Consider the following 117,812-nt stretch of genomic DNA (forward strand, 5'->3'; position numbering starts at 1 on the left):
ATCTATTACTACCCACATGACCAACAGATGTTTTCTAGATATATTATAACCCCATATGTTCATTCTTGTCACAAAACATCTGAAAAATCACTCTTTGTTGTGAAGAAAACGCGTGCGACGAAATCATATCCACCACGTGACACCAGCGTTTTCTACTGGACACAGAGAAACATTGGGGAGCGTTCCGCCTAAAAACATGAAGTCAGATTTTCCCTCTCCTTTCAACCTGACATATTATTTTTATCTATATCTACTGTATGAACTGCTGCCACATATAAAGACACTGAATACAGACATGTACAGAAACCACAAACACACCATTCAGTGGAGAGCAGATACGCAGCGGGAGATCATATGGGGAAACAGAAAACAGATTCAACCCCTGATGTACCCCTCTGACATCCATCCCACAGAACCCCATGGGAAACCCCCCCCCCAAAACCTCCTCTCTTCTTCTACTGCCAAAAACCCAGCTGGATGGCCGCAAGGTCACACAGCTGATTTAATCCCCAGCCCAGGTCACATAAACACACAACACTGGGAAAACCACCATTGTTATGAAGTCGATGGAGCCAGTAAAGCTCAGGAATTATACCCAGTTCATTTATTGATGCATCAGATCAAATGTGTTTTACCTGTGACCCCCACAGTGGTGACAAATAGAAGCTGGGAAAAACCTCATGAGTGATATCAGGAATGACTTTATATTGTAACCGCTGCCGTTATAAGGAAATAACCCTTTTTTACAGAAGGATCTTGTAATGACATCATAACAAAGTCTTTTCTCAGCTCAGCTCTTGTTTCATTTATGCTGAACAAACAAGTACTGTAATGGCATAACATCACACCACTGTGTTTTCACATGACGAACCGATGCGCCGCAATCGAAAGAGGCGTAATGTTTGCAGAACGGCATCGTGAAGGACGTGCAAACAGAAGAGGAAACAATGCGAGTTGAAAACAAGGTGAGTGAGTCATGAAAACGTCTTGTACCTAAAACCAGCAAGGATCTGGGATGCCCCTGCACACAGACAGCCTCCCAGACAGAAGACTGAATTCATGTCTGATTTAAAGTCAGCAAACCTGATGGCAAAATAGAAATTCAGTCTAGAAACCACAATGGATGGATGGAGAAACACAGGCTGTGGTGGGGACACAAGGTTCCGGCTAGTGGAGCTCTGGTGAGTGGATTAGCTGTAGGAACATCCTGTAAAAGTCAGCTAATGGGTTCAGCTGAGAAGTCACACAAAGAAAGGAACAGCAAATGAACAAGCATGAGGAATGAATTTAAAAAGTCGTGAAAGCTGAAGATCTCAAATCAGTCAAGGCAGCCACAAGCAACTCTCTTTCATCAGGATTCTTGTTGAACTGTGGAGGATCTTCAGCAGCTTATGGAATTAAAAGCCATCATAAAGCTAAAATTAATGCCGCTGCTTTCGATGAATGTTATATTTATGTACAATTACTTGGAATAAACATTTGATTTTGTCAGCTTTAAATCAGATGCAACCAGAGAAGTTCCTGGAACATAAAAACACAGCGTGCAAAAAGCACCAAATGAACACCTACTGTACATCCACCCTCAGAAAATAATTCAAAGTCATCCACTTAACACATACACACACACACACACACACACACACACACACACACACACACGCACACACACTCCAGCTGTGTTTAGGATCAGGTTAATTAAGTGTAGTGGAGGATACGGGTGTGTAGGTGTGTCGAGTTAGTGTCCAGAGATACAATTAAATGGATGAAAGGATTGACTGTTTTGAAGTCAATGGAATAATAAAAATATATGCATGTAGAAATTAATAATAGCACTAGTGAATAGAAGGCAGTGAACTCTCCATAATTGAATCAAAACAAGCCAGAGGTGTGTCTGAAGAACTCGCCCATGAATGCAGAGTTTAGTGAACCTGAAACAACAAACTTGTAATATCTGTGATGAAGAAGTCCAAAATGATTGCTCCCTTGTTCAAAGCGAACTAAAAAGCTTCGAGTAGATGCGATGTCTGTAAATTATGAAATTCAGTAAATAAAGAGCTGCATTGTTTTGTCTGTTCATCTATGTTTAATCCAGTTGGAGGAGATTTTTATCTCGATTCAAGAGGCTTCCTTGTTCAACTGTAATACAGACATTAGATGTGAATCTGATGACAATTTGTGTCACTCAAATGGCAGCGATCACAAAGACTGTGTGTGTTTCAGACTAATTTCATGCTCTCTCTGAATCATCTCCACATTTTCAATTATTGGCAGATATTCATATTCAGGAGCTGTGTTTTCGTCTCAATAGAACTGTTGTTGGTCAGTATTAGATTAGAAAACACAAAACACTATCATTCCTCTGCGTGGTGAACTTTATATTATCTCCATCTGATTGATTACCGATCATTTATAAGCTGCATGCTCTACAAGACTCTCAAACAGACACACGTGAATGGAAAATATTGAGCAAATTTAATTTCTGCAACAACCTCAACAACAAAGAGGAAGTGAAACTGAAGTGTGTGTGTGTGTGTGTGTGTGTGTGTGTGTGTGTGTGTGTGTGTGTGTGTGTGTGTGTGTGTGTGTGTGTGTGTGTGTGTGTGTGCGTGTGTGTGTGTGTGCAGGAGATACAGACAGCTGGGAACATCAGTCCCCGCCCCTTAGCTCTTCTCTGATTGGCTGTGTTGTTGTTAAGGGCATTTAATAAGGAAACAAGTGGCTGCTCAGCCAAACAGGATTGAAGTAAAATTTCCCCAGGCATGTGGTGATGTCACGTGGCCTTGTTAAATGGCAAACCGCAGACTTTAATGGTCTGATGAAACTAAAAACACTGAGACAATACAACTTTTCAAACCTGTAAGCTGACAGCTGGCCTACTTACAGGTTCTCTGACAGGTTTATGGCAGCCTCAAGTTAAACTCTAAGGCATCTAGTGTTCTATTTTTTAAGGTATATATTTCTAAAAACATCTGTGCACATGTGATTTTTAGCTCTTAAAGGCTTTTTTTTTTTAAATTATTAAAGAGACCTGTATGTGTTAGTCTGACAGTGTACCTGCTACCAGGTGCTTTGAAATGTTTATGACAATGACCCCTTGTGGTAAATACGACTGCAGTGAACATTGTGTTTTAATTATCTCTTTAAATGATTTAATTTCAAGTATGTAAAGTATATGCATTTGTGTTTATTGGCTTTAAATTAACATCAGTTATTATGGAGATGGATGTTAATTGTCAAAAAGTTATTATTGTTATTATTATTATTATAATTATTATTATTATTATTATCAATATAGTACTTATTATAGATATCACTATTCAGAAATAACTACTTTTTTAATATTGCTATTGTTAATGCTGTCATAGCTGTTGTTCTGTGTGTGTGTGTGTGTGCGTGCGTGTGTGTGTTGTGTGTACTGAATAACATATCCTATATGCGTGCTTACTGCACCCATGTACTGACTTATTTTTCATCAGAGTCATCCATGAGCTCCACAGTTGTTAGAAGAGGTCTGCATGGCCCGCCTACGTTTACCTTAAGTGTACTTATTAGGTCATGTGTTCATCACACCAACTTGTTAAGTGGTGAATTCTTATGACTACAATTTACTCTATCCTAATTTATCCTAATTACCCTTCAGAGAAGAGCAGCACTCAGAATGAGGTTACGTGAAGCCATGACACTCCGTGACACCAGAAGAACCAAGTTCTTCACAGATTTAGAACCTGGCTTTGCAGAGGAGACACTCCGAGCTCTTTCTTTATGAATCTGAGACTATTTATCAAAGTAAATGAATTTTCATTTTCCAAATGCTTTTCTTTTTTGCAGTACGACTCGTTTGACTTGAGTAAAGTTTGTCTTGAATGTTCACTTTGCGAAAACGCTGCCTGTGTGTTTATTGCAGGAGATAAATTCAGATGCAACCTCACCCCCCCCCAACAAGCACACTCCCACACACAAACCTGCTGATGCACGTCACACATGGTGAGAGGAGAGAAAAGTACTTCCTCTGTTTCCTGTGTTGCGCGGCTTTGAGCATGTGACCCCCCCCCCCTTTAGGAAGTAAATCGAGTTCTGTACAGCAGCGTTATTTTAAGTGATCGGAATCGTTTGCCAAATGTTCTCCACTTGGATTAATACCAGTTTATACTGTCACCTCACTTTACTCACGTTTTTATCTGTAAATTTGATGCTTGTCTCAAACACAACAAAAGCAAACATGTTTATTCAGCAGGAAGCTGCATGAACAATAACAATAATCTCATTATGACTATCAAAATCACTGCATATAGGAATGAATATAGGAAGGAATGAATCTTTAATGCAGAACGATATTAAGAGCTGAACGGATCATCTTTCTCTTAATCTCTCACAGACAATGGCTTGTGTAAAAACACAAACACACTAGCTGTTTTGCATTTGTGCTAATTTTTTTTTGACATTTAAAAAAAAAAAGTTGATTGCCTTTGAATGAGTGGGCAACTTAGTGGGCAGTTTGCTCTCCAAAATACCTCCCAGTTTGCTCAACAACAGGAAAACGCCTTGAGCACTTGGACCACTCTGAATAAATGGAGAGAGACACATTCTTACACGGTTGCTAGAAACAATTTACCGTCATGAACAAACAACGATGTATTCACCAGCTTTGCATACGAGTGACTAAAGTTTTAAATGCAGAAAGGTTGATCTCTCAAACAGCATTAATAAACCCCAGCAAAAATGGTTCATTAGACTGTGTGAAAACATTTAACTGTATGCTTGGAAAAGTCACTTCCTAGCAGAGAAACTGTAGGATCAACCTGCAAACAAATGGTTGTGCGTCTTATTTTCAGTCGCTGCGTGCACGCAGCTCAAGATACATCAAGCTCAAGAGGGACAGAGGAGGAAGTGTGTGTATGTGTGTGTGTGTGTGTGTATACATATGTGTATGTGCATGTGTGTGTATGAGCGTGAGTGCTTGTTTTTCTCTCTTTATGAGACCACATTTTGTTTTCGGCCTCCGCAGTCAAAACTGAGGTTATTTTTGTCTTTACTTCTGCAAAATGGAATTATAGTCTTGTTGTTTTGAGACTTTTATGACTCTTCTAGTCAAAAGAAGAAGAATGTTTAAAAATTTGCATTTCCTTTTTTAAATTTTCATAAGAGGTAAGAACAGTTGATTCTATCTTTAAATGTGTTGGTGTCATATTAAGGATCTGACTCATTCACAAAAAACATTGGACCACATCAAATGAAACATCTGCATATAAGAAACTTTGGATCAAAAATTTAAATACTCATGAGACAGAAAACGCTGGACAGTTCATTTCATTTGGTCAGAAAATGGTGTGACGGGAAAAATAAGACATCACAACGTGAACGCAGACAATGTCGGTTCCCTCCGATCCTGATACATGTGTGTTTGTGTCTGTGTGTGTGTGATTACACGTATGGGAGGAAGAAGCTGGGGGGGGGGGAGGATGTGGGGGTGGTGATGCAGTTCCCAGCACTGGCTCATGCCGGTTTGTGCTGCTTCTCGCTGGCCCAGCCCCGCTGTCAGGTCCAAGGTCAGCGGATAGTCGGATTGATTTGGGATGGGGGGTGGGCTGGAGGGGGGCTAAATTAAGTGGTCAACCGCCCTGTGCAGCTCTGAGGAGTTTGGCATGAGTGCCCACTGGCACAGCATGTGAATGTCAAGAACGCATGCAGCAGGCATCTCAAATCTAAGATACTTTGACGTGTCATATGGATGACTATTTAGGAATCACAGCTCTGAGCAGCAACAACATGTGATCGTTCTGTTTTGTTTAGACTTTTTAGTTCATACAGAAGATGCAGAACCAAAAGTTAACTGGATGCAGCTTCTCTCTAAATAAGATTCCTGATTTAGGCACTTCTTTAAAGTATGTCTTTTATTCTATATTAAGATTAAACTCACTTTATGGATCCCTCAAATGGGGAAATTCTCTAAATATATATATATAAAGGTAAACAGCAGATGTAAATAATTGATAACCACTGGAATAAGCTAGTGATCCTGAACATACGTTTAACATATGCAGGCGTTCTGTTTTGAGCATCTACATTTGGCCCAACGCTGCATCACGGACCTGTCGCTGAAGCTTTAACCTAATCACTTCATCAACCTCTTCAGCATCATCAGCCACCACCACCAGCGGATATCCCTCAATGAAGATACCAAGGAGTTCTTTCCTCACAAATTACCACTGCAATAAACTGCTGGGTTCGGGTTAACACTTCTCTGTCCGGTTGAGGAAGTGGATGTTTTATGCAAAATTGAATGCCTAAAAATATCAGTAACCATCAAACCTATGCTCTCATCATCATGTCTGTGTAGGTTCTCAGTCTGAACTGAAGAAGTCTCTTGGATGAGAGACGAAACGTCTTCAAGAACTTTCTTAACGTCCAGTGGATCGACTCAACGGTTTTTGGACAATCTCATCATCATCATCATATTCAGCTGTTTCTCCAGTAAGTCTGATCCAAGGCCCTGCTCCCTTCAATGCCACCATCATTTTGTTCAAGATGATCGCACCAGTGAAGGAAGCTGTCATATCTGTGTGAACAAAACTAGTTTGCAAATAAACTTCACAACAAAAACATAGACGACATGCTAAAGAGCAACTCGCCAGTCATGGCTGAGGAACATTACAAAAGTTTTCATAATTTTTTTACCGCCACTCTAAGCCTCCCAGTCAGTTTAGAGGCTTTGAATGCCAACTTTCTTCGTCTTAACCACACATTTTGATTGTAGCTTCACACCGATGAGCTTATTTCACTGCCATCAACAAGGTTGTGTAACTGAAACATATTCTGGGTTTCGTCAGAATCACGTAGGAAGTGAAAGTAGATGATTCAAGACCAGCATTTGATCACGCTTTATAAAACCCATGAGTCAGCACACGAATGAATGAAATCAAGGCGGATGAACACGTAGGGAGGCCCCCAGAAGATTTATGAGGCAGGGGTCAGAAGTCAGGAGTCTGCCTTCTCCCCTGAACCGATAGAGAGATGGACCGGACCGGAGATAGATGGGACTCTCCAAGAAGTGCTGCTGATATCTTTTCGTACGCCATGAATAGTAAGTTGTTTTCAAAGCTAATACAAGTTTCATCCCCTTTATGGAAGCCACTCCAACCACCGAATAGGAAGCTGAGGGAAACCGTTATGAAACAAGAGTCCATGTTTACTCGACGAGTGAAGATCGCGGGTGATAAATCACATATTAATAGAACACGCGGTGATCGCCGTTGAAGACTGTAACCCGAATTAGCCGATCCAAGACTGTGAGTTTCGGACTTGGCAGCCAGTGAAGTCCATGAATAGCATCAGAGCAGGAGAGCGCTGCGACTGACGGCCAGCTGAGCCGTCGTTACGTGGATTCACAGACGGACGCCGCCGCCTCTGACCTCGCTGCCCGTCTGCTATCGAGGCTCTAAAGCGGCTTTGGATGACTAAAAAACAAGATCGGATGACACGGGCGCTATCGTTCCTCGCTCTCATGCCACCTGTTTGTTTATAGTGTTGTTTTACAACCGGGCTGGTCTGTGTTCATCTCATCGTTAGAGCCAGAGATATCAATACTTATCCTTTTCTTCATCCACTATTTTCAAATTGTCTGGCCCAGGTTATATCTTGTTTTTGTGAGACCACTGAAATCAGTCAGTGCTGTTTTATTTAGTTTATCATCATCATCATCATCATCATCATCATCATCATCATCATCATCATCATCATCATCTTTATTATGTTCATCTGCTCCTTGTCTTGATTATGATCCCAAGTCATCGTTTCAGCATCTTCATCAATCCGTCTCTGAATCCGCCACCAACATCCTTACATCATGAAGAACTTAAACTAATGTCAAGTATGTCTGATAATCAATCAATCAATCAATCAATCAATCAATCAATCAATCAATCAATCAATCAATCAATCAATCAATCAATCAATCAGTGTTTCCCTTCTTACGTCACCTGTGGGGGAACACTCTAAAATCCTGGATCATCCCGACAGGACCGACGCTGACCTCCCCCCTCGGTGATCCCCTTAAACTTCTGGGGAATGTGTATCAAAAGTGTTCCTGGTGACAACAAGCGCATGACGGCGCTGAAAGAGAAAGTTCAGACTGACTCAGAGGAAAGGCGAGAAGGAGGAAGAGGGAGGGAAATGGAGGGGGGTGGGGGGTGGAGGTAATAAAGCCTGCTCTGGTTCAGACCGGTTTCTACCCCCTTTCCCTTCTCTTCTCTTTCCTGCCCTCCTCCTGTCCTCGACTTCACAACATCTCGTGGCCTCTGTTGTTTTTCACCTCCTCTTCTTCTGTTTTAGTCTAACTTCCTTTTTCCTCTCCTGTCTTCTTCCTCTTCTCCTTTTCACCAACTCTCTTCATTTCCTCCATCATGATCATGAAAATTAAAACATTAATGGCTCCAGAGGGAACTCACTAGTTCACTGATCATTCACCAGTGAAGAGACGATCATCCTAAAAACCCAGAGGCGTGTTTTTTTTCTTAATGCCTTTAGCAGTATTGCTTCTGATCAATAACTGACTTTTCTACACAAAGGCGTGATGGTATCCTTGTTGTTTTGCCTTGGAAACAACAACGAAACTGACATCTGTATAAACGGGGCGAGGCTGTTAGGATGAAGGGGACACAATCTGACAAACGGAAGACTTAAAAAGCAGACAATGGTGGCGTCTATATCAACAAAGAAGAAGAAACAGTGGAAACCAGCAGAGTGTGAGGCTCAGATGCTCCTCTGGATAGAGGCAGAGATGTAAAAGTGAAATATGTTGTTCAACATAACACTTGATTATGATTCCATGTCATTTATTATACATCTTCTTGCTATCTAAAGCCTGAGAATGGAGTGCTGTTCTGATTGGTCAAAGGCAAGATGAAACGACAAACATGGGTGTATGAGAGAGAAACAAGACGGACGGATCAAGAGATAAACTCTCCTTCCGTTCCCTTCCTGCACCAATGGGACTCTGCAGCAGAATCCTCTTTAAATGTGTTTTCCACAGATGTAGCAGAGAAAAACAAGTCAATCTCAAGGCTGTGAAGAGGGGCCATGTTATAGCGAGGGTCAGCAAACGGAAAGGAGGCTCTGATATTTGCTGCCAGCTGTTGAGATTCCAAACACAGACGGATGGAATTTGGTATTTCTCAGCAAAAAGTGCAGCGTCTGGCTTTCCGTTGGAGCTGGAGGGTTTGTTCTGGTGCAGGAGGCAGGAGATGTAAACACGGCGGGGCCGAACAATGTTTCCTCCTCCAGGCCGTCTGCCAGACCGATTAGTGAATGTCAGCATTGAGCTCCGACACAAAGCAACAGCTCAGTCAGCTGAGATGAAAGACTAATGGAGGCTTCTTGAACCAAGACTTCTTCTGTATGTTCTGTTTTCGGGGACGGCGCGTTCAAGGCTCGTCATGAAGCTCGCTTTAAGATCAGAACTCTACTCCTGCAAGCTAATCCACTCAGTTTCCTCCCATCAACAGCAAATCCTGTCTCACCCTGTTACGTTTGGCTCCTCTCCCCCTTGAAACAACTCCTTCCAAAAGTTTTTTATAGATCCATATTTATATAATATGATTCGGTGCCAAAGGCAGCGCGTACAAACAGGCAGCTCTGGTGACAGAGAGACATTTGATCATGGGATGTACTAATTAAAGCTTGTTTACAGTGTGTGTGAGGCAGCAGATCCACTGGACATGTTGTGTATCTCATCAGTTTGTATCACTTATCAAATGAAAGCCTTCCTGTCATTTATGTAATGGATTTTTGTGTTTCCACTTCATTTATATTTAGTGGCTCCAAGAACACAGAAAGTCCGGATTTTATCACATAAAAGGCAAAATCGTGCATTCATCTTAAATTGTTTTCCATGTCAGAATCCAAGCATTATTATTATTATTATTATTATTATTATTATGGAGTGGTGCAGTATTAGTATTGTCACTTTACAGTAAGAAATGTGGAGTTTGCATGTTTTCCACCTCCCTGTGGGATCCCTCTGGTTTCTCTGGCCTCCTCCCTCCATCAAAAGCGTACAATATGAGTGAATCCAAAGCTGTTTCAGTCAATCCACTGGACTTTGAGAAAGTTCTTGAAGATGTTTTGTCTCTCATCCAAGAGAATTCTTCGGTTCTTACAATGGCTGGTCTTGTCCCAGTTTATTAACCCTGTGGGGTGTGGTCAGTGTAATTCACATTTCAACGACCGTCGTTGAAAGCCGTCTGGCTCCTCGACGATTGTTGATGGGAGTGTCAAAGGGGGGGTCGTTGAAATGTGAGTTTCACCTTTGTATGCTAATGAGGGCCATTTTCATGAGACACATCACCTGGGTCAATCTGCTGAGACAGTCTTTTTGGGAGTTTTGAAAGGACATGATTGTCAATGGGAGAAAAGTGATGTCGCAGACCACCCCCCCCCCTGTTCAGAGATGGCTTCTTACAATCATGTCCTTTCAAAACTCCCAAAAAGATTGTCTCAGCAGATTGACCCAGGTGATGTGTCTCATGCTAATGGGCCTCATTAGTACAAAAAGGTGAAACTCACATTTCCTTTGACACCCCCATCAACAATCGTTGAGGAGCCAGGCGGTGTTATGTGAATAACACTCACCACACCCCAAAGGGTTAATAAACTGGGACAAGACCAGCCACTGTAAGGCCCCCGTCCACACGATAAGGGATTTTTTTTAAAACGGAACTTTTTAAAAACGCATCGAAAACGATTCCAGTCCACACGACAGCGTTTTTAAAAAAAATCTCCGTCCACACGTAAACACACCAGTGCGTTTTCGAAGACTGCTCTAAGCATGCCAAACCATGTGGTGGCAGTATTGAGTCAAATTTTATCCAATAGGAATCGTCCTTGTTTTGATTGTCACAACACACGGGCCCATTAGTATGACGTCACAGCGGTTTTCGTCACAGGCAAGACTTCAGAGTTTTTTAAAAAGTCGCGGATACGCCGTCCACACGACAACGCAGACCCAGAAATGAATCATTCAGAATTCCTAAATAAATAGATTAAAAAACAAATACAACGTTAGCATTGTCACCGTAAGAGGTTCCCTGGGTTCAAATCCAGACGTGAGTTTGCACGTTCTGTTGGTTTCTTGTTGGTTCTGCCTTTCCTACCTTCGGCTCAAAAGCGTATCAAGACCTACATGAAGTTCCTGACCGCACAAACCCCAAGAAAGAGAAGACTTTCTAAGTGGATGATGCTTTGGCCTCAGCTGGTAGACACTTATAACTGGTGACACTACTGGACTGCCAGCACTTCTTCATCCATCCCAATCCACCGCGCTCAAGTGGGTCAAATCTGACCGTATAATCACTATCAAGGCTTTGTTGGGATTTGAATTCAGTTCCAGCTCACATCAAATCATTTTAATGACTTTAAGCAAACACACACATCGCTTCCCTTCAGTCACTTTTACTATAATAAAGTTTTTAACATGTTTGAAGTGTTTGTTTCTTCATGTATTCATTATACGTCGTGGTTTGTTTGTTTTTGGGGGTATTTCCTATTGCTAATGGTGATCAGTGAGATCAACCAGTTGGAAGTGGTTTCTCTTCACTGGGAGGATGTCGTTTTTAATCATCCATGCTGATTAATTTATTTCAATGATCTAATTTTTCATGGGCTTTTAATCTTGTAGTTAGGTTGTAAAGTGGTCCAGTACAGCTTTGTCATGGTGACGGCTGATGTAATATGTTCATCCTCTGTGGTTAGTGATTACCCTGGCAAACTATAAAATCAGTTCCAGATGAAGCTTTGACGTGAATAACAGAAAATGTGAAAATTATAAATTAGGGACCAAGAAGTCTTGGTGATGGATGAGTCTACGGTGTCAATAAGCTGTCATCTTCATCATTAGTCAGGATGATTTCAAGTATTTGTAGAACCAGGGGTAAGCAGTATTTTTGTCGCTTGTGGCCAGAAACAGGTATCGACCATAATGACACACTGGGAGTGTTGAGGTGAGTCACAGGTAACTGGAGGAACAAATCACAACAACCAACCGCCAATCATTTTCTGGTGAGTAATAAATATAATTTACCGTCTCATCACACCTGGAGAATTTAAGTTTCCACCCACAGACTGAAAAACAGGAGTTGGTTTCATCCAAATAATACTTATGGCAAGTCGTCAGACATTAGACGACTAAAAATACAAGACTAGAATAAACATTTCACCAAACAGCGTGTAATCAAACGGGATATCGCCATCAGGTCAGTGGTGAAACGGCCTGACCTCATGTCATCATCAGTCACTCTGCCTGGTCGACTCGAGTGAAACTGCAGCATCCAGCAAAACACGCAGCAAAGCAAACACACACGTGGTGTGTGTACTGGTCATGGCCCTCTGGGATGTTTCAGATTGTCGTTCTTAGAAATCAGGTAATGCGAAAAGTGGGTTCCGGAACGACGACGCTGACTCAGCACAAAGTTCATCAAGGAACCACAGAATTAACCTGAACTCAAGGTGGATTATAATTTTAATCTAATGTTTGGACTTCATCCTCAGGATCAGCTGTTAACTCATTAGCCAGAATGATTTTTTTCTAATTCAATTCTATAAAAAAGAAGAAGCCATCTTCTGTCTACTGAATTATAAACTACACAACCCAGCTCACCTCTAACACCCTTCCTGGGTGTTGCTGACTCGTACTTGTCAGCATGAGTTTGATCACAGGCAGTCAGTGCAGAACGATGTGTCCCGTCCATCCAGAGGAAACATCACGTCATCACCTCGACAGGGATTTCCTGTGCAAGAGAATAAAATAAAACAGGTTTAATTTCATGGATGCTAAATAACAAACTGTGTAAATACGTGTTACACGTGTTTCGTCTGGACCCCTGCAGTGTTTAGATCTGAAGCCATGTCTGCAGCCGTGACACGTGCAGCGTATGTTTCCATACTATAAATACCTCTGGTTTCGTTTTCGTTCCTCGTCCTCCAGCCCAGACCCGTGGATGATAACCCACACCCACTACCCACACGTGTTTGCTGTGGAATCACCAACACAGACGTGACCTCACGGCCGCAGCGCGGTTGTTGTCGTCGTTGGTTGCTGCCCTCAGATGACCTTGATGACATCAATGCTCCTTCCAATTCACTGATGAGATTCGAATCAACAGGTTTCCCAATCTGTGTATGAACAGATCCATAAATGATTGCAAACATGAGCCTCAGAGGTCACGCAAGGAGACAAAGTTACCTGCGCCCCGTTGTCTTTTCTTTGATGATCCACAGGCCGGTAGCCAAAGCAAACCTAATAAACCTGGACTGTCTGATAAAAAGAGTCCCTTTAAGGACTTGCACACACTTTTTATTTGCTTTATATGACTTTGGGGTATTTTGTTAAGTACTCTTAAATCTCTTACCCCTAACTACAAGAGGCAAAAATTAAAATGCCATGGTAATTCAACTAAGGAGTCATACTTAGGTGAACTTACGACTTGTAGGACTTGGAGAGAAGTCACAATCGGAGGTTTTGAATGAAGAGAAGAGTGCTATCAGGATCACTTGAAGGAACCTCTGGGATCCAGAAAATAAGGATGCTGGTTCGGAGACCATCGTGCAGAACTTCCTCTCATGATTTTAACACCATTAAGATCCAGTCTGAGTGGCACCCTGCTGTGATTTATAGACTGAAATCCAGATGCCAGCCTTAAAGAATGAGGTCATTTTTTTCATATCGATATTTTACAATTTTGAATTCTTATTTAAAAACAGAAATTGGATTTTTCAAATTATTATTTTTATATTTAAGGCTTGATATATTTGCATGTCTAGTTTTTGTTATGTGTGCGCACCACAGAAACTTTATGGCACAAAAATCCAGCTTCTTATCAGAAGAATTGTCATCACCATAAATTACTTTTAAAAAATTACTGACAAATGATCAGATGAACACATTGGGGTATTAAAAGCTGCTGAGTGACATTAACTATGTGCGTTTCCTTCACTTGGAGGACAAAGTGGTTCAGTTCAGGAAGAAAATGACTCAGGGCCACATGTTGACCTCAGCTGTCAGCTCCCAGGAGGAGGAAGGAGTCCAGCTTCAGCCACAATTCTAGAGCTCCCTCTAGTGGAAGTAAAGAGTAGTACAACAGAACTACAGTATTTGCATTTAGTCTACTTTTTATATGTATGTAGGGTTTATACAGTGGATTAAAAGATGTTTTTGTGGTTATTTTTCAGAATATCTGAACTCAGGATCTCTACATATGTAAAAAGAGCCCAGGGGGCTTGAGCGTGTTAAGGAGGTGTGTGTTTGCAAATAGATACACCTGAGTGTGTGTATGCCAGTTAACTCTTTCAATGTGTGTTTTCAATCAGTGTCTTTGTGTTGATGGTGTTATTGCTGTAATATATTAAGGTCAAACAATTTTGCTCTGTGATGGATGATGAACTTTGAACCTGTAAAATCTTTGTAATAAATTAAAGCGATGCATGACTTTTTGTAATTATCTTGAACCCTGGGAGACCCGGGGGGAGGGAGCAGTTTTCATTCTGAACGTGTTCTTGGAATTTGGATTAGGGTTCAGTTTAATTAAAAGGGGATGTTGGGCCAGGGTTGAGGTATTTGAATTTATTAAGTGACTTTCTAGTCGTCACTGCTTTGTGATCATTTCATGATTCTCAGTAGCAGGACTTCAAACTGCCGTTAGCACACTTTCTCAACTAAAACATAGTCAAGCTACGTACTGATTTGAAGCCACCAAAGGCTTTCATATTTTGTCCAACAGTATGAAGGTGTTGTTTTTTTTTAATTTGGATTTTTGTACCTGACTTTCTGGCACAGATGTCACGGGTACAGTTCATTCAACTTTGTTGTACTGGGTTCTTCTATTTCAAGGCTGGACAGCAACCTGTGGTTCTTGTTCTATCAAATAAAATATCCTTAAAATGTAATTCTATACCACTTACTCTGCATATTTAACTGTTCTGGATTTCCTTTTCCAATCCTTGAGGATGATTTTGACTCATTAAATAATTAGTCAATTTTCTCTGGTTCAGTAAAAGGTCAAAATACAGAAATGAACGGAAAAACTGTAATTTATTAAAGCACATCAGTTACTGTACAGCCAACAGTGTTGTAGTCGAACCAGCTGAGGAGCGATCCGTCTCTGTGCAACAGGACCGTAACATGACAGCTACCTGGAAACCAGAACACACATCTGATTCCACCTTTGCTCACTGCAGTGAACTGCTAGTGGTTAATAAATTGGGCGCTTCCTCTCTGCAACAATTATCAGATAAAAAATAATCATGTTCTGTAATAAGTTTTGAACAAACACAACTTGAAATAGTGTTAAAATGTCGCTTTAGTGCACAAAGAGGATGAGGAGATTTCTTCAACATGGCCAAATGCTACCTTGAACCGGTCACACGACTTATTAACCAACAAACTGACACAAGATAGAGAAGGAGGAATGTCATGGCAATGCAAAACACATGTGGAAGTAAATTATATTCAGCCAGTCCACTTCCTGTCGCTGCCTTTCAACGACGTAGATGCATTTTGTGAGGAGGACCACCAGCAACACCACAGTGGTTTCTCCTGAAGGACATAAAGGAAGCAGACTCCTGAAAAAAATACTCAGTTCTAATGACATTGCTGTTGATGAAGTTGCTTCGAATCGTTGGAACATGGAGGAAGACCCCTGTGAACGGAGCAGAGGGGAGGCTCTTATGGCACAGCTGACAACATTTCAAACGGTTGGACGGCGTTCCCGTCCTCAGACAACGGCTTCAGTCAATAACCAAGAGGCAGCCACGTGAAGAAGAAAACATTTTTACATGAACCACCTGGATTACAGTGCAAAACACACACACATCCAACACACATTCAGACACAAACAATTACAGATGGACTCGGTTCGAGTCCAAAGGCCGATTTCAGTGACGACCGGATGGAGGAGAGGAGGGGGGGACTTTTGGCACAGTCACTGCAGCTTTATTCACCTTAAAGCAAAACACTTTTTTTGGGTAACTGTTGTCTTTATTAATCCTCCTTGTGTCCATACTTCACTGGATGGGGTCACCATTAAATTGGCGTTAGTTGGGTTTTGCTTTAAAAATGAATAGAGCCCCTTCTTTAGCTCTAGCTTGCCAGATTTATGGCAACATTGACAACAACTATGCACACCCTGTGCAACTTAAAAGAAACCTGGGTTGAGATTTAAAAACAACAAATAGACATACATAACCCAGTTCAATCCCTAGCTTTTATATTTAAAGCTATAAAGCCAAATTGGGGATTTTGCATCTCAAAAATAACGTTACTGAAAATGTGTGGCACTCAAACTGAATTCTGAATACAAACTGAATTCTAATTTCACACTAACAGAATTCTCTGAAGGCCAGACGGACAGGATCAACAGCGGGAAACTCTCCTGAAATCTATCAAGAATATATTTAAAGACATGAGTTGGAACTGGGATTAAAAAAAAAACATTAAAAAAATTATAAAATCTGTAAAATTTCTACTATGTTTAAATATCAGGAATCAGTGAAGAAACAGGCGGGACATAAACAGAATTAACAGTAATATTTGTCACTTTTGTTCTTTAGCGTTTGGACTCGACCTGATCGTTCTCACACTGCTTCCAAAGACATGACATTCAAGAACCAACAGTAAAAAACGAGCAAAACAAAAAAACCCACAGAACATTTCCTTTGTTTCTTCTCTTAAAGAACTGTACAAGATTATTACAAAAATCAATAATTAGTTATACATATTTATATGACACGTGTTTACGTTATATTACTATAAAGAAATACAACTTTCTGTGTTGTTCTTGTTTTGGACTCTGACTGCAGTGCTCCTTTCTCAGACGCATGTCGTATAATGTCTTTATCTCTGTCTCACTATGACTGAAACTATGGATAGAAAGTGAGATCGAACGCAGGTTTAAATGTGAGCAGAACGTCTATAAATCTGCAGTAGCAAGGGTTGGCCACACAGGGGAGCTAAATTGTGAACCTACATGAGGTTATGCCTAAGTGAACGCAAATTCAGCTTTATAACACCTCTTATAACAACAAAAACAGCATCAGAAAGAACCACTGAGCTTCACACCACCTGTCTCATCACCAAGCTGGTGGTGGCCTCCTCCCCGCCTGTTTCTTCCCTCCTCTTTTTTCAGCTGTTTGCAGCCCGAGAGAGCAGCGAGCTCTCCTCGACCACCATCAAAAAAAAAAAAAAAAGAAAAAGAAAAAAAAAGAAGAATAAAGAAAATAGAAAAAAGGAATACAACATTTCTCCACTGCTTGTTTCCTGAACTTGTGTTCCTCGGCTCTAGAGTGTATCCTGCAGAGGAGGGGAACGCCGAGACGTCTAGGCAGGGCCCTCCTTCGGAGACGATGGGGTCTGGGACGTGGAGCCAGATGAAGACGAGGCGGAACTTTTCAGGGAGCCCAGAGTCTTGCTGAGCCAGGAGTTTTTGGCCGCCTGGATCTCGTTCATCAAGACTCCCCTCTGGTGCTCGAGCTCCTGCAGCGACAAGAGGAGCAGAGAGGAGGAAAACGTTTGTTCTTGCATTCGTTCATTGAACACATCCTCCTACGGTCTTGTTTAATCTCCCCAGACCTCTTCCTCCTCCTCCTCCTCCTCACCTGGATGCGGCACTTGGCCTCCACCAGCTGCAGTTTGGTCTGTGCCAGCTCCAGCTCCAGCTGCCGGAGCTGCTCCTTCAGTCCATCCTTCTCCTCATCCAGAGGCTCGTTGGACATCCTGTCCTTTCCGGGGGATGAATCCTGGAGGGACCCCAGTGTGCTGAACAAGTCTCTGCAGTGCTCACAGCCCATGACTTTCATCTGGACGGACGAAGAAACATGGAGGACAGCGGGTGAAAAATGTCTCTCTGCTTAACCTTTCAGCTAAACACTGTGTAATCCATGAAATGAATATTCATAGAGGCTCATACTGTATTAAACACACACTCCTCATCCTGACAGAAAAATTAAAATCTCTGTGGGAGGATCATGTCCTCATGAAGAACTTCTGATCCAGGCAGGGGATGGAGATGTTGTGAGCGGTAACTAAGACTGAGATCCCTTTTCTTTATTTACTTTAGTTCTCTCTGGTCTTTTATTAATTTTCCACTGAGACATGAGTAGAATGGCTGCCTCGTTTTACGTCCAGCTGCAACTTCCCATTTTGACTAGCGACGCAATGCATCACCAACGGCGTCCTGATCTTTCTCCAGGCCTGAGCTGACACATTACCACACCCACAAAGAGCGCTAAATGCTAGGTCATTTTTGTTATAGGTGTGATAGCGTAGTAAACACGTGAACAGCGTTTATCTCACCCTGACGATGTCCAGCTCCTCTTTTGTCGCTGCCTGTTGTTTTTCCAGCCTCGTGCTCAACTGGGAGCAGATCTGAAACGTGGAGAGGAAGTAAAAGATAAAGAGATGCAGAGACGACATTTAGAACATGTGTTTCTTCAGGAAAACATAAATGGCCAGTGTGAGCTTCGTGTTCTTGGGGTTCTGTCCTTATATCTGTGTGAGAGAAAACAGTCTGACTTGTTTGTATTCAGCGATGATCGCCGTGGTTTTCTTGATCTCCAGCTCCGCTTTTTCCAGCTCCCTCCTGAACACTTCCTTCAGCTGAGAGAGAGAAACAAGATTACAAAAACACCAAACTACAAGCTCAAGTGTTAAATACGATACGTAACTGGTTGCTTCATGAAAGGCTGGTAAAATTCTCCTTTCTAATGACGACTATCTACGTACAGAAGCAACCGAGGTCTGTGGTTTTCCACGGCTGAGCTGCTTCAGCCCAACGAGGGCAAATGGAGGGAAAAACGTTACCTGAGCCGTCTCCTCCTCCTGCCGCCTCTTCTCCTCCTCCGTCTCCACCAGACGTTGTTTGGTGCTCAGCAGCTCTTTGTTCAGAACGTCGGCCTTGTCTTCTGCCTGAGTACAAACACAACCACACAGAGGCCCTTCACTGAGCAGAGAACATCACATTAAAAAAAGCTTCTCCTTTCATCCAGGAAAGAAAAAGAAACACACAAACCGATGCCACCACACAAGTCCTACACGCACGTACAACCTCAGGAGTGTCAGGTGGAGGTTTTCTTCTCACCTGGTCGAGGTCGTTCCTCAGGGCGATCTTACTGGTGACCAGCTCGTGGGCCAAGTCGTCATTTTCTTGTTCCAGACGCATACTGGCTTCCTGAAGGCGCCGGTTCTCCCTCTGGATGGACACAAACACACACAACGCTTCATTTGGCTGATGAAATCAGGATAATAGGAAATCGGACTATTAATTAGCTTCTGATAAAACCTTGATAATCATGTGATCTAATGTTTATGTTTGATGCATAACCAAAAGAGCAGCTTTTGGCCGAAAATAATTACTTATTAATCCCGATCAGTTTTAGCGTCCTTCTGCAACACACACACACACACACGCTTACAGAGACACACACTATCGTCATCTTAATGTCCCCATTGTACACACTTATTGGAGTCTCATGATTGCTGCCTGTAAACAGCCTCACATGACCGTCGTGGTCGGGAGCAGATGTGAGGGTGAAGAGCGTCACCTGACCCGACATTTCTATAAAACGGTGACCTCTACTACTCCTGATCCACTTCAGTGGTTCAAACATGGACATATGTGAACACAACTTAGTTAATCACTACAGCACACCATACATAACGATGCCCACAAAAAAGACACATAAATACATTCACGCCTGCTTATCTGTAAACATGGACGCAGAATCGGCTCCATGTTTGGAAACAGTTTGTGTACTTCTAGTTTGAATGAACCTCTTCCTGTGAGCAGAGGAGTGTCACGTTTAATTTGGGAACACAGGAGACAGACCTTTCAGGACACATAACAAGCTAAAATCTTCAAGTCATATCAATGTGAAAAACAACGAAGAGAAGCTCACACATGAAGGTTTAAGATCAGTTCCAGCCCCTAAACATAGATATCCCTCAAATGTCTCATATTAAAGTGTTTGCAGGAGCAGAGGCAGCTTACCGTGTCCAGTCACAACGGCTTCAAATGTCTGCAGCAGCGCGGATTAAACTTGAACTCATGATCCTGACAGGAGTTTCCCTTCAGCGGATGACACTCACCAGCTTCGCCCTTTTCTCTTTTTTTTTTCATCGCTTTTATTCCACATTATAATAAACAGAGACAGCAGCTCAGAAAAGGTCAAACTTGCCGGAAAAACCTATAGATATCATGCGAGTCAGAGAAAAATGTTACAGCTGAATTACAGTAAAAATTTAGCAATCAATCCTGGAATAAAACACGTCGGATTTGATGTGCTGATTTTTACGCAGCAGTATTCCTGTTGTGTTTTTATTGTAAGACTATTCCCAGCGGTTACAGACGAGTCAGATCCAACATCTTATCTAGAACAAAAGTCCTTCCTTCCTTCCCTCCAGAGCCAGCAGCTTATGATCCGCTGCGTACAGCAAAAATATCTGTACCAGTAGGTTTTCTTTACTAAAGTCTTCCTGGTTGGAATGAAGAGAATGTTTAACATGTCTCCATGTATTCCATGTCTCCATTAATGTCTCCATGTCTCCATTAATATTTAACTTCATTCTTCTCTACTTCTACTGACCAGAGTGTTCAGCATTCAACGAAATGTTTAGCTAAGACAAAAGCTTTCAAAATATTGGAAGAATTTTGACAAACAAAGTAAGTTTAACCACCAAAGATTTATTTAATTAAGGAGAAAAGAATATGTTTTGTTAGAAAAACCAGAATGACAAATTCATGTAAAGACAAAAAGAAAGAAATCCTGCAAAAACGAGTATGAGATGCTGTCTGGTGACAGATTGAGTGTGTCTGCATCTTCTGTTTTTACCTTCTGAAGGTATCAGAATCATCTGACACCACCCCAAAAAAACCTGCTTGAGATGTCTGAGACAAAAGCAATCCAAGTCTGGTCTGTGTGAAAAGGCGCCTTTTAAGTCGGAACGGTATCACAAATATTAACAGAAGTACGGTTTGATTAAGCAGTGTTACATTCAAAAGGAGATCGTCTAATCTTAGAAACACACACTGTCTTCTTCAGTGACGCAGAACACAGAAGAGAGGACTATTTCTCCCAACATATCAGCATTGATAAAACAATGTAAAAGTATGAAACAGTAGAAAAGTGTGTGTGTGTGTGTGTGTGTGTGTGTGTGTGTGTGTGTGTGTGTGTGTGTGTGTGTGTGTGTGTGTGTGTGTGTGTGTTCCATACCTGATATCGGTCAATGGGATCCTCCTGTTGCAGCTGACTCTCTCTCAGGGTCTGGTATTCCTTTTCGAACTTCTTTAGCTTTTTGGTCGGGACCTGAAAACATTTCAAAAGTTGAAGGCATCATTTGAATCTTATCTTAAAAGAGCTGACTGATTGTATTTCAGCTGAGACCGAGGTCAGCAACTAAGGGGGGCTGGGGGTGCAGCCATGCATTTTAAAACTCAGTGTGAGGGATAATCGGTAAGACTGTGAAACGCCACCCTCGCCAGTATCTCCTACCGGCCTTCACAGACGTGAAGCGTTAGGAGCGTTAGCATCCACTGAGCACTCAAATGATATTCTACAAAATTCCATATTGCAAATGCAATGTGATCTGTTAAAGATATACAAAGACACAAAGTCATAGTTACATCACGAAAAGATATAGATTCCAAAACAAAAGGATCTTCGCAGTCAGAACTTTCTCCTTCTATTCACCTGCGACCCGTGTGTGTGTCTACATGTGGTTCTCATCACACGCTATATACTGTGAAAAAACAGAAGGCCCACGCCACACAGGCAATAAATGAAGCACTTTTTAGTACTCCTGGCTATAAACCAACCCATCATAATTTTTAACAGACAGCAGAAATGTTCAATTTACACAACAAGCATTTCATTTCCTCCCGAGGTGTCAGACGGAAACAGTGGTCTGACCTAAAAACAGCTCAAAGAAGCCGTGGAGATGAGAACTCTCCCTCACTGCGTTCAGTTTCAGTCAGAAAACAACATGAGGCCCACAAACAGGAACGCTCCATGTGTGCAACCTCAACCGTCTGTTGATCAGCTTTGCTAACTATCAGCCGTTTGATAGATAATGAAAGTGGTTGATTGACTTTGATGTTAAAGTAACGCATCAGTGGTGCGTTCATGTGTTTGTGTTGCAGGTGGGTGGCGATGCGATCCCCCTGGGTGGGAACAGCAGCCATAGCTGCCTTAGCCCTAGCCCCCCTCCTCTGAGATCATCCTCTGTTCAAATCACATCAGTGTGGTTGTGTGCCAGTTTCCTCCCGGTTTATCCGTGAAGCGACGGAAGCAAAAAAACCCAAAAACTTTAAACGCACCGCTTCTCAAGCGGTAAGAAAGCGTAACGAGACAGAACGGTGAGCGCAGACGGACGTGTGGGATCATCTTTCAGGGGGAACAGAGCGTACCCTCATCAGACAGGAAATGTTGCAAATCAGTACTTTAACCTTTATTTCGGCGTCATCTTTTCTGGTTCATTGGTCTGTTCTTCTTAATTTGACTGTTTTGTACAGTAACGGCTTGTTTGGACTGAAATGTATTAAATAAAGACATTTTGCTTTGAGGGACACTGAACTGAGCGTTTACTGCCTACTGAGGCGGTCGTTACCTCTTCTCCTCACTGAGCTGTGGGTCAAGCCCTGACCCACAAACCTCTGAAGCGAATGAATGAACGTGATGATGTAATCTCATTGTGTTGTTATTTCTGTGGGAAGAAAGAGCAGCTTCATCCCTGCAGGCTGGTTAACAATCATTTTATAGTAAGTAAACGGTTACACAAATCGAATGTTGGGCTTTAGATTTGTAAACGGATCCATTTACTCCTTAATTAAAATTTTCTATTCTTTCATTGGACACTGTGATGATGTTTTAGTTGTTATTTAGAAGATATGAATATTACTACCTTGAAGCAACAAAAATTAATATGCTAGATGTCTGTTGTTCGCATCTGTGATGATGCTGGATTTTCTGACATGATTTAATAGCACCAGCTTCTCAAACCGTTTGTGTGTGTGTGCAGTGATGAGCGTGCACACGGAGCAGTCCTACGCTGATGTACAACAACAATAACTGAATGCACAGGAGACACGAGAGAGAGAGAGAGAGAGAGAGAGAGAGAGATAATGACGTGTCTCCTGAGAGTTCCACCACCTCCAGACTTTCCGTGTTGATTTTGAGAGTGGAACACACCCTAAAACCCACCATTACTTTCACCTCCGTTGATGTCTGCAAACATTTTCGCATCTCTTCCACCGACTTGAGACATTTGTCATATTTTCCAAGCTTCCTGTTTGTGGTGCGACGGTTTGACACAGAATCCTGTAGATTAACAAAACCAAACCACTAGAGTGTTAAAGTTTAGAAATGAGTTCAGTGAGCGGAGGCCCTTTGCTCTGAAGCCAGACTTACACCAATATTTAATTTAAAAGTCTGGCGTTAAAGTAACAATACAGATTAGAGTAATTATTTTTCTACTGGTCGCGTAACAACAGTTTTATATTTTGCATCTGTGAAACTCAAGAGTTCCTTCTAGGTTACACATTAAACCAGAAATTATTGATTATATTCACCAACACCCTTAAAACACACAAGCACTGCAGCGTGACTGTGTGGTGAGATGCAACGCTAAACTGGCCTGTTAGAGTGACGGCCTCGACTCAAACACACAGATCCACAGTAATGATAATCACACAGAATCCCCAACGACATGACCTCCGAAAGCCGTTTGCGTGTCTTTGAATCTGTTGTTTCTTGAGTTATTCTAGTTAAGCTACAATAAATAGTGTATCTATCTATCTATCTATCTATCTATCTATCTATCTATCTATCTATCTATCTATCTATCTATCTATCTATCTATCTATCTATCTATCTATCTATCTATCTATCTATCTATCTATCTATCTATAAGTACGGGGAAATTACCTACAACATCACACACGCAGCACACACTTCCAGTTTCACTCATGATTGATAAAATTCACAACTTTCATGAAGGATACTACGCTTCAAGTCGATGTTTTGTTTTTTTTAATATCACATCTGAATAATAAGCTCTCTAATCTACTCAGACATTTTTCATTCTGCTAACGCCTCAAACATCACACAGAGATATTACTTCATGAATGGTCAAAACCTTCCACATAAATATTCATGACCATTGTAGGGACAAACCAGCAGGTAAGGCGGTTAAAGATGCTCAGTGCCACAGGAAATGGAACCGGGCCCACTTTTAGATTTTGACCTATATCCCTGAAGCAGAAAATGGAATTGGTCACACACCTCTGAGCCCATATCTTACACACACACACACACACAAACACACACACACTGCAGTGCTGTACTGTCATGTCATTGTGGGTATTCTGCTTCAAGAAAGAAGCCGTGTGAACGAGTGTGTGGACGGCGACCTCCGCTCACATCAGGTGGACGTCCGAGAGTTTGAATATTAAAATGAGGACAAAACCAAATGGGCATGTCAGGAAAAAAAACTAGGCCACGGGATTTGATTACCCATGACAACACACACGCACACGCACACGCACACACACACACACACACACACACACACACACACACACACACACACACACACACACACACACACACACACACACACACACACACACACACACACACACACACACACAAGATCTCCATTGAGTCCAAATTAAGGCGGTAATTGAATCAAACTGACAGCCACAAACAACTAACTGGACTGACTGACTGACAAAGCCCTGTAACCTCAAACATCAGACGTGATTTCAGTAGAACACACAACACACCCACACACACCCACACACACACACACACACACACACACACAACATACACACACAACCACACGTAAGAAGACAATATCTGCCTTGTGGAAACGCACTTAGTATCTGTCAGATGTCCTGAGTATCTACACACAGATGGAAAAGCGGCAAAAAGAAGACGATAAAAAGAAATGAACGACCTTTCCATGAATTAAAATGATGGTGAGTAGGAATAGTTGAAAATGTCACGAATCAGAAAATACCCAGCAGAAAAAAAGGGATGGAAGACAGGATAGAAGGGAGAAGAAGAAATCCAGTAAAAGAAAGTAACGGGGGTGGGGGGGTCAAACCTACCACAGGTCTGGGGGTCCTGAGAGGTCTCGAGTGGGCGACCAAACAAGCCAAGGTGTCCTCCTCCGCCGGCCGCTCTACAACATGAGCATCGTAGGCTACCATGATGGACACCTCCTGCATCATCTTGACTCCTCTTGCCCCCCCGGCAGCAAGGAGGAAGACAGGATGAAGAAGACGGAGGAGGTAAAGTGGTGGAGAAGGAAAACGGACTGCAGCTGACAGCTTTTGTTTCTCCCTGAGAACAGGAGAAGGTGACTGGCTGCTTTCAAGAGTCCCTCGGGATCCGGGCCCCGCCCACTGAGAGAAGGAGGGGTGAGGTGTGGGGGGGGGGGGTGAGAGGGCAGTACAACACACCTGTTTGTTTCTCTCTCTCTCCCTCCCTCGCTCGCTGTAACGCTAGAAGTGTGTGACAAAGGACGATGAGTTTGCTTTTTCTTCCTCTCCACTAAACACCTCCTTCCTGTACGCCCGCTTATCGTTTCTCCCTCTCTCCCTCTCTCTCTCTCTCTCTCTCTCTCTCTCCCTCCCTCTCTCTCTCTCTATGAGGTTACGAGAGATAGGAAGGAAGCTGTCAGATCAACGAATGTCATTTGCAGTTGCACATCATTCCGACAGTTAAACCCGAAATGTGAAAGCAATTTCCAAGGCTATCGCATATAATGCCTGAATTCTTTACCAGCCACCCAAAGGACCCGGAGCTAAAAACTACCTGACAACCACACCATAATGATAGCAACAGGCTCCTCCTGTTCGTCCCAGCAGGGGAAAAGCATCAAAAACTCCCACGAGTTGATTTTATTATCTCGCTAGCGCTGCGTGTTTTGTGTCTGTGTTGTTTTCTCTTTCTAACCAGAGAGGAAATGGACAGGTAAGGTAGATTTATGCCCTAATGTGACCCAAGAAAGTGTTTTTTTAGCACCAGCCTCAGAAATAAATCAGATTCAAGTCTTCTGAGGCCCGAGACATTTAAATGAATTGGACTTCTAGGCACTTTAAGGGAGGTGTGCAACGAAAAAGGAGAAAAAGGAAGCAGCAGCAAAGGGAAACCCGAATAACATGCGTTTAAATAAACATCAATAAGAGCACGTTAGCATGTTACAATGGATCTAGTGAGTTGCACTGAATAATTTAAATAAAATACATGAATTATTGAAGCATCATAAATAAAACATAATTTTATAAATTATATTTAGAAATACAGAAATGCTGATGATCTCTTTCTTTTACACTATATTGTATTTTTTTAATGTGATTTAAGAGACAAAACAGAACAGAGTAAAAAAGGGCTTTAATTGATTCCAGTTTTCTATTGATAACACAATGTGGTTCTGAATCACTATGAACAAAATAACTAAGGAGTGTGAAAATCTGCACCGTGTTGATATTTAAACTTATAATTTACCCAGGATTCATGGAAAATTAGTCCTATCTATCGAAGATATCTAAGAACTGAACTAGAGACCAGTCAGATTAAAGTTTTATTCACTCGCCTGTTGTTCCTGAATCCTCCAATATAGTTACTTTGACACTGTGACATCCTCTCATAATCTTCATATAGCCATGTAAATCATTCATTAGGACACTTTATGTTTCATTGTCCGTAAATGATTCTGTCTTCCACTTTCTTTTTGCTCCTCCGTCTCTAAAAGCTGTTTTATTGGACGGATTTAGGAAAAACCAGATTAATCTGTGAAACCTTGGACAGAAAATGAATATGCCACATTTCTCTGCTGGAGAATCATCACTCCAGTGGATGCTTGAGAATGTTGAGAAATTTAAATTCTTCACATAATCCTCCCCCCCACCATCACCACCACCCCCACCTTCCCGAATAGCAAAGCCACCCTGTTGGCCATTGTGTTCATCAAGTCAAGGTGCCAGTGAAATTCTTTCAATGTTTTAAGCAGCTTACAGAGTTCGGCTGATCCGATTTAGACGTAACAAAATATGTAAAAAGGGGGGTGAACAGAGAGTGAAACGTCTTGAACAGGCTGGTTCTCTCTGTTTTCTTTTCACTGGTGGGGGTTTAACATGGTAACACCTCCAACACTTTTCCAAGGACAATACTGTGTCTACTTATCAATCAATCTGAAAGTGCTATTTAACCTTACGTACAAAATCTTCCCATCTTTTAAGTGGATTTTCCTCTACCCGACCACAGCAGTCTGGACAGTCAATATTTGTATAGTTGTAGCACCAGCTTTGAGTCTTTCCTGCTTATTTTCTAGAGCTAAAGTTTGCTAATTTTAACTGAATATAAACTACTGTACTGTGGAATGTTTGGGTGTGACGAATGATGTGAGTGAAATACTTGATTAGTTGATTATTGGTATTGATTACGCTAGGGGAAAAAATGTTGGCATTTCTGAGTAAGTCTTGTTAGATTGCTATTGATCATTCTTATTACTCAGATTACTTTGATCTTATAATCACTTGTGACTGTATTGTCACAACTGTCTGACATTCATAACAAAATATTGATTGAAAAATTAGACGGATAAGGACTGGTAGGATGGGTCTGGTCTGGTACAAGATGATGATGTGAGGCTTTGTGGCTATAGCATGGCCGGATAGGTTATTTGATGTAGCAGCGAGCAACACATGACATGCTGGGCTGCTTTGCGGTGGTGATCTAACTTTTAAGGAAAGTAATCAGTGAAAGGAAAGAAAAGCTTTTGCATAATTCTCAGGTCTATTTTTATCTCCCTCTCTCTGACTTGCTCAATATACTTTTATCTACTGGGAGTGTTCTATTTTAAAAATTGAAAGAGTGATTGGTTTGAAAATGAGGAAGGAAGGACAAAGATATTTTATGGAGAGATTAAACCATCAGTCACACACAGCATACAGTTTTTGTGTAAACGCGGCTGTAAGGTATGAAGTATTTGTACTCTTCTCTTTCGTGAGTATACTGCATCCTGAAATCTCTCAAACAAGGATGTAATAATATCAAGTCTAAGGCTCTTATCATTCCAGCAGGCTAAGGAGACTGTCTGTTCGAGATATTTCTATGAACTGAACAGGAAGTGATAGAAACCTACAACTCCAAATTCAACACTCGTAGTTTATAGACCACGCAAAGCTAACCCAGAACAAAAAAACACAAGAAACTAAAGAAGAGTGGTGGAGTGAATGAGGAAAATGAAGATCAGCGGGGGGTGATGAAGGTTTTCCTGCCGTCATCCCATCAGACAGGCTGTAATAATTCTGTTCATCCGTGAGAAAGAGGGTCCATAATCCTGTAAATGTTTACCCATATGGACAGATGGCGAGAAACTGGAGACACACAATAAATCTAGGTCCTGCCATACAGGGCGAGATCGAACGGTACGATGAGTATGAAATTTATGTGATTCATTAACTGTAGTCTTCATCGCCACCGGAGCACAACCTAAAAACGTCTTCTCAAATTTCTATGAAACCTGATGGTCCAAAAGTCCAAAAACTTGGTGCAGTGTTGGATAAAGATCCGAATCCACTATCAGTTATGAATCATGGTTATCTCATGTTCCTTCCTACGTGTTCTCTTGTACAACATGAGTCCCATCGTGAAAGACTGTACATCTGTGGGTTGTGCAAGACTGCTGTAGTGATACCAAATAGAGGATGATACACGTTGAGTAACAGCAGGATATCCTGTGTGTAGAAAATCACAGAAAGACATCAAATGTAGGAGCATCGCCGGCATTGAGGGACACGTGTCCTCCCAGCATACCAGAGCACAACACTGCATCTCAGGCCGCTGACACACTGAAGGGTTCTCAAGCTTAGAAAATCAGAAAATGTCAGAAAAATACCACAAATCTAAAGTATTAACTCTGAACATGAACAGAGAGCAATCAGTGGAGAGAAAGGGAGAAGGGATGGTTATCTCTTCTTTCCTTCCTCTGTCAAAATAAACACACACACACACACACACACACACTTCAAGAACACACACACACTGCTCACATTTTTTTTCACTCTCTCTGGTGACCTTAGCAAATTCCATACATGCCAGCAGCCTCATTTATGTCAATAGGGGGTGATAACAATTGCGTGTACCATAATTTTACAGGCTACACAACCTGATGAGCTTTACAGAAAACTCTGATTAGCATAGTTTCATCCGCAAAAGGGAGATGAAAGACAATAGGCATGGAACCAGAGGAGAAATATTCTGTCATTAAATAATTTGGTAAAATGTACCCGCAGTTAACAAAATTGAGCTTTATGGAGCTTTTTCATCAATAACAGCTGCTTGTTTGGGCAACAAAGCTGTTGTAAGACAAATCAACACAATTATGATTTATGAATCTTCGAGCTAAACAATAAGTTGAAACTTTTTATTTAGTTCTGTGAAACTGTCGAGAACGAAAGACTCAGGCAACACTTCACCATAAATTCATCTGTACCAGTAACCCCTCACATTGTCACCCTGTGTACACTCTTTCCTTTGATTAAAGATGCATTTTAAAAAATCCAATAATGACCTGAGCTTATTTCATCTTTTCTGTCCTCCAACATGGCAGAGTTCCAACCTTCCGCAAAAGCCTTTCATTTGGGTGTACTTAGTTGAGTGAACAAAGTTGTACACTGAAATTGGTCTATTTAAATATAGAAGTATGCAATTTGGGACACAGCAAGAGAATCCCCATACTGCAAGCTGATGGTCCGAAACCTTTGACCTTTCTTTTAAAAGCTATAAGTGTAAGGAAGGCAACGGGATTCTCTAATTTGATCAGCACTCCAGAAATGCTTATGTGTTCATCCATCAATGCACACCTGTACAAAGCTTTTAGGGAACTCAATTTTACAATTAAAACAAGATAAAAGCATGGAATAAAAGGAATGCAAATAAACATAGCGCTTGATGTGGTCCTTACCTTGATGTTGCAGGCCTGCTCCATAAGCCTGCGGGCGTTCTCTGCAGCTCTGTAGCGTTTAGGGAGCTGGACTCTGAAGAACTTCAGAGCCCCTTCAAAGTCGGCTTGCAAGAGGTCTTCTTTAGATGTCTGGAGGCACGAAGAGGCAAGAGGAGAGGGGAGGTTTCAGTGGGAGATAAGACACATTGATATGGAGAGTCTGACATGGAAAGCAACTTGCACTTTCCAGGCACTTACTGTTATTCAATATCTACGTTTAAGAAAGAAAACACATGTCAAATTTGCTGAAAGAGGTGTTAAAGTGCCTTATTCGTTATAGAATCTGTTAAGATAAACTACAATAAAGTGCTCAATGACTTTCAAAAAAGTACATTACCTACAATGTGCTGCGATTCTGCTTGTGAAACATTTACATATTCATAACAGATTCATTACAAGTTTGTTGCCTAAAATGAAGTTTTAAAGCACTTGTCTCTTTAAAACAAGCTTCAAATGATCTGAAATACTGAATACAATAATAACAGCTGGTGCTGTCTAGCTGCTCAGTCGCAAAGTTTGTGCTGGGAAACTGTCAGTGTGAAAACTCAAGAGTTGCTTGACAAACCGGACAGTTTTGAGAAAAGTGGCGTTTGTGTGTGTTAAAACACACATGCCAACAACACCATCTTGTGGTGCAAGGAAACACTGTCATGAGACTCTGTCCAGACATTTTACTCCTAACATTGAATGGATAGACAACTTGGACCCACAGACTTATTCTGTGAATCTTCAAATTTTCTTCCCCGAGCTTTGACCAGACTGAACCATATTTGTCTGATAATTGTCAGATCTTTTTGTCTGATATTTGCACTTCAGGAACATTGTTTTAGACCTGAACCCAATTCCTTAAAGATTCAGATAGTAATCTCCCATAAATATCATACATTAAACAAATTGGCTCACATACATACATAATTTGAAATAGAGACAGAGGTCAACTTAAAAATGTTTAAATTTCAAATGAGGTTGATGATTAGAGGCCAAACATTTACCACAGTCCAGTTTCAGAAACAACTAAAAACAAATAAAAACCATTCCTTCATTACTCCAAACAAACTATCCTGTCATCAGCGTAGTTTTTATGTTTTCTCTCTCTCTCACCGCCAGCAACTTAGGGACGAAGAGTCGGTGTCCCATCCCAAGAAGACCCATCACCCTGCAGAAGGAGTCGCCTGAGCCCTGACTGCTCTCGGCCTTCTCGTCTGCTGACCCCTCTCCCTCCTCCACCGCCCTGCGCACCGCTGGAAGAGGCAGGTGAGGGGTCAAGGCGGGCATGGTTGGAGGAGTGGGTGGAGGAGAAGGTGGAGGGGACGGCGGCGGGGTAGGGCATTGTGGGGGAGAGGGGTGGTCCCACTCAGGGGCCAGGGTTGCAGATGACTCCAGCGTGTCGTCCAAATGTCCAAGAGGGTTTCTGAATTTGGAGGTACGGACTGTTTCACAAGCCAAGCTTCACTTTGAGGACAATATTGAGCCACGCTGGCCTGGTGAACGGGGTGACCGACTTTTCGGGAAGAGAAGGTGGGAATGCCACATAAGGAGGTGTTAAAACAGACTAATGTTTAGGATGCCATTGAGAAAAGCAGCGTCAAGATGCTCAAGAGCGCAGCAACTCTGCAGATACAGCCCAGGCATCCGAGGCATGCAACTCTGAGACTCATCCAGTTCTTTGGACTTTTGGAGAAGTGGTCACAGTTCCAACGGAGACCACTCTGCCTGTACAACTGTCAGAGCTCAGAAGCGTCCACAAGGGCAGAAAAAATAACAGTCAGAATATGTATTGACGCGTTCGGCATAATGCAGAGTCCTCCAGCTACCTGCCAAACTCACTTTGAAATCCAGTCACACTACCCACTCTCATCTTCTCGTGCCAAATTCCCACAACCAATTGTAATCCAGTATGCCGTTGCCTAGTAACAAAGCTGCTCAACATGTGGGCTGCAGCTCTGGTGAGCAGTGAGGATGGATAAGAACTCCTTTTATATTTTTTCCTTTGCTGTCAGACTTCAATTACGGAGACAAAAAAAAGATTACCTTTAGTCTGTACAGCAGAGTCACCCTAATAATCCAGAGTCTTTACATGTGAGATAACATATCAGAACAGTCAATACAATTTGTGCCCTTTATCATACTGGGAGGCTGCACCTGGTATCGTACTGACAGGAGTTATGGCTTTTTTTTAATATGTAAAATTTGCTGAAATTAGAGTCTTAATTGTTTTATCTTAAGAACCCCAATCTAAGCCTGAGCAGATGGTCCAGACCACCGGCTGAAGTAAGAAAGATGTGCCCTGTTAGGATGGAAGTAGGGTGGTTTTCTGTTTTCAAGAAATGATATGTTTGTGTTGGTTTATGTCCGAACGGATGCTGAACTTGTTGAGTCAGAGCTAAACCAGTGACGCATGAAAGACAAGCTGAGTTTGGTAAGAAGTAGTTCAACGGAAAACAGCATATCACGATCGCCTATCGGTGTCTTTGCTCTTCCTCCTCACAGATGAAACCCTCTGACCTGATGTCTGATCCGATTCAAATCACAGAGCAATAAAAGCACAGTCCAGTAATAACACCAGCATGGACTCCAGTGACTATCCCTCCGGCAGATTTCCATTAGCAGCCACCGCCAGGCATCCGGTCTGTAGTGGTCAGTAGATCCTTTAGTTGGGAAGCCAACTCCTTCAGATGGAAAGTCAATTTTGCTTCTCAACAACCAAGACTAAACGTCTGAGTGGTTGCATAAGTGTGTATGTTCCTATGACAAGTGATGATTCTGGCCAGCAGCTTGGGTGAGGCAAAGCGAAGAATCCACACAGTGTTTCCATCCAGCGCTTCTTTCCTTTGCACTCTGACTTCCTTTTTTCCTCTCCCTCCTACACTCTCTCTTTGTGATGCTAACAGCTAAAGGCTACAAGGGGTGGCTCCATTGCAGAGGTTTGGGTGCTGGCGAAAGGAAACGTGTTAGAGAAATAAATAGACAGCCAAAACAGAGGAGAAGGCGGAGGTAGACAAGTAGGATGTGTAGATGATAGAGAACAAGGAACTGTGGATCAGAAGAGGCTCCAAGCAGACATCCATAGGAGGAAAAAAATGAAAGAAAAAACCCCAAAAACAAAACCACAGAGATGTTCTCCTCCAGGTCCAGTCCAGATTGTTAATGCTACAGCTTATGCTCTTGTTGTGATGTGGATGGCGGCTGCTAAGCAGGAGAGGGAAGTGAACACAGACGGAGGGAGGGGCGATGAGAACGGAGAGGAGAGCAGGATGGATGGAGGAGGGAGGAGGGAGCCTTGGGGTAGAATGCCGTAATGCCTGACCAATGAGAGGCAAGCAGTGAAAGCCCCTTCCATCCTCCACATATCCTCACACACACCACATCGTTCTTCCTCTGACAGACAGGATATTACTGTTCTACTAGGAGGAAGGTTTTTAAACAATCAACAGTTCATAGTTCTCCTTTGTTATTTTCTTTTTTATAATTGTAAAAAATATTATTGGCTACAGCTGCAGTGACTAGTCAATTCATTAATTTATTTATTAGAAGAAAATCAATTGCCATCCATCTGACAATCAATTAAGCAGTTCAGCCATTTCTCAAGCAGAAATATCACATTCAATGCTTAAAGCCTTGATTTATAGTTTTCTGTGTTGTTTATGAATAAAAATTAAGGTTTTTGAGATTTAAACTGTTTGGCTGTTCAAAAAGGCAATCTGAATGTCACTCTGGGCTCAAATGAAAATTACAATAATCAATTTTACAGAATGATCGTATAAAATAGCATAATAAATATAATCATGAGTAGCAGTAATTTTATTGGTGCAGATGTTAATGTTATCTTTGTACTGTAGTCTTATTATTACTGGCTTGTGTGTGTGTGTGTGTGTGTGTGTGCGTGCGTGCGTGCGTGCGTGCGTGTGTGTGTGTGTTGACAGCCTGTGTCATCATTATTTCATTTTCATTAACTGCTTCTTTCGCAGTTGGAGCCTATCCCAGGGGACACCACAAACATATCTGATGGCACAACAACTAGTAATTCTCCAAAAAATTGCTATGCAGTTTGGTTTAAGTCATATTTTTAAAAAAGTCAAGCAGATCATTTCCACAAATGCAATTAAAACCCATATCAACTAGTTTTTGTTGAGTTTATTTATTTTGACATGATTATTTAGATTATTTTACACTTTTTAGTTAGTTAATAATGTAATTTTTAATTTTAAAAAATTCTACTTCACCACTATACTGTATTATACAGGATATCCATTTCGCTATAATTACACAAATAATGTATATTAAATAGATGTTAAATTGAAACACAATGCCATACCACTTCAATAAACAAAAACAAAAACAAAAAAATCGTAAGTATATTTGCATATTGGTAAGATTCTAATCATGTGATATGGTGTTATGGACAGCTGTTGTAATAAAGTACTTCATGTGCATGACTTGGTATAAAATCAGCTCTTCACTTCCAGGTGTAGATTCTGATTTGAACAGTAGGGGGCAAGAAATACCGATGAACAGCGTCTGACTCTCAGATTGGACTTTTACTCACACACAATTCCTTTTCTGCACCATAGCGCCTCCCAAAAACTTTGGTTTGTATCAATAATAAAGTGAGTAAGAGGCTCACAAATCTACTGCATGTTTGTTGCATGTTTGTTGTTGAATGTCTGAAATTTAGGAAATCCTTGTGAATGAAAGAATACTAACCTTGAGCAGGGCAAGGGCAACGTTGAAGATGATGTTCAGACCCTGGAACAGAAGAAAATTAATTGAATTGATGTGGAAACAGGTAGCAAAACCCTCAAGGGGCTGTTACTGGTTTTAGTATTTACCAATTTATTTCTGATAAATTAACTCGAGCTTTTTGTTAGGGCACTGGATTTTAAAGCAATTATGACTGCACAACACAGTGCACAACACAAGACAGCTAAACTTCCACAAAATTACTAGGATGTTAAAAATCCCAATAGTGTTAATGCCAACAATACTCCTATTTACCTGAAAGACATTTAATTCTTAACTTCATTTAAATTATTGCTTTCCCAAAATTGTATCAAATTTGTGGACATTTGTGCAACTTTTAGCAACTTAAAGAAACAACCCAACTTATGTAAGAATTTTTTATATAAGTCACCGATTCACTGACTGTACTTTAATTCTCCGCTATTTTTTTCCTTAGTTTGCTTGTATGATGCCTCTATTTTGCACAGAAAAGAAAGAAAATATAAAGCTGATATCAGCTCTGCATGGGAATACTTGTCTCCTTGGTCTGCGTGACAACCAGTTCACATGGCAACACAGAGCTAAAAATATCTGGACAGCTCTAAAAATAAATGGAGAAAGAGAAAAGAGAGGGGGAGTTCTGCCTTCACACAACATTCTTTGTAAGCCTCAAGATGGTGCTGCAGCGCTGAGGCAGGAAGCTGAGGAAGAGGAGTGTTTGAGTAAGACAGGAGAAACAGAGAGGACCACAGAGAATGATGACAAGACCAAGACTGAAGTGAATGACAACGGCTACACAATGAGAAATAAAGCGCTGAGCAGAGTTTATGGATGAACCATTTTGCAGGCTTTTACCACCTCAAATCAAAAAGTCTTTGTTAAAAATAATTTTTGGACAGCGCTAGATGGTTAATTGTCGCAAAATGATATAACTGAAGACGATTGCATGAATCTGGGACTCCCTGCTAGTCTGTTGTATACTGTAGGTGGTCAAAGACGAGACCTACCGTGTCTATATATGACTATAAAAAAGGTCCATGGGGAAAGTGTAGAGTTAAGAAAACCAGTAAAAGATTGATCAAAGTAAAGTGCTGAGGAGACTTCAAAAGGAATGTTAGAAAGACTACAGCAAATCAATATAGTTCAGCCAAAGAACAGAGTTGGGGAATGTAAAAGAAAGAAAACATACAGAGAAACGATACAGAGCGCAACCAAGTCAGGATGATAGATAAAGGAAGCAATAAAAAAGCAGAGAATGATGATGGAATGAGGTGGAGGAAAAGGAGGACACAGAGAAAGAGAGATGAAGGAGATGAGAATTCTAGTTTAAAGTACAGATTTTCCATTTTGTGGCTCAATGGGTGAGAAAGAACAGGGGAACTCTTAATTGTCGAGTCATTAGAAAATGACTGTTTTGGGTCTTGTCGCTTCTTCTGTTGAGGTTGGGTGTGTTCCTCAAAGCTCCATCCTTGGAACTATTTTACTTCAGGTTAATATCAACTATAGGTAATGATTGCTGTCCATAAGGACAAAAAGTTGTATGCTTCATTTGTTGCCTAAAACATTTATAATAATATAGTATTTTTATCAACTTTCTTGTTTAAACAGTATTTACATATTTACTCATATTTTTTCCATATTTACCTCAGTTTTACCAAACCAGATGATGGCATTGTGTGAATCTCATATTCATTACTATTTTAATCCATTCATCTAAAGTGCTGCTGAGTCATTGAATGCATGCTATGAACTAAAAAAATTCACTCTGAGCTATCCAGCGGTCAGATAAAATGCATTTTATGTAAATAGCACCAATTCACACAAAGTTATCTCAAGGCAAGAGGATCAGATCACACTCTTTGCTTGACAAAGACCCAACAACCTCCTATGAGAAAGCGGTTGGCATCACTGGTGAAGAAAAACAACTTTTAACAGTGTGTGTTTCACAGATTCAGATCATCAAGATGAACACTAGTTTGCTTTCAACTGATGTCTGAAAGAGATTATAAAAATGTCAGCTGGATTTTTTTTGTTCTTTGATCTTGTACTGAAAAAAAAAAGAATCACTCGTAGAAGGGTAACATTCAAGAATATAAAAAACTGTAACATTCAAAAATATGATTTAATACTGTGTACAACCAAGAGATCAACTAGTAACTTGTTAGGAAAAGGTCATCTAAGAGGAGCTTTTGTGAAAATGCTTTAGAACAGAAACACTGAAGTGATTAGTATGGGGCTCAGTGGTCCTAATGCCATTAACTTGGTGATCACATCAGTCTTTAAAACCCAGATGAATGCATTCTTATCGACCATATTGAGAACACGTAAAAGCAGAGGAAAATGGCACCAGACGGTTTCTAGTGTTGATAACAAAGCTCTCGACTTGTGGTCACTGATACATGACCGTAGTGTTGATGCACAGCTGAACCAACCCTTCTCTCTCTCTGAATTCTTTCTTTTCTCTGTTCCCTTTTATTTCTACTTCCTCCATTTTGATGGTCATCTGCTACTCCTCTTACTTCCAAGAGCCTTCTTTTCTCTACCTCTTTAGAAAGGTTGACCTTCTGCTAATTGGGCTCTAGATAACGTCAACCAGAGTGTAGTCAAACTGTACCTCACAGAGCAGCAGGTCAGTGATGTGAAAAACCATGCACAAGGGGAACTTGGCAGTGAAGAGAGTGAGGAACCATTGTGATGCATACATGTGTGCCTCCAGGTTCAACTCCTGGAAGTGAGACCAAAGGTCTGGGATCAGTTCCTGCAGGAGCAGAAAGAAGAAAACCAGGGGGGAAAAATTGAGTTAAAAGAGTACAAAAATATAAAGATATGACCCAGCTTGTCATTTCAACATTGCATTATTTATTTTTACTCATACATAATTAAATCGTCTCTTCTCACTGAGATGATAATGTATTTCAAGAGAGCTCCAAGAACAACACAAAGTTAAAGAAAGATGTGCACACATCAACACCGGGTTCCAGCTGCCAATTAGTCAGAAACACCGTTTATATATCAAAATATATTGCTGAACATGCAGTGCATACAATTATATATATGTACATACACACACACAGATGCACACATGCATGTAAAGAAGTGAGACATTATATATTAAACAAAGCACATACTTTCACAACAATATACAATAATTAAAATGTGCCAAGGATGAGCAATCTGACCTTTTCAGAGTGATGTGACTCATCTAAAGTGTACGACTGCCAGAATTCAACACTGCTAATGTTTTTATACTATTCTGTGCACTTGTTTGATGAGGGGCACTGTATTTCTTCTCATTCCTGCTTATAATTCTCTTTTACAGTTTTGACTACATTTGAAGAAGAACGGAGCTGCAGCTTTCAAGTAGAAAAGAGCGTCCTCACATCCGTGTACTGTTAAGGATTCTCTTTACCAGGTAGTAACTCAGTCTGACCTGATCTCACTACGGTACAGAGACAGAAACTTACATTTTCATGAAATTCTAATCAATTTTTTGAACTAGAAATATGTTATGAATATTCTAACCCCCCCGAACGATACAATTATGGAACATAATATTGTCCACAACATTTAAAATGCCAAAAACTTACCTAGCTTTATAGGAAATTACAAAATCATTTCAAGTGTATTTGTACTGTGAAAAACATTTTTTTCACCAGTGGCACCAATACAAGTAACTCCAATTAAAAAAAAATAAAAAAATCGAACTTTAATTAAATGAAAGATTTGAAAGGAGCTCCATTTTCAAAAATATTTTCTAATGGAAATTAAAGGTCCTTGAAAATATCTTCTAAAAAAAGGACAGTTTATGTGAAATGAATGCGAATACCAGGGCAAGTAACTTTTCTCAAGACATTTAAAACATTTGTCACATTAATACACATAATAAATAAAAACGATAAAGGTAACCAAAAAGAACATTTAAAAAGAAAGACTGTAACCAACTTTTTACCCCATTAAAAGGTACAAAGTTTCTAAGAAAGACACGGAATTACATTGAAGCAGCAGACAATTAAAACTGAGTCTCCTATCCTCTGTCCATCATCTGCTCATCCTACACATGACAGGAACACCTTATCAGTGTCAATGCTGACTTTCTATTGTTTATTCCTGTATTATAAAATAATACTTAACTGACCTGCATCAGCCTCTCCAGCTGGTAGAACTTGCAGTGAAGATTCTCGAAGTTGTTTTTGTAGAGAGCTCTGAGGCCGTACTCGTACATGATTTTCACCAGCACACAGAATGCCTGTTCTTCAGGCATCTGAAACAACATGGGCAGCCATGAAAAAAGGTTTCATCAACTCACACCCTGAACAACTGGCAGCATAACATGAATCTGTTCACACAAAGAAAAAAAAGATATTTTCATTGGATCACCACATTTGATGGTCATGCAGATAAAAAACAAACATTTTCTTTATTTTTAGCTACATCATGGTACTTTAAGGTACAGTGATAACACCAAAGAAGAAATGGAAAGAACCTGTCCAGTTCCTGTGTGTGTGTGTGTGTGTGTGTGTGTGTGTGTGTGTGTGTGTGTGTGTGTGTGTGTGTGTGTGTGTGTGTGTGTGTGTGTGTGTGTGTGTGTGTGTGTGTGTGTGCTGCTTGGATGAATGGAGACAAACACGTAAAAAGCTTTAAACTGTTTGTGTGCGTGTGTGCGTCGTGCGTGCGTGTGTGGTTGGGGGAAGTATTTCTTCTTCTGCACAAACACAATAGCAGACGGTTAGGTGATATTTAATCAGAGTGACAGTATGTGTTTGGGGCTGAATGGGCTCCTGCAGGTAAACCTGAAGCCCTATTAATATTCCTGACGTCTTCCTCTCCCTCCTCTACAACTAGTCTGCCTCCTCCTCCTCCAGTATAACCTCTCTGTCTTTTATTGCTACTGTCCCCTTAATCTCTCCTCCTCCACCACAACTTCCTCCAGTTTTCATCCTCTTTGACTCTTCTTTTTCAACTACTTTTCTGTCCTGTCCATCATGAGGTGTGTTTCCTAAACTCATCCACAGCTTTCCTTCATGACTTTTCTGCGACTGCCCTTCCCCCTACCTCCTCTTGTCCACTCCTCTCTTCCTCTGTCTTCCTCCTCTTTAACCTCTGCTGCTTTTGTTATCTGGACCTCGCCCAAACTTCCATCGCTCTTCCTTTCGGGATGCCCACCTCCACGCGTCTACCTTTCTGTCTCTCCTCCATCTGTCTTTTAACGCCCTTCTCAACTAGAATTTCTGCTGTGTCTTACACAAACAAGTTCCAATAAAACATGAAGAGACAGAAACAAGCAGAGCAGAAGAAAGCAAATAATAATTAAACTTGAATGTGCATGGCATGGGGTATTATATAGCACAACAGTTCTTGGAGATTTTTGTATCCCTTAATGACCTTGACAATAATTGTGTGAGAATGAATGAACATCTTGCCGCCTCATTCTCGTTCCTCATTTTCTGCTGGGACTCTTCGTCTATCTCATTCCCTCGATAAATCCACATAATTCTCATATAAACGGTTTTAATTCCAATGGTCAGCAACTTTTTTTTCTCCATCAGAAATATTCTTTCCATCTCCCTTTTTCTCTTTTTCTTTAACCTCAATTCAGTCTCCTGCATTGTCTGGACTGCTTTATAACACCTGGCACAAGCTGACAGACTTAATTTCTAAGAAGCAGACAGGTGTAGCTGCAGCAGCACAATGCAGACATTTTCTCTGTAAAATGTTAACCTTTTAATTTGTTTGACTGCTCTTCTCAAGGGAGGTCTGCCGTAGGGAATAGTGGAAAAAAAGCTATGTAATGGTTCTTAGTAGCAGACAAAACAGCAAAAGCATCAATATGTCAGAAATGTATATACTCAAATACCTTTAATAACCATTCATGGTATGAAAAAAATTATATTCTCCATGTGGTTATCAATTAGGTTCACTGTATGGATTCAAGTTAACTCACATGCAGCAGGAGTACAGCAGCGAGAAATGACTGACCCTGGCAATAACCAATTTCTTCATCATACACAGAATAGGCCTGCAAGAGAAAAACAAACGGGGAGAGAAACAATTCAGTTCAGTTGTGCTTTAAGCAACGCGTCTGAGGTCAACGACATCAATAAAGGTTGTTAGTAATACATAAATTAACATTGTAATGTGAAAAATCTTTGTGCATCTTCGCGCCAATTTAACACCGGCACAGCATTTTACAAACTGAAGATATTTCATCCTCTTTCAGATCTTTTATGAAAAACCAAAGTCATAACTTATTCATCAGCTACGAAAAGTCAAGAATTTAAAAAAAAAAAAAAGAAGAAAAATTTAATTTGTCAGTGGTGATAAATTAACAATAGTAATTTCTGGGACAGACAAGTGACCTCTTGTGTCATGCTGGAATGTGATGCAGCCAGATTGGTTTTAAAGTGAGGATCAGTAAATCTAGAAAATGATTACCTGGAAACAGAAATCACGTGACTGTACAGTGTGAGTGATTTGACCAATTAGATTGATTATCTGGGTGCTGATGACATCCTGGATTTATCTTAAATACTTTACCTTCACCATTGATGTGAAAACCCAGTTACTCTGTACATCACACCTAAGTTTAAGGCAAGGCTTCTAGTCTCATGTGAATATAAAAATACTACCCAGAATTAATTAATAAGGCTTGACAAACTTCACTAATTATTACAGCACTGCCCTCTTAACACCTCTTCAAAATTCAAGGATATAAAAGAAACAATTTATGCAGTACGGGATTTTATTTTTTAGATGATACAGAAAAGAGGGCCCCGTTCTTATTCGAGTCCAAGCAAACAATAAGACACACACAAAACACAGCATTTTAAATATAGAACAAAAATGCACGAAACTGGCTTTCTGTAACAGATCCTGGCCTCAACGCTTTGGAGTTCCATGCAAATTAATCCCAACACTGGTCAGTAAAATGGGTCTACCTGGTATTTAGCCACTTTTCAAAATACTCTTTTGCTGATTTTCGTCATAAACACTTCTAAACACAAACATGTTGGGCCGGCTCCAGTTCAACCCCACAGAACCATGCAGTCACGCCAAGCATTAATTTGTTCCACTGGAGAAGCTAGGGGAATTAGCATCTTATACTTCAGTACTTAAGGGAGGACAAGAGTCAAGCTTTTGTTTATCAGTCAGTTTAACTGCAAAATGAAGAAGTGAAAATGATGCTATAGATACTTCCTGTTGACTATATGCAGTGGTTGGATAAATAGAACACACATCCAGGGAATGTGAACATGTGGCACAGTAGTATTTCTAATCTGGTAAGGTCAAGAAAAACTAGTCTTCATCATCTATAAGACCAGAGAACATATTTCCCACGAAAGTTTCTGTAAAAACACTTTTTGTTTTCATTCTAAAAACAAGTGCAGCAGTGAAGTAAGGGTGATACGTTCATGACCTAAGGTTAACTAAAGCTTCTATTTTTCAAACCTGTTAGTGAAATATGATAAAAACCGGCTGTGCATAATACATAAAATTGCGAATCAGCAAATTATACAACATGCCCTTATATTTGGGTTATACATTAACAAAAAGTGTGACTCCACGTGACCTTTCAGCAATGACATGACACTGCCTTCCATAAATTTGTAATTCAGCTGCAGCAGAAAGAGATGACTGCTCAAAGTAAATGACCTTGATGGTTCAGTCGAAATTTAGTATCTGACACACTTTGACGATCTTTAATGAGCAAACAGAACAGAGCAGGACAGGACAGGCCCTTTCACAGTGTAAACAGTGACCCAGGCACAGTGCAAAGTGTCTAAAATGCTTAGACCTACACTTTTCTTTTAATGAGGGAGAAGGTGGAGTACAACACAAAGCTTTAACTCGTATCTGCCTGCATCCTTGTAAGATATACGGGCTGCTGGAAGAAACATAAATTAGCACCGGATAGCAAATCCCGGGGGGAAAAACAGCAGCAACAAAGCTCAAAAGACCAGAGCTGAACGTGACCCCTGTGAAAGTAGAACAGATATTTTTCAGAATTAATGGGTTTAATGATGTATTACTCGAGTTTAACATCCTGAGATATTATATGTTCCAGGATTACTTGAAATGACTAAGATGATATTTTAGATAATATATATATATATATATTGATATACTGAATACACTTTGAGGGATGTATGAAGTTCTAAAGCAAAAAAACCCTTGATATATTGGGTTAAAACATTCTCTTCCCTTTAACATGTTTGAAAAATGAATGTGGACACTCAGAGCTCCACTACTGATCTGTTCAGCTAATTTGGGGTTTGATGTGGAGGTAATGGAGAAGTCTTGCAGAGCTGTCTGGAGTGTAATCTACAAGCTGACATGCTTGATGGAGTGTGGCATTCACATATCCCCAACTCGGCTGGGAGAAGCGCATACTGACAGATGGATGAGGGAGGTCCTGGTGGGTCAAATTTAAATTTGCTAGCCCGAGCAGATAATAGACTCAGGAAGGTAGATTATTATAATTTACATGCCAGTTTCTCATGGCTTATACATGTGTGATGCTGTTTAGGGTAAAAGCCATAACATATGTGGGGGGTTTCTAATGGATATCAAATATACAGTAGAGCACAACAACTTCTGTCAGGTATTGCTAAAAGAAAATAGGGTATCAGTGTTATAATTACTGAAAGCAAGGAATTATTGATCATTTTAAAACTTGGATTTTTACACTTATTGTTTACAATTATTGATATACTTATTTATTTACTGAATAATGATTATGCGTGCTTTCATCAATTAGCGTCAAATCTAGACAAGAGCAGCATCTATTTAGATAGTGAAGCCACTGGGGAAATAAAAAACTGACTAAAACCATATAGATTAAAGGTCAGTGAAAGCTTCAGAATGAGCAGAGACCAAGTAGGACCTGTTTTACTAAAAACTCTGCTGAGTAGACACAAATCTGATCAAGGCCAGTGGTAACCAGCATAGCCTGAATAATGTGTACATGGAAACTCTCTGTCATCACAGACACACACAAAAATAGCCTGGTTGATGGTGTGTTACTTTGTTTGCCATTTCCCTTCTTCTTCTGTGAAGTTATGCTTACATATGTACACAGAAAATAATAGCATTACTATTTTATCAGAGAATCTTGGGTGAAGTCGGGTGAATAATTTTGTCCTCCACCAGAAAAGTTCCGTCCATGTGCCCTTGAGCGAGGCGGTAAACCACTGACTGCTCCAGCAGGCCTGCTGAGAAAACCACTGGTAGATGTCTGAGGTTGTGTAGGTTAACTGGAAGTGTGGCTGAGTGCAACATGAGCAGAATGAGGCGGAGCGATGAAAAAGAGCACTGAGCTCAGGTGACCTTCTCTGTGGACTAAAGGTTGGTAAATCAAAGACACCAGGCTTATTACTGAGTATGATATGAAGATTAATACAAACTTTGTCCTGGATCCACTGTTCCTGTAACACACTCATGCCCCAAGATCCAACCAACCTTATCAGTAACAAATCTACATGGATTTGCATACAAATGAAGGCTGGCTCGCCACTGACCTAGTTGGGACCAGACTCAAAGCTAACCTTTCCTGACAGGTTCTCCCAGAGCACTGAATGACCATACACCAGCATGCATAGAAAAATACAAAAGGAGCAAAGATGCCTTATCACTAATTAATTATGCAAAACATTTCTCAAAACAGTTGTTTTTAATCTAAATATCCCTTCACTTAGACTTTAGTAATATATATTTTAATGAACATTCAGCAGTGTGGCTCTTTTGTCCTTGAAGATACCCTAACTGTACAGCATCACATTTCTTCAGGAAAAAAAGAAAAGCATCATGTGAGCACCTGTTCAATCCAACACTTCATGATTGCAGGAACACTAAACCAGTACATGGGGAGTTGAAAGTTGACAAGATCTGCCTCAGTGGGTTTGTGTTGTTCCTCACCAATATTAACAGACAGACAGTTTTCCTGCCTCCTGTGCCAGTTTGGTCTCCTCTGCATAACTGAATTGATCAACATTATTAACTTCTCTGATGATGTCATTCTTTAAATGTCATGACTTACATGGCAGATATAACAAAGCTGTCCTGAGCTGTCTCAAACAATGTTATGGTTAAATTCTGGCTCGTGTTTTTTTTTTTTTTTTCCAGAAATGGTTTGATGAGGCTATAGTGGAAGGTTTGCAAGCTTGAACTGTTTTTCAATGAGTTTCAGGTTCACAATTTTTATTTGTTTAATTCCTTTTACATCATTCAGAGTAGGTTCCCTCTTATGCTTGGGATGACTTGATGCATAACTCAGTTGTGCTTGAACCTCAATGTGTAGACTGATAACCTGACGTGCTCCTTCAGAAATTTCTAATATAGAACACAACTCAAATTTCACCCAATTATAGAAATTATACCCCCACAACATTACATTGTTGTGTCATGCTTGACTGTACACAACTATGTTGTTTTGGATTACATCTGTTATGTTCATTTTGGACTCATTGTAGTACTTTTTTTTTTAAAAAAGCTCTTAGGCTCTTCTGGATCAGCAGTAGCTTTCACCTACACTCCCCCAAAGATGAAATTTTTTGCCCCCTGTCTTCTAAGAGTTCAGCCATGAACACTGAACTTTATAGAGGTCAAAGAGAAGAATATGTCTTTAAAACTTTTGTGACTTCCCGAATAAGCCTTTGGCATCCTGTAGAAGAAATTTTAAAGGTGGCCAGTTCAGGGAGGGTTCAATATTTTTTAAGTCTTCTCCATTTGAACATGTGTCTCACTGTGGATTCCCACAACCTTTTATATATATATATATATATATATATATATATATATATATATATATATATACATACACACACACACACACACACACACACACACACACACACACACACACACACACACACACACACACACACACACACACAGTATATATATGTGCGGGTATGGATGTATGTTTGCATGTATGTATGTGTGTATGCATGTGGCTGGTGGGGCACTGACATTACAGATTTACAAGCAAAACAGAGTGGAGTAATTTCCCTTAAATTAGCAGCCTGACATTAAAAACTGGTTAGAAATCATTATGAGTTGTTTCCTGAGCTGATGTTTGAAGCAGTCTTTAAGTTCTTTCAGCAATTTTTAAAATCATGGGCATGATGAGATACTGAGAGGAAAACCATTTAAAGAGAGCTAAAATTATTTGTATATCTTTTACTCTCCATGATACAGATGAGGCAGTTCACTATATGTGAAGTCCGTGATGGTTTTGCAGAGCTTCTTGCAATGGAGTGGTTGGTTATATTGTCGTGCAGTACGTAGCAACCATGCATAAGAAAGCACCTTTGAGTTCACGGCTGCAGTCAAGCTACAAGGACAGTGACAAAGATTAAGACTGGCTTTAATACATTTCAGTTATGCTGACCTTGGCTTTTGTCTGAATAAAATGTACCTTGTGTCTTAACAGATAATTACCTCGGGATGTGATTCCACTGGGACTCTCCATAAAGCACTTTCCTCATTCATTTTTACGGAAAGGAAGCAAAGCCTCATGTTTTGTTTTGTTTTTTTCATTTTTATGAATGGTACCAGAGCTGTGGCTGACCCACAAAAGGCCAAAAAAAATTATTGTTAATAATCTATGAATAATTTGTGTGAGAAGCGTTATGTTTTTAATATAAAGTATGGTTGTGGTTAATTACATCCATGTTTTTGTCTTAGGGAGAAGGACTACATTAACTTTAAGTGTCATTAATCTATCAAATCTTTCAATATCCTTGTTACCTCATCTGAAGGAAATCATTTCAGTCTGACACTACAAAGCCTCTGGCTATATCCAGCTTAATAAATGTTCAAACATTCACTACTTAAAGTAATGTGTTGAGTTACAATAAAACCATTGTGTAAACGAATGATCTATTTCTTGCTGACAAATTTATATTCAGAAACCACTTTGGTAGGTAATTTTGAGAGAAATATGCCGCCTACAGAAAAGCCATCATTTTCTTCCACATAGAAAATTGGAAATGAAAGAAAAATGACTGTACACTGAGCTTTGAATATGTCCAGTGGGTCATATGTAGGAAGGCTTAGTGTTGATGTGTTGGCAAAAGAAGGTATTGCAAATAATTTCTAATGGAGCCAGCTGGAAATGGCAAGCACATTCCTAAATACCTAAAGGCTTCCTTCAGAAATAACTTCTCATCCAGTAATTAGCATTTCGATTCTCAGCACGATAGCTACAAAAGATTTTAAACACAGCATGAAACCACGTGGAGCAAGATTTCCCATCTGTTCACTGATACTGTATGGTAAGTGAGGCAACATGCAGTAATAAAACAATCCAGATCTTATAACTTCAATATATCATCTGAGAGCCGATCAACATGATACCTTGCAGATCTTATAGAGGGAATCCTGTCCGTCTCCATCCGAGTCCTTAAAGTAGTCATGTGCGGGGAAGGTGCGGTGGATGTCTCTGGTGATGACGCCTTCTTGAGCCGAGTCCTGAAACACAAATGAATTACGTAGTTAAGACTAAAAATTAAACCTGCTTCAGATTAAATATATTATTCTGATATATGCATTTTTCTCTAAAGGTTTTTTTAAGTCACTGCAGCCAAGCGTTCACATTTTAACTGATCATGCACTTTGGTATCTTTTCTCTTTAAGGTCTCCATACAGTCAAAAATAAGGTAGTGTTTTGTGGTTAACAAGCACAGTTATCGTATAAAATAGCAGCACACTGCCATGTCACTGTTCTCCCAATTCCTCCTGCGACAGTGCTGTCTAATCCACAGTCACTGCAGTGTGCACTCATACACACACATACTAAACATGACTTTGTTTTTGTATGTGTGTTTCACTCACAAACCGTACATGCACACGTGCACGTCTATTCCCCCCTCACGTTTTTGACACGTGCACACAACACACGCACGTTGCAAACACTAGCAGAGAGGAGATTGGCAGCGCGGCATTCTCCAACAACTCACTGTAAGCTGCAGATAAACCAACCCTGAGCCTGACTGGCCTTGATGTGTGTTTGTGCGTATCAGGGAGAAAATGTGTGAGAGTGTGCAAGAGAAATTTCATCTTTCTTGCTGCTTTGTTCTCCTTGTTTCCTGATGGTAGAAAGAAAAGGAGGTATTCAGCATACTGTAGGAGCGTCTTGCAGGGAAAGTCAAAAGAATGTCTGTGGAAACCAATGCAGAGCTCATTTAATGCAAAATCCTAGTCAAGAGGTTATTTTCCCATGTGCCTGTGCACGGATGTTCCTCCATCACAAATGAAGGTACTCATGGACTGGATTGAAACAGGTCATGCTAGATATTGATACACAGTACAGGTTACATTAGGCTTGATTTCTTTGGTGCTTTGACGCCCCGAAAAAAGACAACAATCAATCACTGTGGATGAACTTCATATCCCGAACGTAAAGACAGTGTCAGAAAAGTCAATTGGAATTTTTACGTTCTGCTTTCACAGACTGACTGCTCGCAGAAACTGACCTGTGCTCTTTTGAAATAAAAGTAAAAAGAACATAAAGTTCACCTGGCAGAACATGGGAATTTCTGGTGGACAGCTGTATCAATAATTTTGTTTAGGACTTTTAACACATTAATACATCCTAATGGACTGAAGCGGATCAGACAGTATCCCTTGGGATGCAATTTATCTGCCCGTTCCTGTACTGCCTGTAAGTAAGCAAGTATGTTTGGATTTAAGTGCTAATTTCATTTGCATATTGCCTCATACCGTCAGTAATGCTAATACAAGTGTGATTATTTTTGATGGGTGTGATTATTTTTGATGGGAAACTGGTAACTATTTTTAATAATTGTGTTGCTTATCCCGCCTGACATTAAACCGATCCGTGGCGCAAAAAATGTTGGGGATCACTTGTTTATTATACATTACACTTGATATCTCTGACATACCATATGTTAGCTATTTGTTTTATTTACGTCTTATTTTGTCCGGGATGGGAAATCTACAAAATCAGGGGAAACAAACAAGATTTTGTGACAAAACACCGACTTGATGCCTAAATCTAAATTTCATGTCACATTTTTGTGAAAAACCATGCTCTGCAATGTATATAAATAAACACAAACACAATTATAAAGACATTATGTTTATATTAATAGATAGATATAATTAAAAATTAGTTAAATTACTTCCTTCTCGTGTTACCAGAATGCTGCATCCTACAGTACAAACACAGATGGTTTAAATTATGATTTACATGCATCCGCCACACACGCATATACACAGACTGCAATGGATTTGTTAGGAGCTGCTGGCAAATCTGTATGTAATGCTTTAATGAGATTTGTAGTGTGGAGGTGGTATGTTGTTCTGTGTATTATGTGTTGGAAATTGAACTAACAGTCTTTAAATTGCAGCCATTGAAACAGAAAAATGATACCACTCTTCACGAATGAAGGTATTGCATTGTTGTGCTTTTGTTGATGGTTGTCGTAATCCAACAGCAAAGATCATTTCTTACACTGGACACAAAAGATTGGAAATTTAAATTTCAAACTTTGATAAATTATGCTTAAATTTAAAATACTAAACATAACATTTATCTGGTAATGCTTCCTGAGGAGAAAATATATTCTGAAATAGAAGAAGCTATCTTGATCAATCTTCATTAACTACTTGATCTGTACAAAATAATCGAGACAATGAATTGAATAAGAAAGTTTCTAGAAAATATTTATACTTTACGTTTCTTTAATTGTAAAATGGCAATCTGTTTGCCGGATAAAAGCAATTTGATGAATTATTGTAATTTTTGAAGTCATGTCAGGTAATGTCTAACACTGACTACTTACTCAGTACCCTTTATTTGCTATTTAAAAGAGAATAGAGAGTACAGGACAGCCATTCAAGAAAAGTTAAATTAATTACTCGTTGAGTAAAACCATTGCTATAATAAGCTGCTGATTAATGCATAACATTTTATGAGTTAGTCCATGAATCAGAAATGCACTTATTACATTTTAATTACCATGGCAACATCAGCAAAGACCATTAAAAATCTGTTTGACAGTGAAAGTTGTAAACACTTTGATTTAATAAACCATGCATGCCTCTCCTAATTAACAGCCTCATTACTCAGAAAACACCCCAAAAGTGGCATGAGGACATCCACTGCTTAATCACTTTCCTTTTTGGCTTGAATCACTTCTCCTTCAATTTCTCCTCCTTATTTCCTTTTGCTAGTATTTTTTTCAAATATCTTTTATCTTTCTTCTCATATATTTTCACTATGTCTTTGTGCATTGTCTCTTCCTCTATATTATCTTCTAGTGTCAAAATTGTTCAAGGGTCCTGCTAAGCTTTGAGCACATTTTCACAACCCTCATAAGAAATCTGCATTGCTAAAGATTTTTTTAAAATGATGCCACTTGTGCATCTGCACCCAAACCGTTTCACAAACTTTTTTTTTCCCACAAAAAATGAATCCTTCACTAAATGAAATCCTGTTTACATGCTTCTACATACTTTTTTTTTACTGACCCACCCATTTGACACTAAGGTGTCCTTTGTGATTCATGTTAACCTGCCCAACCCATGGTAAAAACCCACAAGATCCACAGGTTGTGGTTTATCACTTTTTCAAGATAATTTTCATATTTCACAGGAAAGAAAAATGGTAATTAAGCAATTTGCTTCTTAAAAACATGATCATCTGGAAAGTGAAAATGTTCTGGGTTTATATAGGGATAAATTGTTTTTGTCTAGACCATTTTTGACCACGTACATGATCAATAATCACTCAAAATCTCAAAATCTGAGATCCACTCTCTGTTTCTGTTATCCTGTCTTAATTCAATTGGAAATTTAAAAAAAATTAACAGAACACATTTGATGTACAGATTTAGATAGTGACAAAGGTGGTGATGGCTGAAATTAAACAGGTGCCAGTCCCAATGTGGGAGGTGCCAGATCCCGTTCTGGCACGATGCTATGCTGAACAAACCTGGCTGATAACCAGTTTATTAGCTGCTTCGTGTCTGATATACAGTATTACATGTAGATCATGCACATGCAAGTATAAAAGAGACTAAGATGTGAGGAGGACAGATGGATAACTTAAGATTCTTTTTAAATGGATGTATGGATGTATGCTGAAACTGGTAGCTCTCTTTGATCTCTGCAGGGAGGCTCAGATATTCAGAAGAACCTGCAGAAGCCAGAGCATCAGTTCACCATCACAACAACCCAGTTCAATAGTGAACCTAATGATGTTCTATGAATATACATCCCAATCAATAGACTCCATAAGTTTGATCCCTGCATGAAAAATTTGCATGTAGTAGTTTTAATCAGGCCAAACCCACTCATTCTTTCAAATACCACCTGTCAAACCAAACACTTTGAAAGCAGCAAAGCGATGAGGTTATATCAAGGACTTAGCTAACAGACGCTATAGTCTCAACGGGGTGATTCCAGATGTTTACACTTCCTGTCATGGCTCCAGCAGGGAATGCAGCACCATAAGGCACCTCCAGCTAATCATCCTCTGAAGCTAGAGAGAGAAGTGGACGTTGGGACAGAGAGCACAACAATGAGCTCAGCATCATCACCACAATCACCATCATCCAAAGGGTCTTCAGCCTCAATATCTTTTTACTGCTGCCATAGGAACAGACAGTCAGGAGATCCACAAGGCTTTTGTGCGTTTGTTCCATTGCCAGACAGGAGCAAGGGCAGAGGATCTGGAGCCGAGATAAGGCCATGGTCGGACCAGCAGCATCATATCTAAAGAAAATACCAGGCTATTCTTGACTCCAGGTAATCTTCTTAGATGTGTGTTGTTTTTTTAGCTGCAGTAAAAAAAAAGTGGGTGGCAATTTGAGGGTGATGATTTATAAAACTGGTAACAGGGTGGATAATTATATTCTCTCTATCTAAAAAGCACTACACTTCACAAAGTCATTAACAGCACAGGTATCAGCATAATGTTACACTTCCCCTCTCACCTTTGTACGAATGTAAGGAAATGAGTTGATTTAAAAAGAGAGATTTAAAAAAAAAAAGCTTTAGTGCATGCAGGGGGGATTACAACACTTTTTCTCATCATTCTGAATCCAACGTGTGTGTGTGTGTGTGTGTGTGTGTGTGTTTGTGCGCGTGCGTGCATGTGTCTGTGTGTGTGTGTGTATATTCTTTATTCTTGTGTGTCCCCATTGGATTTATCCCCCGGTGGCTTTTAAACTGACTGACTGAAGGCAGAAAAAGAGACAGGAATACATGGAGAAGCAGTGGGTAGAAGAAGGACAAGCATAGCAGGGAGGGAAGAGAGAAACAGATCAAAGAGGACAGCACAGAGACAGATTGAGATAGAATCCAAAAGACGAGCGATAAAGACAGTAGGTATACTGACGGGAAGACGAGGGATAAGAGGCTTCCTCTAATTGTAGCTTGGGGGGTCCAGTGGGCAGACAGACCATTACTCAGACCTCACCAAAAGGTAAGCTACTTAATGTATGTAGCTAAAAATAAAACCAAACTGATGATATGTCTAAAACCGGGACTTCATCTCAACACACTGGCCTGACTCGTGAACTCTGCAACAGGTTGAAGTTTTCCTTCTGCAACTAAAATCACACTGCAGTCATGCAGCCAACACTCGCGTGTCCATTTATGGCTTATTTCTAGCACATCCTCTCCCATGCCTTACATGCTGCACAGGGTTTGTTGTTGTGTTTTGTGTAACTCAAACAAATGTAAGGTCAACGGTGTATTAAATTATATTCTGTAAAAAGCGAACCTTGTAGTTCAAATATGTTCATAAATACGTTTTTAGGGTTGTTTTAGGCTGTAGTCATTCAAAGGTGATAGAAATAATCTGGCATTCAGAGACTGCATTTTGAAAAGCTGAGCTTCTTTATACATCGCATTCTGTCACAAATGCAAGTCACAATATTTTACACAAAAGAAAGAGAAAATGCAAGAGAAATAGCAAAATAAGTAATGTTGAAACAAGTCCTTTGTCAAATGCCAGGAAATAAATCATAAGCAGTTATGACAAATGAATGGTAAAAACATTTATAATGGAAAAATACTTAAAAATAGCAGTTTAAGATATTTAAATGTGAAGCTTTAATGTTTTTTTTCCAGATATGAAATATCATAAATCAAATTTGACATTAGAATGTGATGATTTTCAGATTTTTATGTTGTGTGCAACAAACAAACCAGACAAAAATAGATGAAATGATAGTTTACTGCCTGAAAATGGCACACATACTTATATACGTACTTACACAACAATGAGTGACAACCAGTGTGAATATTTATGACCTTGAAAAACTACGTCAAGGTCAAATGTTCACTTTTATACCCTTTTAGTTACTCGGGAAACTGATGAGATAAAATCACAAAACAAAAAGCAACATTTTCAGGAAGCCAGAGGCACTAAAATGTGATGATGTTGCGGGACGCTGCAGTCTCTGACTGCCTTGTTCATTTATAAGTTGATACAGCTGACTTGATATGGTGAGTCATTTCACGTGACCTCCTACAGCTGACCATTTAAACCCTTAGTCCATTTATTGTTTACTTTGATGGCTATTAGACTCTGAAGCTTCTGTTTGTCTCAGGTACGAAAGATGAAACCAGGGGGCCGAAGAGCCATAGCTCCAGATGACACTGGTGACCTCGGTAAAGTCTTGTCATGCTATACTAATTAGGTAGACAGGTTAAGGTTTCCGTCTGGAAGACTTTGGTGCATTAACAATATTGGCACTCCAGCTGGAGAAGACTGGGATACAAAACCAGTGATTGGTCGGTCCATTACTAAAAAGGGAGGGGGAGGTGGGCAAAAGTTCGCATTTTTCAAGGTACTTGATATTTAGTCCATTGAACATCGAGGTTCAGATATACAGCCACTACGAGAAGGATGAAAATTTAAAAACTTCAATACAAATTAATAATTGAATTTACACAAGTTTAAAAAGTTTCATAAAAATGGAAATTTGTAATTGCAGGATTTGTATGATCCAGTGACTACCAAGGAGAGATAAGTTAAAGTACGAGGGGGTTTCTCTGTTCATTAGTCTTGGTGCTATTTTTTATATTGCGAAACATAAGATGAAATAAGGCAAGAAAACTGTGCTGAGTCATTTGTGTGTCAGCTTTTGCGATGGATATGTGTGTAATTTTTGTCCATCAATGCCACTACATACTGTCAAAATGAGCCAATGAGCCACCCAGCTGCTACCACATGCTCCTCCTCTACATCAGAATGTTAGCTAATCATTTAAGATCTAAAATGTAAACGTAGATTCTTGGAAGAGGGCAGCGAGCACAGAGTTACCCATCTCTTTTGACAGTGTTATGTAACTCCAAGGTAAGGATGGGACCCACTGGTGATGGCTGGTGAGCTACAGAAAGGAAGGCTGACTTTGCTAAACAGATGAGGCTGGAGCTAAACGCACCAGGTTGAGACAGCTGAACACTCAGAGCCCACTGTGTCCTGAAGTGACAAGCCAACTAATCAGGGAGGATGCTGCCGGTGCTGAAACAACGGAGGCAGCCATGAAGAAAGATTGCTGGGTGCAAAGTCAGACAATAATTACAGAGGGAGAATAGCTAGTCACAGAACCTCAATGTTTTACTTAACAACTCCAGCAAACTGCCACTTGTAGGGAAACAGTAATCACTAGATAAGATCAGCCAGCCCATAGCTGGAACAATTGCTTTAGGAGAAACAAGTTCATCTGAGTTTGATAGCGCCGCTGTTAAAACAGTCAATAAAACAGACTTGTCTTGTTTTTTCTATCACATAAACACATTTCCAAAACATACCTGAGAAAATTGACTGCGATCTACTCGGGAGAAAATGACTAAACAAAAGCCACATTATTTAAATTAGCATCCTTATGCCCTCAGAATCTCTGAGTATATCAGATTACTGCGGTATTGTTGCAAATCAATGCATGATTGCTTGATGGCTATAGCATTATTATTATAAGAACTATGAAATATAAGATATTTAATTATTTGATTATCATTACCTAATTATTATTATTCTTTGCCTCCTTTTTGGTTTCTTATTTTAGACGGTTTGGGCAAAAATTCACCAATTTTTTTGGCAGTCTTTCAAATATTTAAAAAAACAACAACAGGTGGCATCTTCTAAAAGAAGAAGCCCATTATATATTGAAGCTAATATTTGTCACTTAAAATTTAGTTCTTTTAGATCCTTTTCTATCTATTCAGTTTTTCTTCCCTGGATCTTACTATTTCAGGTTTAAAATGTTTTGAGAAAGTAATATGCATCATTCCACTGAAACTCATTCAAATACACTGATCAAATTCTCAAAGGTGGATTAAATGCTCCCTGAAGCAGGTTGTTCGAGTTGCACAGTCTTAATACTGATGAAAGAAATCATTACACTATAATTTAAGTGTTACTCGTCTCCATACACAGTCAACCCAAAGTATTGATTCTAAGCTCAGTCAGAAGGCACCTTTTCTCCCCTTTCTCAACCCGGAGGAGCGGAGGATCAATTGGATAAATTCAGTTCACCTCAAAAATGTTCCCTCTGATGGAAAACAAAAGCAAGTACTGTGCCATCTGAGCCTGGTTTCAGTATTAATGGGGCATTATGGGTCATGTTGGACAACAGAGGGTGTGATGAACTAGCAGGATGGTGTGTTACAGCACGACTGTAGTTCCCCTCAGTGATGCTCCACAAAGGCACAACACTATTTTGAGAAAATTGATGCTTCAGTGAAGGATGTTGTCATTCTCGGTAAAATAAAAACACATTTCCACATTCTACAACACCACATAAGACACACGACAAAACACAGGTACAAAAATGGGGCCAAAGAAGAAAAACAAGAGAATGTAGACGACATGCATGAACAGTTGGAGAAATGACTTGTGGGAGATAGGGTCACACAGGGGGAGAGAGAAACAAGAAAAGCTAAATGACTGACAACCAGAATATTTGCTGGCTCCTTTATTTTTTTAGATAGACAGCCGCTCCCTCAAAGTGAGGCCGGTAAATCACAAGTATCAAATACAAATCCCTAGTATCAAATATAAATCCCTAAAAAACAGAAAAGGAGGAAGGAAGGAGGGAAGCATGGAAGGCATAATATATCTAATAATACGGGTCACATAGGGGTCGCAAATGCAACCAAACATCTGTGATGGACAACTATACATTTGTGAAAAATAGAAGAGATTTGGCCCTGAATGAAAATTGTAAAAATATTTTCTGTAGGTTTCTTTTCTTCTTAATTTGACAGTTGTACATCATGTAAATGTGTGGTGTATGTCTGTGGGTGCATATGTGAGAGAGTGCCTCCCACAGTCCTTGCACACCAACAAGAGGAAAGCGTGATATCACACCCTTAAAAATTTGCAGTCGACACTTTTCGGAAATACATCTGTGCAAGATTGGCTCAACTGCGCTTAAAAAAACGATCATAAATAGGGAAAAAAACAGTGACATCACATCGTCCTGTTTTTCGCCTATGCTTGATTTAACTTACTTTATGCCTGTGATTTTCCTGACAGACTACATACGAGTCAATGATGCTCTATTTTTTGTGTTACTTCATATGAACACTTAAACACCGCTCAAACAAGCCTCTGAGCAAGGCATTTAAGGAATATGCAGCAGCTGTTTAACTGCAGGGAAGATTAAATTTATCTGTGAGATCTGTTTGCTGATCAGTGGAATTTGGTGGCGGTGGTGAAGATAAGCGGTTTCACAAAAATGTGCATTCAGCAAACCTTTCCGTGTAGAGGTAAATATAAAATGCTTTCTAGGCCATTTAAAGGTCTGCCATTAATATCTGTGGAGGGAAACTCGATTCTTTGACATATACGATTAAAGAATTAATCTGATAACAGAATGTTGGATCTAATTTAAACATTGTCCCCTGTTTTCTATTAACAATACGACATACTGAACTTGACACATGAGAATTTGCAAGAATTTAAACACCAAATCTTTTTGGAAAAACTCTCCAAATGATGGATTACTAGAGTTTGTACCAAATATGCTTTGTGTTTCGTAGACTAAAAGGGACTAAATTCAAAACCAAATACTGTACAGTGAATTTGGTCATAACACAGTCCCCCCCTCCCCCTGCTGAAACACCTGGGCCCTCCACACACTTTTCATTTCAGTGGGACACAGCTACATAATCTACTGGCATGATATTCAGAGGACAGCAGCCTGGTAATTAAAAATCAGTTCCCGAGGCCTTTGTCCTTGGTTGCTGGCGAGTAAGTTTCTAGAGACTTCCCTGGAGGATTGCGGGTGGGAGGGGCAGTTGGCCCACCTGGAAGATTGCAAATTCATCTGTCTCTGTATTGCTGTCATGGCATTTTAATGGTCCAGCTGGTTCTGCATTTCAATAAGCCAAGTTGGGAGCACAAGCAGAGTGTTCAGTCAGAGAGCAAGAAAGCTAAATTTCTCATTTTGTTTGCTGCAAAATTTGTGACAAGCACTCAGGTTTGAGAAAACACATGGTTAGAGTCCCGCTCTGTGAGGAGTTTGCATGTTCTCCGCATGGGTTCTCTGCGGGTTCTCCAGCTTCCTCCCACCTCCACAAACATGCGCTTAAGGTTAATTGGCCGGTCCAAATTGCCTGTAGTGTGTGAGTGTGAGTATGCATGGTTGTCTGTCTTTGTGAGGCTCCACGGTGCATTGGCGTCGCGCCCGGAGTTTGCACCGCCTCACGCCCTAAGACGTCTGGGATAGCCTCCAGTTCCCCGTGACCGGCTATGGCATATACAGTGGTTTGGAAAATTAATGAATGAATAAAAAGTTACTTATGGAGGCAAAATAAATTTGCTTGTTTGTTACATTTGCTTGTTGTTTAATGTAGCGGCAAGAGGACACAAGACAGTGTCTTTTTGTGCCGGTCCCAAGCCAGGATAAATACAGAGGTTTGTGTCAGGAAGGCCATCCGACGTAAAAACTTTTGTCAAATCAAACTTGTGAATCAAATCTATGACTTCCATACCAGATCAGTCGAGGCCCGGGTTGACAATGACCGCCATCAGCGCTGGTCACCTACAGGGTGCTGGTGGAAATTGGAATACTGCTGGTCGAAGAAAGAGAGGAGGAAAGTGTGTTCGCACAAAGAGAGAGAAGAGGAACACCAAGAGTATACGACTGAGAGTAGGGACGTTGAATGTTGGAACTATGACAGGAAAAGGTAGAGAGTTGGTTGACATGATGCCGAGGAGAAAGGTAGACATACTGTGTGTCCAGGAGACCAGGTGGAAAGGTAGCAAGGCTAGAAGTTTAGGAGCAGGGTTCAAGTTATTCTATCATGGTGTAGATAGTAAGGGAAGGAGTAGGAGTTATCTTGAAGGAGGAGTTTGTTAGGAATGTCCTGGAGGTAGAAAGAGTGTCAGATAGTGTTGAGTCTGAAGCTTGTGTTCTTGTTTGTCCTCATCTGTGATTGACGTCACTCTTTGTGATGAAAAGGTTGTGAACTAAGCATTCCAGCAGACTGTCATGATGTCTACCTAATAAAAACTGGGTATAAGTGACAGAAATAACGGACGTGGGCCTGATGTAGGTATTGAGACTTGATATGGTTACAGAAATAATGGTAGTTTTTCATCTTCTATGCATATTAGCATTTGCTGACTGAATTTAGCCATCAACAAACTGAAAGACTGACAGCCCAACAAAAACCCAACAGAGCTATTTCTTTGTTCCCTTCCTCTAGCCTTGGTAACAGCAGCGAGGCTAAATGCCACCGATAAGGGCTAGCTGTATCAACCGTGGCCTGAGGCAAGCAGCTGGACCATCCCTACTAAAAAAGTGCCTAGCACACTCAGGACTGGTGTCTTACTATAGGAAACACTGCCTAAGAATGGGGGAGATAAAGAGGAAGAGCAAAAGGGAGGAGGTGGGAGGAAGAAATATGCTAAGGAGGCAAGGGGGTAATTTGACTGTGTTATGGTATTTAATTTAGCTAAAATGCCCTGAGAAAGAGTCTGAGACGCTGGTTGTGCATCTGCTGGTAGAGACTCAGTAACTGAGGTCTGCACAGAGGTTAATAGATTAAAAAAAACAGGTTTCGTCCACCAACATGCTTGCTTACTTGTCATTTTATGAATAGCTGGAGCAAATATAATGGTACAAGAACTCCTAAATTGAATCAGAAAAGATGCAAAATAGATAGAACATACATTTAAAAACCCAATGTTGCTTAATATCAGCAATAATGACAGCAGATTGAAGTAGTTCTGGCAATATTTAGCTTTCTTGGATGTTTGACGGATGTCATTCATTGTTATTTAATAAGCTGTATAAGCATACGTAACAATATGACAAAACATTAAAAACACTGACAGTAAATTCCTTTGTCTTGGTTTTCACAGAGGAAAAAACAGTTTTTTCAAGTTAATGTGATTTTTTTTTAAATTTATGTTGCTGACAAAGAAAAAATGTACATAATTATGTTTTTACATTGACAGAATTTCTGTTTGAGAATTTCTGCATTAAATTAAACATTATTGATAAATGCTTTAATGAATGTTGCTGTAGTGAGGTCAGCTTTCAATTCCCCTTTCACTCCACAGTATAATGATTTAGATTAAACTGCTTTGGATTTAAATGATGGAAATTCTGACCTAATTTGTGAACCATCACTGCTGCTAAAATATTCAGCGATTCTATCCATGATGAATGGCAAGATTTGAAATGTGGAGGGGAGAGGCAGCACCGTAGATCACCTGTGGCATTTTATCAATTAGAGATTTAATGATCATTGCAGGGGTTCAAATAAATCAATAACTAGTGCTGAGTTCAGCTGCTGATTTGTTTGCTGTCAATCCATATTTTCTTGTAATATTTTGCTTCTCATTATTAAAGGCATTACGCACTGAGTGTTCGTTTGACTTAGTGGTTTTATTCAAATGAAACATGTAAACATGAAGAACATTTCTTAAACATTTCTTAGACAGTTGGAACCTGACAATTCCATGTAATCATCTGGCAGTGTAAGAAATTCACAGCGCCAGTCTAACTCATTCTGTTCTAATACTGGACAATCAGAATAACTATATCTGGATGATTACCGCAGTGTCTTCCATTCAGGACCCCATAAATAAAAGAGAGAGACAACCCAGAGCAGCTAACGGTGCAGCCAAGTCGACATTTTAAATTTACTGGTGTATTTAGCAAACATATGGCCTCTGTCACTCAATATGTAAGTATATGCAGCGAATGCACAAATCAGAAGCCCTACCATTTATTATCTGCACCTGGTACAAGATTAATCCTAATGACACAGTCATAATTATTAATTAGATTAGAAATACTGAAACATATCTAAAAAGAGGGTAATTTCACAAACAAAATTCAACTTTTGAATCTTCTGATGGTTATGACAGACAAATAAAAATAAGGGATTTGACAGATCTTTGAAAAGCAGCAATGGCTTAGGATAACATAAAAAGGACTATGAAAAACCTGAATGCATCTATGATTAAATTCTACCACGTTCTGAATTTCATTTAATAGCTATGTGGTTTTATGTCAATTTTTATGTTCATATTTCTGAGTTTAGAAAAACATAATATCAATCTTATCACCACTGATGTTTTTTTTCACTCTCCAGGTCAATTCAGTTGCAGAATCAGCAAAATAACCAATGTGGTCCCATCACAAGCCAAATAACAATCCTGACCTAAATTGATTTTCATATTTGCTGTTGCCCATAGAGTTGTTATGGTGCTCAAGGGCAAGGTAGGATTTCACAAAACGGTTTCTTAGTTGCATAGTCAGCTATATTCAAGACAAAATGAGAGCAATTATGCAAGAGAGACTAAAAGGAAAATAAGTAAAAAAAACTGCAGAATAAGAGTTTTCAAACTGAGTGGAGTGCTGAACATTACTTGAAGCCAGTGAAACCAATGAGCTCATTTGGGAGAGTCTAAGCACTTAAAAAAATAGTCAAGAATGCTCTCAGTGAAGTGGTCACTGATGGCTACAAGGCTTAGCGCAATCATCGGGTCCAATGGTCGACTCTGAAAAGCAGCGGTGGAAGACTTACAGTGATTCCACATTTTAGGCATTTTCCACCATTCCTTTCCATGGCACACTACAATGATTGGGGAGGCAAGAGTTCCATTTACTGATACATGGCTTTTTGACAGGATTCATGTCCACAACAGGGACTGACATCTCTGATCATTTCTTTGATGGAACATATAACCTCTCAGCAATATACCCCTGCAGCATCATAATGTGATTCCATGATCGATGGCTGTATTGCAATGCATTGTCGCTGCAGAAGTACGGGAGAAATGTGAGGTAAATGCTCAGATCATACACCTCGGTGCATCAATTTCTTGAAACTTACAAAATCTTTCAAGCCAGCATTCGCCCATACCTGCATGTATTCATACAGTGATGGCAAAGGCAACCGCACAAGATGTCACCTGCTCATTAGAAGCGATAACCGATCACTCTCACCACTTTGAGGGCAATCTGGGTTTTGCTATCTCGAACAAAAACACTCAGACTGATATAGACTGCAGGGGGTATGGAATCACTGACCTTTTGATAAGTGGAAAACCACTCCGCCTCCTGAGCCACAGCCGCCCTAGAGGCTCCCACACAAAGATGGTTTTCCACTCATGGTAATATATGTGTGTATCGTGTGCTCCTATCCGTGTGTCATGTGCATGCAATTGGGTTTTCTCACATGCGTGGGTTTTGAGTCTCATTAAATGTTATAATCCATTCTCAATCAGGATGGAAAGAGAGGAGGAGGAAAGTAGCAGGTTGGAAAGGAAAAGAGGAAGGGATCAGAGGATTTCAACATATCCTGCCATTAGAGGAAATGAAAGGGAATTTCTGATTTAGTGTTGGTCATGAATATTGAGAAGGCCAGAATTGGGAGCCCGACCATGGCTTGATTGAACAGTAACTTCTGATTCAAATAGTGATTTATTCAGGAGAACAAACTTTTTGATGCCATGGTAATTTGCAATCACAATGTGCTTTAAGAGCTTCATACAAAGACTTTATGATATAAGATATAATTATATACATCTTATATAATGAAGTATGATTCACATGTGCCCGACATGCCCACAAAGCAAAAACCTACACAGAACTGTGAAAATACAAACCTGTGTCGTTTGTGCATGAATTTACATTTTCCAATCACACTGAAACTTACCAGTGTGAAACAGTTTTATTTCTCTTCCTCTTTTACCTCCATCATCTCGCTCTTCTTGTATACCAAACATTTTCACCTTTCCTGCCATCTTTGTACAATTTCCTTTCAATGATTTGCTGTTGTTACTTCCTATCTTCTCTGAGTACCCATCCCCACCATCCCCACCCTAGTGAAGACGGTGGAGTTATGACTGATTCCAAGCCTGCATGCAGTCCAGGAGAGTGCATGAATGTCAAAGGCTAAATTAAGATCAAGAAAAAAGAATAAGGCTCAATAATGAGGATACAACTCACTACATGAAAGGTTACCAGAATTGTTACCTATCAAGTTCTGCCTGATTTGCCATCTGTCAGCTCTGATAAAAATAGTGGCAACAAAACCTGAAAGTTAAAGGATTGTTTGTTTCCATGTCTAAAATCCCCACTGTTGTTTTTTTTTCTTTTTCTGCAGTATGTATGTTGTAAGTTTTCTGTCATTGAGGTCAGGACAGGGTTCTGGGATGGTTATATATTCCTAACAGTACACCCCCGCCAAAAACATGAATCCCATAAAGTAGCTACAGCTCTATTTTCATAGGATGCACAGCTTTAATTATTACTACAAAGACATATTACGTACCAAAATAACTGCTACTGTAAGACATTAACAAATTTGCACCACATCAAAACGTTTCTCAAGTTCTACCCTAAAATGTTTACATAGGGCAGATATTACATAATTGCACTGATCCCACCAGGTCTAGAGATTCAAACTGGCAGTGACAAAGTCATAAGCCCACATCTTCATTCCCATCAAGTCTCCTTTGAAACAAGAGGACAGCAGAGGAGAGGTGGGGAGCTGCAAAAACACACACATTTCACAGAAGCAACAACAGCAACGTGAATATCTAATATTTTCACCTTTATTAGGTTGGCAACAACAATAAAACAATAACCTTGACAAAATTTCAAAATAAAAAAATAGATACTGTGTAATTTAACACACTCTGCCTTTCTACTCAAAACATCAGCAGCCTAGTTGATTCAACACAAATGGATGTGTCATATTCTGCCTGATTTTTTTTTTTTTTTGGCTGTACAGCAGATTAAAAACAGACAACACAAACTTTACATACAGTATACTCATATACAGTATATTGTGTAAAGATTCAAACTCAATAAATACATAATACTCTGTAATAACTCTTTTTTTTTACTAAAAGCCCCAATCAGCACTTCAAAGTAAGACAACTTGTTTTAACACAGTTTTGATTTTCTACCACATGTTTTCAGTTCAGTGAGTGGAATACAGACATATACAAACAATTTTTCTTTTTCTTTTAGTATTTAATCAGTAGCTCTTTGATTTTTGAAACCTTGAGCCAAAATACACCTGTCACATAACCGGCAACACAGAAATGAATACTTTTTCGACTTCTGACCAAATACTGCATTCTCCTCTTGTATGAAATGTATTGTATGAAACTTTTACATTATGCAGAAAAAAAATGAACTACTTTATTATACTTGATTACAGGACTTTGCTTTGTTGTTTTTTCACCACATTGTGAAGATAATACTGCACTAATTCGGATCATATAAATTTCTCTCTCAAATCGAGACAAAAATATATTTGACCAAGTCTAAAATGAGGAGAGAAAAAAACGGACAGTGGTTCCCTACTGTTATTCTTCATGTATGCCAAGACACATTGCTCTGGAAGGGAATTCACAGGACGTATCAAACAAATCAGCTGTCTCCTCTTATCTTACAGATGTGATGTGGATGCCAGATAGAAGAACATGTACCCTCTTCAAGGCGGGAAGTCAGATGGCCTGAGACAAATAAATGACATGGCCCATTGTTGTTCAAATGAACCCCTCTCTGGACTTAAATCACAGCCAACAATGTACAATGCAGAGGGTGTTTTCACATACACTGCTGGAAAATGTTTTTAAAAAGAGCAGCATGTCTGTGTGACTATAATTATGTCTCGATTTTTTTTCTTTTCCTACAAAATACATCTTGAGGCACATATACAAAACCATCTGTAATGCATTTAAGCTGCATCAAGCAATACTTTTTTTAATTCTACCACTGCATCAACAACTGCTGATTATGCTGAAGGGTGATGATGATCCTATTAAGAAGCAGCAGCCCATACTGCAGCTTTATAAAGCTGCTTCTACCTCACTGATGGTTATCTTCTGTGAAACAAAAACAGTACAGCAGCAGCACGTACAGTATCAACCACGGGCAGCCACTAGCACACATGATTATTTCAAATTGCCTAAAGGTTACCTGTTTCGTGTGAAACCAACAACGACTAAAGTATATGAGTGGCTTGCTGAGAAATCGCAGGATGTACATAACCTAAAGAGACAACTATCTTTCTGTTGGTGACTTTGGTCTGCCAAACCTTGGCTTTAAAACAACATTATATTTACATTCATGAGGTGGCCAGAAAGGTGCTGGAATTAAATGCCCATATAACTATTTCCATTGGATGTGTAAGTAGCAAACCGCTTGCTAACATACCACAGCAAATATGCTTAAGGCTAACAAGCTTAAAAGCTTCATGTTAAGAGTTTTTCTGCCCCTTGTAGTCAAAAGTCTCTTCATGCAGCTTTAAAACAAGGAATGACATTCTGAGGGTACAGTTAAGCAGGACCGAGTGCAGTTACAATATCAAAAGATTGAGTTTGCTGTGACACTTGGTTTTCAGCAGGGACATACAGTACACCACAAGAAAACCTTAAACTACAGATGAGACCATTAAATCTGGAAATTTGTCCGGAGCTACAGGATATGGATGTCATCATGTGACATAAATTATGCTTTGAGACTCATCCCATAATTATTAAGGGCTGAAAGTAAATTGGTGGGAATGACTTTGCAAGGGAGGAGAATCATAACCAAAGGCAGTCTGTAGGTTCCTGAACAACATTAATCATCTGTATTTTGTTTATCAAAAGCCCCAGACTGGGGGAACAGTCTTCATATTTATCAAGCTGGAATGTGCACAGTAAAAGAATAAAATAGCCAATATTTGGCAAGATTTGGTATTAACTACCAATCTGCTTTAACTAGTCCACAGTCTAAGAAGGATTCATTTTACTGCCTATACATGACTCTTTTTTTCAGCAATCATCTATTGCCTGGCCATAAACATGGGAAAATTGAATAAAAACAAGTCTACCTAATGGTTATTTTCACTTAACAGTTCCTTGTGATCTGCAGTACGGATTAATAGATTTGTAGGACAGGCTTTAAGATTTTTCAGGTCTGTACTTTATGGGCAATAGATGTGCTACAGCTCAAAGAGAGGGAGTCAAGTTACTAGTAATACTGTAAGGGCTGCCCAGTCAGTTTTACAAACCAGTGAGGGATATACTACTGAGCCTTCAACCTGCATTGCATCTAAACATGTAGTTTCAGATCAGATAGGTTTAAACTTGACAGTGACCTCTAGACTATCAGATAACCTTAATCTAAGACTACTCAGTGAGGAGGGAAATAAAATCCACTATGAACTTTAAAGATAACTGCGTCACTGGAGCCAAGTGCCCAAACACCTGGCAACATCTAATACAATAATGTGAAATCCATAATCAGGTCATTTCTTTTATTCTCATACCAATGTATATATGACCCTCCATTTACAGGGGAAAAAGACATGTGATTCATTTGTTCATAAGAAATGGCTCGTAAGAGCCATGCTTTACATTAAATTAAATGCACTAAACTGCTAGTTTAGTGCATTTAATTTAACTTAATGTTAGAGGTCTCAGAGTCAACCTGACCATTTGCAGAATTTTGGGGAAAGGGTGCTATTTATTAAGGCTTTTAAAACAATTAGGAATTAGCAATAATTAGCTCAGATTTAAATTTGCTAATAATAAACGAAGCAAGTAATTTGTGGAAAGTTACATTAATTCAAGAGAAAACATCTTTAATTCTGCTTCTGGGTATTTTAAGGGTTAAATGCTCAGTCCCTGCTTTGAAGCTTTGCTGCAAATGTTTTGCAGAACTAGCTTCACAGTACTATACTTGGGTTTTGTACAATGTTTACAGAAAGTTTGAAAAGAAAATTAATAAATGGTCAGCTCAGTGATTGGCCAAAAAGCAGTAACATACAAAAAATGTGAGAGAACACCTGATTAAACCCTAAATAATCCAAACTACTTTATTTCTAAGAAAACAGTCAAGGCCTTACATCATTTTTATCAGCAGCATAAAGACTGTCATCAATGTTACTGTTACTGTATGCTTCTACTGTTAGAAGTCACATATCTGTTATATCTTTAAATAGGTTTGTGAGCACTAGGAAACATTTTGTATCCAGTCTCTGCAAATGACAGTCACAGAAAGTGTGGAGGCACTGAATATAGAGTGCGTCCATTTTACAGCCACAAACAAAATCTAACAGGTAGAAAATGGTGCGGTCACTTTATATGTCTGTGTAAATATTTATGAAGTACATCTTTGTCTTCCCATTGTGACTGACCTGGCTGACGACATATAAGACAATGTAAATGCTAAGCACACCACAGGGAGACCACTTTTCATGTGATCCAGGGTTTAGTCACATAACATATAATAAATACCATTGCAGAGAGACTTTTTCATTAAATTTCTATTTAGACACAACCCCCTTTTCTTAAAAAGCTTGGAATGCAATAGATGACATTTATTATGACCAGGGCAATGTCACTGCTATCAGCTGATTGGCTGATGTCACAGAATTTGATTTCTGTTTGTTTAAGCCTAGCCAAATTAACTAAAGGTTAACTAGCTGTTAAGCTTGTTAGGATTCATGATTCCTATTTTTAGATTCCAGTATTATCCTTGTACTTCTAAGTTATCCCTTCAGATAGAGCATGAGTTTGCCCTCTTCCTTGCTTTAGGCTCCCCAAAGTCTCTGTCATCTGCTGCACAGTGGCTGAAGGAGCACATCGTCTGTGACAGCCTACGCATGCCCAAGCGGAACACACTATTTGACAGGCTGTAGATGACACAGTTGCAAAAGCTGTTGCTGATGGCCAGCCAAGTGGTGATGAATGAGAGGGCAGGGCTATCCAGCACATGGGAGCTCTCCAGCAGGAAGTAGATAATGTAGGGCAACCAAAGCATATAGAAAACACTGGTGATTCGGAAGAGCACCATTGCATAGCGCCGATCTGGTCCATGCCCTCCATGATGTCCATTACCGCCACCCTCACCAGCCTCCATCTCCTGGCTGGGGAAACGTGCCCGCCGTTCACTGATTTCCCTATTGTGCTGCTGGCAAATGCGAAAGATATGGTAATAAGTAAAGCAAACCACAAGTGCAGCAGGTGCATAGAGAAAACACACCACAAAGCCTGTAAAGAGGGCAGAGGTGGGCCAAGAGTGAGCACACCACTCAAAAATATCTCCATGATAACCTGGCTTACCCCACCCAAAGAAAGAAGGCAAGAAAACCAGGCTTGAGTAGGTCCAGATTAGGGTAATGCAGACTCGTAGTCGGCATGGTGTCACCAGCTGATTGTAAGATAGTGGCTTAGTGATGGCCAGGTAGCGGTCTACACTGATACACGCCAAGCAGGCCATTGAGACGCTCTTGAGGACAGAGATGACATAGCTGAAGATCTGGCATGTGATGGGCTCTTGGACACCTGCTCGGTAGTGGAGCAGAGACAACGTTGGCACCAGGCAGCTGAGACCTACCAATAGGTCAGCGTAGGCCATAGTCTGAATAAAGTAGCTGGTAGTGTAGTGGTGTAGTAGAGGGGCACAGTGGAACACAAAGATAACAGTAAGGTTTCCTGCGATAATGAGCACAGTCAGTAGTACAATAACAGCAGTCTCAAGGATGCAAGTCTCGAGGCCTTTGTTTAGCCCCCATCCCAAGGGACAGGAATGGTTGGTGGACCTGCCAGGAAAGAGGTCTCCATTGCTGCTGTTTGCAGTGAGCACCGACTCTGTTGTCAGTTCAGATAGGTCCATTGTTCTGGATGCTATCCAAGTGGGTCAGGTTTGTAGCGTGCCACCCATAAGGCAGCTGGCCTGAAACTGGAGAACTGTCTGCCCCCACCCGCTCTACACCAGATGTCAGCAGCCTTCCTCAGTTAATGGAGCTCAATAGTCTCTTGCACAATCACTCTCTCCTCACCATACTCTCACATAGCTGGGTCTCAATCAAATGAACACTGACAAGAGGGAATCAATACAGCCTCTGGGTGGGTAGGACAACCTGTTTATCTCTCCTTTTCCAATTACTCATGGTGAGTAAAGTAGTGGGTGGGCAACAGTCAAAGGTAGAGAGACAAATGCTGAATTTCTTCAAGAGATTTAAAGACAGGTAACATTACTGCTGTGGTCAGCATCTATCCAAATAGCGCATTTTCAGCCTGCTTGGCCTGCCAGTCTTTAGCCCCATCTCCTGATTCTAATGAGGGTTGCCACCACGATTTCGAGGGCATAGACTGTCTTCACAAGGGCAGAGAGCAAAGAAGATGTCAGGAAGGAAACCATATAATGAAGTTAAAGCATGAAGCAAGTACTGTTTTCTCCTGAACAATCCTTGCAGGAAATCAAATAAGTGAGCAGAATATGGCTCCTACTTCCTTGAAGAACAGAGTGAGTATCATTATCTTTTAAAATATACATTTAAGGCAATCATTGCTTATAGGAAGGAGAAAAAGATGTCTTCAGAGTCTCTCTTGATGTATACCAAAGTTCGGGGAAGAATATTCCATCCATTTCCATTCGTCAACCTTTCAATTCAATCCAAAGTTTTACTGTGCGTTGGTGCTACTATGTAACTGCAGGCTTCCTTTATTTTGGTGGTCCTCCGGTCAGTGTCTGGAGCCCATGTATGCTCAGCTATTGTCTGAATCAAAACACAGACACAGGCTAGAACAACATGGGGATCTCCGCAGGAGATAATGTCACAGCTCTCTCAGCACACATTGCGCTGAGGGAAAATGTGTTTACAAGACATCTCTTGGCAGAATGAGGAAAAACCCAAGTGCGTCAAAATGTCTGGATGAGTTCTGCCATTAAAGTGACTTAAACTTGAAAGCAAAATTTGCAAACTTGCCTCTCAATGTTCTGGACTGCAAGTTGCCAATAAAAAACAAAGTGAAGTCCAGAAGCTGATGATAGTGTTGAATGTCAGACTCCTGTGCAGGCAGGTGAAAGGACTCTCTTGGAGCTATGAGAGGCCAGCTGAATAACTCAGGGCTCCACTCACTTCGACTCCTCAGCAATCCTGTGCCAGACACTTGCAGAGAAACCAAACTGCTAATTCCCATAAGCGTGTTGCTTGAATTTTTGTTGTGACATTCTGAAGCACAGGCAGAAAAAGCTTAGCAACTTCTCAAGTGTTTCATGTTACCATATATTTTCTAATTTGCTTTAGTCCTTTGAAATATGTGCTCTCTTTAGTTGTAGAGGTATTGGTCCTACAACTCCTCTCTCAGAGTCGTCTTGATCACACCGGCAGTGAAACAAAGGATCCGCTCTAGCAACATAAAGAAACAACCAAGTCCCAGTCAGAGTCGCAGTTTTAAGCCGTGTCCTCTGCAAACGTCCCCGTTTCAATTCCATGAAACTCAACAACCCACATTTTAATAAATAAATCCTTAGATCTTGTCATATAGAAAGAGATGAATGTATTGCATCTTCGGAAGCAGCAAGTAAAAAAACAGAAAAAAAAGATGACTGAGCTGATGAATATGAGTTGAATCTGCAGCGAGACAGCAAGGGGAGGAAGAGTCCCTCAGCCCTGGTGCAGTGAGAAGGAGATGCTGTGACTGGCTTACACCTCCCTCCCTCCCTCTCTACACAATCTCTCTAGCTTGCACACTCAGTCTCTCTCTTTCCACACGCATGAACCCAGCCTCTTTCTCTCTCTCTTAGCCTCTCGCTCATTGTCCCGCCTCCTCCCATCACAGCTGCACCTGAGGCTCCATACCACGTTATCCTCACACTAGCTTTCTCGAAGAGGTAAATCTGAATAGATTTTCTATTTACGTATTACTTATCTCTCAAAGTCTAATATCTATTAACTAAAACAATACCCCAAATCCCTCCATCATCATTTCAATCTCCCATTTCCATAAATGTATCTAGATCAAGGTCTATTAAAGGCATCCATACAAAATAGCAGTATTAAAAATAAAGCATGAAATGAAATACCACGTTAAAAAAACAAAAAAATTATATTTTTAAGAGATACTTATGATGCTTTTTTCTCTTTCGGGAGAAGCAAGAAGAGCTAGTATTTAAAATGCATTATAAATATGTATAGGATGCCTCCATAAGCCTGCAAAACATCCTGAACAGCAAAATCAAATCAAATAATTCCTCTACTTAATTAGGTCGGCTCTACCAGGTTATTCTGGACAGAAGGTCCTTAGTAACAGTTGCCAAGCATTTTGGAGAGTTGGGAGCATCTTCTGGCCAGAAAATGATAAAGGGGATCAAGTGACAGTGAATTAGCTGAATATAAAGGATGGATGGAAGACACTATCAAGCTATGACTGCAAAAGAGAATCTTACAATAAAACAAACTGCCAACATCTGTGTTTTCTTTTCATACTGTTGATACTATGAGGAGTGGCATACTACAAGTTGGATGGAAAAATGCTTCCTTTAGAAAACGATAGTGCACCTGGCCTCTTCCAGGAACAGAGGAGTGTTTTGATTAAGAAAAAAAAACAGGGACATACAAGGGCTGAACCAAGATCTTACTGGGTGACCTTGAGGAAGCAGTACTATGTCATAAGAATATTACACAGAAATAAGTGGAATAGTGCCAACACATTTTTTGGTATACCATCTTTTAATATGAGACTATTCAAACCAATGAGTGAATGAAAATTCATTAGATACATAATAAAACACAAAACCAACACTTTTGTTTGGTTTCTATTTTTGACAAGCTGAAGTAAAGCCTTATTCCAATTGCCATTGATAAAGACAGTCCATTTGATGGGTGGAGCACATCAAGACACTAAATAAAAATGATAGCTATACTGGTGTGCGCTGGTATGGTCACAATAAAAGGCTTGTCTCAAAACCACTTTTATCACAATGCCACAGATTGCAAGTAAGCTTATGTCTCCACCACTCTTCAACACAAAGTGACACCATTGATGTGGAAGTGTGGCTCATCAAGGAGCTGATTGAACAGCATCATTGCTGCACAGATGTTCCCGAGCTCCTGACAATAAGGAGTCAGCTTCACCCTTTGTTACTGTTGTTAGATCATTACATTAACAAGACAAATGCAACTGAACAATGCACTTGAGGTTCCATTAGTGAATATGAAAAAGTAGATGGAGAATTAGCCTTTAAAGTGAAGTGGAATATCACTTTAAGATTTAAGACATTGTGCTTGTTGAATGGAAAAATATATATACAATAATGATACACTCAATCAAAAGGACAGCATGAAAGAAGGTTAAGAAAGAAGACACAAATTGAAGAAACAAAAAAGTTCTGTGAAAGTTCTGCTGTCACAATGCAATGAGCCAGTCATTGGAGATCTCTCAGCACAGAACTCTTTACCTTTGGAAGTGGACAATGATGAAAAACAAGACCAGAAGGCCACTGTTAATAATTCATTCTGCTCCAAAACAAAGCCAGCGGGGCCACTTGGAAACAAAGGTGGAGGCTGATTCACCTTTCACTGCTTCCCAGCATCCCACCCTCCTCCACCCCTGAGCCCCTGCTGGTTCCATTCTCCGCAGTGATGCATTAGTATAAGTGGGGAGTTAACATCTACAATAAAAAGTGTTAAATTGACTAGCTTATAAACCGCAACTACACAACTATAAGTACGAAGGCAGGAGTTTAACAACCATTTTCAAGGAAATCCTTGACAAGGTGAGCAAGTTTGTGTAAAGAAAAAAACAAAGTTATTTCAAAACCTGTCAGACATTGAAAAGCATACAGTGGTCAGTTGGGTCTTAACTTTTGATTCTGAAGGGACAGCCAGTACTCAAGTTTTTGCTGAAAGACATTATACTGTTTATAACTTAGAGAAGGAAACTACATAGGACCTTGGATTAAAGTTACAGAGAAGCAGGTGAAAAACAAGAGTAAAAGAAATTATATGCAACAAAATTTATGAAAATAGAAAACTGACGCCATTATATAAGAATGTGATTTAATGTACATGAGAAGGAGGTGGCGTTCCTCCAGTTAGGATATTATAATACTTGTTTCGGAATCCAAATGACTAGCGGATGCTGATTGGCACTCTAATGGTAATTTTTATGCAAGTGCTAGTGGGATGTTTTGCCAAATGTGTCTAATGTCTCTTCAGTATCATCAGACTAGAGACTCATTAGATTGTGTAACATTATTTTGAAAGCCGTTCTAATTTATGGGTGCATGCATGCGAGAATCTTTGACAGGGTTGCTGGTTTACAAGATGTTTTTCTAAGATTGGTTATGAAGGAATTTCAGGTCATTTCATTTGCAAGAGTGTTGAAATGGAAATGTATTTGTTTCTCTACCTCTGAACACTGACAACCATCTATTTCCAAGAGAGTGAGGGTTTGGATATGGAGGGATGGGTAAGTGAGAAAGATTAATGTTGGTTCACTGCCTGAATGCAAATATTCACTAGGCACAAGCGCCACCAACAGACCAAGACTAAACCAGCTTATTAGATACAGGCGTATGAAAAGGTTTAACTTTCAGTTAAATGAAATTGCTGATCTGAACAACCAATGATTTATAAAAGAAAATCTTGAAAATGATCAGGGGTGCCCAAACTTTTTCATACCACTGTACAAGCTAGTCAGTGATTATTCTTATCAACAGAGGGCAAAGCTTTGTCCCAGTGGCTGAAGGCACAAAAGAATACTTCCATGTCATAAAAACTGTAATCGAAATGGAGATGTTAAAGATTAACGCTGTTTGCCAAAAATGAAACCATGATCCTACATCACCAAACCCATTAGAAGTCAAGAAACAATTCATGTTCAGCACCCTAAACAGAGAAATATCTCTAGCATATTAGCCTCAAGCATAATGTCAGCAGTGTGTACGCTGCCCCTGCTCCAGCTCAACAGTAAAAATGATCTGAAAGTCAAAGACATTTTTCATCTTCATTTAATCTCCTACCACATATGTGAAAACCCGTTTGACCGCTCATCCTCAGATATTTATATTCATTATTCTGTTGCTTGTGCTGTCCTTGCACGATGTAGGTCAGGGCAATGTAATGTGGGTCTCCTCTGTCATCTGTAAAGACTGAATGTAAACACGAAACATTTGTGCTTTCACCTGAAATGGATTTTATTTTACTGTATTAAAAAATGATAAATTACTGCTTTATCCTATATCTGTAAATAAATCATCAAATCTCCAAATAACTTCTGGAAAAACATACTTTCTAAAAGTCACATGACACCTTGGAAAAAATGTGTTATCTACATTGTTCATGCATTTGAGTTTGCTGAATTCAATTACACAGGCTGGTTGGCAGTGAGGAAGAAGCAGCAGCAGCAGAGCACTATTCTAGCCGCAAGGGTACAGTCAGTGTGATGGAAACGTGGAAGTGTTGTGACCACAGAAGATTCCGTGGGGTGGATCTCCTTAATCCAAGCTGTCATATCAGTGTCAGCATGGCTAGGAGGCTATGCTAATGTGCACAGTGGATACACTCACTACTGTATGGCAGCACAACTGGAGCAATAAAAAACAACCTTATTGTAATTATTATACACTCATTTCCTCAAAATTAATCATTCTTTTACTTAGCAGAGGCAAAAAAATAGACAATAAAAAAACAAAAAAAATAATGAAGACTTCATCTTTTTTATTTTTTTCTGTTCTTCATTCATTATGTGTAATTGCTCTTAATCAGATTTTTATTTTCTCCTACTTAAATGTGAAGTTTCATATTACACAGTCATGTACAGCGGGTTACTGTGTGTATTAAATATTTATATTTACTGTCAGGCTTGATGACCTACAAAGGGACAAAGCATCAGGACTTTCTGTGTAGCCGCATAGCGCTTGAAGAGTGAAATTGTTGTTGTATTTATTATTTTATTTCTAATGACTTTAACAATACCTACATTTTGCAAATCAGAATCATTCTTAATTCCAATTACGTTTATGCCCCCAACCCCAAAAAAAAGAAAGTACACAGTCAGACAACATATCAGTAAACACACAAAAAAGTCCTGTTTTCAGTGTGATTCTTTCTATGTTATTTCCATGCACCTGCTCATTCACGAGCTTATAAACTCATGCAGCATATATAGATGCATATCAAAGCCAAACTGGTCAGGGACATTGATCCCAAACAATTGATGAATGGGCTGGCACTGAAACAGCGACACGTGTCGTGTAACATCTTAATCAATTAAGTTGTCTGAATAAGAGTGATTTTAAATCACATTTTTGTCAAGGAGTGTATAAAACTTTGGATTTACCTGCTAATTTCCATCTACAATCAAAATTCTGAGACTCGGGAAAACACTGCCCAGAAATTGGTAATTTTTCTCCAGGCACGGATTTCCCTGAAGCAGAGGAGCAAAATGCATCTTTTTTTGTGATGACTACTGAGTTTCTGCTGTGCATATTTGAATGGAAGCTGAAGGGCTGCACACACAGAGCCATGATGTGAGGCTTGCCGTGAATAGACCTATATTGTTAGGAGGAGAGAAGGGAAGCGGTGTTGCTCGCCTGTCTTGCGGCCATGCAGTGCAGCTGGTCCACACAGATACTATGGAGCAGGATGGGATAGTGGGAAGTATGCATGTGTGCACGTCTTTGTGTGAGAGGCTGTGATTGACAAGACTTTAGACGGGCGATGGATTTTTTTTCATCCATGAATGACAGCAGACCTTAAAGCCACAAGGGAGGCAGAGAAATTTGTTTATGTATGTGCATAATGTGAATCTCTCCATACACACATACAACATGTTCAGTTAGCCGGTGACAGTGCTGCAAATATGAGCATCAAATTTAGACATTTTCCATGTAGAAAATGTAAATATACTTGACAAAAATATCAAAAGACAATAGTTCCTGCTCCTATTTTTTATCAGCTGAAGTAAAAGATAGAAGACGTTGAATATGCACACAAAAGACTCCGATCAGTCAAATTTGCTTAAATCTGTCTTAGCAAGCATTTGCCTTTGTGGAGATAATCCATCTACCTGAGAGGTGTAGCATATCAAGATGGGGACTGAATGACATGATAATTGTGCCACTTTATCACACAATACAATGCCCCAGATGTTGTAATGGGAGTTATGTCCCCAGCACTATTCAACACAAAGTTGATCCATTAGAAAGGCGTGGCTCATCAAAAAGCTGATTGAACAGCATCAAGTGTGGTTTAGGCTGCTAACAATAAAAGACCTGTGTACAGTTTACCTTTTGAAAATGATTAAAAGGCAGGGACAGATTCGGTGTCTGGTGCGGCTGCTATCCACTGGTTGTAATGTGACAAATCTCTCATGATTGATCAGGTTTTTGATTGTGGCCTGTTGAATATTGGTTGTTGCATTGGGACAGCTCATTAGACAGTTGAGCTGCACATCAGAAATAGATCTTGACACATATTGCACAATCGTGCAGCCACTCCATGAATGGGTAAAAAAAATTAGCAGGTAGATTTTGGAGGGGTGTACTAATGTACGTATTCAAGTACCTCCTATCTAGCTTCCATTTATCCGAATATCAACCAATGCACCTAAGCAGAAGTTAAGAGACGAAAGTGAGAGGGAACACAGAATTGTCATGGAGACAACTTCAAGCAGAGGGAAGTTCATAGCTGCTTGCAGTTACCAAGGCAGCCAATCTTATGTACATTGTACTCCATGTATCTGTATGTGGGTTATCAGACGTGGGCGTATTTTATCTCAGCCTGGCTGCGTGGCTGTTACTACCTTTGATTGTACACTGACGTTAAACGTCATTTTGAAGCTTGTCATCCTGCTCGACTGTGACTCATCATCAAAATGCAAAGCACCTGACAGCCCCCAGCATGCTTTGCTTTAATTCATGAGTTGTAAAGAATTATACGGAACTGGTTCAGCAGTCTGAATTTAAGCAAAGTTCAGAAAAGAGATGGATAACGTTAAACACCTTAGATATTTAGGACTGGCATATGGTACCCATCCAATGTATGGATGTATCAAATAACAACAGCCAATGTGATTATTTGTAAAATTTCTTTCACTCTGGCATTGTTACAGATTTGTTTAGCCAGGTAGAAGAGGGAGAAAAAGAAAAATTAAGAAACTAGAAAGCTAGAACATTTGGAAAACCTCATGGGCTGCAAAATTTGCATTCATATCTGCCTAAAAAACAGAAAATGAACAACTGAAGAAACCGATTGTGAAAGCACACATTTTGGATCCCTGCAAAGCAAAATTTATTTGATTTCTATCTAGTGGTTTGGAGGAAATAAGGATACATTTTTCTCCGCTACATTGAGAAGTACTGATTAATAGACATGTGGACTTACAGGCAGACAAAGGCATAAAAAATGAATTCCCTTAGATGACATTCACAAATCAATTCTGCTGGAAGACCTCCACAGATCAATTGCTTTGAAACGCTTCACTTTCATTCAGTGTATGGCTCCTTACAGCCTGCTTTGGTGAAACCACTGTTCCAGGCTTCTGATTACATCCGTTATACCTGTAGAAAAATGTTGACCTCAGTTAAGACTCGAGCTGCGCTGCAGTTGAGATTGCTCTACGGAAAGGTAGATCTGGAAATTGCTGGCTGTGCTTTTCAGACCTGTAGGTTCAAGCGAAGCAGTACACCTTGGGCTTGTTCAGCTCTCCAGAGAAGAAAGGTTGTTCAAATGTCACTAGCAAACCCCCCAGCCCAGACCACAAACATTGTGCTGTGCCAGCCGAGAAAAGTTATTTGTTAATGTCTCAGATGCCCAAAGGCCATGGTGTGTGTGACAGAGTGTGTATTTGTGACTCGATACGTGATGACTGTAAATGAGCACAGTACAACGCTGAACATGACACTTGCTGTGTACAATATAAAGCTGGAAAGCCAAGGGCTCCGTGTAGCTAAATGCTTGATAAGATGGTTTATAAGGTCACAAGATCACTTTGGATTCTCACCATAAGCTTCATGATTTCAGAAAATAAACTACAGCATACAAAAGCTTTTAATTATATTTGTCCCTTTTTATTGTAAGATCATTCTTCGTCTCCACCCTAAAACAACAAGAATTTGTTCTATTTGACAATCACAAAAAATCTGTTTTGATGATGTAATTTTAAGCTAAGAAACTAGACGTGGTTTTACCCGCTGGCTGTGAGTCACTGAGGCATCACCTCTCGAGAACTCCTGGCGATGTGCGCTGCTGATTTACTACACTGCTACACCTTCCATAAAAGCAACAGTCCAATTACTTAAAATTCAAATCAGCATTAACATTGCCTCTGAACCCAGACAACTGACATTAATAAGTTCTACATCTACCCCCACCAATGCTGTCATTTGCCCCTCATCCCACTATCCCGTCCTCCTCCATCCTCCATCCCACTTCCATCCATTGGCACAGCTATTAATAGCTCGGCCACCCGCCTATCAATACCATCACTACTCCAGCAAGACAGAGGATGTGGGCACGGCCCAGCCAGTGGAATGAAAATAAACGAGCTGAACTACAAGAGCTCGTTCTTATGTAATGAGAGAGAGAGAGAGAGAGAGAGAGAGAGAGAGAGAGAGAGAGAGAGAGAGAGAGAGTGGCTCATGAAAGAATAAATTAGAGTAAGTAGTTGAGGGAAAAGGTTAAAAAGCACTACAGAAAAGGTAATGTAATTTCATTTTAAGAACAAAAGACAAACTGTTCCAATCCACCAGATGAAGATGGTGACAGACACACAAATATTGAAAAAAAAGGAAATTTACACAGGAGGTGAGAGACAAATAAAAAACATGGGACTTGGTAAAGAGAGGAATCTGCCAGCTCGGTGACATTCACACACATTCCTATTCTCTCATTCCTCCCCTCACTGACTGCAGCCTCATATTTATGGGTCTACATTCCTCCCTCTCTCCAATGTTCCTCCAACCATCTGCCCCCCACCACCCATTTATTGATCGAGACAGGTAGTTTCACCCGCTTCTGTGTGGCAAAGGGAAAGACCATTGTATTATCCGTGAAAGCAGGATCTGTGTGTGCTTTGCACGTTTACATCACGTCCTCCCACTGCTGCTATCTGGTCCAGTGGGGGCTTTGTCACTCCACCAGCTGGCTTACAAATCTCACACTAGAAATGCGGGCCAGCTGCTTGATAACATTTGGAACATTTAGTTTAATTGTACCTGATAACTGTTCAAAGCAAGCACAGTCCCGTCAGCTTGAGATAAAGCAACTATAAAATCGATACAAATAACATAAAACTAAGGTGTTACAAAATGGTGATAAATCAAAGATAAGCATAGATTAAACAAAAACATGTTAGATTTTTATATTTTTAATCTGTTGCATTAATGAGTTACATGTAGCTCTTGTTTTGATTTAAGTGAATAGAACAAAGCTCAAAGCAACAACTTCTTTTTTTTGACTCCACGGTCTTTTCTAACAGTAAAAAAAACAAACAAGAAAAGTGACTAAGGGCCTCACCTAAAGTGAATCAGGAAAAAACATCAGTCCTATTCATTCTGGGAAGGTGTTTAGTTTGCTTAAAAAAAAGTAAAAACCTGCAGAGGTAAGCTGAAACAGAATCAAATTTTGAAGAAAAAGCACCTGACATCACACTGCGGTGAACGGATCACATTAGCCAGCAATTAGATCAACTGATCAATACTGTTGTTGTTAAAACCGCTAATGACACTTGGACCTATTACTATAATAGCTTTTCCATGTCATATAAGCAGTGGTTGACATGATGCATATATATTTGTTGCCTGACGCAGATACTGTCACACACCTCCAAGCTTGTTGCATATGGAGAAAAAGCTTCTCTGCAAGCGTTGTTGCTCTCAAAACAGGAAGAAGAAAATGAGCGCCATCCAGGCGGATGTCACAGACCAAACAATAGTACCGCCGCTGTCCTCTCAGAGCACCACACTACCCTGCACTAATCGATGCAACGCCTGATTTGGTCTGAACACAGCCTTAGTCAGCAGTAGCTTCAAGAGTAATTTCAAGCCACTGTCAGTGAAGCATCTTTATGACAGCATTTTCATCAGTTCTTACTCAAACAGCCAAGGAGAAAAGATTTAATTGCACCCAGTAGGTTACATATGAACAAACTTCTTGAGCTAAACACTAAAAGTCCAAAAGTTCAACTTAAATTTTTGCAAGTAGAGAGGAAGGCCAATGGGCCAGAACAGACTGTTTTATTCCTGAGACAGGACTACATGCTGCTAAATGAGACTGTTCTCCAACAAGACGCAAAGTTCAAACATATATCTACAATGGTATCGGCAATATCTGCAATATTGATAAAGGAAGACAGAAAAATAATTCAGGATTTATAGGTGTGTTGTCATTGTGTGGTGATATTGATATAAAAAGCATTCACACAACTGAACTGGTTTCCACTCAAGCAGAACAAATACAGCATGACCAGGAGAGAAGCGATGGATTTGTAGCAATCCGAAGAAGTAAAACTAACACAGATAAACAATGGACCATCTGGACACAGAGACATCAGGTCACAATGAGTCATGAATGCAAAGCATGGGGAGAAACCATGACACGCAGCAAACTGGTGTCAAAGAAACTGTCTTCAGGGGTCATTTTTGGAGCTAATAGTCACATATTCTCCTCATGCATAGAGGCAGCTGTAAAACACACTGTAAACAGTTGCCCCTCTGTCCCTTATCTTTACCTTAGTGATGAGGATGCGGTAGTGCTCAAGCAGGTCATGGCTGTCGTGGCAGCCAGCCAGCAGCTGCCAGATTTCGGCTCTGAGTGGCTCAGGAATCCCACTGCGAACCAATGAGGACAGACCCTTTGGACGAGTGGACAGGTTCCCATGCCTATCAGGAAACATGCAGAAGCAATCCATTATTTCATAATCTCACTAAATAAAATTCAGACACTTGAAATATTAGTCTGAAGAGCAGCTGGAAAGATTTGATAATTGCTCTTTAATTATCCTCATTGTCCAGTGATAACTGTTCAGTAATGAAGTCTGACTGAGTCAATCTACTGTTGATTTATCCTATTGTCACACTGAAGTCTTATAACGACCAAACACAAAACAGCAACGTATTTAAGCGAAGTATTAAATGCAGTGCTACCATGCCGGAAGTCATCTTCCACATGAGGAAATATCCTGCTCTTAAAAACTGATTGTCAGCTCTTTTTAATGATGCTTGAAATCTCATCACAATGCAATTGTTGAGGCCATATGAAGGCAATTTCCTGATAAACTGCTTTGCTTCATTATGCTGATGCAACAGCAAGAAAACAGGCTGTGAAATCAAAAGAATACCGTTTTCCATTCAGTTAATTATGCCTGCATCTACACCTAAAAGCACAGAATAATCACTGTGTCCAAAGGGAACGGTGTCACATGCAAAGTGAGATGATAATCAAACTGTAATGATGGAGAAGAGCCTGGTCTGCTACTGTAAATGTCTGTATGGAGAAGGATGGGACCCCTTTTTTTTTATCAGTGTCACTACATCCTGTGCCATTGCTTTGGTACCAAATAAAGAACTCTATTTCCTGTTTGATGTACTGCATTTATAACGATCATATTCCCACTAGTTTATCCTTTCACTCTCTGCCTTCTTTAGCAAATTCTGTAAGAATAATTCATTCATAGCTCAAGCCATGTAATTCCTGAAATAATTTCTTTTTCTCATAAGTCTCCCAATTCTCTTCTGATACTGCCTTATTCTATAAGTCTTGGTCTTGTATAAATTATTTTAATACATTGCTAAAATGTCAAACCTTACCACTTGTTTAGGATTCCTCCCCAGGACTCGAGAATTTTTTCAGGGCAGTCTTTTGAAACGTCTCCTGTCCCACTGGAGATTTCACTGTCGCTATCTGCAGGAAACACAAACACTATTTGCATTATTTACATTTGAAGAATAAATGGCTCATTATTCAAACCTATAAGCTTTGTTCGATGAAAACCAGAATAAAAAAAGTCTTTAATACTATTCATTCAGCAAATATATTGTGGTTGTTAGGGTTTCTGTTACTAAATAACTGGAATTTCTTTGTCTAAAGACAAAGAAAAAACCTGAATGTGAACAAGCTGACATGAAAACTGTTCATATAAAAACATGATACTTTTTTTTAAAAAATGCACACCTTTAGAGCCCCTACAATGTTTGTGTAAAATATCATTACACACTATCACTAATCCCCATCAGATACAGATAGACAGATGGACAGACGGACAAGGGAAAGTTAACATGGCTGGAAGCATTTAAAAAGGAGAGAAAAGCGACAATGCACTTCTTCAACAGCCCTCAAAGGTGTTACAAGGCATCAACCCACTCCCACTTTAGCCGTGACTAAGACGCCATGACATTAAATAATGAATTAAGATATTTTCTTCAAGAAAGCATGCAACCACTATGTGCAATTCAAAGTTGCTCCTACACATCTTTACAGCCTCAGCAGGAGCTTTTCAGGGCTTTATAAATGCTTGATGAGCCCTTTCAAATGACCACGTGGCGAGAAAGCGTGAGTCCAAAGCCACTGCCAACTTACCAGGTGATGAAAAGAGACTGTGAAGACGAGAGGCCATTACTGGTACCTTTTAATCTGGAGTGGCTCTGTGCATTCAGCAAAGGATTGCTTTCAAATAGAATCTCTCAGATGTGGAAGCCTCTAGTGGATTGGGTTTGTCAACATTAAAGTGAGCGGAAATTCCCGTCTTTTGCCAGGAAGGTGTTTTACTTTTAATATTTCACCTGATTGCATTGTTCTCCTTTGTTATTCGACCTTCACCTCGTGTTCAACAGCAGTCAGCCTGCTCTTGCCTCCTTGTGTGGCGGACACAGAATGGTCCCAGTTTGTAAATGATGAAGCAGAACGGCTGCATGAACAAACAGCATGTATGTGCAGTTTGGGACAATTAATTTGTAGTTGTGTGAATGTGTGTGTGTGTGCGCCCAGACTGGTGTATAAAAGGGCAGCAAAATAATCACAATAAGCAGCAATCATAAACCACGCTGTGAAAGGACAAGCTAGAGAAAAAAAAAAGAAAAAAACATCAGCGGCAGGCCTATTTTCCACATTGCAGATTTCAGGAAGAAAAAAAAAAACTGGTCCATGAATTGACTGTGTGTGTGAGTGTGTATGTGTGTGTGTGTACGTGCAGCAGTGACATCTACACTGGGACTGTATTCATTTCAGTACACAATGGAGCTGACCTCCAGCTCCACAGCTCTGAGCACCTCCAATTTTCAGCTCTGGGTGAGTTGAGGGGCATTTTAAAAAAAAGCCCTCTGAATTTTTCCCACAATGCCAGATGTAAGCTGTCAGCCTTGGTGGCTGACTCGTGACTTTGAGAGTCTGATGCTAGACATGAGAAAGACCGCTTTTGCCTCCTACTTACTTAATACTTTTCAATACTTCAAGGTGAAAAAAGCAACTGTTGTTTAACGGCGGCAAAGAATTGTATAATTGTGTGGCACTGAGGGCAGTGGTGAGCTTATGGATGGAAAATAGTTTATTTTCTGTGTAAATTGTACGAGTTTATTGCATTGCTTATTAGTAAGTTTTAGGGAATCAAATGTAAACTGATTTCTTCAGTCCTGACTTGTAGGAGTCTAAGTGTTCGACCTCAGCAACGGAGAAGGATTGACTTACTGAAACTTTTCCCATTTTAATTGCCATAATGCCATTAATGACCAATTGGTAAAGAACACAATCTTCTTTTCTGTGAAAACATCATATACCAACAGCTAAAAAAAACCGAGTACCTTTATGCGAACAGACATTACGAAGCATGCAGTCTGAATCGTGGCCGGGCCTGATCTGCACAACTGAGCCACCGGTCAGGAGGAAATGCCAGCCTTGTTTATATTAGTGGGCTGAAACTGGGTCGTGTCTGGGAATCATTGGAGTCTAACAGCCAGTGTTGGTCCTTTAATGCTACTGCTGCTTTGTCTCTGGCTCCAACCGCATGAAAATAGTTCATAAATTGCTTAAATATAAAGGATTTAGTGTCCCAAACAAATACATCCAGAGGAAATTCATGCAACAATAAGTGGCCTCTACTTCAGACAGAATATGGACAGCATATATGGTTAGATCTGAAGTTAATGCTAACCAGAAACATGTTGCTTGAACTGCACTCACAAAAAAAATATTTTTTTTTACAATTAGGTAAGATTTTTCAAAGAAAATAATGTTGAATTATGGCTCACAATTATGACATCTAATTAATGTGATGAAGAAAGTCTGGCTTTTAAAGGCTCTAAAAACTCATGATTGGTGACTATGCAGTGTGGTGTGGGAGAAAGGTGGGTAAACAGAACACACACACACACACACACACAACTATGCATGATAAATAGGAAACACCCATACCTTCATCAGCATCCTCTTCCTCCGTGGGTGACGCCAACCGTCCTCTCTCTTCATTGCCTCTCTCAGCCTCCCTCTGAAGACTCACCACCTCATACATAGCATCGCTTTGACCCACCCTTTCTGGTGTCTGCTGCAGGTACACAGACACATACAGACAAACACAGACAGAAAGGTTCACTTCTGTCTGCCTTGATGAGAAATACATGTGTGGATTTAGAAGAAAACAAATGCAAACAGTAAATGGAATCATCAGTCTAAATGTGAAAATTTACACAAACACACAGCATTTGCAAACTAAGACGTGACAAAAAAAATGTGCTGCTATGTTGAACAAAGAATGACATTGGGTATGCAGTTCTATATTTTCCAGTCTATTTTACACTGCATAGATAAGGCAGAGATGGACAAAATGCCACTTCTGTACGTCAACTATGTTGCTCTGCCAGATTTCAACCGTAGCCCCTGAATGGGTAAACCAAACACTAGCTCTGGTGAGGGGCATTTGAATTGCTTCATGTTTTAGTTGCCATCATAGGAGGATCCCCTTTGAACAGACTGTTTAAAGCGAGACTGCAGAGCTTTTATTCTGATCTGACATTCTATCGAAACACAAAAGTAGTAATGGGGTGGGTCCACGGTGTTATATCGTATAAACATGAGGGTTGAAACAAAGCATTGTGAAGAACCAGAAGAAGAACAAGAGTGACCCTATATGCCCCCTTTGGCAGATGCATAAGAAGGAACTATCATGACCAACTAGGGGAAGAGCCCTGCAGTCAGCAGCAAAAAGCCAACTGCAACTCAGATGAGGTGTGATTCACAGAGTCTGCAGGCCTGCCCCACAATTACGCTGTCAAACTGGCAGAATTCACAGAGGTGAACAGGGCAAGCCGCATAACACTACGGACAGGCGCTGGCAGCTAACAAGCTCATGGAGGCTGACTGGCACTGTCTGGCCAGACTGAAATAATGACTGTTATACTGTAGTCAGAGATAGAAAACAGGAAAACATTTACTGAATAAAGAGAAAATAAAGTATACAGACTGTACACAAAAGTAAAATATAATAAATCATGAAATACTTAGATCCCCTGGTGTGTGTTATACTGAACAAAGACAATTACTGATGTAACATATCTGTTAATTACAATTCTTGCTGCACCTCTGAATAAAAATAATCACCTTTCCTTAATAAAAAATATATATAATGGTCAAATTTCCAAATGTCAAAAAGCTCCTCTCCAGTTCATGGAAGACGTGTACACAAAGATTTAGAGGAAAGTTTGCGAACAGATTTAGTTTTAGCCCTGAAATCACACTCGCACACTGAACCCAAGTAGAAATTGTATCCATGGTAACCAAAAAATCATAAAAGAAAAAAGTTTGCGAATCGAAAAAGGCAACGCATTAGTACTTGGTTGTTGTGCATAGAAGGGTGCATTTAAAACAATGAAACAGATTTGGAGCTATGCTCTTAAACCAAAATGTGACCTGCAGACAAAAGCGATTCCTCTAACCGCCTCCTCACTTTGTTCATGTTGGGAATGAATATTCACAAACCTTCCAGTGATTGATTGCTGTTGTATCTGATGCCATTTCTGCACAAAACTGTTGAAAGACTTGACAGAAAACGTATGGACTTTGTCTTTGATTAAGGTGTCTTTATTATCACTCAGCCACAAGGCCATTTTTTCAGCAAATAGAACTTGCTTTATTATCTATTTTCTATCCCAAGTAGTGACTAAACCCTCATGAACATCTTTAGAAACACGTTTTTTGTAAAAATGTGGAAAATCATCTCTGCGACAAATCTGTTTTAATCTCAAATGTGAAAATTCTTAGTGGAGCGGAATAGTTATGAAATTTGTCATAATGAAAAAATGAAACACAAAAAAAAGAGAACAAAGACAAGAGCCAATTTGACCTTGAGTGTTATAAGCTGCTGATGTCGATTTCTGGTCTATTCAATTACTGTAATGGTGTTGCCTCTCTCCTCCACCTGTAGTATGGATCAGTGAGCTGCATTGATCTGGCCACTCGCACGCTGTCTAATGACCGACTCAGGTCAGTGACAACAGCACAAACCGAGGGAGGATATAAAGTACGGCCATTTTAAAGAAGATTCAAGTATCATAAAATTATTAACACTAATACAAGTGTGAGATAAAAGTGGGGAAAAGCGGGCTCATTCCACACAATTGGATCTGCTAGGATTTTTCATGCAAGACATGGGAAAGAATCCAAAATACATTGTTTGTTGACAGATGATGATCATCTCAGTTTCAACCTGTTGATGACCACTGCTAACGTAAGCAGTTAATGACAACAAACAATTTGTCTCTTTCAAAGTCATTTTTATCTTGCGTCACCTTAAAAAAGAAAATGAGGAAAACTGGCATGTTTTCCTGGTTCCATTTGTTTCTGCCAGCTCAGGATTGTCTGACGCTTATCTTAAAAATATATAAACTGGTTACTGATAGTTTGATTTTAACTTAAAGGGTGTCGACTAAGGCACATGTAGAAATGTCATATTGACGTATTTGCTGAGTTTTGACACTATAAAATTGTTGTTCTTCAGTCTTATCGACTGAGATTATCGATTTAGGAAAAAGACTGTATTAATCTAAACCTGAATTGAATTTGACATGACTTGATCTTGACACGATTGATCTGGACTTCAGCCCAGATCGGTTTATCTCTAACGCAGATGACAAACACATTTTTCACTAGAACAGAATCTGAAAATAACAAGAATTCCATCTGGCTAAAAACACTTAAAAAAAAAAAAAAGACAATGGCACCACCTGTTTATGTGCGTATCACACCTGACTGACATCTTCCACGAAAACCGCCACACAATATTATCTGTTAATTAACTCAACCACAGCGCCAGTCCAACACTATTTACTGAGGAGATAACTACAGAAGCAATCAGGTGGACCAGTCAGAGCGTCGCTGTTAATTACCCACATTCCAATAATGAGACAAAGCTTCTTATTAGCTCTCTACAATCCAAAGTTTCCCCACACTCCACTGCTTTGGCAGCTCCCCACGGCCTACTAAAAGAGATCTGCTTTTTTAACCAGGGAGCGGAGGCTCAACTGTATTTTTTTAAACACCTGCAGCCAACCGCTCAGACTGGGTGTCCTTGTGCTGCAGGGAGGCGAGTGATTACGCTTTCTTCATCTTTTTAATCGGAGTTCTAAGGATTCTCCATCGGGAAAACAATTCCAGGTGTGTAATTCTTGTCAAGAAACATTAATAGTAAAATACAGGAAGGATACAGTTGACTTTTGATTAACAAAACTATTCACATCAATGCATTATGATTACCGGTATTAGATTGCTCATACTGTTAAAAGGGTAACTGTTTAGCTCATTTTCACAGGCAAATCAAATGTTTGACAAGGTGATGTTTTGAGCAAACATACATTTTCACATTATTTCAAAAATGCAAGGAGATCTAATATAGACTTAAAATTGTAGGAGGGAAAGGAAATAACCTATTAAACATTGATGTATGCTATGGAAGGTAGGCAGACAAATAGAGGAGGCAAAAGTAGAATATGCACAGTAGGAAAGAGAAAAATAGAAGTCAGTTGATGAGATATTTTCATCTTTCAGCACATATCTGACAACTGTTTCAGCTCCTTTGGGAACAGCGTTTGACTGGTCACTGACACACCACAGTGCCTTCAAGCTGACTGCTCAGACCTCCTCCTCCACTCCATACATCCTCCAAGCTGCTGATCCACTTTCTCCACTTTCCCCCCGGTCTTTGTGGAGAGCTTGGGCTGAGATTGGAACTGAAGTCGTTTGAGGCTTTAAAGCCTCTTACGATATAATTGATACTGAGCTATCGGTAAATCAAACCTGAGAGATGCTCCTGCCTTAAAATCCGATGGTTTTTTATTCATCAATAACAGTGAAAAGAAAGATGACAAAGGAAAACATATTCATTATTACTTACACAAAATAATTAATGCTCAATATGAGCATTAAGTTTTCCTGCTAGATGGCTTTCAATGCTCGTACAGCTAGAGTAGCCGTAGTAAAAACAGGATGGCAAAATCATTTATGTTACACAATCCTTCAAAAAATCTGTTAGAGAACTCAAATTCTCAACTAACGCATACTAAAGAGAGATTTATTGACAGTTACTGGGGCGTAGGAATATGCTGAGTGAAAATAAGCGCAGTTTTTCAGATGACAGATGCAGTTGTAGTTGAAATACCTGTCGGAGTCTGAGGTAGAAAGTCTCACTGAAGGTTTTCCGGCTAAAGTACCAGAAGCGTTCATTGGATGGATAAACCCTGACCAGAGTTTCTAGCAGGAAGCGAACTGGTTCTACGACCTCGGTGACGACCAGGTCAGCTGCCACCGTTATGTAGACCTGCTTATCTGAAGAGAGACAACGAGAGAAAGAAAAAGGGAAAGAAAGCAAGGTTGCTGTTGAGCTGTTTTGCAAAGGACCATTTCTTCTATATATTTAACATGAAACTATTTAAAACTATTTAAAAGTAAAAGCCGTCAGTCAATGAAGGCCATGAATCTATTGACTAGCCAAACCACAAGTTAAAATCTGAAATATATTGGTAAGTTTGCACCAATAAAGCAAAAATCAAACTTTATTAAATTTAAAAGATAATAATAATGAGTTTTATAACTTGGGTAACTTTGGTAAATTAATTCGTTTAGGAATCTTTAAATGGAACTATAACTTGGTGAGATTTCCTAATTCATGTGTTGGGAGGCAGGAAACCCAGCCCACGTGTCCTGTAGGGACCTTACGCCCCCTAGTGGAAACAAATATAGCATCAATGTTTACAGATCAGGTTCAGATCCGCTTCAGTCAAGGGCAAACATTGCTAAATGATCCCTGAAAGTTAACAGGAGGAGGAGGTGTTGGTTTATACCACCTGCAAGAAGATAAGCATAAAAAATGTAATTCTGAAGAAAAAAAATGACAAATGGAAATAACATTTCATAATTTCATATTGATGCAACCTCCACTTCGAAGAACCACAAATAACTAATGACAATAATATATATTAAATGAGGTAGATTACTTTGACATATTTGCCATTCTACCATCAAGTCAAACTCTCTGAGCCTTTGGAACAGCAAGTTTCGAGATAGTGCAATTTGTTAGCTGTAAAGATTTGGTGAGGGAAGTTCTCAGCATGGATACACTTTGTGGAACCCCTTCGTAAGGCTTTTAAAAAATGTTCCGTTTTTGTTTGTTTTTTTGCTTTACCTTGTTTATGCTTGTTTTATATCACGCTCTTGTCCACTCAGACATCTTTTTAATATTCAGAAAATATTTGTGAACATATCTATAAAGTTTCCAAAAAAGCCTCTATTATATCTAGTTGGGAGTATATTACTACTGTTATCATGTATGCAATAAAGTAAATCTGCAGCTCATTATAATAATGTCGTCAATGTTTTATACTAGTTAGCAAATACATTACATCAACAGAAGAAAAAACACCATGTTACACTTATGGTCTACAGTATATTAATTTCTATCATGATGAGCCTAGGGTGGCACGGTGGCACAGTGGTTAGCGCTGTCGCCTCACAACACAGCGGGTCTGGGTTCGAGTCCCACTCTGTGCGGAGTTCACATGCTCTCCCCGTGTCTGTGTGGGTTCTCCCCGGGTTCTCCGGCTTCCTCCCACCTCCGAAAGCATGCGCTTCAGGTTGATTGGCTGGTCCCAAATTGCCCGTAGGAGTGTGTGCATGGTTGTTCGTCTATGTGTGTGGCTCCGCAGTGCACTGGTGTCGTGCCCGGAGTGTCGCCCGCCTCACGCCCTATGCCAGCTGAGTTAGGCTCCAGCGGCAGAAGATGAATGAATGATGAGCCTAATGCTGTGATATAAAACACAGACCTGTATATCTACAAAGAACTACATGGTGAATTGCATTAGTCACATAATCTCCTGAAGATGCTGCCTTTAATTATATTTCTCAGAGGAATAAATGTCCGTAGCCGCATCGGCCATCTGAAACGACGCGCTCACGCTTCAGTGTGCCAAAACATGCAGAGCAACTCGACAAGCAAGGCCAGGTATGAGACTTTATGCTAGAGAATCGATGAAGGCTATCATCGCGTCCAAGCTCGAATATAAGCACAGCATAATTTCCAGATGTGACTTTGAGCTTTGTGCCATCCTGACTCACATTTATGACAATAACGACAAAAAAAAAATCATTCTTATTTTATTAATGTTTGTTTGAACATATAGTATACAGGAAGCCAAGAAAAATCTGCTATGTGCATGAGAATCAGCAAAGTACAACTTTAATCTTAATCAAACAATTTCACCAGCATGGCCTGTGATTTAACTTTTTAATAGTAATAATAAACACACCTTTATTATCCCTCTTGGGCAAATTCTCTTTACACTTTTATTGCATTTTTACAGTATTTGTTAGTACAGGCCCCTGAAACAAACACACAGCAAACACCAGGGGCCTGTAAGCATGCAGTTAATACATGCACAGTGGGAGGCAGATTGACAGGTCGCGACTTTGGGGTTCACCCCAAATGAGCAGCTTGTACGGGGGGCGACGCCTTGCTAAAGGGCGCCTCAGCAGTCACCGGGAGGTAAGCTGACACCTCCTGCTGTCTGCTCACACTCCGAGGATAGCTGGCGGGAGCGGGAATCGAACCGCCGATGTCTGATCATAAGGCATGTCTGACCACTGCCGCCCCAGTGGCAACACTGTCATCTGTGCTCACTGACATAAAACTGCAAGCTTTCATTTCTCAAAGAGGAAAGTAGAATCATTAGGCCTTCATGACAATAACTGGCCTCACCTTTAGGTGTGCCTTCATTCAGAGGCTGGAAGGCCGCCACGTTGGGGTTCCACCTTCCTGTGATTACATAGGCCTTCCCATCAGAACTCTTTCCCATCGACTCCTGCAGAAGCATTAATGCTTGGTTTATTCTAGCTGTATAATCAACATTTTCATAAAATGTCAACGTATGAATTCACCATCAGCCACACAAATGGAAACTGGGACAAATAACAAAGTGGTGAAGTCTAAAACTACATTTAAGTGGGTGCACATATTATTAACCTGCCTCTCTGTGGACTCAGGATAGACCTGTACTGTTCTGATTGTTATTTTATGCAGCTACAGTGGGATCTTCTCACCATGTCTAATAAATGCATGTCACTGTTGCAGACTTTCTGTCCAGGACTCAGCAGCATCCCAAAGCACCTGGAAGGAACAGGAGGAACCACAAGGCATCGATTAGGACAAATTAGACTGTAGCATTACCGTCTGAACTTCAAATACAGTCAAACTCAATGAGAAAGGAAACTAGACGGAACAAGTGACCAACATGTGTATAAAGAATAATTTTACAGTTTCATGCATTTCAGTCTTAACATTATCATAACTCGAGCACCACTCAAGAGAATGTCATTAAGCCAGTCGAAGCACCTCCATGGTACTAAAACACCCAGCTCTCCCAAACACCACTGAATTTCATTCTGAGGTCTGATCAAGATGTATCTGTACAGTAACCGTAGAAACCACACGCATCCTATAATAAATGCACCTGGTAGAAGGATTTGGTTGCATATGCGGATAGAAGAGAAAGGCTTTTTTGGGTGAGTCATGGAATTATTTAAATGGCCATGTTTAAAACAACAACTCCTCACGACTCATGATGCGAAACCATACAGTAATTTAAAAAGATAATTCAGCCTGAGGCTGTTACATAAATGATCATTAATAAGTTAAAGTGATGCCATCTCAGAAAGAATGAGGCCACGACATAAAAGGGGTTTTCATGTACCCACTGATATTAAGAATAAAGGAAGAGGTGTCCATCTCTCTCTGACAGCAACAGGCAGCGAGGGAGTAAAGAAGAAAAGGTGGAGCGATGGAGTTGACCCAGTTCTCTGGTGCTGCTCTGCTTTTAGAACATTTAAACACAACCAAAATGACAGTGATTGCATTTAAGTACACCATTTTGGCTCTGTAGGGGTGCCGTTATGGCTCTCCGGTGACAACAATTGTGCTGTCCATCAGTTTTTCCATTCTTCTGTCTGTCTGTCCGTCTTTACCATTGTCGGGGAACAAAATGCACCAAAAATGCTGGAAGATATTTCTTTAAATTCAAGTTAACTGCCATCAACTTAAGAATGAAACAATTTTGGGGAGGAAAGGTGAAGTTCATTTTGACTGTATGTTTTCATTCCTCTAGTACAAATTATGATTTTCGCGACAAATTTGTAATGGGATGAAATGATTGACTTAAAGCGATTTACGTATATGCATTCTTACTGGTGAACAGTACAGACCCAAAGCAGTAACTCTCTTTGTGTGCCTGGATTCATTTGTGTGCTTTCCCTCTGTGATGTTTTGACCAATGAGTTTGTGCACTGTCCTGAAAGCAGCACATTTCAAGCATTCTGGTTCTTCCATCTGGAAAATCATGGATACAATTTACCGTAATAAAGTCCTGGCGAGACACCCTTTTCCCCAAAATTCTAGAGTTAAAACCATCAAAATTAATGAAAAGCCGATTGTGTATGAAAAACAACCACAGCGTGAAAAAGGTTACTCGAAGGATGGATAAAGACAGCTGACTTTGTTATAATTTGACAGCCATCCTCACCTCTCGATGCCCAGTTCCTTATTGCACATTTGTTGAACTGAAAGCACGACTTTCTTCTGAACGCTCTGCCGCAGCTTGAAGAAGAACTTATCTCTGTCCTTTGGCACCGGACTGTCAGAAGGGAAAAAAATGTTCATTAAAAATACACAATCTCAAGGATTGGTTGTGCTGTGATGTATTTTAAAAGCTGTTTGAATTCATCTAATTTATATAATCTTTCTCTCTTTTGGTATTTCTTTTTAAAACAAGAACTCTTTGAAAAGATTCGTTACCCTAGCAGGACTAACCCAGTTAAAGTAAAATACGACCCATCTTCCCTTAAGTCTTCTGAGTTTATTATATATTACAGGCACCTAATGTGATTTCAGAACAACTACTGAACCATTTTATTTCAAAGGAGAACAAAAAATGAAAACCTATTTCTGGAATATGATATATGATGGCTTGTGAAAATGGAAAAAATGATCTTACTGTGAAGATAAGCTTTATGCTCTTTACAGATGAGCAATAACAGATAAAACTGTGTTGCAGCGGCACATTAACTCTTTTCTCCCTAATTCCGCCTGCAGACATGGCAAATCATGTTGCTCTACAGGCAAGTCCCGACTACAAACATGGTAAATAAGATGTGTTTAGTCAAATCCAGTGATGATAGTAGCACAGAAGTTAAAGGTTTTATGACAAAGATGTGGCAATATCTCAGGTAAGTTTAGATAGACTGTTAGAGAATGACACATGGACAATATGACCCAATGCCGAGTTAAAGCAACATATCAGTCATACCCAGAGTTCTGATAGGAAACCGGTTATACTCCTTTAAACCTGCATCATTCAACTGAGACATGTGTACGGCTAGACCAAGTACCTAAAGTTTCCCTTGCCATCATCTTCTTTGATTTCCAGCGTGACAGTGAAGGTGTACAGGTCACTGTCGGGCGGACTAGACAGCGTCGTATCCCTGACGTCAGCTGGCCGTGAGGAACGACGAAAGGCAGTGGAGAAACTGTACAAGATCCGACTGACCTGGGAGAGAGAAAAATATAGAAGCTTATCAGACAGCAGGAGGAGGAAAGCCGGTGGATGAAAGTATCACAAAGTCAATCTAATGTAGTGCAATTTGGATTAAAACACCAAAAAGACAAACAATGTGTTGCAAATATAAAAGAGTACATAGAATTAAATAAAAATGATCTGAATGGTAAACTACAGAGAGAACAATAAAGAGATGAACAGAATAGATGAGACAAAATACAACAAAGGACAAGAGTGCCCCCAGCTGGTCAGATAGCGTCAGTGCATGTAGAACTGCAACAGGTCAATTTATATTAAAAACTACACATAATTCTGTTCTTCAACATGCACACTGATGAAGGGCGTGGAATTCATTCATTAACTTTGATCCCAGGAAGTGTGACTCTCATTTTGGTGGCAGCTTCACACAGCTAAGACTGCTGGTTAAAAAAGATGTTGAGCTGCATCTGGTCATATTTGCTATGCAATACACAGATTTAACTCACAGCCTCCTTGATATGGCAGGAAAAGACGTGGATCTGGAAGTCCTCGGCGCTCCGGTAGCTCTCGGTGAAGGAGAAGCAGTCGCTTTCCACCGAACCCTCCTGTCCGCGAGCACAGAACAAAACTTTGTAGATGGGAAACGAGGCGATCTCCGTACTTGTGGCCTGGTCCACAATCCTGGGGAAATATTTTACACGTGAAATTATGCTGGAATCCACACTTACCATTATTGCAAGAGTACATGTACATCAAAGCACACAAAATATTTAAATGCATGTGAACCACTGGAAAAAATCTGATACAAGTTTCAGTGTTAGATTTGGAAAAAAGGCTGTTTCAGGGATCTCGCTGTCCTTCTTCACGCATACATGACAACTGAACTTGGAGAGCACATCATGTTACTTTCCTGTGCCAACACAGACGAGCTAAAGCAAAGAGAGCATCAAGAAAAGCCTCCCTCCCCATAGGTTTCAGTGCACAGCAGGCATCAATGGTAACAAAAATAATATTGTGAAATTAGATAAGTTTAAGGAGGAGCTGGGGTGGAGGTGGACTGCAGATCCACTTAAGGAGGAAGCAGTAAGTAAAGCGGTCTGAAGCAGCCTGAACTGGGTACTCTGCTTGAGATGGACCATTTAACAGAGAGTACACAGCTGAGTCAGCTAACAGCTTTGAAGTAGTTTGCGAGTCGAACTTGACCCCTGTGGCCTCACTGGAATGAAATTTGCACTTCTATTTGTGCAGCTATTCCTGCCTATTTTTTATATTTATATAGCCTTATCATATCTCAGAATTGTATCTTTTCCTTTCATGACTCAGTATCATGTAAACATAAATTGTAACTCATGTAATATCCATTCTGTGGATATGCACCTGTAATATCCACCTGTAAAATCACGTATGTATGCCGACTACCAGACATCAGAGATGACTGTGAGATCTAGCAAATGTGTAAGTAATGAAAAACTGGTCTTTGTTCTTCTCATAGCTGTGACATTAAATACATATAGTTGCTTTACCAAACAGGCAGTTTTAGTCATTTCAGTCCCACCAATCTGTAGTTTAAATGTTACAATTTTCTTTTGGAGGTAATAACACTGTAAATAGAAAAGGATTGAAAATATTAGATTTGGAATCATGACATTAATCATCACTTTCTAAACGTGATTCTTCTGTGTTTTTCCAGCCGGTTTAATTCTGATCTGACCAACTTATTGTAAGATTTCTTTTCCAGCAGAACTAGCTTGCTGCATGGATAATTTCACATTTATTAAGCCTCTTTGGCCTCGGATTGTGTTTGTATCTTGTATTTTAGCAGTGCAGGCCATTCTAAATAGACACAGTCTCTGCCTTCATGCTTGACTGACCTAACAGAGCCATCTGTTGCACAGGGCACATGCAGGGTGATGGGGATGGGGATGGCACTTTCTGCCCGCAGGGTGGCCATGGCCCTCTGAGCCTCGGCTTCATTGCGGGGGGCTTTGACCCAGGTGCAGCCTAGGTAGGACAGCTTGTTGAACTGGACGCTGTCCTCCTCCAGTACTGGGGGGCTGCATGGTGCAGGACACTTTTCTGTGGACAAACAGAAGAGTTCTGGTATTACTGTACTGATTATTCTGCCAAGTAGAAAGATTTCCTCCACGCTTCTGGCCATCGCCTACGCTAAATGGATGCCTGCTTGTTGATAGCCCGGTAAATTATTAACAATAAAATAACACAGAAAAAAGTCACACAGAACATCAGAGGGGGGGGGGTGTCTCTAAAGTGACCTTTGACCTGGTACCTTCACTAAATGCAAACAGGAAGCAGAACAATGAGGCCTGCAGCTGAACTTCCACTGCTGACTGCTCTTATTCTACACCAACAGCTTCCTTTAAATTCACTCGGCGGTGGGTGAATTTAAAGTGAACCCCAGGAAATTAAAATAAGACATAAAGTCTTAACTTAAAAATCTATTCTGAATCAAAACATGTTAATCTGAAAATAAAATAAAGAACAACTGATCAGGTGGAATGAGTCGTTGTTAGACAGTAAAACAAGCAGATGAAACAAAGTTTTTTCCACAGTTTCTACCTTCAGGTTGGGGATCCAGGACTCTGATCTCGGGGTCACTGTGCTTCTCCATCTTTTCCACGCTACTCTTCTCCACCTTAACCTCATCGTCATCATCATCATCCAGCATCTCCTCCATAGCTTTCTCCAGCTGCTCACTCCCATTCCAAGACATCTGAGAGGGAGACAGACCAAGAAAGAAAGATAAATAAAGATTCCAGGACTGAACAAATGTCTTAGACTTGATCTAATCAGACATACCAGCTCTAGAGATAGCCAGAGATATTTGTTCACAAGAACTAGAGATAACTAAATCCATAAGAGTTATCTGCCCTTATGTTCGTGGTTCTAACCTTGAGTCTTGGCTTGCCCCCAGAACCTTGAGGTGATCCAGCAGCGCTCGTTTGTACCAGAACAAACTCCTCGCTGGTGACGGTGGCCACCGACTCTGTAGAGCTGCTGACTTTTCCGAGCGAGGAGCTGTCATCCATGGTGGGCTGCTTTACTCAGAGGCGACTGGGGAGACCAGGGTTAAAGCTCTCCCCTTCCCTCCTGTGTCAGCCCAGCGCTGCGGGGAGATTGCCTGCCTGCACAGAAAACGGGACGCATTAGTTGATGTTAAAAGATTATTGAAGTCACCGAGTGACTCTTCTATTTATAATATAGGCACATCTGTCTGGGACCTATTCAGCTAGAGTTAGATTTAGAGTTATTGCGCCAAAATTATTCTACATTTTCTACAGCAACCGTCACAAGAGACATGTTAAACACCAAGTGTTGGTAAAACACTGTGCCAACATTCACAGACCTTACTTGAGCAGGATGACTAGTGTCAGAACTTCTTTTCTTTTTTTTTCTTTTTTTCTAACGGCAAAATTTATGAGAACTCCATGCCCAAACTTCAAGACACACCAAGTCTAAAGCACAAAAATCATCATGTATGGTAAACTTAAAACCATCAAAATGAACCACAAACATTCCGGGATGCTGTGAGGGAGAATGAAACGCATGCTGAAAAGCACAACCGCTCTACAGCGAAGCATGACTGTGGCTCCATGAAGCTCTCCGACTGCTTTGCTTCCTGGGACACTGGGAACATGCAGCTTGTAGAGGGTAACATGGATTCCATCAAGCATCAGGAAATCCAGGAACAGGACGTTGGCCCCAAGGTTTCAGAAGAAGCCCTGGATCGTTCCGTCACAGTCGTTTGACATGAATACAACTGAAAGTCTCTGGTTGGTTTTGAAGTTGGCAGACAGAGCACTTTAAACGCAGGAGGACTCTGAACCTCACAACTTTGATACTTTAGGAATGGGGCCTGAAACTGGTGTGTGGGTAAGCATTATGTTTGCAGCACCTAATGAAATAAATTTAGAAAAAAACTTTCTCTAAATTAGCTGGTATATTATAACACTTTCACTTGAAACTGCAATTAAAAGTTTAAAAAAGATCTATGAGGTCAGAATGAAATAACCATTTGTCTAAAAGGCAATGCCAGCAACACGCCCACTCCATACTTAGACATAACAAGGACACGCCAAGCACAGACAGACAGCATCCTGGCTTTGTGGGTCACATTTGAGGGTTTAACCAAGTAATTCTAACATTTGGTGAGATTATTTGTGCATTTTCAGCAAAGGTAGCTCCCAAACAGATGGGTTTCGAAAAACAGGACATTCGCGGTGATACCAGGGAGCAGCAGGAACACATCTGAACACACAAACACACACAGTCACATGGTCAAAAATAAATGAAGGGGCATTCATAACCTCATGTGTACACACACACAGACACATAAACAAAAAGCAGACACACAAGAGGAAAAAAGGGTCATGTGCTTCAATTACACTTAATCAATTACACTTAATCAATTACACAGAGTGGCGTGGAAGAATTTGCACTGAGAAGAAAATCAGATATGACAATAAAAGAATCTGTTCTTCTAAAGTCAGATTGGATCTGAAGCGACAACAGTCCTGATCAGTCCTGATCTGGTTGACAGTTACAACGGTTTCATGTTCGCTTTGCAAACATCTCCCTCCTGATTCAATATGTCCCTTTGTAATCCAATATTTAGTCGCAGATGTTGAAAGAGATGCTTGAAATCATACAAAATGAACTGTAGCTATAGCATGTTAAAAATAAGTACGTATCACAAAAAATATGATTAGAATGCGATTCATACGTTAAAGACTGATGTGGACGTCAGACTCAAAGTGGCCATTTCTAACCTGGTTATTAGCTTCACCCAGATTACACATTTCCTTTGTGTAGTTGTACAAATACTTTCTGTTTGACTGTAAATCAAGCTGTCATTACCAGCCTGCTCCTCCGGACACTCCCTGCTGGAACCATTGCTACACAACCGCTGCCTGTGTGGAAACTTGAGTGCTGAGCAGTTTACACAGTCTGAACATCTACACCAACTACATATCTATACTAACTGTACAACATCTACACTAACTGCACTTGTAATTATGAGACACAGAGAGAGACAAACTTGTCTTTGTGTTTATTTTCAACCATGTAATAAAACACACACATAATTATGACTACAGAAACCTCTCATCAGCACAAACACCATAAGAACTAACTGAAACAACCAAAATCAATAATCACAAAATAACTGATATCTTATGCATTAGTTAAAAATACAGTATATGATGAATTCCCAGAGTGGTGGGTGCTGGAAACAGGTTTCACTGAGTGAAAAGTTGTCTCCAACTGAGTGTCATTTCATTACCGTTTCCTGTTTTCTGAAAAACAGAGCGAAGGATGCCAAACCTGCTGACTTCATTTTTCATTCACCCCTATTAATAAGTTATAGGACATAACCAGGTTGAACAAATCAGTCATTTCACATGGAAAATGTGTTTGATGTGTGTAAATATTAAGATGACAATTTGGGGTGGGTGGTGGCAGATTTAACAACATCAATAAGACATGATAATATCAGGCAGGCTTTGGGCTGTTTTCATAACTTGGTGCTGCTCATTAAACAACATGAAGCAATGAAATCACAGTTTACATAACATGCTTATTAAACTGGATTTACGATTGTGTATTTGCTAGCTGGATAGGCCTCAGGCACAGATTAGAAGATGACATTTTGTCACATCTGACAGCTAACTTCCCTGTATCAATTCAGGTTTCACTGTACATAGGAGCAAAAAGCTACATGAGCAAAAGCATCTTGACCAGCTCTAGCCAGGTGTAGCAAGTGAACACCTGTTTTTAGAAACGGTTTGTGAAGAATATGACGGTCTCTGCTTCCTCATTAAAAGCTACACCTATCATTGAATCACTTCCCACAGGCCTGATGCTGCAGCCATCAGTTATTTCCGTCATCACACCCATGATCTCATCACTTTCTGTCTGTTTGTTTATTCTTAAACACTGTAAAATACCACAGCAACAGAAAATATGAGAGGCATTTCTTAAAATATGAAGAACCAACTTGAAAACTATAAAAAAAGGTCCCCAGTACAGAAAGTACCTCCACCAAATCTCCCATTCAATGAAATTAAAGGCTAATCTAATTCCAACCAGACATGTGATCAATCAAAATAACTACCCTTAGGGTTCTCTTAAAGTACCTCCCCCAGCAATCTGGGAGGAGGATTTTGGCACAAATTTTGTTGCATTGCCTACATTAGCCACGTACGTATTCTTATTCATTCATGCTCAGAAGTTGTGAAATTGTGCATGGTTATCTTGTCTCCTGATGCTGTAACTAACACAATTATTCCTCAGACATAGAACTAAAATGATCACTCAGGTAACAGTAAAAGATATCAGTTTGACTGCTGTTAACTGTCCAGTCCTACTGTCTGTACTATCAATCCAAGCAGCTTCAGTATCTCAAAACAAAATCAGACCCACAAAAAAGCTGCTTCTGCAAGACTTAAAACAAATAAAACCTTGGCAACTAAACATCAATGTTTGAAAACACTTCCAATAAGGAACTTCAAACAACCACATTGTTTCATGAAGCACATTTTTTTTAAAACAGGTAACAGTTTCAACTAACTGCAATAATACTTCAGTTCTTATTTGGAGTACAGTTCAAACAAAGATTCAAGCACCACTTCAGGTGTTATTTTACGACTCAGTAAGTACTCAAGTTAAAGAAACATCTTAATTTACCTGAGGGCCCACAGTGATGGATGGTTATTTATGATCCCATGCAATACCGGGATGTTAAAGTTAAGTGACATGTGTAATGTCTGTGTTATTCTAAATGAATTGTGTCGTATCCACAACACTGTCAGTCAGTCATGGTTCATTCTGGGGTCAAAGACAGGGTGATGTTGCCATTGACAGACATTGAGTTATGCCTATTATTCTGAAGCTTCAAAGTCTTTCTATCAGGTTAACAGGAAAGACAGAGACTGTATTGACAATGTCATCTTGAGATAAATACTGGATCTAATCCATCAACACTGGAACCAAAGGTGTGAAACCACAATAGCTGCAGTTACATCACTGATGCTCTGAGATTTAATCATCAGTTTTTATATATTATGCTCAAGTGGTTTAAAACTAAATAACATTCAGTTTTATTTTTTTAATTTTGACCTTATATACTGCATATACTAACACTGCTGATCTTTACAGGCCTGGATTAAGTACATGACAGTCCCTCATAGCATCAGCAGCAGGCTACTTTATGTCATAGTTAGCTGTTGAAATCCAACTGTAAGGTTATTCTGTCTGAAAAGCATCTGAATGGTCAAATACACATAAACAGCAAACCCCTGACAAGCAGGTAGCTAGTGCAAACACAACGAGAGGAGACCACGCTAGCGGAATGACAACTAGTTCGTCTAATCATCCCAGCAATTTCATCACGGCGGAAATAATGCTGTGGGTTTATAAGAAGCACAACTGTAGACAAGAAGACAGCTGTCAAAACATGTGAGTGTGGGCTTAGCAGGAAGTACCTGTGTGAGCTAGGAGCTAATGCTAGCTTTAGCTAAGGCTAGCCAGCTCGAAGTCCGTAACAGTTGGACCACTATTTAGACGGGCGACCTCACTCCACTACACTCCGCCAGGCTCCGGTGAAGAATCCCGGGGAGGAAGGAGTAACGCGCGGTTTATGTTGTTCCAGCGTATTACAGTGATATTAAAATGTAACGCAGTCGCTATTAAGAGAGTTGTCAACTTACTTGATTGAAGCGTTGTGGAGTTTTCCTGCGAGGTGTCACGAGAGTTCGCAACGAAGATCGTCTGTTTAAAGAAGGTGAATCACTCGGGAGTTTCGTGACACGCCTTCCGGTTGGAATGTGATTATGCGCATGCGCAGTACGCCTGAGTAGTAGCCTAGCACCCCTTTATTGTACAGCCATTGAACAGTTATTACGTTTATAATACTGTATTGGAATTATACGTCAGTTTTTTTCCATAAATATGTGTGTATTATTCACACAGACACACACATTAAAGTTGTCAAGGCTTACATTAAACCTAAAAAGATCTTTGTTGTAGGAAAATATGAATGAAAAAGTAATTTGTCCTAAAAAAATTAATCTTGACATGTGTCTTATGATAATCATCAGCTGGAGTTCATGATGATTTTCAAGCTGGAAAAGAATGTCAAACAGTAGGCAGCATGTGGAAGTGCGTGTTATGCTTGTCAATCATCACATAATAGTCATTTCAAGCAGTTATAAATCTTTAATTGTCAAAAGTCAATACTGGTGTCAAATATTACAGTTTTTGGATTTCATTTGTATAATATCTTTTGATCACATTTCTAAAAAGCTTTCTTTTTTACTGTTTTCAAAGATAATTGGTTAAATAAGTTGTAAAATATGTTTATACAATACCTAGATAAGTGAATGATGACAATGAATCCTCCTATCTGTTATTTGGCAACAACATGGTGAAAAAATGTCTTTATGTCAGTGAAAACTTCAAGCCCTTTTCTGGCCAGATTTCAGCACATTTCTAAAAACTTTCAAAGATGAACTTCAATTTTGCTTATTTTCTTTATCTTTCTTTGCCTCTTAAGTCGCTCCAGAAAAAAAAAATCAAGGGATTTGATGTTAAACAGTCTCAAGAAGTTACACAGCCGCTATTATCTCTTTAACAATAATGTAAAAGTATGCATTCAAGAAACAAATAAAGTTGTTGCTGATTAAAGCGTTGTATGCGAGATACACTGAAAGTAGATAGAAAGTGCATTTTTTTGATCAATGCATGAACGCTAACACCAGACCTGTAACCATGCATGTCCTTGAGGTTTCTTGCATTTCTTATTCAGCCTCATTTAATCTTGTTGCACACAGAAATATGAAGACTAATATCACAGGACAGGCTATGCTGTTTGAGCGTCATGTTGAAAATAGGAATTGAGAAACAGTTTTCAATCACATTAGTGTGTACTCACTCCCTCACAATACGAAGAACAACTTTAAAATAAATTACGTGGCAATTTGCTTTTTAAGGGGGTCAACATGAGAATAGAATGGGAGAATAGGCGGGGGACTGTGTAGACAAAGTAAAACAAACTATTAAATCGCCTTGCTCATTCAAAATACACAATTTTCAAATCCCAGGGTGTTTCCTTTACATTAAATACACAGCAGAGTCAAGAGATTTGTTCATTGCTTTCTGGTTATGATATATGTATAAAACTTTTTTTGCATCACTGTCAAAACTCACACTCGCTCGCTTTTTTCATTTCAAGCTTAACACTGTTGTTTAAGGTCTCAGGCTCATCGTGCTTGAACACAAGTATATACATTAGCAAAGAGGTTTTGTGTGGGCCTGACAACATAAGGGGATTTGAACAGCTGTGCTAATAGTGATAATAACCCAGTTTTAAATGCTTTTATATGTTTCTACATTTGCAGCCTTGTAATATCTCACTGGAAAGCACCATGCCTACTATATTCCTCCAGTAGAGTTACACAAGAATTACATAAGACTAAAACTACTCAACAGAGATGTCTAGAAATGAAGAGTTGTGTTTGATAGACAGACAGCTTGCATAGAGAAAGCCCCAGTCATCCGCCCTCCTCCACCTGTCCTGCAACTGAAGCATGCTTCCAGACCTCCCCCCAAAACTGCAGAGGGGATGCTGAGCCTTCCTTCTTTATAGCAGTTTTCAAATGTAATTTGATCTCAATTATGCTTACCTTGACAGGATTGCTTCATATTTACTCCACCAGACTGATTTTTTTGTCTTTTTTGTTTCATAAATAATCAGATAGCCCTCAGTCTTTAAAGACACAATAGCAGTCAACAGTTTACACACATACTCTTAATGTGGGAACATTAGGGGGAATATCTTACAACTACAAATTTATTTCATTACAGAGTTGATATCTCAGTGAACATGAAAACGATAAAGGTATAATGTGAGGAAAAAGGTCTGAAAGTGATCCCAGTTTTCTTTTAATTGAGTCTTAAGCAGCTGGTTCACAATCTTCTCTTAAACTCCACCAATCCACAGACCCTTGAAACGTGACCTCCACAGCTGGTGGGCCTTAATCCAACAGATGCTGCAGCTGCTGAGGGTTTGAAATGATGCTGTACTTGTTAGTGGTGGTGCTGGTGTGTGTCTGAGTGAAGAGAGGAGCGTAAGTGAGTGCCATTGGGGAGGGTCACACTTCTGTACTAATGGCTCGGGTGTTGGTGTAGAACTCTGGAGGTCGGCCTCGCAGGGCCTCCCTCAACAAGGAGCCCCGGACGGTGGGCAGGGGCATTGCCAGTGCTGGGTTCTCATAGTGTGTAGGCATGTAGGTGACCCTCTCACCACCGTTTCGGATCTCATCAGTGGTGCGGACGTAGAACGGGGAATCATAAGGGGAGCAGGTGGGGCAGAAACTACGTTGCCCACCGCCGTGCTTGTTTGGGTTGGAGGATGCGGGCAGCTCCGGTGGCGACATGGACAGAGGGGTGACGAGCGAGCCGTCCAGGCCGGAGACGCTGCACGCATTGCAGGCAAAGTTCTGCTGAGAGATGGAGGTGCTGTCAGACCCATTCTTCTTACAGCAGTAGTACTACAGAGGGAGAGAAATCATGCATGTGTTAAACAGAAACAAAATACTCACCGGGTATTTTCATTTGATGGTGATTTAAACTCACCACTTCAATTATAAAGCATTTTACTGGGAGGGATCTGGAGCACCAAAGAGAACCAACACAGACAGAAATAGAACACTCAAACCCCACCAACGGAACGTTCTTGAAGAGGCAATGCTAACAACACTGCCACTGCGTCACTCAATCTCTGATCAATATAATAAATAATGTGCTATTAACTATTTAATGGTTTTGAAGAAATTAGGTTCTAAACTAACTAGGTTTTGAACTAACTCACTAGGTTATGAACTAACCACATTTTGAATTATTATTTAACACAAACATTGTATTTATATTTATATTTATATTCTTCTTTCTTCTTTTCCTTTCGGCTTTTCCCTTCAGGGGTCACCACAGAGAATCATCTGCCTCCATTTATATTTATGTTATTATTTAATTATTATTTATGTTTATTGTTTATGTTTACATTGTTTACATTTACACTTATGTTTTACACCTATCCTGCTTTCAATTGCCCCTTGGGGACTGATAAGGTTTTTTTTAATTTGAATTGAATTTTTTTCTACTACTTATTGGATAAAAAAAATGATCATATAATTAAAAATATTTCCTGCATTTTCATATATCTGATAACAAATATTAATAAATTACTTTCTTTATCCAGCTAAGAGTTTTCTGGAAGAATAAATATGATGTTAACGAGACAACACACACACACACACGCACACACACACACACACACACACACACACACACACACACACACACACATGCAGGCCTACCTGGAGTCTACAGTAACAAAGCACAGCTATGATACACAGAAGTATCACTGTGGCCAGTATTCCTCCAGTAATGACAACAGTTCCAGCTGTCATCCGACCAGCTCTCCATCAAACTCTGACACAAAAAGAGTGACATCATTTAAGCACAGCGTCGCTCTGCACAGCAGGCAGGACGACCAATCAAGATGCACGAAGGCCAGTCTCACAGCGGACAACACAACATGCTGCAGTGTCTCCAAAGAAAACAGAAACACCGGAAACTCAGCAACAGCAGCTGAAATGATTATTTTAATAATGTGCAATGCGTAAGGCCTTTGACATCACATCAAATCTAAATGATAAAGAGTGATTGTTTTGATACTCACGTGCAGCAGAGTTACTTAACACCTGAAAGCAAAGAGATGGATTAATATGGATGGATAGATAGATAGATAGATAGATAGATAGATAGATAGATAGATAGATAGATAGATAGATAGATAGATAGATAGATAGATAGATAGATAGATAGATAGATAGATAGATAGATAGATAGATAGATAGATAGGTAGATAGACAGACAGACAGATACTTACATCAGAAGATTGTGTTTGAGGAATTAATGGATGAAGAAATTAAAATGCGAGGTCAGACGTGAGAGGTTACACCACTGGACGGCCACAGAGTTTGAGCATTTCTGTGGAGGAGAGAAAAATTTAGAGAAATGCATGTTTCAATGAGAAGGTTTCAAACTGTTTCGTCCACCAGGCGGCGCTGAAAGAACACAAAAATGTTCAAAACAGAAACAGTACCACAAACACAGGGCACATGCTTTCACAGTGGAAAATGTCTAAGAATAAAGAAGTAAGGACGGTAAGGTAAGAAAGTAAGGAAAGAATCCAAGGAGTCTAAGAGGAGAAGGTGAAATGCAAAAGAAGGAGGAAATGAACCACAGCTAAGAAGTTAGTTTCACCTGTGCCTGCAGTCCGATTCAGCCCCATGTCAGTCTTTAAGATAAGATAAGATAAGATAAGATAAGCCTTTATTGTCCGACAGCGGGGAAATTTAAGCCCAAAACACAGCTTTTAAAAACCCTACACAGTCGAATAACAGTCTGTCATAGTCAAAGATCATGTCATTATATATATACCAGAGGGCTGGTGAATTATTGAGGCGTTATCATTGTGACCAGTGCTGTAAATAAAGTTTTTTTTATTTTTATTTCCAGTTATTTTTCTGGCCATTAGAAGATTAAACTTTTGTGAACATATCAAATATGTTCACAAAACCCATAAAAGCATACACACACAGACACACACGCAGACACACGTACAGCAATATGGCAGACAGGCAGTAAAAGTGATTTAGCACCGGGGGCCTCAGGCGCTCGGGGGTTTGAATCTGCAGGCAGAGGCGTGTCTGGGAGAAGTGAAATCTATCACTGCTGATAAGAATATGTCAGAGCTGTGATTGGTGCGATTGGGGCCAGATATAGAGCCACACAGATGTGTATCAGGGTCGACGTGAACACACACACATTCACACATGAGTACTTGTCATTGGATGTCTGAGCAGATGTGTTTTTGTATGTGAAGTGATTTGTCAGTCCATCTCAATGCCAACTTAAGTGACATTTTAATTACATCTGGCATGTAGAACTTAGAACCCCCCTCTCATTTCTGGTTGAATTCTAGAGCAGCTGAAAACCTGCAAATGCAAACAAACCTTCAATCAGATTGAATTCAGTCACATGATGAACTAATAGTGGAAATAAGAATCTCATTCAGCTCATTTGGGCTGTGTTGGATTTACAATATGAGATGCTGGGAATAAGCCGCTCTCGTGTTCCAGTGGGGAGCAGATTGACAGAAACTTGGGACTACTTGAAATCACAATGCTTTTAATTAATAGTCTATTGATTAACAATAGACAAACCAAATAAAAATGAGACAGCAGAACCAGAGAACAGATCAAATTCACCCATTCTTCTTCCTCATCTAGAAGCAGCTCAGACATTAAATACAAACTGCTCACAGCTTGGAGGTCTGGGTTTCATATGCTATCAGTGGCTAGCTACAGTGCCTTGCGAAAGTATTGCCCCCCCCCAAGCCTTTTTGACATTTTGCCACATTTCAGACTTCAAACTTAAAGATAACAAACTGTAAATTCAACATTTTATATTGCGTTTACAAATAAAAAACTGAAAAGTAGGATGTGCAAATATAAGTTAATATTGATCTACAGTTTTGTTTTATCATAATGTTCTTCACTTATTTGTTTTTTTTCTGCAGGTTGACCGTATCTATTATGATGAGGAATCAAAAGGTGGAGCACCGTCAGACGCTGAGGACAATGAAGGAGGCAGAGCTGTGATCTGAAACATCACACTGGCACCGCACTCATAAACCATGCTTCTGTCCCAAAGTACGCTCATCTTCAATTATTCGTGGAGATTCCTCTGAACATCGTGCATCATAACTCTACCCAGTGCCTGAGATTTTAAACTCGATAGGAAAACTTATTTTCATAATTAATGCCAGCATAGTGAGGTGTGCTGAAGGGAGGTAATGGAAATGGAGTCACCGCTTCATCTTTTACTCAAACACAGAAAATTACTATTATTACTGTTGTTATTATTGTTGTTATTATTATTGTTATCCATGTTTGAGGAGCTAGTTCCATCTGAGATTTATTTATTTGACAAGCTGCAGAGAAAACGTGACATTTTTATCAACGCACACTCACAAGCAGAGCTGGATATCAGTTGTGTTCAGATCAGAGCGATCCTCAATCCCTATAATGCCTGAAGAGCCTTGTTAATTTATTAGACTGTCATATTCACACATACATACACGTCGCATACAAGCCTGTGAAAGACATCTTTTCAAGAGCCTTTAAAACAAAAAACAGCATCTAAATCCAGGGGTTTATCCCCATGTAACGACATTCTAATGTTTTCATCCTTATAATATTTATGCGTCAAACATTTTCTTGATACAAAGCAGTTTGATGTATTTCACAAGTTAAATACATTTTAGAAGTATAGGATGAGAAAATGAATGATTTTTGGCTTCCACACCTCCAGTCAAGAATCAGAACAAGAAAGGCTAGTGATCAACAGTGGTAGCTGTAAATAAATTTTTGCACAATTAAATCATATTCACACTACTAAAGCTATGAAAGCTATATTGAGTAGATATACTTTCTGGCATCAAACACCTACATGTGATGTTGAAAACCATCTTAATGTCGTGCAGGACCTGCAGCAGTTCAACCCGTACCACCCCTCTCTAAATCTGTCGGAGCAGTTACGGTCCAGGATGCAAGAGATTGATGGCACTAAACATTTTAGTTCAATTACTTGATTTCATTCTGGTCATTTGGGGCAGAGAATGCAATGAATGTGAAGAACCACTCCCCAGAATGGTCCTCTTGGCCCTATAAAAATCACATGATTAATACAGGCGGTAAAACGCCTTTGTTCTCGTGATGACGGAGAGAGATAGCAGAGAGCTGGAATACAATCGCAGTTTTTTTTTCTCCCTCCAATCGAGACCATGTTCTGATCATATCCTCTGTGCTGCCGGCAGATTTATTACTGGTGTTGCATATTCTGTTATGAAGCTCTATAGGCAGCAGTATTCCCGCCTGCCAGGTCTTCATTCAGCCTTTCCTCGCTTTCAAAGATATGAATACTTTTACTAGCATGGCAAAGTGAAAGATGCATTACTCACAGTCCATCTGTAATTTTTATATGCATGTCATATCCAGTTATCTGCCTTTCCGTATGCAGGCCTCTCACTAGATTTCCAGGCCAGTGAGATGCTGATGCATCTCCCAGCAGTCTTCTGCTGCTGTTACTACTATAACCACTGATGCTGCTGCTGAGGCCGTTATGATCAGACTTACAGCAGTTACCACTCTAAAACCACTGGTAGGAAAAAAAGGTTTTAAGGTGATTTATTAAGCTATTATTAAATTACTATTTCTTCTAAAAGAATAAAGGCAGTCTGTTATATACGTCTAACTTTTTTTGAGCTGTTATTTAAAATCTAATGGAGAGCATCTTGTAATGATTTCCTGTGACAGTAGGTAGTACAAAATCAATAAATGGATGTCACAACATACACAGCACAAAACACATCACAGCATCATTTTCTTCAGCATCCTCTGAAAATCTGCCTGCACAAATCCCATCATTGACAAAGCTGCTGGTGTCTCTGTAAGCTTTCTGTTAAGTCCATTAAAAACCACAAGGAGCCTGAAATGTCTTAAAGTTTTGTCAAACTATATGGCATGATTTTTTTTCTCAAACATGGTTCTCTAATAAAATCAAAATTCTATCTGATGTCACAACAACTGTAAGGGACAATAGACTGACTTTGTGTTGCAACTACATGACTGAAATCCTCCAGTAGCCCTCAGGTAGGGCATCGCTCTGGTGTGACTGTAGTAAATATTGCCAGAAATAGATGTTGGCACCATTCAGACTTTAACTCTGTGGAGCAGTGACATAGTAGAGCAGAACTCAGTCAGAAGAGCAGAAAAGCCTCAGGGTGAACAATCACTTAGATAGTAAAGACGTGTAGGTGCATTGATATATTGTTCTTGTTCTTCTTCGTGTTCTTCTTCGTCTTCGTCTTTGACTTCTTCAATGTGGTGGGAGTGGTTCTTGGTAAAAAAAAAAAAAAGACAATTTCTGGGAATGACAATCGAGAATAAATAACAGTGTCTGTCTATTTGCTGACGTGGAAAAAGCGACTCAACCATCACCCATCTGTCTCCAGAAAGCTCTTGTGTGTGCAGTTGTTCCACGTCTGGCTGTGGTGCAGTGGTGAGCAGGTTTACTGGAGGACATCGCTGCGGAAACCTTTGATCAGAGAGAAAAATGCTTTTCTGCTTTTCACCCTCGTATGAACTTAGTTTTTTGGGGTTTTTTTAAAAAGAAAAGAATCAGGACAAAAGCCTCCGGCTTTAAGAGGACAGTAAAAACTGCTGATCCGCTCACACTTCCAGGTGGTGATGGTGGAGGTGATGATGGAGGTGGTGGGGTTAGGGGGATGGGGGGGGGTTGGATTGATTTCCTGTTTAATTTACAACCAGGTCAGACAGATTCCCAGTGAATGACTTGAGCAGGGAGCCGACCGGACATTAAACATGTACACGGCTCTACTTCTCCTCCTCTCCTGTCCCGCCACACGCTGGCATCTCTTCCTCTTCTTGGCAGGTGTTGCGGGGCCTTCGTGCTTGCAAGCCCAACGCAGGGGGCCGTAATGACTGTACCTCCATCCTGCTGGTCAGCATGGCGGTCTCATAAAAGGAAATTAAATGGTTCAGCTTCTATGTTTGAGGGAGTAATGTAGCATGAATAATACATTAGAATACACTCATATGCACTCTTTATGACAGTTAATAGAACGCAGTCACCACAGACGAGTGGGTGAGGAGAAGGATGTCAGGGCTGGGGAGGTGCCTTGATCGGGAGGAGGAGATCAGGACTGGATGTAAGGCTCCACTGAACGTTCTCAAAGGTCCAGCAATTTTTTTCCCATGAGGCTCAGAATTAGCCATTAGCCTGGTTGTTATCACTATAACTAATATGGCTAATAACTTCAGTCCATTGGTGGATGCTCAAAGCTCATTCCCACTGTGTGCAATGTATGTCATTGGATCTTGTTAACAATTAAGCACTCTGAAATATGCATGAACTGAATTACATGGTGGATATTTCATGATATCCAAATCAATCTCAGTCATAAATCTTAAACTGCACTTCCCCTTTTGTGTGTCTGATTTCATCCTGTGTGAAATCAGTTATTATAAAGTGGATTTATAAAGTATTCACATTACCCCACACCCCCACCCCCCACTTTAAAACAGTCAAAATGAGTAAATTAGTAATAAGTTGTCCTGAAATCCAGAAGCTGAGCTGCCAGCCTTGAATGGAGTGATCGGGTATGGATGTCAGAGTGCTGCTCAAGGCCGTTTCAATGCATGACTGCGTCAAAAAAACAAACGCTGAACTTATGACCTTCATCTCACCGAACTGTAAGCAAATCCACCGCGTCATCCTGTCAACACCCGGACTGAAACACACTTCCAGGACAAACGACTCGTGTATCTCGTCCCGTCTTTCTGTAATAAGCAGATGGGATGCTTTCCTATAAGCGACTGCAGGAGCTGATGGAACAAATCTGACAGCCATAACAACAATCTTTTCTGAGTGAATGGATGAACTGTTACGAATGCCGTGTCTCCATTCTTTAACCCAAATAAACATGGAAACTGGAAAACAAGCAGCTACTCCTGTCACATTGCATCTTTGCTTGAGTGAAGAAATGGAAGCAGATCTCAAGGATAACAGGGAGGAATTAAGACTGATCAGAAATCCAATTATTTACACAAATTCCATTTCATCTTGAGAACATCGGCACCATCACTCCGACCAATGAGATTCATCAACTTAGGCAATATTCAGATTTAAGATTTACATGGTGTATCAACAGTGTAGTGTGATTTCCCAGTTTTAGTGTATTAATTAAATGAGACTAATTGAACTTCACCATGTTTTATAATTTGTGATCTTGAGATTATGGCATTTGTTATTTAAGTCCTGAAGTAATTTAGGACATAAAATTTTTGTGATTTTTATTTAAGTTTTTTGGAAAATAACCTTTTCAACGCTAATTTTGATGATAAAATTCATTTTCTGTCATTGTCTTTCATGAATCGCCATCCTTGGTAAACAAAACCCCGTTTTCCATGCTCTAAATATCCACAAAAACTGTTTGCATCTCATCGTCACGTTTCCTTCAGGTCACAGGAAAATGAGTTCTGTATCCTGCGCTCTTTCTCTTTCCTATTCACTGCATATACACGGGTGATCTAGACACTGTTTAATGTAGAATAAAAGAAAATTCTTGTCTGATGTCAGTCTCCTTTTCCATTCCTTTAATTTGATGATAATGGGCAGAGAAGTGTTTTTATGATGGAACCATGGAGCTGACCTTTAGGATAAAGGAAGAGTCATCAATTTATCTTAATACATGTTCGCATTAAATTTTATCACGATTACCACATGAATTATTAACGATATTGAAGCAAAAGAATGTTTTGTGACCTTTGCAATAAATTTATCCCTGCAGCCAAATTAATCTTTGTGTCAAATTTTAAGAACTAAAGCATTTCTGAGATATTAGTTTTGCAAAAATGAAATACACATACAGTACATGAGAACAAAATAACTCAAGGCCATCCATCCATCTATGAAGCAAAAATTCATATATGATGCTTATTTATCAATATCCTTGTCTGTATTCTATTACGATGATTGAATTTTACTACTAAGTTATGTCAAACCATGACCATGTAAACGTTAGGGTGTTTTCCTGGTACTTTCTGTGTGCGATGATGTTTTTCAGTGTGCTTCTGTGTAGATGTGTGTTTTCGATGAGTCACCACAGATGCAGCGGCCAGCAGCAGTAGAGTCACATGAGCAGATAACAGCGTTTCTGCTCCGGAGGCATCCGGCTCTGCCAAGGAGCCTTCCTCTCACCGGCCTCATCCTCGCCCTGCTGGTCTTCAGCGCTGCGTACTCACCCATGTGCCTCACATCAGCCTCGCTAAGAACCATGGCCCAACAGTAAGAACCCCACATTGTGGCGCATCCAAATATGTGTTCATATTTATCGGTCTATCGTAAAATAATGCAACCCAAAACAGTTGACTGAATCATGTTGCCTGCAGAGTCTTGTGAGATCATAATGTCCAAATGCATCGGAAAGACTTTGTTCATGTTGCATCCTATAAAAGTCAATTATTATATTAAAAATGTCCGAATAAATTACCATCTTTGTCAGATTGTGGTTACTGTAAGGTTATTGTTGTAAATTCTTATAGTAATTTTGTGGTAGATTTACACAAAACCACTCTAAGGATTCCTATCCATTGTGACGGGATATTTGATCATGTGACAAGTAAGAACTGGATCTAGATAGAGGGTCAGACAAGACTTTAATTTTTAAACACTGCAAGGTTTTGCTTTTTACTGCATTTTTATCAGTCATACATAAACTACACGACAGAGTTTTATTGAAAAATCGTGGAGCTCCAGCCAAATGGATCAGGATTGGATACAATTAAAAGCAAATGTTGGACGTAGGCTGAGGTGTGTGATCTACCCATTTCTATGTGATACTGTAACTCAGTGTTAACCAATAAGCTTATATCTAATGCAGATCGAAGCTGCGTTAACGGTATTCACGTATAAACGTATCCCTTATTCTTGATTGCACACATTCTTGAGTGACAGAGGCTGACCTTTGTCTTCCTGACTCCAATCCATCCTAAAACTACAGCTGATGTGACAACCCATTCCGTAGTTGTGTTTCAAATCCTGCTAATGCTTCAGGCAGTTTAGACACAGCTCTTCTCACCTTTAAAGTGTGACTACAATCTACTATGATTCGCAACGCTACGGCAAGCAATACTGATCCAGCAGCCACAAAAAATCTTGAGGGCTTTTCAATTATTCAGTCCTCACTCCTGAAACACTGGAACACTTTCCCAGGCCGGCTGAAAGCTTTCCTTACCTGCTCCAAGCCAGCAAACACATATACTATATGAACAACACTAGCACAACCTAAAAACACTCTCCCATGCATGTTGTCCCAGAAAACACATTGAGAGAAGTGTCAACAGGAGGAAGGGAGACATGGCTTTACAACCATATGGGCTGTGGAAACCCCTCGTAACAGCTGACTGATAATGTTCGGACTCCGATTTTAATTACAGTCGGACTTGTGTCGGAATCAAAGGCCCTTAACCCCTTCTTGACAGGATGTGGGACTGTGGGTCAAGCCTTAACAGCAAGATTCAATCACACAGGCGTCACTAGTTGACCTTACTCTGACCAGCTTGTCTTCTGTTCATTTCTTTTATCTGTTATACGTTTCCATTTTTTTCTTTATCACATCAACAGTCGTTCATCTGTTCTATAACATAGAGCATCAAGAGTCCAGTCAGCATGAATGTGAATAAACAAATGTCTGTATTTGAAATAACTGCGTATTAAACATTACGACAATTTACAATATATCATATGCAGTTATTTGTATTACTACTGTATTTTTACCATATGGAATCATTAAATGACTTTGCAACTGAATGCCTTTATCATGAAACCTTGACATGATCACTGTGTTCTCCCCCATAATATGTGCTCCAGGATGTCTGTTCCGTTGCCTGTTAGGTATGAATTTATTGTTACAACTGGTTCTAAAAATGATCTCTGAGCAGGGAATCAAGTACACATTTGAATATACAGTGCAGCTAGTTTTTGATTTACATGAAGCCTGTTGAATGTGGTCTAGATGATAGAATAGAATAGAATAGAATAGAATAGAATAGAATAGAATAGAATAGAATAGAATAGAATAGAATAGAATAGAATAACTAGAATAGAATAGAATAGAATAGAATAGAATAGAATAGAATAGAATAGAATAGAATAGAATAACTAGAATAGAATAGAATAGAATAGAATAGAATAGAATAGAATAGAATAGAATAGAATAGAATAGAATAGAATAGAATAGAATAGAATAGAATGCCTTTAATGTTATACAAAAGTATCCAAGAATTTTTTTAGAAACAAGCAATTATAGAAACATATTTACTTAAACTTATATTTATTTAAATGATGGGAGCATTGAGCTGGTTCTTTCAGTCTCTTGTGGTTGCTTGACAAATGTTAAATACTGTATATATTTTTTAGTCTCTTTTTCCAAACCTTGCATGCTTTTAAAATAGTTCAATGAAAGTTGTTTTCAAAAGATTTCCAATTTTATTTATAGGATTTGTTTGTTTGAGTGAACAATAATTTAAAGCTGAACTGTTCCCAAAATGAACCAAAGATGATCAAATATTTGTTTTCCGGAGATGCTGACGGACCAAATGCCACCGCCAGCCAGATGCAATTTCCCTCAGTGTTTTGAAATGTTGGAAGGACACGTAATTACACAACCTGTGCATCAGATACATTTTGTCTGTTGCTGCTGTGTTTGCTGTGACATCACTGATTGGACACTCCTGTGGGATATTAGTCCACTTCCTGTTGTATCACAGTCGCCGGAGGTGGAGGACTGTATGTTTAAAGGTGGATGGGGGTGCAGGAGGATGTAAAGACGATAATCAACATTCAATAGTTACTTAATCTAGCTGCTTTTTCTAGTTTCCTCTGTGAGAAATGTGTCAGGGCAGCAGAGCACCTGCTACTGGTTGATGATGGGATGAAGGGATCAATACTCGATTTACTTAAGATGCTATTTCTTAATCCTCAGGAGATGTTTAACTTGGCAGCTGTGTTTGATGCTGTTGCTTCCGTCTTCAAACACATTCACCAGAGACAAATAACTCCAGAATACTGTATCTCAAACACTGACACGCGGCGTGGAGAAATTAAATGTAAACTATAGTGAAATTGCTCTCTTTCTCTCAGATGCTTCATGATGGTTTTAGTTTAAACACAGATGATCAAAATGGATGTTCAACCACTTTAACGAGAAATAAAGCATCTTTTTCCCACTGTACACCAGTGACAGCATTCACCCACAGCAACCAGTGTGACAGAAGATCACAGCATGAGCCAAATGGCAAAAACCCCTGGGAGTCCAGCTCCTGCTGAGCCGCTGTGCTGTCATTTCCTCTCCTCCTGTGGCGGCCTTAAAGGCACATTCCATGTCTAATTGGAAGAAGATTAAACCTGAGGTCATAGATCTGCTTTTGTAATGTGAACAGTTCTAAATGTGAACTCCCTTTCATCCGTTTGAGGACCACATTTGACACGATTCCATAGAGCTTTGGCCATGTCTTCAATAATTCTCAACAAAATGTGAACCCATCTCCTATTTTCCCTACTTTCACATACCTGATCTGGTTACATGATCCGGTTGGTGTTGGGGGTTTTTTGGGGGGGGGGTTTTCCACCTCAATGTTAATCCCGTAGAGTTTGAGGAGAAGGAAGCAGCATCCTTATCGGGAGGAGAGCAGAGCAGCTCTGGGTCCGGGATGCGGAGGAACTTCTCCAAGGATGACTCGGAATCCAGAGCGCACGACGCAGCCAAGGAAAACCCAATACTCCGACCATAAAACCAGGAGTCTAAGGGTCAGAGAGGAGAGAGGAGCAGAGATGCCACGAAGAGTGACCACATAGAAACGAGGTGCGCACAACCGGAGCCACCAAACAGTTGATGGTGAGGCTTCGGGATGGGCGCTCTTTACGCACAAGTAACCCGTAAAACGCTTTAACGTTCGCAAAAAGGCATTAGTTCTGTCGAGGATCCAAGGGGGTCAGCCACAATCTGGCAGCCAGAAACTAGAGGAATTCAATCGGACACATCCAACAAGTGAAGGACAAGGAAGCGAAATGACGGAGTTGGCTGCTGAGCGTCCTGGGAGGAAGGAGGTGGGAGGAGAGGAGCCGCCCCGCATCACACAACCTCCTCAGCCAGAAGCTGCTCCAGTATATTTAAGACACTACAGAAAATATTACAGAAATTTTTATTTTTCTTCAACTTCTCAGAGAATAACGCATGAATCTTGACACATTTAGGGCATTAGTGTCTTTTGAGTGTGCAATTTTGGGAAGATCCAAATAAAAATCTGGATCCATCAGATTTAAATGCCTTAAATGTCAAAAATGTTTTAACAATCAGGTGTTTAATAGGAAGACAGCCAGATTTTGTTCAACTTAGTGACACGTCATCTTTTCTGTGGAATATTTTGAACATGCTCTCCTACCGTTCTCTTCGTCATTTCTGTGACATCCTGCTCTTTCCCATTAGTCTCATATCTTTGCTATTATCAGGTCCACAGAAAAAAAGCCTTCTGAAGTTGAAAAGTAAATTTGGTAACATAGTTAAAATTTAATGAGAAATCTTGCAATGAAACAGCAGCGTTTGCTGTGGATAGTTCGAGGCTACCCAGCAGGGATAAATCTGCAGGGAGTGCTGCTTGTGCAGCTACATGCTTCATTGATGTTCACTCAGCCTAAGAACTGCCCTCACTGCTGCAGAAAGACTTTTTACCCTTAGCTGGTCAAAGACTGGGTCAATGAGAAATAACATTCCATGTTATCTTTAATATAGTTTGAAAAGATAAGGTCTCCTAACTTTTCAAACTTGATTGAGTACCAGATTAAAATCCAGTGAATGTGATACCCTGAGTTCAAGATGAGGGGAGCTTCAGTGGTAGTTTGGTGGTTGCTACCGTTCAAACGACGTGCCAGAAAGCAGGCTAATGGCTTGTGGTGAGAATTAATGAGGTCTGGGTATACCATTTATTTTAATAAGGGTCCCAGCAGATGAGCTAAACACCAGCCTGCTGTGGTCGTTTGATGGGTTTGTCAGACAAGCATTTCATTATGGGCGATGAAATTGAGACACAGATTCATGTCCGATAGTTCAGTATGAAGGTAGAGGAAACACAGCAGAACACACCATCAAAGGAAGGAAGTGAGATTCTCTTCTGAGCAGGATAACCTACTATAACTGTGACTAAAGGGTCTACTGGCCTAAGAGAACCAGGGGGGCTTTTGGGAAATGCAGTCCTGACACTGAAATCCAACCAATCTGTGCTTTGTTACTGTTCACATATGACACATATAACAGACATGGAGGCACAAACAGGTTAGTGGTGTGTTAAGAGGGAGAAGGATCTCTATGGCAACCTTGAGACGGAAGGGTCAATGTGTGGGTGACAGCAGGGCTAATGCTATTTCCTGTCCTATGAGGAAACTGTGATTTGATGCTTATCTGGACCGCCCATCCCTGGCATCTTGGCGCCACCACGCTTCCATCAGGTGAGGCAAGAGAAGACTCCTGTCTGTACTGTACTTACATTAAATTAAACATGGACTAGAAATTCGGATGAGAAAACACAAATTGGACATGTATCTAATTTTACATTTTTGCCTTCCCCCCCTTCTTCAGATAGCAGGTTCTGATAATTGGTACATTATGTTCCATATTGATTTTTCCCCTTGATAAAAAGTCCTTTAGCTTTCAGCTGCTCAGTATAAGCTGAAAATATGACTTTACGGCACACGCGATTTCTGCTGACCTTCCGGTTTCCTCCATCCCTACAACGATGCACGAGGAAGGGGAGAGATGAGAGAGCTGGTGAATTGTCAAAGGTCACCTGGCAACAGGAAGAACTTATTTTGCTGATGTGTACAAGCCTTATCTCCAGACTGAGTTAAATATGGACAGATGAACAGGGGAAACCCTATAAGGGAAAAAAAGATTGTTAGAATAGAAAGCTAGATAAAGAACAGATGAAAGAAATTTAAAGGGACACAAATGAGAGAAACAA

General features: G+C 40.0%; 3 protein-coding genes across 5 annotated transcripts; all 3 read right to left on the reverse strand.

The window, feature by feature from the left end:
• Positions 1-15,786: 15,786 nt before the first annotated feature.
• rabgap1l (RAB GTPase activating protein 1-like) lies at positions 15,787-100,898 on the reverse strand. Of its 3 annotated transcripts, none has more exons than XM_068318780.1 (26): positions 100,797-100,898; positions 95,982-96,215; positions 95,650-95,803; positions 94,944-95,148; positions 93,579-93,753; positions 92,927-93,084; positions 92,062-92,172; positions 90,587-90,653; positions 90,246-90,348; positions 87,654-87,820; positions 83,420-83,549; positions 80,824-80,917; positions 79,746-79,896; positions 47,129-47,242; positions 40,716-40,790; positions 38,910-39,035; positions 37,389-37,532; positions 34,760-34,801; positions 30,017-30,145; positions 21,253-21,345; positions 19,122-19,232; positions 18,845-18,949; positions 18,557-18,640; positions 18,338-18,409; positions 17,641-17,841; positions 15,787-17,518 (listed from the first exon to the last, which is right to left on the reverse strand). In XM_068318780.1, the coding sequence occupies exons 2-26, from the start codon at positions 96,117-96,119 to the stop codon at positions 17,363-17,365; spliced, it is 3,105 nt and encodes a 1,034-aa protein (XP_068174881.1). In that variant the 5' UTR covers positions 96,120-96,215; positions 100,797-100,898; the 3' UTR covers positions 15,787-17,362. The 3 variants fall into 3 exon arrangements, with proteins under 3 accessions (XP_068174881.1, XP_068174882.1, XP_068174883.1); XM_068318781.1 differs by lacking the exon at positions 100,797-100,898 and adding an exon at positions 100,572-100,769; XM_068318782.1 differs by lacking the exons at positions 15,787-17,518; positions 17,641-17,841 and having other exon boundaries at positions 18,385-18,640.
• gpr52 (G protein-coupled receptor 52) lies at positions 66,409-67,899 on the reverse strand. The gene has a single exon (XM_068320272.1). The coding sequence runs from the start codon at positions 67,897-67,899 to the stop codon at positions 66,781-66,783; it is 1,119 nt and encodes a 372-aa protein (XP_068176373.1). The 3' UTR covers positions 66,409-66,780.
• Positions 100,899-101,359: 461 nt separating the features above from the next.
• LOC137599177 (protein FAM163A-like) lies at positions 101,360-115,838 on the reverse strand. The gene is made up of 5 exons (XM_068319932.1): positions 115,369-115,838; positions 105,038-105,138; positions 104,828-104,849; positions 104,463-104,577; positions 101,360-103,637 (listed from the first exon to the last, which is right to left on the reverse strand). The coding sequence occupies exons 4-5, from the start codon at positions 104,553-104,555 to the stop codon at positions 103,239-103,241; spliced, it is 492 nt and encodes a 163-aa protein (XP_068176033.1). The 5' UTR covers positions 104,556-104,577; positions 104,828-104,849; positions 105,038-105,138; positions 115,369-115,838; the 3' UTR covers positions 101,360-103,238.
• Positions 115,839-117,812: the final 1,974 nt, after the last annotated feature.

This window comes from Antennarius striatus, chromosome 7, assembly GCF_040054535.1.
Source record: "Antennarius striatus isolate MH-2024 chromosome 7, ASM4005453v1, whole genome shotgun sequence".
Lineage (NCBI taxonomy): Eukaryota > Metazoa > Chordata > Actinopteri > Lophiiformes > Antennariidae > Antennarius > Antennarius striatus.

Coding starts and splice junctions, on each gene's coding strand:
- gpr52 (XM_068320272.1), bottom strand. CDS start 67,899: ATGGACCTATCTGAACTGACAACAGAGTCGGTGCTCACTGCAAACAGC.
- rabgap1l (XM_068318780.1), bottom strand. CDS start 96,119: ATGGATGACAGCTCCTCGCTCGGAAAAGTCAGCAGCTCTACAGAGTCG. Junction 30,146..34,759: donor TTGCCCTTGCCCTGCTCAAG/GTTAGTATTCTT, acceptor TCGTGCCTCCAG/ACATCTAAAGAAGACCTCTT. Junction 18,410..18,556: donor TCATCGCTGAATACAAACAA/GTCAGACTGTTT, acceptor TCCACGTTTCAG/ATCTGCTCCCAGTTGAGCAC.
- LOC137599177 (XM_068319932.1), bottom strand. CDS start 104,555: ATGACAGCTGGAACTGTTGTCATTACTGGAGGAATACTGGCCACAGTG. Junction 103,638..104,462: donor TTTGTTACTGTAGACTCCAG/GTAGGCCTGCAT, acceptor CTCCCTCTGTAG/TACTACTGCTGTAAGAAGAA.